At 34.2% G+C, this 144,179-nt stretch overlaps 5 protein-coding genes and 1 long non-coding RNA gene across 26 annotated transcripts in view; 3 read left to right on the forward strand and 3 right to left on the reverse strand.

Annotated features, from left to right (window-relative positions):
* The window catches only part of LOC106663606 (pumilio homolog 2), a 342,434-nt gene extending 327,820 nt beyond the window's left edge, over positions 1 to 14,614 (forward strand). For 7 of the 15 annotated variants that reach the window (XM_014388529.2, XM_014388533.2, XM_014388527.2 and 4 more), the window contains 12 exons: positions 3,781 to 3,991; positions 4,090 to 4,229; positions 4,359 to 4,494; positions 4,728 to 4,865; positions 5,062 to 5,154; positions 5,523 to 5,642; positions 7,002 to 7,549; positions 7,627 to 7,854; positions 7,926 to 8,088; positions 8,171 to 8,339; positions 8,415 to 8,655; positions 14,476 to 14,614. In XM_014388529.2, coding sequence (XP_014244015.1) covers positions 3,781 to 3,991; positions 4,090 to 4,229; positions 4,359 to 4,494; positions 4,728 to 4,865; positions 5,062 to 5,154; positions 5,523 to 5,642; positions 7,002 to 7,549; positions 7,627 to 7,854; positions 7,926 to 8,088; positions 8,171 to 8,339; positions 8,415 to 8,655; positions 14,476 to 14,496 — 2,208 coding nt within the window. In that variant the 3' untranslated portion in view covers positions 14,497 to 14,614. Of the gene's footprint in view, positions 1 to 3,780; positions 3,992 to 4,089; positions 4,230 to 4,358; positions 4,495 to 4,727; positions 4,866 to 5,061; positions 5,155 to 5,522; positions 5,643 to 7,001; positions 7,550 to 7,626; positions 7,855 to 7,925; positions 8,089 to 8,170; positions 8,340 to 8,414; positions 8,656 to 14,312; positions 14,416 to 14,475 lie in introns of all 15 variants that reach the window. The other 8 variants (XM_024227910.1, XM_024227909.1, XM_024227911.1 and 5 more) reach the window with 8 other exon arrangements.
* A 3,066-nt stretch (positions 14,615 to 17,680) lies between these two features.
* LOC106663625 (60S ribosomal protein L30) lies at positions 17,681 to 26,187 on the reverse strand. Of its 2 annotated transcripts, XR_002910488.1 has the most exons (5): positions 26,022 to 26,187; positions 23,666 to 23,826; positions 23,537 to 23,573; positions 20,856 to 21,122; positions 17,722 to 17,902 (listed from the first exon to the last, which is right to left on the reverse strand). XR_002910488.1 is itself a non-coding variant. In XM_014388594.2 (4 exons), exons 2-4 carry the CDS (start codon positions 23,555 to 23,557, stop codon positions 17,719 to 17,721), a joined length of 351 nt encoding a protein of 116 aa, XP_014244080.1. In that variant the 5' UTR covers positions 23,558 to 23,573; positions 23,666 to 23,776; the 3' UTR covers positions 17,681 to 17,718. The 2 variants fall into 2 exon arrangements, 1 of the variants encoding a protein (XP_014244080.1); XM_014388594.2 differs by lacking the exon at positions 26,022 to 26,187 and having other exon boundaries at positions 17,681 to 17,902; positions 20,977 to 21,122; positions 23,666 to 23,776.
* On the forward strand, positions 25,043 to 41,170 carry LOC106663624 (YTH domain-containing family protein 3). 3 transcript variants are annotated; one of them, XM_014388593.2, is made up of 9 exons: positions 25,043 to 25,451; positions 25,601 to 25,625; positions 31,556 to 31,626; positions 31,688 to 31,859; positions 34,128 to 34,280; positions 34,363 to 34,545; positions 34,614 to 34,864; positions 36,018 to 36,707; positions 39,628 to 41,170. In XM_014388593.2, exons 1-9 carry the CDS (start codon positions 25,428 to 25,430, stop codon positions 39,679 to 39,681), a joined length of 1,623 nt encoding a protein of 540 aa, XP_014244079.1. In that variant the 5' UTR covers positions 25,043 to 25,427; the 3' UTR covers positions 39,682 to 41,170. The 3 variants fall into 3 exon arrangements, with proteins under 3 accessions (XP_014244079.1, XP_014244078.1, XP_014244077.1); XM_014388592.2 differs by having other exon boundaries at positions 25,061 to 25,451; positions 34,593 to 34,864; positions 36,018 to 36,692; positions 39,628 to 41,132; XM_014388591.2 differs by having other exon boundaries at positions 25,065 to 25,451; positions 34,593 to 34,864.
* A 3,369-nt stretch (positions 41,171 to 44,539) lies between these two features.
* Positions 44,540 to 64,326, reverse strand: LOC106663623 (protein kinase C-binding protein 1). Of its 4 annotated transcripts, XM_014388590.2 has the most exons (20): positions 64,002 to 64,326; positions 55,653 to 55,697; positions 53,598 to 54,260; positions 53,349 to 53,539; positions 52,473 to 52,554; positions 52,222 to 52,402; positions 52,020 to 52,153; positions 51,547 to 51,662; positions 51,393 to 51,489; positions 51,213 to 51,332; positions 51,119 to 51,136; positions 49,151 to 50,549; positions 48,995 to 49,086; positions 48,716 to 48,875; positions 48,463 to 48,659; positions 47,551 to 47,685; positions 46,063 to 46,236; positions 45,938 to 45,982; positions 45,672 to 45,861; positions 44,540 to 45,614 (listed from the first exon to the last, which is right to left on the reverse strand). In XM_014388590.2, exons 3-20 carry the CDS (start codon positions 54,204 to 54,206, stop codon positions 45,154 to 45,156), a joined length of 4,401 nt encoding a protein of 1,466 aa, XP_014244076.1. In that variant the 5' UTR covers positions 54,207 to 54,260; positions 55,653 to 55,697; positions 64,002 to 64,326; the 3' UTR covers positions 44,540 to 45,153. The 4 variants fall into 4 exon arrangements, with proteins under 4 accessions (XP_014244076.1, XP_014244073.1, XP_014244074.1 ...); XM_014388587.2 differs by having other exon boundaries at positions 44,540 to 45,861; positions 64,002 to 64,320; XM_014388588.2 differs by lacking the exon at positions 64,002 to 64,326 and adding an exon at positions 56,840 to 57,213 and having other exon boundaries at positions 44,540 to 45,861.
* Positions 64,327 to 70,591: 6,265 nt separating this feature from the next.
* Positions 70,592 to 77,213, forward strand: LOC106663740 (myotubularin-related protein 9). Its single transcript, XM_014388815.2, has 11 exons — positions 70,592 to 70,991; positions 72,958 to 73,141; positions 73,198 to 73,346; positions 73,401 to 73,526; positions 73,585 to 73,734; positions 73,819 to 73,930; positions 73,987 to 74,108; positions 74,170 to 74,276; positions 75,202 to 75,431; positions 76,151 to 76,320; positions 76,387 to 77,213. The coding sequence occupies exons 1-11, from the start codon at positions 70,845 to 70,847 to the stop codon at positions 76,594 to 76,596; spliced, it is 1,707 nt and encodes a 568-aa protein (XP_014244301.1). The 5' UTR covers positions 70,592 to 70,844; the 3' UTR covers positions 76,597 to 77,213.
* Positions 77,214 to 114,975: 37,762 nt separating this feature from the next.
* On the reverse strand, positions 114,976 to 115,930 carry LOC106663596. The gene is made up of 3 exons (XR_001340056.2): positions 115,699 to 115,930; positions 115,502 to 115,616; positions 114,976 to 115,403 (listed from the first exon to the last, which is right to left on the reverse strand). It is a non-coding gene; the product is annotated as an uncharacterized LOC106663596 (long non-coding RNA).
* Positions 115,931 to 144,179: the final 28,249 nt, after the last annotated feature.

The following is a 144,179-nucleotide window of genomic DNA, read 5'->3' on the forward strand; positions in this document are numbered from 1 at the left end:
TTTAAAGTTGGGCCAATATATCTTCGTTGAATCGTTCTATAATACCTGGAAATATGATACTACATTTTGATGGAAATGGTTCCTTTTTGTTTTCTTTTTCGAACGCAAATAAGTTTTAACTACTTTGTCTTGTCCCCTGTGTAATTTTTTTCTGAATCAAAAAATAAATAAACTAAAGCACACCTTCTCGTGTAGAAATGTGTGGTGTTTAGTGACCGTTAGTCAATGATTATTCGGAGATCGTGAGATGCGGTCTGGTGTGACGTAGGTTTTAGAAAAAATTTTCTTTATCGTGCCAACATTTCGATCTTTATTGAGATCATCTTCAGGGCCTTGTGTTGTCTGCATTTCAACAAAAAAGTTCTCTCATTGATAGCCGATGCAAGTTCCTTTCCATTGTTGGCGATGTCCTTCAGAATACTCTTTGCTTGGTGTCCATATGTAGTTGAAACCTGTTCATAGAATCCCATGTTCTTCGTTCTTCTCGTGTAGAAATGTGTGGTGTTTAGTGACCGTTAATTACTGATAATTTGGAGATCGTGAGATGCGGTCTGGTGTTACATAGTTTTAGGTCATACGGAGGGGGCGTCGGTGGCCGCAACAGTTTAGGCGTTGACAGGGCACTCGTCACTGTAAGGTAAAGAAAGGTCCTGGGTTCGAATCCAGCGGCCCTGCATTCGAACCCGACATACTTACAAATCAGCTTTTTTCCCTTTTTTTCAAAAACCCCGAGGGTTGATATAACCTTTGCTGTTGCGAACCCTTGTTTAAAAAAACGTACATATGGACACCAAGCAGAGTATTCTAAAGGACATCGCCAACAATGCAAAGAAACTTGAATAACCTAATCAAATTAACAACTTTTTTGTTGAAATGCAGTCAATACGAGGCTCTGAAGATGATCTCAATAAAGATCGAAACGTTGGCACGATAAAGAAAATGTTTTTCTAGAACTACATCACATCAGACCTCATCTCACGATCTCCAAATAATCTAAAGCATACCTAACACATTGAATGTGGCAAGAATCCGTTGATTATACCAGATAATTGATATAATTGCGTTCTTAGAAGTATAATTTGACATTTTCTTAATTTAAATGAGTCGTTCGTGAAAATAAAACTGAAAAGTTATGTATGTTGTTTTGTAAAGTCCTTGCCTTGATACTTATCACTTTTCTTCGTAATTTTAAACTAAGGTGATTTGTCACATTCTTACTCCGGCAGGTGCATTATTTAAACCCCAAGAAATTAACCGAGATTGTCTGCCGTCGATTTTATGCTAGTGGTTGTTTGTTATAATAAAATCGCAAGTTTTACCCGAGAAAAGTTTTCCGGACGTGTAATTACTGGATGTAATTAAAAGAAGCCTATCAACACAAGGTTCCTATCAGTGAACACAAGGGGGGTCTTGTTCTTGAAACAAGCATCTTTTCATGGCAATTGCTAAACACTTGAGATCTGAATGTTTCTCCCTGTTTCTTAACTCTTAAGAGCCCTCTGACGAGTATGAAAACGTATTTTTAGCGTATTTAACGATTTATAATTTTCAAAAGTGGTACTTTATTGTTTACTCCTCTATTCCAGACAAAGTGCGTCGTGTTGCCTTAGAATTCAACGTTTTTGCTTTACGCTTTGATTTAATTGAGGGAAACGTGTGAAAATTGTTTGCTTTACTTTGCACTCTGTGCTTTTGTCTTTACAAAAAAGAAATATTTTTGAAGGCAAATTTGTAAACTTACAATTATTTCTTGGTTTTGTCTTTGTTTAAAATTGTCTGGTCTTGAGTTTTAATAATTATTATTTATAAATTTATAAGGGGGAGCTGAAGCCACATGCGCTTATCCCTAAACCATAAGAGAAGTAATCAACATTATTACTTTTTGGCACTTAACTACTTTTTGTGTAAAGGAAGGTAGGAGGGTTCCAAAATGCAATAAACCTGAGAAAAATATTCATAATCAAAAGGTTACACCGGGGCCCGTCTTAATATTATAAATATGTATAAAACTCGAACACTGGGATGTGCTTTTTCTCAAGAAGACTTACCCTGAATAATGTTCACCAACACCTGCTTCCACATCATTTTAGTGTCTTCCAGCATCTTCTTCAAGCGCTTTGCTGGGTCTCAGACTGACTGTGGTTGCTTATTTACTGGTCTGGATTGGGATTTTGGATTGACTTAGTACTTGACTGGGATGAGGATTTGAGTTGACTGTGGCTCCTGTTGACTGAGTGCTCTTGCAGAACCCCTGTAAAAGCAAAAACTACTACGCCAGATGGTCAGCTTCCTACTTGCAAGGGTAGGCTGCCCAATAACTCATAAATGTCAGGAGTTTCTGTTAAGCAACTTCCTGGTACGTGGCTGAATACCTCACAAAGAGTGTGCAACGTCCTCCCAGCTGACCTGGCCCCAAGGATCCCACAAGTTTTCCATTCTAATTAACGTTTGGCTATATTTAGTGGATAGATGACTATTCATCTATTGCATTTCTACGATTTCCTGGTAGTAGATTTGCTCCCTACTGGATGAGTGACCTCTAGATGTAGGACCTTATTTCCAACATATTTTTGACATTCCTTACAACAACTATTAAGCTGGTGGAAAAATAATGAAGGTTTTGAAAACGCAGTCATAACTATTTTTAATTTGTATACAATAACAACCGTCACAATCTGTACATTTTTCCCAGTGTGCAAAAAGCACTTTTATTCCGCTGACATAAAAATCTTTATTTTGACTCGCAATAAATCCTTAGAAGGCGTTTTCAGCTTCACCGTGTTCTCTAAAAATGTTATCCCTCAAGAAGTGATCAAAATGCCTAAAAATGTGGTTCAGGTGAATATGGAGGATGTGGTAAGATTTCATATCCTAAGTACTTAAGTTTCCGCAGGGTTGGCATTGCGACATGTATCCTGGTGTTATCCTGAAGAAGAATTGGCCCCTTACAGTTTACCCTTGCTGGACAAAGACGTTGCAGTTTCCCGTGCAATTTCTTGGCAAAATTTCTCTACTGTGATAGTTTCACCATAATTCAGGAAATTATAGTGAACAACCCCCAACAGTACACTACTAAACAGTCACCATAACCTTTTTTGGGTGCAGATTAGGTTTTGAAGTGTTTTGGCGCTTCATATTTGCCCAACCACTACTGTTTCATACAGAATCCATTGGTGCAACAGAAGAGACGTGCAAATTTCAAAGAGTCAATTTCTTTGAGCCTCCGTTAGTTTGTGCAGTACCCACTTGTCAAACTTCTTTACTTTATCAATTTGCTTGGTATTTGGTTGAGTGGTCAACACTAAACTGTTCAGCAGTTTCCTGTGTTGTCTTACGTGAATTTTCTTCAATTAACGTTTTGGGTTGGTCATCATCGACAACAGAAGGCCTAACGCGTCCTTAATACCATGCTACCGTAAATTAAGAATTCAGGATTAGATTTACATGAAAATTCCTGTGAAAAGACAACAAATTTTCAAAACCTGCATTAATTACCAACCCAATATTTTTAAATTATTTTAACGACTATTCCTACAAGTCCTTTATCTTAACTCATTCACTATCTAATATTACAAACTCTTACACTATCTCTTATAATATTCATAGCTCGTTGCATCAAAGATATTGGATACGCATCCACTAAAATGCAAGTAGTCACACTACCAATTTTTGCAAAGTAACATTCAACAGAATCGTGTTACCTATATTGTAGTTTCAACATAACAGTAGGCAGTACATTTGCAACTAACTATATTTGGTATTGTTTTTTCTGTTTTACAGCAGTTGTTTCGGGGGCAACAGCAAACAGCGAGTGGAGCAGCAGCTGCCGCAGCAACAGCACAGCAGCTGCAATTGGTGCAACAGCAACAGTATCTTGCAGCGACACAACAGCAGCAGCTTGCTGGCCTAGCTGCAGCTCCCGCGACAGCGACATTCCCTCCCCACGCACCTCCTTACATTATCAACCCTCAGGAACCGTATGTCATTGCAGGTAAACACTTCGGTTGAGTTAAAAGTCGATAATACATGGTTTTAAACTTTTGTTATAAACATGTTTAATTTAAAACTGTGTTTTTGTGTGGTATGTAGGCCCAACTGTGGTTCCTCAATATTATGGTGTACCTTGGGGAGTTTACCCTACAAATATAATACAACAAGGTGCTGCTACACAGCAAAGAAGGCCTCTTACACCTTCTTCAGCAACTGAAACTGCAAACAACCTAACCCAGGTAACTTTTTTAGTTTCTAATTAACATCCTTCTTGTAGAACCTAGAAAATTTTAACTAAATCTTTGTAACTTCAAATACCAATTGAAAATTTCTAGTTTTTTTTAAATCATCTTGGTTGTTAATTTTAGGTACAAGCCGGTCAGTACCAAGTAATACCTGCATATTATGATCAAAACGGATCATTGGTTATGAGAGGAATTGGTAGTGGGACACCTATGAGACTGGTTTCTCCAGCTCCGGTGCTAGTCAACGCTCCGACACCTGGTAATAAAAGTTGTAAAAATTTTACAGCCACCTTATAACTGTAAATTTAATTGTATATATGTTAAAAGTGTCAAAGAAATGTAAATTGATCTCCATAAAAAACTTTTTCTGCCCAGTCAATTGTACCATATAATGGCTAAAGGAAAACTTAACGTTGTACATAATGTTTTGTAAATAACCAATGGTTGGATATGCAAAGAATATTTGAGAAGAGGGGAATGTATATGTTTTAGCTGGTGTAGCAGGAAACAGCATGAGATTGCTAGGGAATCAAACCCAACAGATAACAACACCTCCCTCCTCTATATACAGCAGTAACCAACCAGCTTCTCTCTACAGCACCCCTACTGCAAATGGTACTGCTATATCAGGTACTCCCAAGTTCCCTTTAACAAAATAATGGAAAATGATAAAAATTTCAACAACTTATTGTGCTTTATGGAAAAAAACATTAGATTATATAACCCCTATTAATGTGCATGATTGGATAATAACATGTATAGTGTATTTTTATTTTAAACTGTTTCCAAAATGGGAGCGAATGAGAGAGTGTGTGTGTGGTTATAGGTTTGCCACCGCAGTCAGGGGCTAGTGGAAGCGCTGGCTACTCCAACAACTTGGCTTCACTAACTTCGAGTCTATCTTCTTCCCTCGGTGCAGGTACCTAACAAACTGAGAACCATCCTTAACCCATCCTCATTGTAGTTTGTTATTAATGCATGTGTAAAATTCGCTTAACCTATTGGGATATAATGTAAAATGTATTTGCACCGACACCGTAAATCCTTTATAAAAATGAAATATGTACATAGCCTATTGTTATATGTGTATGTCTCTTGAAATTCTTTAGTGTATTTCTTCAAGTTTAACCACCACCGTTTAGTAGAAAACCACATGTACAAAATAAAGCACCTGGAGTATTTGCTGTGCACTGTTGTTTAGTTGCGTTTATTTTATTTTACTTGGGCTGTTAGATTGGTGAAGGTATTTTTTTTTTAAATTGCTTTACAAAAATCTCTCTTTGCTAGGGTTAGGCCTTGGAACAGGAAGCACTGGTAGAAGAGATTCCTTTGACAGAAATACTTCGGCGTACTCCCCATCCTTGGAATATGGAAGAGCCAAGTGGCCTCAAAGCTATGGAGCACTTGGTATGTAAAAAATTATATTCCTTTATTCTTAAATAAAAAAAAATAAAAAATGGGGATGCCTTAAAATCTACCCAAACTCACTTGTATTTAAGACAAATAAGTAATTAATCTATAAAGAGAACATCTCCATTCGAAAAAAAAGTTGGGTTTTTGTATGAATATAAAAACGCCTTCAATCATCAAAATAATTGTCCCCACGATATTATGAAAGAATAGAACAATAAAAGGTCAATAATGCTCATACAAATCTTAAAGAAGTAAAAAGTCCAATCCTACATCCTACTTAGAAATTTGGGTGTCGTGCCTAAATCTTCAAAAGCCAAGGGTGTTTTTTTGTACAAGAACTGAAAAAATGTTGGTATGAATGTGATGTAGCAATCACTTGATATACTTCATTGCATAGTTTGTCCATTCACTTAATATTGTTTTTAAATATTCATTACAAAAGAAATGAGTTAATAATTATATAACATTAACACAATAACAATAATAACATGTAGAAACTTGTTTGCATTTTGACAAGTGTGTAAAAATAATTTTAAAAACCTTAAATATCCAGACCCGTATGTTAAAATATTATTTATAAATTATTTGGAGATTGTGAGATGCGGTTTGGTATTGTAGTGTATAGTGGTATAGTCCCACAATCTCCAAATAATCATTAATTAACGGTCACTAAACACATTTTTTATAAATTTTTCATGATTCTCAATGTATGTATATTAAATTTTTTAAATTCATAATTCCACTATGAGACCTTTAATTTGTTGTTTGAAATTCGTAAAGGCCCACCAAATTGCCCTTCCACTAGTCACACTACCGAAGAGGCCGGATAAGTATTTTTTACATACTACAAATTTTTCGAGAAACACGTCTGGACTATGAATAATATATAAATAAAGTATATAATATATAATATAAATAAAGTATATGAATAAAAGTGTTCACTTTCGTGTTTTTTCCGTTTTTATCACATGGTACTAATAAAATCACAAATTTTGGGATTATCCGGACTTTCAATCATCCGTACAAGTCCCAGTCTTTTTAAGTCCAGATAAATGGATATCTGCAGTACTTCTTTGCTACAAATGTACACCTTAATGGACGTTTGTCTTAGCTGTTTGTTAATTATGAAGTAGTGAGGCACTGTCTGACTAGTTTGTTTATAGACAAACAGTGTGTTTAAGTGTATAATTTTATTTTTGAAATCATCTTTTTACATTTGCCAAAGTTATATTATTTTAAAAAGAATAATTTATGGTTTTGATGCTTTATCATGATCTTCTCTGATCATTGTGATGTAACATCTTGCACCACAACATTTTGCAATAGTCAATTTCAATTGTTAACCTTCTTCAGGTACAGTACCGGCTTCGGCTAGTCCGTTGGGTCTTGCATCTGGGTCGGTCACTCCGCCACCTCTTGGCTCTGGCAGCGGTGGACTACAGTTGGGCGGTTTGACAGGAGGACGATCGCTTTTGTCAGCTGCACCAGGTGCAGAAGCTAAATTTCGTACGTCGACAACAACACCCGGCGGAGGGGTGCTCGGAACCCCTGGATCTCTATTTGCCAAGCTTGGAGGGGTTGCACGCACTTTGACCGCTTCTCCACTTGATTCTAAGCCAACCGGTCGTTCTAGACTCCTTGAAGACTTCAGGAACAACCGCTATCCGAGTCTGCAACTGAGGGACCTTGCGAATCACATCGTTGAGTTTTCCCAGGACCAGCATGGATCAAGATTTATACAACAAAAGCTTGAAAGAGCCACTGTGCCTGAAAAACAGCTTGTATTCTCTGAAATACTCTCTGCTGCTTATAACTTGATGACTGATGTTTTTGGGAACTATGTTATTCAGAAGTTCTTTGAATTTGGTACACCTGAGCAAAAGACAACACTCGCTCAAAAGGTCTGTTCTCATTGATTATATATAATTTTTTCCATTGAATTTTGTTTATAATAACCATTTTTAATGTTTATATTTAGGTCCGAGGCCATGTTTTGCCTTTGGCATTGCAAATGTACGGTTGCAGAGTAATTCAAAAAGCTTTGGAGTCTATTTCTGGAGAACAGCAAGTTGAGATTGTTCGTGAGCTTGATGGGCACGTTTTGAAATGTGTCAAGGATCAAAACGGCAATCATGTCGTTCAAAAGTGCATAGAATGTGTCGATCCACATGCATTGCAATTCATAATCAATGCTTTTCAAGGACAGGTATGGTTTTGGGGGATGTAGTAATTTTTATCGTGTGTTCTATGATTCTAATCGCTTTAATGCTTTTTCAGGTATTCACTTTGTCCACTCATCCATATGGATGCAGAGTCATTCAGCGCATCTTGGAGCATTGTACTCAAGATCAGACAGCTCCAATTTTAGAAGAACTTCATCAACATACAGACCAGCTAATTCAAGATCAATATGGAAATTATGTCATCCAACATGTTTTAGGTAATTTTTGATAGTCGTGGTTTTCACATGAACGTTTCTTATTTATTTATTTTATTTATTTATTTTTTTTTTTTTTTTCTAGAGCATGGCAAGGCTGAAGACAAGGCAATACTGATTGGAGCTGTGCGTGGCAAAGTTCTTGCACTTTCTCAACACAAGTTTGCATCTAATGTTGTCGAGAAATGTGTCACACATGCAACAAGAGCCGAAAGAGCAGTTTTGATCGAAGAGGTCTGCGGATTCAATGACAAGTGAGTTATTCACAACAAAATACAAAATTAAAAGCGTTCATATGATGTTCAATGTGTATTTTTTTTTTTTTCCAGTGCTTTGCACGTGATGATGAAAGATCAGTACGCCAATTATGTCGTCCAAAAGATGTTAGACGTGTGTGAAGCTTCACAGAGGAAGGTCCTGATGCACAAGATTCGACCTCATTTTGCATCGCTCAGAAAGTACACTTATGGGAAGCACATCATCGCCAAATTGGAAAAATTCTTTATGAAGTCGGCCAATAACGTCGTCGTCGTCTCAGAACTGGGACCAATCGGCCCACCAACAAATGGGGTTCTCTAAATTTGATAACCATTTCTTTTAACATTTGATGGTTTCTTTTTTAGAACATTCTGAAAAACAGTTTTGTATATATATATGATGGAAATCATATATGTATATATTTATGCATATAAATATTTTAACATTAGGGAAATTCTATAATTTTTTTTTCTTTAATATTTTCATTAGTTGAGCAAACATTGTTTAGTTTAGTTTGATTTTTTTTTTTTTTTTGTTCTTTTGGAAAAAAAATGTTTAATTTGTATATAACGCCTCAGACGGTGTCTTTAAATATGGATTATAATCATATATATGTATATACAACAATCTGTATATATCTATATATGATACATCAAATAAATTATTTGAGATAGGATACATGCCCCCTCCATGCCTTTTCATTTTGTAAGTATCATACACTGTAGTCATTTATACAATAATGCATTGTACAAAAGGAAAAAAATAACAAGCGATATTTTGGGGTTGTAAAATATGGCATTATAATTTTATGTATAATCGGACCAACCTAATTTTTAAATGTATAAAAAAAAATTTTATCTTTTATGTATTTAGAGTGACGAATAAGATCCTCCTGTTATAAAAGATGTAGAGTATTTTCTTAAAATAAGTTGTAAATACAATCCCCTCGTTCAATATGTGTATAGCCGCCGAAAAATTATAATTACACAAAAAAAAAAGAAAAAAGGAATAAATTAAAGAAAAATGAAGAAAAGAAGACACAATTTCATTTTAAAATATAAATTTATGTTATTTTATTTCTATTATATTTTTTATAACATTGAATAATCACGGTGCCCCCTTTTTAATGGTTATACTACCCCTCAGGAAGCTTGCGAACACTTCAGCAGGCATTTTATTTCAGTTAGTTAATAATAAAGAAAATTAAAATATTAAAAAAAGGCAAGGGTCAACTATGTACATCAATAACGTTCAGTTACATCAGTGTGAACGACCGTAAATGATAAACAACACTCTAAAGAGACACATAAAAATAAATTTAGACAAAAGGGATAGAATTCGTTTATTCAAAAACTTGCTCATATTAAATAATTTGTAGAAAACTTTTAAATAGCATCATCAGTCCCATCGTTGAAACGGCGTGATAGTCACAGAGTTGAAAACAAAAACTGTAATATAGAAGTCATACATGAATACAAACATTAATTAATGTATTGATTTTTTTTCTACTGGATAGTGAATTATCTTAGGTTAATTTCATTTTAACTAATTTGCATATAACAATGTTAATATTTTTTCGAATGTGTACATTTGTTAGCGCTGTTTGTTATTCCTACTTTTTCCCAGGCTTAGAAGATAATTTTAAAAATAACATTAATGTATATACAAGTTAATTTATTACAAGCTTTACTTCTTTTTTAAATCCGGTATGTAATTTTTTTTTTCATAAATTACATTTTGGACCAATGTTTATAGTAAAAATAACTTTTTTCAAATTAGAACTGAACCCGGATTGTTGTTATGTATATTTGGAATTTTAATTTTGCACATTACTATGTACATAGGAAGAAAAAAATTAACAACTGCTTAGTGCACATGAGACGCATTGCTCAAAATTTTAGTAATTAAATATTTAATTATACCACATCTTAACACCGCCCAATTAAAAAATGAGGAAAAGATAAGTGCTTTAAAAACGTTAAATCCCAATTTTTTAGGCATGATTTATAAACAGATTAGATCGATTAAAATAATAATCTTGAATAGGAAAATCCCACTTTTAATTAAAAATAAAAATAAAATCGATAAAATTTACAAATTAAAATAGGTAGGATATTCGGTGTCACAACCAAAACACCCGATTTGGCTTTTTATCGCGATTTAAGCGTAATCTCTAATAACATCACAGAATGTTTGTGAACAATAAAGTAGAATTTTATTATTGGTGTTCATTTGTATATTATCGCATCGGTTCACAGGTACAAAAACTTAAAAATCTAAGTTTTGAATAATAGATTGTCCTTTTTGTTATATATATATATATAAGAATAGGCTTGTTACAGTTTACACACATATATATAATAATAATATATCTTGTATTATACATATATTCTTATATCAATTTAAAACTATTTCAAAATCAATAATATAGATGTTCTAGAGTAATATCAAATGACTTTTTAAACAAAATAAAGAATCTTATATTACATCGGTAGTGAATTTTTAGATATTTAAAAAATGTATGTAATAATAAAAAAAAATATTTATATACTGGAAATTTTATAGCTTTTTCATTTTATTATAATTACATTCCGTTTCATGTGTAAATTTGTACAGATATTTGAATCGTTGAACATACATTGACAGATGGATATATTTATTGCAAAATCAATTTTGTTAAAAGTGTTTTCCTCGATGGAAATAATTTATGATGGATAGTATGATTAGAATTTTTCAAATTGGCTGTATATATCTTTTGGTGACAGTCTTTAAAAAACAAAAATTAAATTTAAATAAAAAAGTGGGATCTACTCTTTTTTTTTCTATTGTATCTTTATTTTATAAATTTTTCTTTCATTTTTTCTTTTCTCTTTTTTTTTTTTTTTTTTTTTTGCAACTTTTAGGACAGCTTTGATGATCTCATATTTGGCATGGATACCACCATCTGACGAGACAGCATAAGGACCACCAATTTTGTAATTAGCAAATGAAATTTATAATTATTATTCTATTTTTGTAGTCCACGAATATGACCGAGCTTACTATAAAAGTGACGTGTATATCTGTTTAAAAAGAAAAAAAATCAAGACTGTACAATTGTTTATATAATGATAAAACTGTAAATATTTGTAAATGGATTTTTACATAATTTTTTATGATATATATATATATGGAAAATAGTATATATATAATATATATATATTTTAAGTTTTTAATATTTGCCTAGGCAAAAACTGTATTATAAAAAGAAGAAGAAAAATGGAAAAACCGTGTGTTAATATCGCCTCAAAGTTTGGTTTAGCGACAGTCTAAGTATGTTGTACAGTGTAATGATATTCGTTATATAGGTTAATTCCCAATAATTTGGCTCTGTCATGCTGTCATATCAGTTGGTGGTAAATAAATTTTCCTTTTTAAAAAAATTATCTCCGTTGAATTGAAGAAGTTGCACAGTATCAACATTTTATGTTTACTTTTTTCAGACACATCGGCTATTAAAATTAAAGAAAACCATTCCATAACATGATGCTTTTTCCAGTACCACTTATAACAATGATTTATTCAAACAGGTTTTATATTCTGCTTATTTTATTGCGACTGCTCATTGCCTTTTTTTTTTATAATGGATCAATAAGTAAAAACTGGCACATGTTTTATGTCTGTAGATTTTTCCTATATTTTTTTGTTTGTTTTTGTTTTAAGTCTAATGATCTGTTTAGTCGTAGTATGCTAGTTTTATTTTTGAAAAACTTTTTTAACAAGCAAAATGATGGAATGATTTTTACTTTGGTGCATGTTTTTATTAAAAATATAACAACAAAAAACTACTTATAATTTGCTTTATCCATTGAACCTCTTGCTTGGAAAATTTCTATATTAGTAAAATTCAGTATCTATTTAGAACTTTCGTTTTTTTTTTCTTTATTTAAAATGTGTTGAAATTTAAATGGGGCTTAAGCATTGAAGACAAAATCTGCATAAAACCTTGTCTGGAATGGAAATAACGCGTATAAAAAAAGTAAATAAATAAATTTTTATTAACATTCATGCGTATTGTAAAACAAACATAGCTTCACCTCTTTCCGGTTTTTATAATTTTTTTTATTTATTTTTTTTCAATATAAAGGAAATAAAACAGCTTTTTTTAAGAAAGACTGATGATAAATAATTTAAAAAAATCCCTCTCTTGATCCTTCAAATTTATACTAAGACAGTATAAGAGGGGGAAGTATAAATTAGTTTTCTTTTTATTTAACTACTTAATATAATCATTAAGGTGTACATCTATTATATAATGTAATAAATGAAATGTAAAAATATTGTTTAAATTGCACATTTGTTGTCTTTAAGAATATGATGTAAAATGTGAGCACTCAGTTTGATATTTAATTGTCTATATGTGGTAAATGTAGTTCTATATATATATAAATTTTAAAAAACCGAAACAATATATATATCATGTACATTATTGCAAATTAGAAAGTTAACTTCCAATGTTTATAGATATTTTTTATTATTGACTATTTTTTCATGATTCCGATGTCTTTTTTGAATTTTTTCCACAGATTGTAAGTTTAGAAAAATTACTAAGGATAATTCAGGAATTTTCGCTCTCTATCTCACTTTACAAATACAGCCTCTTTATTTTTTGGAAATTTTCTTTAAAAAAACAAATAAATAAATTTGTGATTATGTATTGATTAATATGTAAACTACAAGTAGGAATGTGTTAGTGCTTGTGTAAAAATGTAAGTAGTTCTTTATATGTGCCTTGTTTGGAAAAGAAAGATCCCCCCCCCAAATTGAATTTTTTTAAATGTTATTATTTGCATTCAACAATTCTAAAAATCAATGTGTATAATAAAGTGTTTCAGTGTAATTATATTGATTGCAATTCATTGTATTTTAACAATTTAAATGTATGTATAATTGTGCATTGATGTTGTTGAGTGTATTTTTCAGTCAATGGGTTTAGGTGATATATATATAATACATATTAATTAAAACAATAACTAAAATCTTATGTAATTACAAGAATTCTGAATTGATAGTTTTCGTTTTGTTTATTTAATTTTATTTAGAGATTTCTGTGATCAAATATCGTTTTAAAAAAAACTTATAATTTTCAAAGGCTGATTGAAACATCAGGTTACTTTTGGTTTTAACTTCTTCAAAAATTTCTATTTTTCTTTTCCAATTGGCTCGGGGTATTTCTTTTATTGACAATTTTCCTTTTATAAATTGTACAGAATTTGTTCTTTTTTGTAATTGTATAGACTTTTTTTTATATATATCCATTGTGGTAATTCTCATTTTTTGAATTTATAAAGGAAATTTTGTCTTATTTTGTTCTTTCTTTTTTTTGGATTAGGATTCTTGATATTTTGGGAAATAAAATAATTAGTTTAGTTTAGATGTCATGGAGCCAATAATTATTATCTAAACTTGAAAAGAACAGCTTTTTAAATATAATATATATATATTTTTAAAATAATATTAATGTTTTGTTATATTCAGATGGCTAGCCATGAACCTAAGTAGGTTAGGTTAATATTTTAATTTAGGTCATTATTTTATATACACGTATAAATATATACATAAAAGGTACACTATATTATGAAATGATAATCTCATGATAAGTGTAACAATTATACATAAAAATTATATATTTACTAATTATTGATTGTATTTTAGAATTGTAGAAATGAATTATATAGATAATCAGAATATATTGTAAAATTTTGTGCAGTAGATTATAAATATTGAAGAAAAAAATCACTCTGCCAGTTAAAAAATTAAGAAAAAAATAAAATTACAAATTGTATATGGTTGTACAAAATATAACAATTTTCATTGTGAGACTATTTTGAAGTATTTCAAAGTAAAATATAGAAAACATTTTCCTTGTATTAATTATACAGTTCCTTTTGTTTTTATTGAATAATTCTCATCCCCAAACCTTATTTTAGGATTAGAAAAGGGTCTCGTGTCAGTCATAATTTTGTGAAAAAGAAATAAGTCATAAACTGTCTCTCTCCGTCGAAGACGGCCATTAGACTGTAATTTTTTGAGGTTTCAATGAACTGAGTCGTATATCAACATACCATCCACATTGAAAACTTTCTGTTGTAGCTATATACTCGTACTATCTGAAGAAGTGCTGAACTGCAAAGAGTGAAGAAGATAAAAGACAAGATACTGTTACGTTTAAAAAAAAATCCACTGAATCCAAGAAACAAATAAAGCTGCCAATTATGAGTCGTTTCATGTATCAGACAATTTAAATTTACGATCTTACTAGTTTAATACTTTTTACATTCACGTTCTGCAATGTTTTAAACGTTTTTCCAAACAAGTTTTAGGTTCTATTAAAAGTTTTCTTTTAATACCTAATAAAAAAAAAGCTGAAGTTTTGAGGATTTTTTACTCACTACCAATGACATTTAATTATTCTGATGAAATTAATACATTTTATAGAACGATTAAACGTGTTTTTCTTGGCACAATTTTTCTAAATAAAGTTTAAAATATTATACAAATTTTAACAATGAGCATAAACTTCAAGGACAGTTTTTTATATCCTGCCTCACTTACAGAAAGCAAAAGCCCCCGGTTTTGACCTACTCCCTCAAAAAGCTATTGTATTCCTCACATACTTCTACAATTGTACATTCCACACTACACATTTCCCCTTATTTTGGAAATATTTGAACATCATCTTCCTGAAACCTGGCTAACCAGTTCACAAAGCCTCATTTTTTTTAACACATTGAACTGCTACTGCCGTGTGTGTGGGTCACTCGCTGGTGGTACTGCTGTAGCTCCAGGAGGTTCGGTGAGTTCCCAAGCATGTTTGGAAAGATTAGAAACCCTTGGCCTTCAATGTAGGCATTTGTGGTTTTGCATTCGTAGAACAGACCTTTCAGATACCATCCAGTCATCTGCTGATATGGAACACCATCCTAAAATGAGTACTGTTTCAGAGTGAGGTGAAGCAGAGTTCTTGGAGATCGGACCAATACTAGCCAGCGTACCACAAGGGAGCATTTTTGGTCTCATCCTTTACATTATCTATACTGCTGAACTACCTGCACACCCCAAATACCATATGAGCACAATCTATGTGGATGATAACGCAAATCCTGTACTTGAATCCTTCCCAAACTACTTCCAACATACAAGAACACCTTGAGCTTATCTGGTGGTGGTGCCAAGTGGAGTACAAGAGTGAATGAAGGAAAATGTATATTCACATAGAAAAAACAATAGATATAGACTTCTAATCAAGTCAAATACCCCACACAAGAAGACAGCAACTTAACAGAAAACTTGCACTATTATGAACTCTTAGGACCAAAATCCCCCGACTGTCAAGACTCGACTAGTGTTATGCAAAACTTTACTTCGACCACTTTAGACATACAGAGTAGAACTGGGGTTCTGCCAAGCCATCCAATATCCAATCAAGTACTCAGGCAAATTGTTAAAGCTCCTTACTATATCACTATCCACAACCTCAACATTCATTTTGTCCATGAACTAATCTCCATTTCACAACCACTCTTTCCACACAGCTTGGGCCCTCCTCTACACACTCTCAATCCCAAAATCCCGCAACGTCCTTAATTACCAGAGCCTTGAGACCTATATGCCCCTTATTCCCTCACACTGAGTGGCTGGCTTCTCATAGCATGACCTCCAGGTGCAACGTCGGCATACTGGTGTGTCAAGAACAACATACACTAGTGATATAACAACATACAGTGATTACATTTGTAATATATACAAATCCGGATTGGCTACAAAAAATACATATTTTTAAAAAGAAAGATAGATGAAGAGAAACAAGGCTTTGTAAAAAAAAATATACATACTGCAAATTATGAATATAAATTGGAAGAAGCAAGAACTATCATTAAAAATATATTATCTATTATAATAAAATAAATAGTTAGTACAAGCGGATGGCCCTTAATGTGTTGTGCAGGGTTGCATAACCAGTTTCTATTTTGATGCTAACACTGTAAGCACTAGTTTTTTCATACACTTATTTTTGTTTATAACTTGTGTACCATAGAACGAGTAAGATAAAATATGTGATCATATAATTTACAATAATGCTATGAAGGCGACATTGTAGTCTTTTGAAGGTGGCTCCAGACAGGCGGTATTCACCGAATATTTGCAGTCTCGTGATGCTCATCTTGACATTCTCCAAATAGTGTGCTTATGTGTAACCTACGGGGGTTTGTACAACCATCAAGTTTGTGTGGAAACAGCGAATATTCACCAGCCACAGCGTCAACTTATTTTTACCAATTGTGGTGGACTACAATGAAGTTCAGTTACTGTTTTCTGTAGTGGCTACAAACTCGTCACAAATCTCATAGAAAACTTGCCCCATCTTACTTTCCACGGATCGAACAACTCGTTCTGATTTATGTGATTTGGAAGAGAAGCGTTCCAAATTATTGGTTCCCCTTGGTGCAGATAGAGGAACTGAATATTGGGCCAATCCATTCCTAACCGACAGAATCAACACTGATTCTTTCATGAATACATCTATACTAATAGGAATCGTTTTTAATTGATAAATAAATAGCAGTGTTGTTTGATGACGACAGTTGATATACATACAGTAGTTGATTCCTGAATGTGTGGATGATATGAATTTGGTTATTTCACTAGTATTCGTGCACTTTGAAGCAGACAAGAAAACGAACAATTAGGCAAGCACCAAATACTGTTGCTTAGCAAATAACAGAGCACCCATCCCCACTAGTCAGGATTCGGCAAATCCCGCATGTCTGGAGCCTCTTTTAACTATCATATCATCGTAATTTGCAGTGTAATGGCAATACAATATTTAACATGTGCATATTCCACAAAAAATTTGATTTGGTTTATATGATTGCTTGGTAGCTTAATACTGCATTTTTGCTTTTTACAACTTCAATAAGATAATACACTACCAATTTCCGATTGTTTTCTTGCATTCTTATTTGGTAGAAAAAAATTTCAATATTGGTTTTTTGTTGAACTAAACACAAATGTTCAAATTGCCTTGTATTTTATTGCTATGTATTTCAGGCCACTTTCTCGTCCTCTCTTCAAAATGGTTATTTAATCAAAACAGAACTCCACTGCTCTGAAGAGGGTAAACGGATGTGGCCAAAAATGCATAGCAAATAAAATAAGACATTTAAAATAAAAAGGTGTTTTGTTCTACTCAGCCCTAATAGTAAGTTGAAACTTCTGGCAAAACTTTGTACATGAATACACAAGGAAAAGGAAGTAGGTTAAGTAAGAAAGGAAAGTTGTAATAATATTTAAAAAATCAGTTTTTATAAGTAAAATTTATTTTATATAAACTATTTACTGTGCTGGTCCACCATCACTAGGAATGGACCTAATGATGTCGGAATCTCCAGGGTCTGTGATGGAAAGTGTGCACACCCTGAAGTATTTCCCGCAGGCTGTACCCAGCTCTGTGTTGTTTCCGGAGTAGTGGTGGACTCCTGTCTTGGAAAGCATGGCGTAGTACTCGATTTCTGACCTCCTGAAAATATACATTAAATTGGATACATGCAGCAGATGAAATTATGCTTATATTTACAACATTACTGACGACGCAATTCTAACATTAAAAAATGACATAAAACAAAGCAAAGAGAAATTCTGGTTAACTGGGTTCTTTGACATACAGGGAGCTTTTGACAACTTACAATGATCCTTCCTACTGGAAGAACTCAAAAAGGAAAACTGCCCAAGAAACCTCTTCTCACTAGTAAGGAGTCATTTTGAAAATTGAAAGGCTTAAAATTGAGTTTAAGAACTCAATAGCCATGTAGCAAAAGATTGCCCAGGGATCATGCTAGAACCTACTTGCTAGAATGGCATTTTCGACACCCTCATAGCCAAACTATGAAGACTAGAGCCCCAGAATCGAATGCACTGCCTTCATAGACTATCTGGCTGCAACAATTAATGCAAAAACTAAGAAAGAACTAGAAAAAAAAAAAGTAAAAGTCCTTACCCTCTTAATATCTGAGTGGTGCTAACAAATGAAACTTTACAGAAAAACCAACAAAAAACAAATGACTATTTAAAGATATATTTACAAAATCAAAAGTAAACACAAAGTGATACATTTCATCTGTTTTACTTGCCTCTAATCCTTTATAACGGACCAAATATTGTAGTGAGATAATCAATGGATGATTGCCTAAGAGATAATTAAAAATATTAAGAGTGGCCACGGTTTTTGCCTTTCAGTGCATAGTTTGTCCAGCCAATGCTTCCTATGCTCTTTTGCACAAGGTAAGTTGTTTTATGAAAATATCAATTGAACAAGTAAGCAGCGCTCATGTTAATCAACTTACTAATTGCTTTCCCATATTCAATACTCCTCGACCTAGGTGATGGTGTGAAATCCATCTTTCGGACCGAACTGAACTTTCCTTTTTGTACTCCAAATTTTAAGCATTTTTTGGGAAGAGTAGTTCTACTCCCAAACTGATTTTAACAGCTATCTGGATTTCGAGCAATAAATTATCATCAGACTGTGAAACAATACAAACACAAGAAGCTGGTTTTTCATGAAGTTCAATTTTGAACGTGTGAAAAAACACAACACAACTAAATATTATACTAATATATACTGTAAGAAAAATAATTTTAAATTGAGGATTAATTTGCATGTCGAATTCCAGTTAAGTACAGGTTTAAAATTAGGCCTAAATCAAAATACAGTCGACTCTTGTTAATTCGAATTTCTTGGCAATACAACTCCTCAGTAGGTCACTTCGGTAAATTGAAAATTCTGTGCCTTTTGATACCCTCGTTAATACAACAGTTTTCGTAATAGAGAGAAAAAACATGCTATTAATCGAAATGGAGCCACTTCTCATCTTGAAAATTTGCACTTTTTTTGTTTGTTAATGTATTCCTCTAAATTTCCACGTATTGTTTACTTCTTCTTTACAATCTTAAGTTTCCTTGAATTTTCTCAATTTTTTTCCCTGCACTCAGTGTTATGTCGATGTGTTCTCAGCACTGGTCACTTCGGAAAATCATTTAAATACAAGAGATACCAGGCCCCATTAAAATGAAAATCACTTCACGATTTTTTTAAATAATTCGTAACTATGTTCAATCATACAGTTGATCTATTTGTGCTTTTTCATTATTTTTACTATGATTTTATTTAAAATTTAAATAATAATTTGTAATAAAAAATTGTTAACAATTTTTTTCTTTACCCTTGATAATTTTAATTATTTTTGTGGTCCCTTGGGTTTCGAATTATCAAGATTCAACTGTATATGTATTATTTATTCGTTTATCTCCGTGTTTAATTATACATTTTTTATTTCAAAATTTTCAAACCAATCCAGTTTCCTTCCCTTTGTTGAAACTGTAAATATTGTGTTTAAATTTAAAGATCGTGAGATGCGGTCTGGTGTGATCAAACATCTCATCTCACGATTTCTGAATGATTATCGATTAACTGTCACTAATCACCACACATTTAAATTTAAATTGAAGCTGTGCACCTTGGATTATTTAGATGATCCTTTTTTTCCTCCCTCCAGTAACTCTGGAGGAAACATTTATTTGATGCCCATTCCCCAAATAAGACTACAAGCAATATGATCCTTAATTTTTTTTTTATTTTTTAATGGCCTCATGAACTATGCATATACATGCCAGACAATATATTATGCATAATCCCCCTTGAAAAAAGGGCCAGAGGTGAGTGGGAATCGAACCCACGACCGCGGGGTCTAAGAGTCGAGTCTCTCACGCTAACCACTCAGCTACTGTGGTCTTATAGACGATCCTTAAATAAAGAAATTTTTTTAGATTTAGGCACGTGTTCTATAACTCTCTTTAAATTTAAAGCAGTTAAAAAAATAAACCAGTTCAAACCATCATTTCCCACAGTTGAAATCAATGTCTTTTTCAAGTCTATTTTTTCCGTTACCAAAGGAAAGGGAAAAAATAAGAAATTTAAATAATAAATTAGACAAACAAAGTACTGAATCCCTTAATTTTAGTTTCAGGTTTCAAAACTAAGAGGTTATTTTCCTAGTGCATCTACCAGAAAAATATGAGTCGGTTTGAACATCAGTTTTGATCACAAAAAGTGTTACTGTGTAAGTAAAATGTTTCTGTATGAACTGCTCCCATAGCAGAATATTAAACCTACAATTTTTTGATAAAAAAATGTATAAAAGGGCCTTTATATTGAACACATTTAAAACTTGAGAGCATAATAATAACATTCTGTAATATAAATCTTACAAATTTATTTTCTTGTTGATGAATACTATCAACAAAACGTAATTAATCAATTGAAATAAAATCCAATTAAGACTGGGGCCCTCAATACATGCTCTCATCAATACAACTTTCAGCAGTAGCAAATAAAATATCATCATTGGGCCATTTAAAATTAAACTTGAATATGCAAGCAAAATAAAGACAATATACATATTGCTATTACTCACGCTGAAGCCAATGAGGCTGCGATTCCTTTGAATTTGAATCACAAGCTCTAAGCAACCTTCAGCACTTTTAAATATTTGAGACTACTCCATAGGTCTAAATAGACCTACTTCTCAGCCTCACCTTAATGAAGGGGTGTTTTTGGCGATGATGATGAGCCTTGCTTTCCCTTGGCGAAGAGTCTTCAGTGTCTGCTTGAACCCCAAGACGAACTTGCCCGATTTCATGACAAGGGCAAGACGAGAGTTGATACTCTCCAATGCTTTTTTCTGAAAAAATACATAAAAAATAACTTAATAATACAAATAAAACAATCATAAAGTTTAAAATTTTAATATAAAGTTGAATTAAATTGCTAAAGCCTCAGCTATGGTTTTTCATCATTAGACTCAAGAGTAGCAAATACAAAAATGACATCATAGGCAATAGCAGCATAATGTAATCAATCTATAACATTAAAAAAGTTTTGGCTGAAGTGTGAGAGAAAAGGACTTGTACGATTTTAATGGTGTAAATGCTTAAATACAATTTTTCACTTCTCACTATTTTCTCAATTTAAACTTAAAGAAATCATGTCATATTATACATTGTCGGAAAGAGGAACATTTCTTCTACAAAATAAGCCTGATTTGAAATTTATAATCAATTGCTACCAGTACTTATTTTAATCGGGAAGTTAGCTGGTTTATGTTTTTTACTGATTTTACATGACTATCTTTTTTTTTAAAGAAGTACTATTAATCAGAAGTTAGAAACAAGAGTAAGGATTAAACAGGATTCAATAGTAATTATATAAGGATAATTTTATTATTAACCAAATGAGAACAAGAGGGGACACCCAGCACATCATACAGTTTATCGTGAGTCGCAACAATGCTTGCCTCCCCCCTCTTGCTACGGAAACCCAATTACACTTACAATATTTACAGTATTAAACAGCTATTTTAGACTAATCAAATTAAAAAATTCACTAAAAACGGATTTGTATTACAATTCGCTAAGTTATGGAAGTTTTTTTTTATTACAAGATCTCTTCCCTCTGTTTTTTTTTTCTTTTAATCGAGGGAACAGATATTCAGTATTTCAATATGTGTTCCACTGACGTGTTGAAATCAAATTCCAACCAGCCCTTTTCAGGGCTAACCTTAAGACAGTTTTCCCTTCTCACCATTCTCGGGGGTAAAGCCCGACTAAAAGTGAGGTAACTACTGACAGCAACTATCTATTTAGGGCCTTGTGATTTTACGTAAGGGAAGATTTTATGGAAAGCGTTAGGCTCCACATCGTTGGCAAAGTTCTTTCCAAGTGGAAACTATTGCAATTTCATTGTAGGCTCAGATCTGTATTAAAGGATCATTAGAAGTCGCCACCACATGTGTCTACAAAATGCATTTAAAATTTTTTGGGGAGAGTAATGTAACCAACATCAACGAAACGGGGCCGATTTTTTCATTACTATGAATCATGGGGAGGGGAGGCACAGATTTTTATGGTCACCTATGATAAACAGTTTTCCAACACAATTTCAAATTATAACAATCAAGATCTAAGAGAACAGGTCCATATTCTATGCAGATTCAAGGTGCAACTAATACTTTCAGAAATTCAAATAGTCTAAGAATACACGTGCGGATGGAGTTTCCATTGAATTCACAGATTGGTTATTAAATATCAGAAATAATACTATTAAAAAAAATTGCCACACTAGCAATCCGGCTACCGCAGTCATCCGAGTAGTTTTACATTTTAACCATTTAACCAACAAAAATTTGAAGGGGGCCAAGGATTGGGAAGAAAAAAGTTTGGTCCAAATTCCGTTGGACTAGACAAAAAGAGTAGCCCTCACATTTTCAAAGACCGCTTTCTTTATGGTCATTGAATCATATTGCGTTCATTTTTATAGAGGGAGTATTTAGGATATTCGAGAGTCAAAGGTGGGAATAAAACCTACTTTTTCTACACCACCAGTATTTGAACATGGGCCAACAACTTGAATAATGAGGATTTGGTACCAACCAAAAACTGTGATGGCTTGTCATAGAGAAGAATAGTTTTAACATCTTCAGACGTCCTTACGTTTTCCATATTGGCCAGAAACAATATAATCATATTGTATTCACTTTTACAAAGGGAAGAGTGTTCAGAAAATTCAAAGGGCAACGGTGGGAATCGAACCGAAAACTTCATCTATGAGCCAACAGTCACGCTAACCGCTCGGTTAACACAGCTGCCGGTGTAGTTTACTGTGTAAGTTTACATTTACTATTTAACCAGTATCGAACGAGGGCAAACGACTGGAATAAACAACCTTTAGCCCAGCTCAAACTGACAAAAAGTCCTTGTAGCATCTCTAGGGTCTGGTTTTTGAAAAAACCAACACGTGGAATTTTATATTAATCGCATTTGCATTAAGCTGGGTTAAACGGCATATGATGGAGTATTTTAAAGAGTTTAAAACAATTCTAATGAGTCCAAAAAAAAATCGTGCAATAGAGTTTAAGTCCACGTTGCCAATTATAACCTATATTACGCTAAAAATAAATTTTAAGTTTAATTGATCAAATCTATGTTAAGAATTACGATGCAATTTGCTAATAGAGCTTATAAAAGAAGAAATAGTATAAACCTTTAACAAACGTAAGAATAAATAAGGAAAATACATAGTTGAAACACGTGGTCTTACCTGTTTTTTCTGTGCGACCATTTTCGTCTACTAGAACCTACAGACGGGGACAAAAGATGACAATTATTATTACAGAACATTCGAGTTTGTTTAAATGTGAAAACAATGTAAACAAATTCTAATACATACCCAAAAATCACGGTTGGCCAAAAAAGGCGAGAACGCTACTGTACACCGTACGTGTTCACCGATCCGAGTGAGAGAACGTAATGGAGTTTGTGCTTTATGGAAGTCGCAACGTGGCGGGGAGAAGAACGAACGCACTAAAGGATTACAAATGGAGCGAGGAGCTGGGATAACATCCAAAAATAAAACTATTAAAAAATATTACATATTTTTTCTTTTTGTTTAATTTTTATAAGTTTTAAACAGCCATGATTTTTTTATATCATTATAAATTATTTATAGTTGAGTCCACGGTGAGATAGAATATTAAGGTTGACCGAAGCCAGGTATTCGGTGGTAAATAAATAAATAAATAAATAAATAAATAAATAAATAAATAAATAAATAAAATAATAAACAAATAAAATAATAAACAAATTAAATTAATTAAACTATCACGGAATAAACTAAGAAAAACTTTAGTTTTCTGTGGAGTGAAAAAGCTTAAGACGTCCAAAATAATGATGGCTTGAGTAGATCTTTATTGGTACGTTTACATGTGACAGTTATGGCATGATACTTATGTCAGGCAGAAATCGTGGCTAAAGTGAAGAATTTATGTCACAGGTGTATATTATATAATTCAACCATTAGCTATTTGTGTCGACACATCTATACCAATGTAAACATTGGTATGTAAACACCGGTTGCAAGTTCAAGTTTGTTCGATACTTGCGCAAAAGTCGGCCATTCGTCTACAGAAAAAACTGAACAAGTAATCCAAAGTCTCAAAACGAGAAATTATTTTATATATATATATATATATATATATATATATATAAACTTATATAAATTTCCATAATTTCCAACAAACCACTGGTAGTACAAAGGCAATTATAATCATTGATGTTTTTCTCCTACATATAAAAAGAAAAAAGAATATAAAAAGAGAAAGAGTGGGTGGGAGTGAGCGAGCTAGAAAGAGAGAGAGTAATGAGTTCTGTATGTGAGAGAATGAGTGAGTGAGTGTGTGTGAGGGAGAGAGAGTGATTTTCTTCTAGTTGAGCTATTAATATTAGACGGGGATAGGCAATCTGTATTAATGGGTTTATTGTAAATTAATAAGGACTGGAATTTGTTGAAAATTATTTTTCTCTGTGCTCCTCGTTGCTTTGTAATCCTTTAGCCCACGTAATAAAGATGGCCGATCTTTTTTGTTGATTACCAACTTGATTAGAAAGCTTCAAGAGTGAAAAATGATCAAGTTTAACACAAAAGATAAACTTTTTCATGGGAATGTACAAAGAGTTTTTTTTTATCGTTAGGTCGTACAAAAAAGCCGACTTCGTTTTTACCTGGGGGGTTGAAGTTTAATGGAGGAGATGGCCGTTTGAACGATTTGTCTCTTAGTTTTCCACGGCGATCGGGACCCGGTTTGAAACAGGGATCGGTTCATTTTTCCTCGACGCCTCAGAATAATTTCACCCGATATTCGCGTAAATAGTGGAAATTGCGTTTTAAGTCGTTATCGAGGTCGCCAGCTGTTTTCTCTTCGGCGCCTGCGCACGAGCGCCCGTCCGGAATCCACCGTCGGTCGACTGTCGCCATATTTCCAGTCGGTTAGGCGAATATTTTTGTTGTCCGGCTCGTTCTTATCCCCATGGACGGGGTTTTGTAGCGTTTCATCGTCTCTGGTGTGTTTGCCGCCGGCCGTCGTTCCAACCGCGGGCTCGCCCGTCTCCTCCCTTTCAATCCTAGGCTCCAACATCAAGACGAGATATAGGTAATGTCAGCAGGCGTGACAGACCAGGTAGGTGCAATGGACGTGTTTTTCAACGGATTCGTCCCTTTTCAGCCGAGCCGGGACCCGTCCCAGACACGGCTAAGGCTTTTTTTCTCATTTCCATCTTGATTTGGCTAACGTTCGATTTTTTTCTTTGTTTTTCATGGGCCGCCCAGCGGATGAAAGGACAAGGGAATCAAGGTATGTTTACGTTTTATTTATTTATTTCGACCGCTGTCAATCGGGATAAACAACACCGCTCTCGCTTCACTTCTTCCCTTATCGGCCGTCTGAAAGAAAAAAAAAAAAAGAGGAAAATCTACAGAGAAAATCCATCGAACTGGCACCGTTTGACTTTCTAAACCAGTCTCCCTTTCACAAATGCCGATTCTCAGCTTTAAAAAAAATTCACAAAAATAAAACAATTAGATATCCCGTGATTTGGCTCAGCTTTATCTTAAAATCTAACCGTACGGAAAAATCGGAAACGCAGTTTCCTCATAGACATTTTAAAGGGAAACAATCACCGTTAACAATTTAATCGTAACTTCCTCAGTCTATCTATGAGAAGAATAGGTCGGAAAATAAACCAAAAACCTTTTCCTCGTCGTGTTTTATTTTCAGTTAATCTTGGGGAAAAACCGTCCGTGAATCCGGCCCTGAAGAATTCCAAGAGATACGAGAACAAAACTGCATTCAGTGCACTTAAAACACCGTAGCATAATTGGATTAAAAATAAATAAATCATGTTATCTCCTGTTCGTCTCTTATCTAGCAACAATTCACGCTAAGGTCAGAAAATAAACACACCGGTGGGGGGGGATATTTAAATAAAATAACATTCCAAGTTAGCTGATTTACAAGTATAGTGCTCTCTCAGTAATCCAAACTAATTTCTGCAGGATAGAATTCGGATTACAGAGCTAAAAAATACATAAGAAAAAAGTTAAACCTAAAAAATCTTTTTTTTTTTTGTATTTTATAACATTTCCTTAATGGCTTCTTATTTTTCGCTCAATTTTAACCAGTAGGTACATTTTACTAAATGTTAATGTTCATTGATCTAACATTGCATTTTTTAGTAGTGAAGAGAGGTCAGGGATTCACTGGACAAAATAAATTGTGGAAAATGAAAATCTTCTAAAGTGTTCGTTCGTGTGACCCCTCACTCACAATCACTCTCTTTTCTTTTTCTCTCTCTCTCTCTCTTTTTTTCTTTCATTCACTGTCTCATGCACTCTCTCTCTCTTTTTCTTTCATTCACTGCCTCATGCACTCTCTCTCTCTCTCTCTCTCTCTCTCTCTCTCTCTCTCTCTCTCTCTCTCTCTCTCTCTCTCTCTCTCTCTCTCTCTCTCTCTCTCTCTCTCTCTCTCTCTCTCTCTCCATCTCTCTCTCTCTCACACACTCACACACACAATCTCACTCACCCTTCTCTTTTCTTCACACTTCATCATTCACTCTCTCTTACTCTCTTACCCTCATTCTCATACGCTCCTTCCCCCCCCAAAAAAAAATTCTTTTAAATTCTCACTTCATAAATTTTTTCCCCAGTTTGGATTGCTGGAACGCTCGGACTATCAAGTTCTCATTAGGTAGAGAGCAGTGTAATACTTATAATATATTCAGTCAATTCAGTTCAGTATATAATATATTTTCAATTCCACTTAATTATTCAAACCGTACATTTGCAATCTATCTTAAAGCATCTTTTAATCTTAATAAATAAATACAAAATTCACACTTTTTTGCCTATTATTTAGCTTTGTTACATTAAAGTCAGAAAGGAAATATACAAATAATAAACAACTGAAACATCCTATTTAATTATTTTCATATAATATAAACTACATATATAATAGTCCAGTTACATCCATTTTCATTTCAGCATTAATATTCAATAGGTAAAATTGCAATCATCTTGTCAAATTTTATACATACGGAAAAATCAATCACGTCACCTCCTTTTCCCAGAAAGAAAAAAGTAACTTATTATTCTTTTTATTTTTTCCTTATACTAAACTTCGTATTCTGATATCCTGAGGAGGGGGCAGAAAAATGCAATAAAATTCTGCAATTTTTACCAGAAATTATCGTTTGTATTCAACGGGTAATTTTCAAGTCTGGCATTCCCAAAATTCAGCCAGCTTGGGAATTCTATGCTATTTTATGTTCGTTTTACAAATAAATAAGCATCATTTTTACACATCGTTAAATTCAATAAACACAAATAAATAATGTGACAGTTTTTGTCAGAATTTGTCCTAAAAATTAATGGCATTCGACTCAGAAATACATAATAAAATAAGCCTATTTTGTTTGAAAATGTTAACATATAAATATTGGCCAAAGAAACCAAATACTATTCTAGTCAACAGCTTCTTAAGTGTTTACCAATATTATAATAAAATTAAACGCTCTGGAATACTTCTTATGTTTAATACTACATATGTTGCTCTATATGAAGAGTCGTCATTACTGACCGGCATAGTTTCCTTTATTATCAAACCTGACATATCTAATAGTTATAATACAGCACTTAAACATACTAACATACTTAAATTGTTGACTATAAACAATCACATTTAAAGTTATAAAATTAATATAATTAGATATGGTAAACTCAATGAATAATATCAAATAGCCTAGTGTGCCTACTTTTTTTCCAGAAACATTGTAATTAATTCTACTTACAAAATTAATCCAAACCAAATTGTCATAAAACTACACACAGATCCTTCTTAATTCTAATTCAATTGATACAACAGTTCATATTTGATTGAAATTGATAAAATGTAGATGCAATTTAAAAGAACAATATTTTAAAAACTTGTCCAAAAAGAGACCAAACCTGAGGATAGATAACACCAAAGAACAGTATAAAGTTTTCAAGCAATTGATTTGATAATCAAGTTGATACTGGGAGTTGGCCTGTGAGTCTGTGAAATGCTGAACCTGCATTGGGTCACTTATTGGGTCTGTTTTTATTCGTGACCAAAGTCAAAATCTTGTCATACAACTGACCAAAGTCTGTGAAGAATGCCATCGTTAAGAATTCCCTAATTTTCAGTATTCTGCATTCATTTTACTTTATATTATAAAGTCATCGTACAATACATACATTTAAATAGATTAATACAGCTATGTTTTTATCTTTGATTTCTAAAATTAGAGGTCACTAACATATCTGTATTTTAACAAAAGTTACATTTAAAAAAATTACAATTTGATTAGCACATATTTACACTAAAATACCACTGCTTTTCCACTTCTCAAATATTAAAAACAAAATTTGGGGTGTCCGTGGCCGCAATGGTTTTGGCGACACAGCGCTATCACTGTAAGGTAAATGTCCAGGCTTCAAATCCAGTGGCCCTGCGTTCGTACTCGACATACTTACAAATGGGCTTTTTTTTATTTAAAAAAAAAAACTAACCGTGGGGGTTCATAAACCTCTGCAGTTGCAAATCCCCGTTGGAAAAAAGTTTTTACGAATTCTGCCGACATTGGAAAATACTGCCAATCTCTTTAATATCAAGCATCTTTAATTTTCAATCAATACAAATAACAGCACTTCTTGGTTTCTCTCTAAGACTGTTTTGTAAGGTTAGAAACAACTAAAAAAAAACTTATTTACCAATAAAATGACATAAATTGTATTGGTAAGAAGTTTCATATTTGTAAAGCCAACATTTTCCTCATTATACTGTACTTATTAAAAACAAAGTTTTTACCTATTTCTATCTAAATAGATCGACTGGCTAAAAATACGTCTAAAGTTCCACCTTCATGTGGAAAAAATGCTTTATTTGAAATTTATTATCAAACAATTAAGTATTTTTTATAATTTTCAAACCCCTTTGAAAGTCGATAAGCAAATAACAATATTTTTTGTTTATTTTTCCTCAAGACGCAAAGTGATGATTCAGAAAATAAACTCAACGGTATAAACTAATCGTGGTTTTCTTCTTTGCTTTCTTGTTCTTCTAAAGTGTTCGCCCCTCAGTAACAAAATATGTTAATAAATAAGAACATATAGTTGGGTCATTTCTGACCATATTGGTATGCTAATCTTGCTGTTCTAATAATAATAAATAGTTAATCTTTATTTCACCAAAATGGAAGTTGCAAAAGATAATACAGTTTTTTGGATTTGAAGTCAACAAATAATTAAATAGTGCATAATTATAAAAGTAATTTTTTTATTCTTCTGTTAGGGCCTGCTTTCCATTAGTATAAAACATACTTGTGCCAGATAGCAGGTGTTGTGAAATTAACAATGTCTAAATTATAATAAAATTTTGTAAAAAAATAATATTAATTTTAAAAAAAAACATCATTTGAGTCAAGAATGTATAAATTTTTTGTAATCGACTAAAGTTCTAAAATTACTGATATTAGTATTATCATAAATATATTTAAGTTCGCCGTTATAAAAAATTGTAGTATTTAGTTGTATTTATTTTTGGTTAATCATGGTAAGTTTTATCTTGTGTTATATAAGTTTAGGGATTCATGAAATAATTTATATTTAAACATATGAAGACATATTTTTAAAATAGTTGTTTTAAATTCCTCAAAATAAAAATTTAAATTCCTTATTCAGTACCTCTGTTTTACATTCATGGTTTAATTAAAAATGTTTTTTATTTGGCAATTTTGAGTGCCTGTTAGGGCTCGTAATATATTATTACTAGTTCCTCCCTATTGCTAATCCAATAATAATATGAGTTGTGCTAAGATGAAATTAATTGATTTTAGCTTAGATAAAGGTAAAATACTTCTAAGAATTCACAATTTGTAAATCAGTTTTGATTCTCTTTACCAATTGTGATTTTTAAAAATTAAAGTCTAAATATTTTACTTTAGTTAGAAAAGGAAGAAATTTGCAGGAACGAATCAAATTTAAATCAGTTTAATGGCTTTACTGTCCATAATCATCCTTAGCTTTAGATTTTGGCTTGTTGGAAATCAGCATGGCAATAAAAAAAATAAAAAAAACAAAATGATATTGCCCTGTATTTGTTTCACATCCCTGTCAAATATGTTTGACATGTTTGTCAGAGTAATTTGTATTTTTCGTATGTTGCTCACCGATGAAAGTTGAATTGTGCCAAAGTTCACCAATTAGTAAATTGGTTTACTTAGTTTTTCCCCCTTTCAATGCGATAGGATAAAATTCAGTTTCTGCCAGGGAAAGTTATGAAAAGTCTTGGAGATAACAAACCTTGCCTTTTGCCGGCTTGTTCATTTGTCATTTTGTCAACTTCTTTTATCACTCATTAATAATCTTCAAAACTTACTTTTAAATAAACCAGTATTTATGATGACAATTTTGATTGTAGGTGATGCAAATTACTATTTTATAACAACATACTTTTTTCTCTCCCTAAATTGAAACAGAGAATGTTGATTAGAAAAATGTTCTCAAAACTATTGTTGTCAGAATTTTTTATACTTAATATTTGGGATCATAGATTTAAAAAAAAATTATAATGAATGTTTTAATATATGAATTTTCAGCTTTTTTTAAAACTATAATTTATACCTAGTAAAATTCATTATGCTAAATGGCCAAGTAAATAAGCCATATTAATTTCGATAGGATATACACCAATTGATAGGAAAATATTTATATTTTTAAAAGAAAAAATTATTAATGGAAGTTTTTTTTTAGTTAAGTTTTTCATTATTTCACAAGTCATCTTCTATTTACTTACAAATATAATGATTCAGCATGTAGCAATTAAATTACTTGTGTTATATTCTTATCAGTTTTAGTATTTATTATGTTTTTGGTATCTTTATGTTTCCAATTACGATCGTTGATCCTAATATTCTAAATATTGATAATGGTCTTATTTAAAAATTACAGTCTACATTTCCCCTCTGATATGGGGTTATCAGTTACGATTGACGAAATTTTCCATTCATAGATTTAATATATGTCACAAACCTAAATTTCGGCAATTTTGTTCAAAATATATTTTTAAACAAAAACTAATATTTTCTGTGTAAAATATATTCACTATCATTAGCCTTTAGACTTATAACTGTGCCATGGTTGAGTTGTTTTATTAATATTATTTCATTATTGATATAATTTTTTATAATTGATGTTTTGTTTGCACAGTAACAAATGGTCCTAAGGAACACGTGACAGAACATGAAGACTTTGACACATGGAGAGCTCAACAACATCAGGTAATACTTGCATTAAAAGGAATTTAGGTCTCATTTTAATAATTATATTTTTTTATGCCAGGGTTACACCACACCGATATCAACAACAATGGCATCAGATCCTTACATGCCAAACTACTACGGGACGTCATTCCCGTACCAAGCATTTGGAGTGGGAGATGGCACGTGGTCTAACAGCGATCCGATGACTTTCTTGGGAGGATATGGAGGCCAAATGGCTCCTGACTCATACAGTAAGTTTGGATCATTAGCAGGTTGTTGAACAGCGTGTTAAGATTAAGTAAAATGTGTAGAGATTAGTGACCGTTAATCTATAGTTATTCAGATATCGTGAGATGCGGTCGGGAGTGATGTAGGTTTCAGAAAAACATTTTCTTTATTGTGCCAACGTTTCGATCTTTTATTGAGATCATCTTCAGGGCTCAAAGTGTTTGTTTTCTATGTAATTGTGCCATCCTTGTGTGTCGTGTTGAGAGTGCCCACAAGCATGGGGCACTCTCAACACGACACAAGGATGGCACAATTACACAGAAGACAAACACTTTGAGCCCTGAAGATGATCTCAATAAAAGATCGAAACGTTGGCACGATAAAGAAAATGTTTTTCTGAAACCTACATCACACCCGACCGCATCTCACGATATCTGAATGATTAAGTAAAATGGTCAATTCAGGTGTTTTTTTTTTGTTTTGTTTTTTAAATTTCAACCCATTGAGTCACAATTGTTAAATACACACTACAAATAGCCATTGTTATAAAGCTTTAAAAAAATAATTGAGCTGAAAAAAAAGTGTTGCTTGTCGTAAAACGTTATATAGGTTATAAAGAAACATGAAAAAAAAATATTGATCTCAGATGTGAAAGATGTTTGTTATTAATGTTTAGGTCTTCATGTTTTCCAATGCTATGTTAATAGGTTTGGAACACCTTGTTTTGACCTTTTTTACCACATTAAAAAATGAAACTTATCGCATGTAGTATTACATGAACTTGACCATCTTGGTACAAGGGTGTATCAAATATAAATTTAAAAAAAAATCTAATTTTATTTCCTTAAGTTTACAAAAACATATTTTTCTAGACAATTCTCCTGCTCTAGAAATACATTTTTCCCATCATATTGGGAGTTTTTTATTGCATCATCATAAAAACTCTTGTGTCTTTCTTGTAGTCATTGGAGCTTTCACTTCTTTGTTGTCGTTGGGCTCCATGTGATTCCAAAAATATAAAAGTCACAAGGTGACTAATCTGAATTGTAGGGTGGATGTTCTAACATTTCCGATTCTATTGCATCCAATTTTTGCCTTTGCCATTTGCCATATAAGGCCTGACGTCATTCAGAAGAATGACATTTCTGGCTGATTGTTTATCTTTTTCCTTCAAAAATCCTTCAGTATCTAATAATTCAAAATAGCATTATGCGTTAATTGTGTGTTGATCATAGAAAAAGTCAACATGAAAAGCTGCCTGGTCAGGCACCTTGACACACTCATCCTAGGGTGGCAACCATCATCCTCAACCTTTTCACGCCCTCCAGAAAATTTGTGCCAAGCAAAGACACGGGTTCTTAACAGGGCTTTTATTCTCATACTGTGCCTTTAATCGCCTCAAAATTTCAGCTGGATTCTCCCCCTCCTTGGTCAAAAACTTAATGATAATCTGTTGCTCCAGACATGCTGGAGACATGCACTTCTTTCTCACTCATGGTTTCTATTGATATTAAAGGGACCTGGGAGAGTTGCTGTCGTTCTTCCCTGTCCCTAAAGGTACACTCTAGCTGCACATAACCCCTTTCAGGTCTAAGCACCTCGGAAATTTTTAAGAAAATCATTTAAGAAAACCCATTTAAATTTGATATGTGTGTCGAAAATCTCTTGAGATTCAGACGAAACAAGGGTTGTTTAGTCCGACTCGTTGCAGTGAATTAAGCAAATAATTATGATGAGAAAAATCAAAAGCTTATTTTGTTCAATAAGGGCTTAGTGTAATTGTTATTCATGTACATTCTCAATTATTTAATGTATTGCTTGAAAATGGTCAGTCGTCGAAAAACCTCTCTGATTTTTCATCATTATTATCTATAAGCAATTAATTGTGTTTTATTAGTCTCATAAATACATAAAATATTTAACATCTCGTAAAATATTTAATAACAGGAAAGATAAGAATATTACCATATAACCATCTTGACGGATGATGCAATTCTTTCGTTTGTTTCTTCTTTTTTATACAAGTGTTAAAGATTATGTTCCTAAAAAAATTGCTTTTAAACCTTGATATATATATATTATTATTATTTTACCAGTTTGCATGTGATTTGATTTGTTCTTAGTATTAAGGAATAGTTCTCCTTTTCTTTTTATTCATTCTGTTCGAATTTATTTTCTTTTTATTTATTTATTTTTTAACTAGGTATTTTTAGTACTTGTTTAAAGGGATGAATTTTCTTGTGAGGAAAATGCTTTCACGGGTTATATGTTAATGAAATTATACTTTTAAGGTATGGATGGGATGTTTGGTGGTGCATTCGGCCAAGCAGCAGCTCCTGCAACAGGTTTTAATTACTTCCATGGGAACGGAGACTACTCCACCTGGGGGAATTCTGCTGCCATGTCGAGAAAGCCTCACTATGATGAGTTTCCAATTTATCCTGGTATATTTATTATAATAAATTTATAATATAATTGTTGTAAAGTTTCAAAATTAATGATTAATTTCTTATGTCGGTCCTTCAGGAGTTGAAGCTCTCAAGGGCATTGAACACGGGATGCAAGGACTGGGCTTGACTGATCCAAAAGGTGAGAACAAAGAGATCAAGGACATGGGGAGTGTCAACCAGCCCAAGAAAATGACTTGGGCAACAATCGCTAGTCAGCCTGCGAAGCCGCCCCAGATCGGGATCAAGAAAAAAGGCCCAGGTATTACATTGATTAACAACTGCCAAACCACTTCACAAAATTGTTAGCAATTCTCAATCGGGTTCTAGGCATGCCTCCCCGGCCGATGGTGCTAGGGAAGCACATGGACATAGGGACCTGGGAGAGCAAGAATAACAGCAGTGTCGTTAAAACAGGGATCGAGGCGCCGCTGCCGCCTGCACCTGCCGTTAGGCCCACGTGGCCAGGACCAATGAGGGCGACTGCCCCTCCTCAAGCCCAAGCATACTTACCTGCACCTCCACCTCATAGGCATCCTGTGGCAATCGTTCCTCCTCCCCAACCTCTACCTCCACCACAGGTATTTACCTTAAATATCACAACAAATAAAACATTGTTTTTTGCTTGTTTTTTCTATTTAAGGCCAAAATAATACTGGTCCTTTACACATAATTGATTACTTTTCTGGAGAAAAATCTTTCCTTTCTGTTGATTTATTTGTTTACGAAATTATTGCTTCTTATATTGTCCATTTTGCTCACGATTACACTGAGTTTCCATTCTTTATTATTATTTTTATTATTTCTATAATATTTATTTATTAAAACTTCTTTGTTTCAACTCATCTTCGCAACAGCAGACTCGAGCGATTATTTAATTAAATCATTGATAAATTAGGTTGAAATAAAAGGTCTGTTAAGGTGGCTTAGAGTGCATCCATTAAAATAGGACTATACACGTTAACTGCAATGTGTACATTATTTATTTCCTTTTTATTTTTACACTAGCTTTTGTGAGTTATTATTATATTATTTTTTCTAACATATCTGCCCACACAAAATGCATTGTATATGATAAATATTTAAAAATAAGTGAATTATTTGTTCTTTATGTTATAACTATTATCATTAATAAAATGCTATCTTGGTTCATTCATTCCTTAATATTTTGTGATAGAAGTATTGCTTTGTTGTTAAATTAAAACAAGCAAAACTAGTGAATACTTTACATTGACTAAAACATATTTATTATTACTATCATGTATAAGTGATAAATATTACTGTCAAATAATTCATATTTAGATGCTTTACAGTACAGGTTGGTCTGCTAAGGGATGTAAAAAAAATTGGCGATAGTAAACATGGCATAGAATGCTATTCCAAGAAGTTGGACTTCAAACAGTTTCTGTCACCTTCGTGTTTATCTTTGAAATTGAGATTGTTTTTAAGTCATCCCTTTAAGTCATCATCCCAGAAAACCCGTTTTTGCGCAGCATTATATGCTATTTATATTCTATTATTACCCAATGTTTTTTCCCATCTGATAGTGGACCTCTCAGTATAAGAAAAAAGAAACAGATTCACCTCCAGTACTAGGACAAATTTTATATGAAAGAAAGCTCATCCTGCTCATGGCCAATAAAAACAAAAAACGGTGTTTTTATCTCTAGAAATTTATTAATTATAATTTGAAGAACACATTTTTAAAATGAGGAAACAATTTTATTTTTTCAGCCGATAGCCCAACTCCCTCCTCCTCAGCAGATGATTCCACAATCTCAGTCATCCATACCTTCGCATCCAGTATTGGACGAGCTTAGAATTAAAAACAATTACAACCCAGTGGACTTTGATTTATCCGCGAATGAAGCAAGGTTTTTTGTAATAAAATCTTATTCGGAAGATGACATTCACCGGTCTATTAAATACGAGATATGGTGTTCGACAGAGCACGGAAATAAGAGACTTGATCAAGCGTTTCACGAGCGCAAACTAGTGGAAGGCGGTGTAGTTTATTTGTTTTTTTCAGTGAACGGTTCCGGGCATTTCTGTGGTATGGCGCGTATGATGTCCGCGGTTGACTATAACGCGTCCAGTTCGGTATGGTCTCAGGACAAATGGAAAGGACAGTTCCGTGTTAGGTGGATTTATGTTAAAGACGTTCCGAACACTCAACTGAAGCACATAAGACTTGAGAACAATGAAAACAAACCTGTGACCAATTCTCGGGATACACAGGAAGTGCCACACGAACGGGGCAAACAGGTATTACGTGTCATGCACACTTATAGACATACAACATCTATCTTCGATGACTTTATTCATTATGAGAGAAGGCAAGAAGAGGAAGATTCAAAAAAAGAAGCTTCAGCAATGGAACCCATCCAGCACCAGAATTCACATCACAAGGTAGGGAAAATCAAGGTAATGTGATATTATTTATATTATTGTTTTTCTAAGTTTTAGATTATACTGCATCAATTTATCAGCAGTACCTAGCCTTGCTTTTTTCTTTTTCCTTTTTTATTTATTTGACTGATGTTTTTTAGCAAATAAAATTTATTACCTCTGGATGAGAGACTGTTAATGTATGTGTAGTTTTGGTTTATAACTGTGATTGCTATTTAAAAAATTTTAATCAATCAAAACTTTCTACAAATCATATTATGAAAGCATTGAAATGTTATATATTCAAATTGCTCCCCTTAAAAAAAAAAGATATGCAACTATGAAAATTTTGCAAATTGCTCACATTAATCTCCTTATTTTGTTTTGTTCAAAAGCTTTTATAACATGCAACAAATGCCCCCCTCTCCATTTTTGTTAAAATTAATCAATATGGAAAATGGATACAAGTAAACAAGCTGTTGTACAATTGTCACCATCATTTTGTAAGGGAAACCTATTTTCTTGATTATTATGAAATAATTATCAATAGTGAACCTTTTTACTGCATAAATACGAGTAATAATAGTGAGTTCATAGGAAGAATAATTTAAAATATTTTTTTACAAGTATAATCTAGTGATATTATTACAGGTTCTCAAGACTTATTTTTAAATGTGATAATTCACTCTTGGATAGCTCAAAAAAGCGTAAATAACTACACTGAGAGACAAAAAAAGTGGCCACCCTCAATTTTTTAAATTTCGGCAATCATTATAATTTTTGTTGTTTATTGGATACTTTTAAAGAAAAATTTAATAGTATAGCTAAATAGCTATTATAAAAAGCTAAATAAATAAATTAGCTAAATAAATAATTTAAAAAAATGAGTAAAACAATTGTACCAAAAATGTTGCTATGGAAACAATGAAGAAAATAGTCAATTCAGTACAGAGTATTTCCTCCTCTTGCGTTTATCACTGCTTCATTCAACATGACATCGATTTTATGAGGTTTTGAAGGTAGCGTTGTAGATTATGTCCCAAAGGTGTTCGACAGGGTTCAAGTTGGGATTGTATGCTGGCCCCTCGAAACATTGAAAAGCCCATTTCAAGGAGTCACCAATGATCCTAGTTGTGTGTAAAAGTAATACTGTCGCCAATTAGAGGCATATAAGGAACAACTTTTGATAACACATCTTAAATGCATCACGAACTAATGACAAAAGAAGTTTCTATGAGCCAACTATTAATATTATTGATCCAATAAATCAGAAAATTATAACAGAAAAGATAGAAATAGCAAACTACATTAATAATTTTTTGCCAATGTTGGTCCAAATATAAAACAGCATTATTTCTAACTCAACTTACCTAAAATCAAATAATGTAATCGATAGACTATCTTGTTCAACTTCTTCTATATTAAATTTTTCTTGGCTAAAATCAATATCCTATATGAAGAACTTCTACCTAAGTTAAATGGACTAAAAGATAGACACGTTTGAGTATAATTTATCAAATTTTGTATTTTAAAAAAAATTCTTACATAATGTCTTCCTCTAATCCATATTTATAATTTGTCTTTTAAACTTGGACATTTCCCCACTGAATTTAAAAATCTATAAGAAATCCCATTACATAAATTGGGCCCAAAAAGTGAAATAACAAACCAGCCATCTAACCAATTACAGGCCTATTTCCCTTACACTATCACTAATAATAAGTAAACTTTGGAAAATTGTTTAAAAAAAGAAGAAATTTTGATAATTAAAAAATGGTTAGATAGTAATTTTGTACTTTTAAATACAAAACTAAAATCATTAATTTAGTCTCTCAAATCAAAACAGCTTATATAAAAACATAGTATTACATTCTAATGTAAATTCATTTAACTGTAATGCCCCAATTATACCCTTTTCTTAATAGTTAACAATACTTTTAATAATTAATAGTTAGTTAAATATTTGGGAATAATTTTTGATAATAAATTCAACTTTAAGTTTCATATTCATGCTTTGGTTAAAAAAAAATTGTAAAATTATTTTATAAATGTAAATATTTAAGAAATATTCTTCAGCCACATTTAATGGGATATGGTGGTAAATATTGCTAAATAAACAGTACAACACAAAACAACTCCTCATTGATTTTGAATAATTATTCTTTTCATGTAATGTCTTGGTTGAGATGAAGTTAGTGTCACGAGCGGTATTCGAACGTGTGACTTCGATCCGCTCGGACACCAATTCCCGAGTCTGAGCGGATCGAAGTCATGATAGCTCAAGTGGTTAGTAGAGTAGCAGCGTATTGACCCGATGTATATATAACTATATGCACATTGCATAATGTAGGATAAGATTCATATATCAAAACAAAATTGATATAAATTCCTTTCCCTATTATGATAAATTTATTTTTTGTTAACATTTATAATTAAAGAAGAGCAATTTTTAAAAGTACTATACAAATAAAATAAATATTTAAAAAAATACTTAAAATGTCAATAGTCAAATAAATTGAATACTGCTATCACTATAAACACGTTTTGTTTATTTTTGTAATGTACTTGTATATATATGTAATGTATTTTTGTAAAATTGCTCACAACTCCTGCTCTCAAGCACTTACTGAGGGAAAGCAGGCTGTTCATTTACATTATCGTTTAATTTTTTCTCAGAATAATGTATTAGTGTACAGAAAATAAATTCCTTTTTGTTTTGTTTTTCCGTTTCTTGCCAATGGAGGATTGTCTAAGAGATAATTCAAAATATTAGGATGGCCACTATTTTGTTTCTCAGTGTAATTGCTAGAAAGAGTTAATAAAAGGCTTGGCTGGTTACATTTGTTCAATATCAAAATTATAATAACATTACGTTTAGCAATTCTAAAACAGATCCAACCCAAAATTATAGTTGATAACATAATTTGTTTAATGCTAACATGTTTGAATGTTGCAGGATCGAGAGGGACGAGGACGGGGGGGAGGAAGAGGAGGTAGAAGGGAGCAATAGTTACGTTTGTGAAATGAACTTATAACACACAACCATATTTTGCCATTGGCATAAAAAAATTAATGGCTTGTTATTTCAGACAGATCTAATTTCAATCAATAATCAGTACTAGGGCATTTTTTTCCTTTGTTTACCGATTACTTATTTTTATATAATTTATATTTATTTTGGATTATTACAGTATATGAATACCCACATGTAAAATTATGAAACACCAAAAATGAATATATGAATCATACGATTTAGTAAATGTTTGGAACTTCTGTGATCTTGGCAGTGCCTAAAATGCCAAGTTTATTCTATTAATCACAGGATTCACTTGATTTTCACGTTACTAATATTAATTTGGGTTATGGCTTATATTATTTTAGTATATTTTATCCTGTAATTTTGAATAATTGTTATCAGCTCTATAAATCCGTTAACTTCCTTTTCTTCTGACATATGCTTTTGAAAATTTGACTAGTTAGGACCAAATCTGATTATAACATAACACGTTAAACTTTGTTCATCAGCATAATTATTTAAAAATGAATGTCTGCAATAATCCTTACATTCTGTGCAAAATCTACAAATTAGTTGGATCATTACAGGATTTTCAGTGCACAATTGAAAAAAAAATAACTTGTTATTTTTCGTCCTTTGCTATTACACGTAAATTTACAATTGAAATAAATGAACTTTCCTATAATAATTAATAATAATTAACTATTTTTAGCTGTGCTTTTTGTTCGTTTAAAAAATATCAACAACTTAGGAAAAAAGTGAAATTGATTTTGAAATTTTGTGATAATACGTTTATCATTTGTGTAACAATTGTGTTTTCTTTGAAATTGTCTGTTATATTATAAAACTTATAAACAGTTAACACTACACGATTCAATTTCTTTAAAACTTACTGGCTTGGGACCTTTAGAACAAATCAAATTTGTAGAATTTGTTTTTATAATGATTTTGTTTTCAGAACATAATAGCAGAAGCATAATGTTTATATGAGTGGGTCTAAAACGACATAATATTCCATTCCAAAATGTTTGCAAATGTATCAGGTGGCCACCGTGAGTGATTTTATAGTTGGAGAACTCAGGAGACTTAAAAATAAAAGTTTGGGGAAAAAAGTATGAAAAATCAAGACTTTTGTGCTAAAGTGGATGTTTTGTGAATAATGTACAATGAACCAAGAAAAAAAGTGCTGGACAGTGGGTGATTTGAAGATGCAAGACTGGAAAAATTAATGAACTTGTTTAACTTTATAGACTGGTTATCAATTTAGTGTTTCAACCCCCTAATCAGAGGATATTTTTGTTATGAATTTCTTGTTTTATGCAGAAGTAATATTTTGTTACTGATAATCTCCTGGAGGAGTGAGGCAATGTTGTTTACAAACTCGGAACTTTAAGATTAAAGGGTTCAACATTTGAATGTCTTATGCTTCTTGAACTATTAAACAAGCAAAAAAAAAGATAAGTTTTGTTATAACAATTGTTATTATTGTAAAGATGGAAAAACTGTTTAATATTTTATCAATGCGTTTATAATTTTTTTTAAAGAACATTATTTGTTTAACACTTAAATTATATTTTTTTGAGTGCCTTGGTGAGAAAAATACAAATAACAGGGGAAATAACATAGGCTTCCTTCATTCCTAATACATATATTTAAAAAAACTTATTTTCTTTTTATGTACAATAAATAAATCCCCTGATTTAATTTAAAAAACAATAGATATTGGTTCTCATTAATCAAATATTCAGTGAAGAATCTGTATACTATGTTATTTCTTGAATAATTAATAGTTCTGTTTACTGTTCGTTTGCATTTGTTCCTTTTTCATTCTTCTTCAAATTAGATCACAGATAACAGACTACTGAGAGGGTGTTATTGCAATTTACAAAGCAAAATGCACACTGTTTCCGTCCTTTGCTGATCGCACTTTTTCATGTAAACTATACTTTGCTAGTAGAGCGAGTAAGCATAAAAAAAAAAAATTTTACAATTCCAACAAATATCAGTCAAGGAAATGAGGCCCATTGTGACTTTCATCAGTTTGCTTTGTGTGAACTAGCCCAGGTTTTTCCCCTTAATTATGAATTGGATTAGATTACATAGGAGAAGGCCTCTATGATCTACGCACCACTACCAGTATTAGTCTATCTTCATTTTTTCTAATCTAGAGCTCCTCATTAAGCTTAAGGCTTTTTCAAGAGCTCCTGTGTGCATGCTTCATGCCCTGGCTTTTCCTCTCCCGGGATTAGGAATCTCAGCGTACATAGGCCTTTGCACCAACAAGGTTTTCTGCTGTTTCTTCTTCTTAGTATTATCTGCATAGGCTTGATTCTGCCACTTTAAGTCTATTAATGTTTCCAGCATCAGCAGTCCAACTATTATTCTAGTCCTAGATTTAGTATTATTGTTTGTAATGATACTTTTATCAACTTTTTTTGCGTGTCTCTCCGTCCTGGGCTACATTGCCATTGAGCAGAGGTCTATTTTTCCATTAAGCAAAAAGTGATTAAAAATACAATAAGGGAGACAAAAATATTTGGTACTAATCAAAAAAAGCCAAACTTAAAACACAAATATGGGAGTCATGATGAAATAAGGAAACACTAGCTTGTAGAAGACAAACATTCACATCTTGTTATAGCTCTACCTAATGAAGTCATTATTGCAGTTACCTAAAAAAGTTGCCACACACAATACCCAATTATAAATAGAGAATTTGACTTTCGAAGGCTGATTTCAGGGATGAGCCTTCAGTCTATTGAAGAATAAACAATGATTGCCAAAAGTTTTGATACAATTATCTCCCCAAATATAACTATAATGGAAATTAAAATAGTTCAAAAGCAAATAAACATTCCATAATTATAAGATTTTTTTTTCAATTGTTGCTACAAATGTGCATACTGGGATTCGTTTCATATGACTTTGAGAGGGGCAGTTATCCACTTTGCAGGAATGGTAGCATAAAAAAAGCCAGGGACCCGATGGTAGGAATCGAACCTATGACTGTGAGATCTACAAGTCAAGAGATTATCAAGTTGACCACTCAGCTAATGCAGTCCTCCAATATATCCATATACAACATTGTTCATTATCCCATCAATGAAATTTAAGCAGAACTTGTACACCGACAAGTACACTACCACAAAAACATTATACATATTTTCGTCGGAAAATACAACCCTGAATTAACACTTCTCTGGTCGGTGAATGTTTTCTTTAGCACAGTCCAGTCGCTTTTGGCTATTTACTTTGTTATACAATATTTTCTTCTAGCTGTTCTGTCACAATGGTCATCTCTCCTGTGCATTCTTCTTTCTTGTAGATACGCTCATTCATATTCTGCAGCCAATTTTAGGCCACTAATTTTATGATTTTTCTTCACTTTATGCAAAATTATTCTCTCTACAGTACTTAATTTCTTTGGCTTTCCTCTTTTTGACATACACGAAAAACTTTTGGACCATACCTATTATTTTCTGAACATTTGCAGTTACTACGACAACAATTGCGCCAATTTTTTGCAACAAATAGCACTGATTATGTTGGCAAATTATAATTTTTCTGAAAGACAAGCATTCCATATCTAAGGAAACAAGTATTAAAATATTTGTTTTCATAGGCGTCTACTTTTGCCCATGTTTTGAAGATGATGGTTACTTTCTCAATCATCTTGAAATAAATTTACTGTTTTCAGACAATTCGAGAGAGGAAATAAATACAAAAGAAGAATATAAATAATTAAGTAATTTGTTTAATGTACTTCATCATGCAGAAATGTACAAATGCATGGTAAAAAGATTATTTTGTTCTGTATCAAAACGTATGTTAATCACTATATGAGTATCACATCTTTTGAAACTTCCGTGAGCAAATATTTGAGCCGTCCTCGTTCACAGGATATTTCTGATTGATTACTGATTTGTATAAACTCGAATTTGCACATATGTACAGAATTAAACTTATCACTTCTTGCAATTACAGCTTTTTTACTTTGCAATGAATCTCTGACAGGCCTCAAGAATCACTCACTCCAGGTTTTGGCTGTCTGGCATCAGACCTCAATCTATCCAAGATTGGGCTTCAGGTGCTATCAACAGCTACTTCATTTCAGCACCACAGCAATTTTACTTATTTACGTACTGTTCATTTAGTTAGGGTAGTATAATAAATAAATATAAAAAACCACAACACATGCTAGGAACACAAAACTATATGCAATAAAACAACCCCGTTTCCTCCGAGAATTGGAACAGACGAACCACTACTGTGCTTGAGCATAATTATCATGAAAGCTGTCCATGGGTAGACCTCACATGGCCTATCCTTAATCAGGTGAGGATAACACTTCTACAATTCATATCCTCTGAGGGCCACCTATCGACATTGCTCTTGATGCGGCAAGAGTTTCTGTTACAATCTAGCCACTTTCTTTTATTCAGGTTTTTAATGCATTTTTAGCATCAGAGGGCCGGACGAATCGAGGTGGTAAATCTACAAGTTGGGATGTCCCAGCCTTAGCCACCTCATCCACATTTTCATACCGTCCAACTTATGCGACTGGGCATCCCATACAACTGGGAGGCAAGAAAACAGAGGAAAGGATTGCCCTCACATTTTGTTGAAATTATCCCTGGGTTGAAGAGGATAAAAAATCTAGGAAAAGAGTTCAGTGCAGGATTTTCTGGAATAAATGAAAATAAAAAATGAAAAATAGTTCATGTTATGTACAAAAACTTAAATATTTGTTTTAAAAGTCTACTTGTGAATTAATTTAGTAAACATAATTTAAAAGTTGCTTTGAGATTGTTTTAACTAAATATTAATTCAATAGGTTAAAAGAAAAATAAACTATCATAATTTTTTTTATTATATGTTTGTTACCAACTGTTGAAAACTTGCTTCATCAGATAAATTTATATTATAAAAAATGTACAAACTGTCATGTTTGACTTAATGCTCACCCTGAACAAATTGATATTACTACAATGGTAACTAAAGGATACCAAAATACAAATTTGGCACTTATCATTTTTAAAAAAATTCAAAGATGTTTGTATTAAAAAATGTACATCATCATCAATGGTTTACAGTGCGCAAATGGATCTTGCCTTCCTCCTAATGTAAATATGTAGTAGAATACAAAAAGTAGTACAAGTGAAATGATGCTATTTATGTTCAATAAAAAACTAATCAATTAAGGGGTTTAAATACAAAATCAACTAAATATAGTTTTTATAATTCAAAAATTAACATTTTGAAATACAAGAATCGTTAAAAAGACCTTGCTAGAAGAAATAAAAAGAATTCTTGTACAATTTGTTTAAATTTTTAAAGAACAATTTATAAATATGTACATTTTTTTACAAAATGTTATTTACAAATTTAAATTTACAATAATTATAAATTTACAATTGCGATGACTCGATGAGAGAAGAGACTATTTACTGTTTAAAAAGTAAGCTCTCACTCTTGTTCAACTGAAGAATCAAAACCACTCAAATGATTTTTATTCATTATATTTTCAATTTCATGCTCGTCCAATGTTTTTATTACACCTTTGAAATTACGTGTGTTTGTGATAATTTTCTGTTTTGGTATGAGTTTAGGTAGGATTTTCCTCGGGGATGTGGATGTTTTCTGCTTGGAAGAGACCACTTCTATTTTATCCCCACAAACTTTCATATGAATTTTTTTTCCCACTGAACTCGGCACGGTGCGAAAGCCAGCACTGGTTTGTATCATTGCAAATTCTGCAGCCTCTAAAGTTGTTGATGGATCCCAAGTCGCCGTCCTCTTGATCCCCGATTTGTGATTGTTGACAATTTGAACATTGCTCGTTGTGTTTATCGGTCCCTCTTCTTCACCAGAGCTCGAAGGCGAGGCGTCAAGCCAAAAGAACTTCGTTCCGTCGCTCCTTTTTTTCTCTATGAGCCGACATGGTTTGGTCAGTTTTTGCTGGTCTTGCCCAGTCTTCTGCTCACCTTTTATCTGATCCATCGAGGAGATTCCGGTGCTCGCTACGATTGGAACTTTCCTTTTGATTACGTTCATTGGGTAGACATTCTTCATGACCATTACAGGCTTTGAAGTAGATGGATTCTGGCTCTGCCCATTGTTCACAGACTCAGGAATTAGTTTAATAAAAATGTTATCCTTGGTAGCCTTTTGACCCTAGGAAGACAAATAAAAATTTATTTTTCCAAGAAATTATATAGAATCATTGAACATGAAAATTGTTTGGACTTACTGCATTCTGAATAGAAACACCGACTGAACTTGCTTCCTTCTGACCCTAAGAAGACAAATTGAAAATTGATTATTTTTCGAAGAAATTTCATAGAATCATTGAACATAAAAATTGGTCGGACTTACTGCATTCTGAATATGAACACCAACTGAATTTGCTTCCTTTTGACCTTGAGTACCGACTGGACTTATAGCATTCTGTACTTGAGAGCCGATTTTAACATTTAGTGAAGACAGGGAATTAGCCACTTTAGGTTTATTAACAACAGCATTTAATCTTTTGTGCCCATCTATGACGTCCTAAATATTTTTAAAAGTCAAAAATTAACAACTCAGAAAATAAGAACTGCATATTTTGATCATACAACATTTTAGGACTATGAAGTCTATTTGGCAAAGTGATCTAAATGTTTGTTTATCCCTTATTATTTTTTTCCTTCATTAATGAAACTGATGGACTATACAGATTATAATTACTATTTCTGAATCTATGTATAGTAGTTCTTTCTCAGAGAGGTTTCTAACATAAAAATGATTTTATGCAGAGAAATTATTTAATGTAATGTAAACACATTTCTCTTTTTTGAAAACATTACCTTGATTTTATATAAATTATGAATAATTTTTTTGTCCAACTTTTTATTGTTTTATTTTTTTTTTCCAAAGGTGTCTCAGTTTAGCCACGTAGGTGAAAGTAAGCCCTAGAAGTTCAGGTGGCAACACTCACAGCGCACAGCACTGGCTGGTTTTGATAATCGTTTAAGCTTCTCTAAGTGTTTTTTTTCTTCAGACAGGTAAGGTATCGACCTCTGACAAGTCTTCACCCGAAAGGTTGTCAGATGTGACTGGCATATAGTAACTTCTGTTAGGCCATGGGACAACATCAGTAATACTGTTCACTGCAAGCACAATACTCTTCTCTGAACATGGGGTCTTCTTGAAAGGTCTTCAAACCTTTTAGTTCCATGAAAGCAAAGGTACTTGAGACAGAAGTGTCATCTCATGCTTCAGCAATGCACCTGCACTCCATTCTCATTATTCAACCAGAGGACCCTGATCTTTCATCAGGCTTTCTCAATTGAAGAATTAGAGTTGATTTCGGCCATGTGCTTAGCGAGGGTATTCGACACATCACTTCCTGACTTTTTTGTTTCTAAATTTTTTTTTTCCCACTGGGGGTCATCTAAAACGTCAAAGGTCTATTTCTTCTCTACATGCTCTCGAACACAGTCCTCGTTCTACCATAGCTGCGGGGAACTGATAAACCTATGGTCTGATTGATCATTTCTTGATGAATAGTAATAGGAGAAAACGTTACAGGAGAAAAGAAAAACGGCCAGTTCACATGCTTTAGCTCCAACTCACAGGAGGTTCCCATGACAGGACTAACAGGAAGTCACTTGAGTAGGGGCGCTTCTTCCAATCACATTTACACACTTACATTATCCAAATTTCTTTTTCTTATCTATGCTAAATTTGTATCAATCAATAATAATTTTTTTAAATACCAAAATGCTAAAAGAATGACTTATTTTTTATTTATAATTTATCTTTTATTTCCAAAATACACTTAAGCTGAGCAAAAAATAAAACCACATAAAAATGAAACTATACCTGAACTAATATTTTATTGTTAGATCTGTAGCGCGTCAGGAAAGCTTTGTGTTTTGGATTCAGGCGCAAATCAATGTCATTAGCACGCATTTTATACTGCGTACATGTTTTTGAATGAACGGGCCAGTCCGCCAACTGGAAAAGGAAATAGAAAATTATATCAAACAAACTAATAAATAAATATGTATATGTATAATTAAGAATGTATGTCATGACAGCTCAAGTAGTTAGAGCACTGAGGTATAAAGCTGGGCATTGTCTTCTCAGCTACACTTTACATAAAAATTATAAATCAATTCAAACCATTATTTTTGTTAACTAAGATCAACAATAACATGGATTAATATAATAAATATGTACTTATAACCAAACAATGTGTACTTCAGACACAGGTTTTAAAAAGTATGCTAATATGTTATTATTAAAACATCAAAATGAACATGAAAACTTATTCTGGACAAAAACTTGGACTAAATCCCCAGAGCAGAAGGCTTTTTAACAGTGAAGTGTTCTACTTCTAATAGCTTCCTGAAGCCCCTGTTATTCCCATCCTGAATTAATTGGGCAGTTATTTGTTATAATTCTTGTGGTAGTAATTAATGGTCCTGGAAGATTGTATCACTTAAAAAATGCCGAAAGTTCAAAGTGATTAATTGTATGCAATTATAATAGCATGAAATTGCATAAATTAATTATACCAAAGCATGATACAGAAAGAAATAATCTTTGGTGCTTTTAAAAACATATTTTTTAAAGGTGTGGTTTCAATAAATAAAAAAAACCTGATACAATAAAAGAAAACCAATATTGAAAAATGTAATGGCTTTTCACCTCATGTTCTGAACTCTTTAGAATGGTTGTGTGTGTGTGTGTGTGTGTGTGTGTGTGTGTGTGTGTTTTGAGGGAGCTTACTTGGCATTTCTCGCTACAGTACGATGTGTTCCAACAGCAGTGGAATTTTGCAACATTCAGGCAGAAAACGCACCACTGCTTCCTTTTGATTTCGTCGATAAGATGTTTTTTCTCCTCCTGGCATTCCAACCGTGTCTTGACTCTTATCTTCGTCCTTTCGGCTTCAAAAATCTGATCGATCTCTTCGATCCTTGAGGCTGAAATGTGACAAGTTGAGACCGAATTGGAAAACAACATGACTGTTTATTCTCACCACAATTGTTTGTGACGTAGATTAATTGAGATTCATAATATTTTTCTAGTGATTCTAATTCCTTCTTGGCAATCTCTAAAACTTCCTCCTTCGTTTCACCCTTTTCCATAGCAGCAAATACATCATGAATTGAAATCTTTAAAAGATCATCTTTTTTTACCTGAAAATACATTTAATTAATCAGAGTAATAACTATTATGCCAAATAGATGGAAATTGTAATGTTAATTAATAATTATTTTATAGCTTGGACAAAAAATGTAGAAATATATACACAAACCAATTTTTCTTTTAAGTCAGTTGGGTTTTTTGAATTTACTATATCCTCTGGTTCTGGATTTTCCCTTTCTTCTCCTCCATCACTTGAGACATCTACAGCAAAGAGAATGTGTATAGTTATTTTATTACAAAAATTAATAATAATAAATATTTATACCCATTAATAAATCATTTCTCATTAAATCCTTTCTAACACGAATCTTAATAGATTGGCTTTGGTCCTTTGAAGAAGGTGAAGATTGTTTTCGCCTTTTATTACATTCATTGTTTTCATTTTGCGTCTCCTCTTCTGATGATTGTGCAGCTTTTATTGGTTTCTGTCTGACGGCACATATTTCGTTCGGCGTCAACAGACTGCAGAGGCCAATTTCACTTTCTGGATTGTCAATTTCTATAAGATTTGGTGGAGGAGGATGTGACTCGTCACGATCGACCGTAGCTGAATCTCCGCTGTCATATATTTCATCGATTGACGTCTCTTTAACCTTTCCTTCACCATCAACTTTAATGCCATTTATTTCTGATGAAGAAATAATTGCAGAAGAATCAGGATATTCATCAGAAGATGAGAAAGAAAAATTAGTGATCTCGCTATTGATAGAATTAAAATTATTTGTTTTGTTGGAAGAATTTGTATCGGAAACATTTTCCTCTTCGACCCTAATGGAATTTTTATTTAATATCTTTTCATCTAGTTTATGTAACAGTATGACTGGTTGTTTCATAGGCAGATCACAGCCTACTAATTTACTGCCGGTATTACATTGAAGTACATCAGATCTATTTTTATCAATTTCTTTTCCATTATCCTTTTTGTTATGAACTAAATTATTGGGTTTTACATACATCTGTTTAATTAATATACTCTTACCTTCTGAATGCTTGTTTTCAAAATCTTTAATATCACTCACTCTTTTTAAATATGCAGATTTTAAGACTGAGTTAAATTCTTTAACAGACAAATCGTCTGATGTTGATATGGTCGGACATAGCAATTGGTCAGACAAAAATTTCTTTTCAGACGATTGCTCTTGTTTTTTCATTAAAACCAGCTTTGGATAGAAATGAACGCTTTTCTCAGACTTGCTTCCTTGCATGAAGCTGTCATCATCGGAATGTTGTCCATCGGGTGAAAGCATCAGCTTTTTCTTCAGATTCATTACAACCGAGTTTTCGCTCAAATCAAATTTGCCTTTTCCGTTAGAAAAGTACGTTGAGTTATCTGGTGCTGCATTGTTGATCTTGACATGCTTCGGTGAGAATATCAACCTCTGGCCAGGCGACTGAAGGGACTTTGCATTTTTGGGGGATATTTTCAATCCTGATTTTTTGTCAGAATCATTCCTCATTGTATTTTTGTTATTACCGGCTATGATTGTGGTCTGATGAGCGAATGTCCTCTTATCGACTGAAATTATCGTTTTGACATTATTTCCAACTTTTATATCTGATGGGGCGCCATTGTTTTTAGTTAAAACTTGGATTTTAGTCATTGGCATCCTAGTCTCTATACTCTTTTGTTCAGTAACCTCGACAGAAGATGTGGTTTTGTTTTCCTGAAATAAAATAAACTTTCAATACTCAATAATGCAAATGTTAAAGAAAAATATTTGCAAATATCACTACAATATGACTGAACAATTGTGCTTCTAAGAGATGTTATAAAGACTGATAACAAAAATGTAATCAGCAATAGGCATAGCATTAAAGGGGTGGGGATTATGAAAACAGCATGTTGAGAAGTTCCAAGCACAACATTAAGTACTCATATTAATTATTTTAATTAATTATACTTTTTATCTAAGGACTTGGTTGAGAAAAATGCTGTGAATCCTGCTCGTGATACCAGCTTTTTCAACTTTACCAAGACCTTAGCTAAAAAGTAAAATTAATTACGTACTCACAAGGGCAGTGATAACCTGCTTTTAGATTGGTGAATTTTGAAGGAGTAATGTTACATATTATGAGATTGTTCAGAATGATGTATCAATCCTGAGCTCAATTCAGAATAAAAGTTTTTTTAAAGAATTTTTTAAGTATTATCAATTTTTTTAAAATAAACTCATTATTTTAAGATAAAATAGTACAAGTTTTTCTATATTATAATAATTTGTATAAAACTTACCCCTTTCTTCCTTCCATACTGAAAAACAAAACAAAACACCTCTTAAACATTTTTCTAGCAAAAAAATAATTATAAAAAATTGAAAAGTACATACACTAGGAATCATCATTTTGAGCTGGCCATACTCCATTTTCGGATCATACTGCACTTTGGCTGGGGCATATTCAAAATTTCCATAGATGTTAATAAGTTTCTCAATATGCTCTTGAACTTCCTGAAAAACATTCATTTTTAAATAAAAGTGATCCAAAAGATGAAATATATTCTAACGTACTTCCTTTCCCTCTTCGAAGCTTTGTGTATGTCGCACTGGTATGCGGTAAGGTGGACGTTTGCTAAACAAAAAAATATTCGCCAGCGGGACCATGGATCTGAAAAATTGTAATATTAGGCTGGTTGACCAAAAAAACCAAGTCAAACCATCGAACCTGTTGTGATCACCAAAAAATCTAACATCTACTTCCGGTCCATGCACTTTCATAACTTTTCCAGGCCAGTACGGATAGCCTTTTAGCCTTGCCCATACCAATAAATGTGGCTTTGCCTTAAAAATAATAAGGATAAAAAAATTTATTGGGATAATAATAACTGAACATATGGGGATTTATTATTAGATTAAGATTTATAAAAACGGAAAGAGCTGACTTAATTTTATAACCACTTTCATTGATTTAAACTAACAATATTTTTGTATTCAAATTGACGACAATACCAATCTTAAACTTAATTTGCTAGCGGTTTGATCATTTTTGATCATCTTGGATTTTCTACTGTCAAAACAAGATTGATCAAAAACTAGCATAAAAATAGTAAAATTGATAAAAATATAATTTATAAATATTAAATAGGAATTTTTAATGTTAATCATTATAGTATAAATTAATGGCAAGTTAAAACTTACACAAGGCTCTATAAACCATTTATCCTTAATCGTATTTGCATGCCTGTAACAGTCACTGCAGTTATGCATCTCTTCACATTCTTGTTTTGCAATCTTTACCAACTGTCTTGCAACCAGTGTCAATTCAGATAGTGCTATTTAAAAAAATATATATAGAAAAAAAATCTATTTATTTATTATAAATTTACTTTTACAAGAATACCTGAATTGTAAATGTAACTGTTGTGAAGTAAAAATTTAACATCAACCAAAAAGCTTTCCGTCGACTTGTACATTCCATCCCGTACCCTTTTCTTCAACAAAGTTAGGTCCATGGGAACGAGAACAAAATCACAATAATCTTCGTAAGCACTAACATCAACCGGTTGGATAAAGTGTTCAGCCTGAATGAAAATTGGTATAGAATTTAAAAAAATCATATATTTGAAAATAATCTTTCTTTTATAAGCTCACCCCTTCCAATGTGAGCATCCTTTTAATGGCAAAGAACAACAGGTTTCGTAGTGTTTCAGGATTTATGTAACCTGGCTTGGATCTAAAAGTGGAGAAAAAGTAATAACGCAGGGTTATTCAAAGTGAATATCATTTAAAAAAATATATATATACATATACACATATGTAGACATGGCTTAGTTGGTCCAAATTGTCTTCAAAAGTTCTAGCATATATTTAAAGCCACTTCTTATTATGATTTTTATAAAATTTAATTATCATTAAACGTTAATGTGTGTATTTTATTAATATTTACCTCCTTATTTAATACAAGTGCTTATTTTTAAGATCAATTATTAATTAACTTATTATTATGTAGTTTGGTCATCTGATCATCCAGGTTGGGCTATCCTCCTCTCTAGTTTGGTCGGCCAGATGTTTTCAATATTTTACCATATTCATTGGGGGGCTGGGACGTCTTGCAAATTAAGTTTATAGAGTCTAGATTTGTAAAACCACCAGTGAGGAAGGTGAAATGCCAAAAGCATGTGATGATCAGAATAGACCGAACTACCCTGTAGACCTCAACAAAAAAATATCACAAATTAGTATTACATTAACATTATTATAAATTCGGTACTTTTATCAAAACCTTGGAAAAGTCCTTGGATATTCTTATTAAATATTTTTAGTAAAGCAGCTTAGGCTTTAAATTTCAGTTGTTATATATTCCACGGTATTTATAAGTTATATATGGTTGATGTGAAATAAAACCAAATGTTCCATGGCATTAAATTTGCATTGTTGCTTTTTGGGCACAACAGCCAATCTTTAGAATTCTAAATGGGTTAAATCCATAACAATTTGTATTTCTAACCAAATTCAAAATACACTTACTTTTCTTCATCACATTCTGCTCTTCTAATCTGTTCACACTCAGGGCAGACCCACTGGGGCTTTGGATCTCCTTCTATTTGGGCACACTTCAGATGGTAGACTTTCGTGCAGTGCAAGCACGACGCTAGGTGAGGTCCTGGTTTGTGGCACCGCCAGCAAAATATATCAGTTTTTCCTTGCAATTTCGGCGGCTGAGATACAGTTACACATTAAATATCAAGCTGGAAGCTTGTTAATTTTATATTTTACCTCATATTCCAAATAATCTTTCTTCCTTCTTCTTTTCTTCATGGCCTGTCCATTATCAATGTCTAGCAGCAAATGGTGCATTCTCCTCTTCCTCTTCTTCCTTTCTATTAAATCAATCTCAGACAATGAATTATTGCGACTGCTTTCACCATCATCACTGATCACAATTTTATCCTGGTTGTTGTCCAGCAGGTCTTCTTCATCAGATGAAACTTCATTTTCTTTAGAATTTGATCGTTTGCCTATTTGACTAGGGCTTGGTGTATAATCGTCTATCATATCAATATCTTCATCACTTTGGTCCATTTGTTCACTGTTATCTTCAGAACATAGATTGATATTATCTTCTGTAGATTTAGTGTCAAATTTTTTAGTTTTTTCAATATCAATCATATCTTTAGTGGCGTTGATTAAATCTGTATCACTTTCTATACTTTGGATTTCTTCATTATCTTTATTTTGGTTTTCTCCATCTTCAACAGGTGTTGAATCATTTTGAATGTTTTGATCTTCACCCTTTTCTTTATTTGGAGATTCCTTTTCTTCAATGGGTGTCGAACCACTTTGATCGACTTGGTTTTCATTTATTAACAAATCTTCCGTTGACATTGTGTCTTCAAATCAACAGACAAGCAATACCTAACACAATGCACGCCCAGTTATCTAAAATTAAAAACAAACATTAATTTTACAATTGTCAGCTTTTTGTGCATTACATTTCAAACCGCGCTAAATGTATCACAGTAAATTTTAACTTTTGTACTGATTCTTCATAAAAATTAGTTTGATTGATCAATTGCACATCATTCACATTAACATTAACAACTAATTTACATTTACACTCAAATGTTTGTTTTTGTTTCCTGTTTAACGCGCACTGAAATTGAAATTTACAAGTTTTAAATAAAATACCACCAACCAAATACCAATGTTGTAAAATCAAATTTATAAAAATAACTATTGATTAGTTATATCATCAATGCTTACCCAACTTTAAATCATTTCAACATGAACCATATAGTAGATTAAATTTGATTTTTTTTATTAATTAATCTATATTTACTTAGTGGTCATAATGGACCATATTAATTATCCCGATTAATTATTCTTTTTATCTAAGGTTTTTGGTCGAGGTGAAAAATTAGTGTCACGGAGGGGATTCGAACCCACGACCTTTGGCTCAATACACCACTGCTCTAATGAAGTCACGATAGCTCAAGTGGTTAGAACAGCTGCATGTTGAGCCTAGGTCATCGGTTCGAATCTCCTCTGTGACACTAATTTTTCATCTCAACCAAAAACCTTAGATAAAAAGAATAATTTTTTTATTAATAGGACTAACTATATCATCTGTATGCTTGAAAATGAACATTAATTGTTTTATTGCTGATCAGTAGATTATCTTAGTTATTATCTTCAAAAGGAAGGGTACAATCTTATGTAAATAAATAAGCGACTAATGGATTAGAAAATTTGAATGAATTGATACACAAAACTGAAAAAATTCTATGAAATGAGATCACTTAGGCCTACATACAAAATAAAATAATTTTATGGCAATTAATGTCGTAGAGAAAAATGTGCCATTAAAAACAGTTACTTTGTTCAATTGGTTAATAGTGGTTAAATTTCATAAAAGAAAAGGGTACACAACAATGAACAATTATAAACATAATGAATAGTAGTCACAATAATTAAATTTCAACTATTAACAAAATCGTTAAATGTTAATTGAATGAATGAATTAAATGTACAATTAATTGCTAACTAAACTTTTAATTTCTGTTAATTTAGATTCTTATTATTTAGTGATTACTTGTTATAATTCACAATTAATAATAACTTTTCAAATAATTAATTATATTGTCTTATTGTAATATTAATTTATTATATAATATAATAATTATTACATGAAATAAACAGGCACATGAAGGATTATTGATTTGAGGCAGAATATTTGACTTTTTACATAATTGTTTACTTTTTTTTACTAAATGTATTTCTATTTTTATTTCTAAGTTTATATGTGTTTTGTATGTAAATATAAATACTCACAATATTCAAGGCAAGGCTATGTGAATCATATACAGCCATGTCCATCTGGAACGTCAACAATTAATTTGAAATCACACATATATTTATTTCTTATGTATTCTTATGATTAGACAAGAAAAATAAGCAAAAGGAAAATTACATATAAAATTGATTCAAACACGCTTAAGATTCCAAATTGAATTAGGTTTCACATTTGTTAGAGCAGAACCTTGACTTGCCAAGATAATGCTAAGCGAGGTAACACAATCGGTTCTCTCGTAGTATATTTAATTGGTGACTATAATAATTATGATTGATGAATACCAATTTGATTAGTAGCCCAGTGACTCAGTTTTTGCATTTCTACGAACAGTATAGGGCATGCTGTAAACTGTCACCATGGCAATCATGACAAAGATTTTCCCATACAATGAAATACTATGAAAACAAAATTCAAATACGGAAATGGAAAATATTTTATAGCAAGCATTCAATTTAAAATAAGAATGACTTGCACTTGTCTTTCTCAGTTTCGGGTCTAATTATGCCTACTCAAGTCAACATTTTTTTAGCAACATCATAATTGTCATCCTGGAATTTCAAGTAACATTATCGAAAGTCCCAATAAATACTTCTTTTTTTTAACATATGATTTTTTTTGTGTCATTTTACTATTGTTACCCTACAACAATGAAGATTAGTGGGAGAAAACAATATTTATTTTTCTCAATCCTAATGTTTTCAAATATGACATGAAGATCATTGGCTCTTTCTTGTGAGTATCATATCACACTGGAATGAAAATCAAATATATACAAGTTAGGATTACTTATTTTTAAATTTGTATCTCTATCATTAAGCCTATAATATATATTTATACAATTATTACACATTTTATACATTAATAAAATTACTACAATGTATTCAATACATGTTTATTGAGTTGCAGTCAATTCTTTACACTATTAATTATTATTAAATTTATCCATATTATTATCTGGGGGTTTATTTGAAAGAAAAACAACTATTACCCAGGGTCCAAATGAATTTCGTTAACTTTTTTAATGTTACTATCCGTAATTGGAAATTCCTACACACACATAAAAAAAAGACACCATCCATTAAAAGTGTGAGTTAACCTATCATAAAAATAAAAATAAATTCATTTAAATATGCGCATGTGTATGATAATTAAAACTTACATATACCTCTCTATGATAAGCGATAATTCGTAATAATTAAAATCTTGAACTAAAATCTTTTGGTTGATTACGTATGCGAGAACCACTTCTTACAAGTTTTTACATAATTCTGCAAACCTAACAGCTGAGCTTTTATAAGTTAAAATTATCTAGTAAGCAAAGGTCAGGTTGATTTATTTCAAAGAGATACAACTACGATGAAAATTTTATTAGGCGTGCTGTTGAAAATTTAAAAATGCTGTCAAACTGTTGACAACACCAATGATTTCCATAACAAAAGAGTGCAAACAGAAACACAGATCTTTCTGTAGTTAATCAAATACACAAAAGAGGCTATTTTCTATGCACTTTCTCTGTGCCACAGCAAAAACGATACTGTTTTAATTATAAAATAAAAATGATATTCTTACTGCAAAGTACACACAATTTAGTGCAGTTTAAAAAGAAAAGAAAAAAGCTTATTCTTAAGCTTTATGCCCTGTACATGAAATGATACATTCATATTGAAAATAATCTATACTCTAATTAACAGGTTTAATTTAACATGTTGTTAACGCACTAGAAAGTGGTGGAAATTTATTATGTTTATACTTATTAAAAAATATATAAGTAATGATAACATTGATTTGCAATGACCTTTCATGACTTATGAAAAAATTATATAGGGATAAAAGAGGAGGCCAAAAGGCCTTCTGCTCCTTGACCTGAGTATCTACTATACTGTGCTCCTCTTGTTAGTTTTTAATCTCACTGGCCAGCTACAGGTTGTTAATCAACCTCCATAGCCTTGACAGAAGCTCCTTAGTGTAAGATCTCACTTGCGGCTTATCCTCTCCCTATTGTAAGAATCTGCATCTACAAAAACCTTCACAAAAACATAAAATGTGTTCCGTCGTCTCCTCCTCTCCTGGCAGTATCTGCACAGTGTTCCTTCTGTCTGTACACCTATCCAATCTTGCGCCTTCTTAAATGGCAGTGCCCTGTCAAGTCTAACCAGAATCCTGGTTTGGTTGCGGCTGCCTTCCAATAATTCCCTTGTAAGTTGTGCAGAGGCCTTTCTATAAACCTCTTCACATGCCTCATACCTGAGGTATTTATTCCGCCATACTTTGAACTCATTAAGGATCCATTTTAGATGTATTCTCTTTTGTGACAAGATGCTAAGCCACAGTAGGGTTCAGGACCTAGAGAGTCCAAGTTGGCTCCCTCTTTGGTCTACATATCAACTATTTTGTTGTTTCTATGCCCCCAATGCCCAGGGATACAAATTAAAAATTATCAACAAAATTTTCAAAATCATATTAATAAAAACACTCCTATAGAGATTTATAATATAATAGGCCATAGAGGTTGACACATGGACATTCACTTTTGGACCAAAATGTGGCCAACATACAGAGGAAGTCTATTACATCTATTAGGTTTTATGGTCCACTTGTCCGACATACAGAAAAATATTGTTCAATGTGTCTCACTCCTAAGTTCTATACAGAGAGCGTGCAGGATTGCCACCTGATATGAAAAACATGCTTGAGCAGCAATTAACTGGGTCCCATGTTCCGATTCTTGGAGAAAACATGGTTGTTTTATTGTATATAATAATGCTAGTTTTGCGTCCCTAGCATGTGTTGAGAGTGAATGTATTTATTGGTGTGAATGTGTAGTGTGAGAGGGGTCAACGGTGGATATTGATGACCCAATCGACCCCCAGTTATGTTAGTTGTATAATAGGTGAAAGGGTGATGGAGGAATATCGAGTACCACCCTAACTGAGTGAATGTAACTAAATAGGAAAGAATGTATTCAAGAATGAGTGAGATTGTGAATGAATTTAGGAACTTACTGTGTTGGGTGCTAAAATGACCTAGCTGTTGAAAGCACCCGGAGCCCAACCTCGGTGGCTGGATACATAAGACCGAGGTCTGACCCCAAAATGCCAACAGTCACCACCTGGAGTGGGTGATTCTCAAGGCCAGTAATTTATTGTAAATTACAAAACGCTGGAATTACTGGTGGACTGTGAGAAGTGATACGCTCAACTCTGAATATGTGTATATATATGTACATATATACAGATTGGAGCTTATAAAAATCAATAATCAATATTGTCTTAGTTCAAAACCAAAAAACTACCCATGTTAGTGGTTTTTATGACCCAAATAGAATATCTAAATGCATGCACCATCATTACAAGTATAGTTCACATGGATGAAAAGCAATTCAAACAAATGAATTCTTGTTCTCCTATAAAATGCAATAGTTTTTGACAGTTCCATATCATTGTGGTATTAAGACAATTCAGCAACATTCTAAAGATTAAGTTGTTTTACATACATATCTCGAAAAAAGTTCTTTTGATGCCAAAACAACAATAAATATGTCTTGGTCTCCTTTTATTATGCAGAATGATGTTCCACTGAGAACAAACTACTCTGTATTCAATGAAGTTTGTAGATCAATTGTACATTATGGGTGGCAAAATTGGGGATACCAAATGTATAATGGGTAGAGGAAGTATGGCGTTTTTCAATCAGAAAATTGTTTTCATCACTGTCTGCCACACCCAACCATCTCCTATACTTGAAAACTGCCACTAATCTTATTTTTGTTTATACTTTAAAACTGCAATTTGCTTACATAGTCAAAACCTTAAAGTCCCCACATTCTAGGCTTGCCAACACAACTTAAATAACTGTTCACTCCAACTTCTCTTGATTCAAACGTTATAAGTTCTTATTAAAAAAATACAGGATTAGATGCATTGTAAACTTAGAGAATCTAATGGAACTGTTATTTCAAAACACTCTTAGCCCACATTTGCCAACGTGCATCATGATGAGACCCACCATTGTGTTCATCTATTAACCAAAGATATTCTTTACAGCTTTGTCAGAGGACTGGTTTGTTTGACTTTCAGAAACAAATTAAATGATCTATATTTATCCGACCTTTGTTGGCTGTTTAAGATAAGATGTGAAGTGGTATGTCTAAATACTTTGTTTAGCAGCAGGCTAATGAGAGGTCGTGCTCTTTATGCAATTTGCACAGTCCGCAAAGTGTATTCCATTTTAAGGTGGAATGCACTGTCCTCTGGGAGGTACGGTTTTTGCATTTAGGGACTTTTCAACTATACAAAACGAGTTTCTGTTAAGGGGAAACGTTAGGCCCATTATAATTTATGTCTGACAGGCTTGGAAGTATAAGACAAACTGGTTAGACTTTAATTTTTTTTAAAAAAGTAACAATGCTCAAAAATGAATGGGGATATTGCCAATTTTGTAGTATTTTATTTTCTTAGCATTTTTATTTTTATTATAGATGGCATTAAAATTTACTAGAAATGATTGGTTTTTATTGAAGGAAAATTTAATTATGGTATTTTGAAAAATAAAATAAAAGGTTTTAATTCCATAATTTTGTCCATTGGACCCAATCATTTTTTAAACAATTAATACCATGTATAATGTTCTCCTTGAGCTAAAACCTCTAACCTATTCTCTCTGTGCACATATTGGATCTAATGTTAATAAGGTTGTCACTAATTTCATAAGGAATTTCACCCCATAAATGTTGCAACGCTGCACTCAGTTGTTGCAGGTCAACTCGCTGCACACAGTGATTGAAAAGTTTTCTCTGCAACGCATCCCAAATGTACCCAATGGGCTTGAGGTCTGGGACAGTGAGGGGAAAGAGCAGATGGAAAAGTCCCAGGTTTTCTAAACAATGAAGAAATTATTCTCAGTAGACTCTTCGGCGCCTGCTATCACTAAACAGACAGAAACGCGACTTGTCAGTAAAAATAACAGCATTCCAATTGGTGTTCTCTTCTAGGCACACGCTACGCCATATTCTCCTGAGTTGCTGGTAGCAGGCTGTTTCTGCAGTCTTGAAAGGGTATATAAGGCCAATATGAGGCCAACTACCCACAAACGATTCATAATAATTTATGTTGATAAAGGCCTTGCCAAAACATTTTGTACTACATTTAGGATCTGGCAAGCACTATGGAAAGCGTTCTGCCTTACAGCAATGACTTAGCGTCGTAACATGCTGAGATCCACTACCAGGCTTCCTATCGGCACTTCCAGTGGAGCCACGGGAGACCACGCTCTGAGAAATGCCAACTGCCTCTGAAATGTCCACTTGCCGATGACCTCGATGACAAATTCTCACAAAAATATTGCGGACTTCTGATTCAAGACGTCTTTTCATGGTTAAATAGAATACAACTGGATTAAAATGGAGAAAGAGAGAAAAGGTGTTTGTTTACAAAATGCGTACTCTTCATGTTTACTATTCTTAAGTAAATCCATTACTAAAAATGAGGATTAATATTTGTTTGTGTTTGGTTTGCATTTTCTATTTTGTTTTATCCAACAAACAAGAATATATCAGTTAATTTAATGAAAATTAATAGAATAAGAATAAATTATAAATATCTCTATTCATTTTTGAGCAGTTTACTTCAAAGAAACATTTTTTGCTATCTAACAAATTTTACTTGTTTTACATTAACTATTATTTTATACTTTTTTGTCAAAACAACTCTGGCAGATGGAATAAAATCCATACTGTAAAACGCTTAGATATTTTTGTTCTACCTTGCTGTCACAGGTAAAAGTTAAGCTGTGGTAATCTGAATGAGTTATGGATAAGTAAATGTAGAGAAATGAGTGGCCTTTTAAGTCGTAAAAAAATGTAAAGAATAAATTTAACCTGGTTTGTGATATGAGGATAGGCAAACCAAAATAAAATCGGATATGACAAACTAAGTTCATAACCCTGCAGAATCTAACAATATTATCTCTTGCAAATTTTGTTGTCATAAACTACATATTCACTATGAATTTTTAATAAATTTTAGTTATGAGTAAATCCAAATGTTCCAAATCGTTGCGCTTAAAAGTCAAAGCTCACAAGAAAGATAAAAATATTTTTCTGTCATTCGCACAGAAAAAAGAAAAATTGCCTGCATGTTACGGTGCATTATTATGGTGAATATTGTTTCCAAATTGGAATCTTGAAGATTCGTGCACCTATGAGTTTATGACTACTGGCAATAACATTAAATTCTTCCTAAACAATGGATCAGAAAGCACCTGGGAAAAATAGTATGTCGTCAAAATCAACCTATATTTTTCTTTCTTTCTTTGGTAGCCCATTTTTTATGGCCACGAGCTTGAAGACTTTTTCTTCAAATCTTTCATTACTTTGGACACCAAAGCTCAAGGGACTCCATCGGGTTTCATCTTAATAAACGTACTTTCGGTGTTGTACATTTCGGCCGTTATAAACAAAATATGGTAACTATGTATGTGAACAAGGACAATGGGTAGCTCTCAATGTGACTGAACATGGAAGAAGATATTTATATAAAATCTCCTCAATCCAAGTATCACCAGGCACCTAACATAAATAGTCAATATTCTATTCAAAAACTATAGACAGAAAAACTGTGTATGAAGAGACTGCAATAAAAAACCATCAGCATCTGTTATTTTAAATTCTAGAAAGATCAATTCTCAATTATTCAATAAATTGGTCAGAGAGATTTAAAATAATAATAACAGTAAATTACCAAGCTACTAATTGAAGATTGGAACGACGCAAATATCATTAATCAATGAGCATGAAGTCTACGCCCTACATTTAACAGTATATAATACAAATTGGTAAACAATGAGTATGCTGTGCTGATGACTTATAATTTGACATATAACATGCGCTATGCTAGATACATATAGTGTAAGAAAAATTGGACGCATTTTCATTTTTTAATAAACATTTAGTCGATTGATAAGAGTGACATAAGTAAAGTAGAAAAGTAAATACAGTTTCAATTAATATCCAACTGCCTGCTGGACGTCAAGAATGACGGGCCAGACCATTTTATGATACTTTCTTCTTTTTTTTTTTCAAATAATATTTCAAAGGCTATGTCCGGATTAGAAATCAGAAAAGCATGGCAAGATGGGTTGAAGGCTCTAATGATTTGGTCCCTCAGTTCCTAACTGTGTATATTTAACAACAAATAGACACACTGTCAATATACAATAAGTATGGACTCTATGTTAAACAATATATAAATAAACGGTCACTATACAATGAGCGTTGAATTCACAAATGGGCACACACACTGTTATTATAAAGTAAATATGCCTTCTTATAACATAAAACCTGTTCATTTACTTAAGTTACTACTACAAAATCAATAATGCTCGATGATTTGAACATCCTTTATAAGTAAATAGCCATCTGTCGTAGCTTCACGACGTAGAAACAGAAACAGTTAAAATGGAGGATAATTACTGACAGCAGAAATGAAAGCAAAGAAGAAATTAACGTTGTTATAACATGCAAAACATGTCTAAAGCAGGGTTTCCATCACTCGCACAAATGTTTTGCGAAACTTGTCTCATGTTGAGGATGCCTAACTGGGACTGTAAAACTTTGGCGCGAGGCTGTTTCAGAGTGAGCCGACCAACTGTTGGTTTTTTAGTGTGCATCAAAGTGTTTTGCATTGTTTGTTTCTCTCCGTGTAAACATACTTGTCTCGAGTATGAGAATGAACCAGAAGGATTACATTTGGCTTATACGATTGTATCACACGATACCGATTTCTGTGGTATGCTAAAGATAAAACTCATCGTAACAAGAACAATAGAGGATGCATAGAAGGAAATGAGCATCAAAATGGCACAGAGACAAAAAGTATAGACATGATAGCAAACGTTGATGCAGCAATTGGTGAAGTAATAAACGGCATGCTTATCTAGCGCAACCTGATGGCTCGACTTGTTTCGCATGGAAATGAGTAACCCGAGATGGCGTTTCGCAAGTTATTATCACATTTAGTAGTGCGAGCGACTTATTTGCGCATTGGAAACCCAGCTTCAGATTCTAAGAGAAGCTTATTCCGAGACAGTTGTACTTTTCTAGTATGTAAATTGGTTTTCAACATTGATTTTGCCCAACATCAAAATGATAGCCAAATCAAACTGACTTTCATTATAAAACCTATAAACTAAATCAAATGTTGTTTTGAGTCCATAAATCATAAATTGTGACAATAACAATTACAGATTGACTGATTTGATTGGCCCAGTTTTTATAAACAAAACAAATAGATGTTTTAAATGAACTAATCTAATGTTAAAACGATACTTACACATTAAAAAACGTTCCTCCTATTGATTTCAACAATCTTTTTCATGTCTCAAGTGCTTGATTGACTTGTGAAGAAAGGAAGAAAGAAGTCAGGTTTCAAAACCAAATCACCAATGTAACATTGATTCAAAAGATCATTTTAAATTGTATCAAAAATTATCCTGTCTGAGACTGTGATCACTCTATTATTTTTGAAAAACACTTTTTAAAACTAAACAAAAATGCTCCACATGAAGGCAACTTGTAATTCTAACCTCATTTAGCTATTATTATGAGGGAGAGAGAGATAGTAAACAGAAAGGGTGGGAAAAGGAGGTGCTACAGTATTGCAGGGGGACAAATTTCAAAGAAAAATGGAAGTTATCCATGAAAAGAATTTTCACAAATTTCAATAAATGTACAGATAGGAAAATAAATGGAAACACACCTTGCCCAAGGAATTAAGGGATGTCTAATATTACACTTATTCAAACCAATCAATAATATCACAACAGCCAAAATATTATTGTTTATAAACCTTTATAATTTGACAATATTAACTGTTAAATTTAAATGAAAATATTACCTAAATATTTCAGAAAATAGTCGACTTAATTTACAGTTGGTTAAATTAAATTATGCCAATGACCTACTGTGTTTCACTTAAACCTTGCTACAATCAAAATGAACAATTTTACTAGTCAGTTCTTGTTAAATCAACTGTATTCATTTTTAAAAAAACATAATGCTAATTAATAATTTAATAAACTACTGTTTTAAAAATATTCTTATTATAGTGTTATTTTAAAGATATTTCTGGGGCATGTCAGGTCACATTTAAATATGGAACATATTGATAGATTGAGTGTTCTATTTCCCAAAAATATTTTAGCATTAAGTATTATTTATAGAGATTTTTCTTTTCACTCAATAATTTATAATATTCATTCTCTCCTGAATGATGCAATATTTATAATATTTTAGTTAATTTAAAGGAAAGCAATACCTGAAAAATAGATAAACACACACAATATTCCTTTCTGTTCAAATAAAAGAATTAGACCTTTAAATCTATTTTTAGATTTAAAAAGACAAATAGAACTGGCCTAAATATCTCCTCTATAAAGATTAGAAATACAATTAATAGACAAAAAAGACTATAAAATTAATAAATTTATGTTAATTTTAAATAGTTGGCAAAAAAGTCTTTTATGCCCCATATTTTTTCGTTGAAATTAAATGATTTACCATCGATCCTTCAAGGAGGAGTTAGGGTCAGAAACACAAAAATTACCTGGTAAATGCAGATGGTGATGTGCTTATAGCCGACAACCCAGTTGCATTTCAGTTGAATGTAAACATACTGGAAATTGTGAAAACTGGCATCTAACTCTAAGTCTAATATGATGATCTTCAGAAAGGATGGTAAGCTGAAGTCAACTAAAAAATGGTTTTATAGAGGTTTTCTAACAAAGGTTGTTAAAACATTTAAATATATGGAAGTCACCTCAACAACAAAAGTTTCCAGGGCTACGCTGGGTCTGAAAAGAATCTGGTCAGGGTTTTTCTCACAAAGTGCCTTTTTTCAATCAAAATATCAAGTTTGTGATAATATGTTGCGATCCATAATTTATTATGCAGCTCAAATTTGGAGCTAAAATTGCAATGAAGTTTTGAAAAGGTTTCATAGGTATTTCTTAATTTTTTTTCTTCTTTACCTACAAACAGTCCTACTTATATGGTTAATGTTGCATCCTCTACTGAACCAATTTTCTTATACACATTACAGCTGCATTTCAAAATTTTGTTTGGGAGAGTTGTCACTTCCAGTTCATCAATTGGTAAATGTATTTAGGGAGGTGGCAAGGCATAGGGCTCTCTGGTTTGATCCTGGGGTATCTTGGCTCACAATTACACTTGTGAGTTTGATCTTTCCATAGACAATATGCCTCAGTGGAAGACTCAGCTTTCCTTTGTTTTACATAAGATAAGAATAGTTCATAAGGAGGAGTCTTTGAGGATGGCTATGCAGTCTTCTGTATAGAACCCTTTTGAAGTCAGATAAAGAATTCAGTGTTTTTGGCTGCACTGACTCTGAATTACATCTTTGTCTATTGAGGTGGTTGTTCAAGCTGAGAGGGAAATTACTATTTTTAATTATTTGCTCTGGTGAATGATATTCTAAGTGCAATTTGAATGCCAGGGAGGATCTTCATTATTTTCATTGTGAATACCCTATGTTTGTCGAATTTCAGCAGTTCTACCTGGGAAGTAGCTCTCTCGCTGGTCCAGCAATTGTCAAAGATCTGACAAGCCCTTGGCTCTGTAAACCTTTAATTGCTTTTGTAAGATAGGCCTGGAAATACAGGTACAACTTAATAAGGGAGTTTAATTATTAGTTTTAATAGCTCATTGTTAAATTAGTGTATTAGCTTTGAAAATATTATTTCCTATCTAATATTAACTTTGTATTACTGGGTGGAAAAGAAATATTATTTTTAATTTATATAATAATTTGCCTTATGTATTTTTATGTTAATTCAAATCATTTTTAATATTACCTCTGTAAAATAAATTATAATAAATCAAAAGAATTCCAAACTCTGGCAGACGGCTTTTTGCCATACTTAAAATTTATTGCTTAAATACTTGCGAAAGACCATCACCTCAGCAGAATGGCCACCTAATCTCCAGAAACTAGTCTGTGATATCAAATCATTTGCAGCACTAAAAGACTTTGCCTCAACTACGCTTAAATGAACAAGTCCCTATTTATTCTATCTAATTACTAAGTCCTAAATATTGCTGTTATTGTTAGAGTTTTATTGCCGTTATTTATTTATTGCATAATTAAACATAGGTTTGGGTTTAGGGTTCCGGGCTGTCTTCCTCTTCTTAGTAAGAAAATTTTAGATAATATAAATACATAGAAAATAAAATCAAGAAAAAGTAAATGTGCAAGGGGAAACCAGCAAGGGAAGACCTTTTGTTTTAGGTTTTAAAATGAAAATATGGGGTCCCTTCAAAAACCGACCAGCGGTCTCGCCTGAAGGAAAGATCGTTGGGAGGTAATTTTATCCCATTTATTTGAAATCCCTTAGATATACAAATTCGATTAAGCTAAAGCGTTTGTCCGCTGGTATGGGGTCTTCCTCATGTGGAAAGGGTAAATTTAAAAAAAACTTAAAATTTATTGTAAATATATGGTAAACTGTTACATATGTAATAATAAATGCATTCTTCTTCTAGTAGGGAAAAAAGTTAATAGTTTCAATGCAATTATATATCCAAATATAAATAGAATAGAAATATTTTATTCACATCCTTGGTTACTTACAAGAGAAACAATAAAGAAAGTTTAAGTATGCTTTCATTAAGTCAAAGGCTTGAGTTTGTTGGCAGGAGTCACAAAAACAGGAGAAAAACTTAAAATTAACTAAAACTTAAATTATGAAAAAATATTATATTATTTATTCTAAATGAAACCTTTCTTCCTGCTGATATACATTCAGTTATATGTTGAATTACACAAAGGAAGTCAAATAAAAAAAATATATAATCAAATAAGCTTCAAAAATCCTTTCCTCCAATATGATCTGCATGATCAGTAAGGATTACATTACAAGTTTATCACTCTGCAAACCGCAGAAGGAAATTTCACAAAATACAAACTGTACATACACTGAACTGCATAAGTGATATAATTTTACATTTTGTTTTTTTCATTTACTCTAAATGAAATACATATTTATATTATTATATAAATCTGGGAAAATGTAATTTAAAATGTACATAAACATAAAGTTTTAATAAAAATTAATTGTGTTAAATGTGTTTGTCATACAAAATTGTATTGGACCATGATGATTAGAGGTGATGGAACTATATTACAAAATAATTCCAACTCAATCATTATTTTATTTATAGCGTGACATAAATAAATATAATCACATATAATAAGATGACCATTTGTTGATTAATGATCAACAGTTTGAAACCAAACTTTATATGCAAAATAAGTCTTTGTTTTGAAGGCTCTAATACTGCGTTTGTCGGGCCACAACCGGTGTTACCTAACTCTGTGAGCACAGCGAAAGAGAGTATCAATAACTGGGGCATGAAACAATTCCTTAGGGAGTGGAATTTATCCCCCGGACACAGGCAATCGAAAGAGTTTGTTAAGGCGATCAAACCAGCTGAATCGAAATGGCTATTCTCTATCTCAAGGAAGGGAATTAGGAAGCTGATAGGTATTCTGACGGGCCACTGCCCACTGAGAAGACACCTCTTCGTAATGGGTATCCTACCAGATCCCTTTTGCCGCTTCTGCGAAATAAAAGAAGAAACTGCGAAGCACTACCTCGCAGAATGTGATAGGTATGCTAGGTTTAGATTTGAAATCTTTGAAGGAGAGGACATCACCAAATCACTCCCCGAGATAAAATGGTCCAAAATCTTGGGGTTTGTGAACAAGTCCAAGAGGTTTATGCAGGACACATGAGCCGACCAAGTCCCGGACCTTTTAGGGATGGGGTACGAGTCTACCCAGGCATTTAACCCCTCGGGTCTTGGTCGCCCACCCTGCATAATATATATATATATCTTTGTTTTGGTTTTTGTGAATTTTAGAAATGTAAATATTTATAATGTATATACAAAACTGAGCAAATGTATTTTCAAATGTCAATAAATATTTCTTATGTAGAAATGTGTAGAGATTAGTGACCGTTAATCGATAGTTATTCAGATATCGTGAGATGCGGTGATGTGCATATGGGGCACTCTCAACACGACACACAAGGATGGCACAATTACACAGAAGACAAACACTTTGAGCCCTGAAGATGATCTCAATAAAAGATCAAACGGCACAATAAAGAAAATGTTTTTCTGAAACCTACATCACACCCGACCGCATCTCACGATATCTGAATAACTATTTCTTATGTATGTGACTAATTTTTTTATCTTTCTTTTTCTGCCTAACATTTTTGTTTTGGTCTGCCAGATGTGTCTTCTTGCTAAACTACTAATTTTCTCTGCTGAATCTTTAAAAGTATGGAGTTAATAGATAATGTTAATAGATAACATATATAATAGAATAAATATAGATAATATTTAACCTATTCACTTTGCCCAATATGCTTAATTAATTAAATTTAAAATTGCAAGTTCTCAAACTTTTTATTAGAAATCTTTTAATCTGAAATTAAAAGGAGCACTTAGATTTGAACTCAGGATCGTGTTAATACCTTAACTGTGACAGCCACTAGCCCACAGATGTACAAAAGTAGCGGTAAAAACCTATTGTCTTCCAATTTGTTCATTAAAAAGCATTCAAATGTTTATAATGTAAAATATTTTTGATCTAGGAACACTGTATTATTCCTCTCTGCCAAGGAAAATATTGAATGTTAAAACACTATTTGATGATTTGACAATAAGGGCATTTGGGTTTGTAGATCTATAGATCTGCAGATCTAACAGCTCTAGATAATTCAAATTTTATAGTTCTACAACCCCACATGAAAAAAAGGGCGAAATTTTTGTCAACAACATCATGGAGCTGGTAATACAATTAGCAGCATTAGCAAGGTCTTAAGACCAAATCTATCAATATTACCTTATCATATTTTTGGCAAAGTTGGTTGAAGTTGGTGATCAAATTCATAAAGTACAAGCACAGTGAAAGAACTAAAGTTTAAAGACACAATCAGATTTTGCTTGGAGCTCTGTGGAGCTTTTTTTCGTACTACAGCATTATATAGTAATCCATTATATTTAGAGGTCTGATTGACCAAATTACTTCTTTCAATTAATTAATGTTTTTATGTAAGGTCTTGGTTGAAATGAAAAAGTTAGTGTCACGAGCAGGATTTGAACCCAAAAAAAGGCAAAAAGGAGGGAAAATTTGAAAGGTTGTAGATTGAGATGGGAGTTGGTGTCGGAGAGGATTGAAGTCACGATAGCTCAAGTGGTTAGAGCATCGGCGTTTCAGCCGAAGGTCGTGGATTCAAATCCCACTCACTGTTGTTTTCCAAATTGTTTTAAGTTCATATGATTGGATGTTGTTTTTTTAATCTATAGAGGTAAAATTAAAATTTATTTTGGAAAATAATGTATAGGGATAATTTTGAATACAAATATTGTTTAATATTGATGTTTTAATTCCTTTTGATGTGATGTAATTTTATGAATAATCGGAGTTTTATGTTTTTGTGATTTTTTTTTGCCTTCTTATTATAAGAAATATAATATTTTTAAAAATAAGTTTTTGGCGCTTCTGAATATTTTGCTGTGCCCAATTCATAACATTCTATATAATAAATGTAAAATTGTAAAATACATCCGTATAGAAAAAATATAAATTTATTTATTGTGGGTTTTTATTTATAAACATTTTTCTCACAATATAAATTATATTAGATTAAACGAAGAACGTTCTTGTATATTTATTTTCATTCCTATAAACATCAATACATTAGTGTTGAAATTATAATATTTTTGTATTATTATAGAAATATAAAGTAAATAATTTGTAAGATATTAATATTATAATTTAATATTGAGCCTAAGCAATGCTTTTTGGAAGATCTGCTTTCAATCTAAATCTAATCAGCAGGAGGTTGCTGCTGATAACGGTTTATAGCGTTCTTTGCAGATCGGTTTCATTTTTTAAGTTATATAATCCAAATAGAATTTAATACAGAAAAAGCACTTAATATTTCCATCACAGAAATATTCCTGTTGGATATTCCAGTCCTAAATAGGACGGAAATCTTCATAATTTTCATCAATATGCCCTGGCCGACAGATTTCACATTCAGATAATGTGCAAATTCTGAATTTAACTAGATAAAAAGCCATGGAGTTCGCAGATATGATCAGAATCCCCAAGCTGGACGGTGTGGTGATGGTGGCCCCTTGCTTGAAGCCAATCGAAGGCACCCTCTGCATCACCGGTCATCACATGATCTTCTCAGCTAGGACGGAAGGAGTGGACGAGCTATGGGTAATTTACTGCTGAAGTACCACAAAGTTTTAACAGGTCTTTTGTCAGATTTTGAACAGCATTCCAAGTGGTTAAGCCTGTGGCGTTTATGAAACATTAAAGATTTTTTTGTGACTGATAATTGTAACCATTTTGTCAGTAGGTCTGATTCTAAGCAACTTGAATTTTAAAACTACATTTATTGTCATCTAGCCGTATTTTATCAAATATGGTAACAAAACGTATAAGTCAAAAAATGAACAAGATTTAATCTTAATAATAATTAGTTGAAATAGTGAGGAATAATCAGGAATGAATTATTTTAGAAAAACACTTCATCATTTTTTTGCCAATGTTTTGACCTTTATTCGGGTCATCTTCAAGGCATAAAGTGTGTCGCTATTCTTGTGGTGGCATGACAACTGATGGAATTTAAAATACCAAGTTACCCCATTGTTTTTAATTGTATGTAGTTAGGGTGCACAGTAGATGAATGTATTTATTAGAGTGAATGGAGATGTTTAAACTAGATTGTCATTTAGTAGTATGTGATGTAAGATGTAGGGCCATGGTCAGAATACGCCATGACGGTCCACCATATGTTACCCATTAGGATAGAGGAATATGTTGGTGTGAGTAAGGATAGGCTACTGACAGAGTGTTAAGTACCTCGGTAACTTTCCAAATATGTCGATGTAGATGTAATAGTTGGGGTGTAAAGTACTGCGCCCTTTGAGAGCTATTGTATCCTCCGATCTCTTCCTAGAGCACACCGTTGAGTCCTATTTCATCAAGCAACTTGATTAGTAGGCCCAGTTTCAATGGTTGAATCTCTTCTATGGTCACATTGTACATTCCAAAGCACTTCCTCCTGCGGGCAGTTGTAGCACTGCAGTTTGTTAGTAGGTGTGCCTCTTTGCAGAATCTACATATGCCATCTTGGATTATTCCAGTCTTCTTTAAGTGTCCATTTAGCGTGCAGTGTACTGATAAGAATCCTATTAGGATTCGCAGTTTATTCCTGCTTCCTATGACACATTCTGTAATTTCTTTTCTTCCGAAATTTGTTAGGAGATTCTTGGATTGCCTGTGTCCAATGAGTGAATTCCATTGTTCCTTCAGTTTCTTTCTTTTTGTCCTTCTGTCTGAGATACTCATTGATAGTGTGGGTTCCTATGCCACAGAAGGGTTCGGGTCCTACTACCGGTGTAGCAGTTCCATTCCTTGCAAGGGTGTCCGCTTTCTCGTTGCCTTCTACTCTCATGTGTCCTGGGATCCAGCAAAGGCTGACTTTTTTCTGCATACCTAACATGTTTAATTTGGTTTTGCAGTTCAACACCATCTTTGAACTAGTGGTATTTGAGCTTAGTGCTTTGATGGATGCTTGGCTATCTGACATGATAGCTATGTTCTTGTTTTTGTACCCTTTAGTCAAGTTGAGTTGTGTACAAGTTCTCTCGATTGCGTGAATATCAGTTTGGAAGATAATGGTGTATTTTCCCATGGGTTCTGAGTATTTGGTTCCAGGACCGAATACTCCTGCCCCTGTACCTTCTTGTGTTCTAGATCCATCTGTGTACCAAAAGATGGTGCTATTCCTTTACTTTTTGTCCTTCCTGCCAAATATGTTTGAAAGGTAAGCTCTGTGTAAAGGGGCGGGTCACAAATAGCATGTGTCTGAGGAGAGTAAAGATTATAGATAGATTGATAGTCATCATGATGACATGATTATTTGACAAGAAGAAGAATAAATATTTGAAAAGAAAGGGATGATAGTGTGAGTAGGGAACAAATGGAAACACTGCCATATAAAATGTGAAAAGCTAATATGTGAGGTGTCTGTAATGGCCATAGGCTGACCAGTGGAAATTTTTTTTAATGCTTTAGCACATTATTTTACCTATTTATTATTTAAAAAAAACTGATGATATATAAAATGACATAATGAATTCAGTCTTTTAATTGTTCAAATGGTTTTTGTTTTCAGTTACTCCATGAAAATGTCGATGCATTGGAAAGCAGGCCAGCAGGACAGCAGAAAGAAAGAAAAATCCCAGGTGGAACTATTGTAATTAAGTGTAAAGACTTGAGGATAATCTACTTAAATATAAGCTCGTCCGATCAACATTATTACGACGTCTTATCCTCTTTGGAAATTCTCAGTGGTCTAGGTTTGCTTTCATATTAATCACTTTTATTACTATAGTTCATTCAATGCGAATTTCAGAAAATCCAACCCTCAAGTATCCGTTTTTCTTCCGTCCCATGTACAAAATCTTAGAGGATGGCTGGACAGCGTTCATTCCTGAAGTCGAATTCACAAAAATCCTCAAACATGATGAGTGGAGGATTACTACTGTCAATTCTGACTATTCGGTACGTTTTAACTGAAAATCTCTTTTCAATTACCATACTTTTTTCAATTTTTAGGTATGCCCTAGTTATCCCAAAACAGTTGCGGTACCTAAATGTATCGATGATGAAACAATCTTGGCAGCTGCGCGTTTTAGAGAAGGCGGAAGGTTTCCTGTACTCAGCTACCGGCATGAAGGAGGAGTAAGAATGTAAGGCAATTAAATAATTAATTATTTTATATTTTTAATATTGTTCTTAGGGTGTGCTAATACGCAGCAGCCAACCTCTCTTAGGGCCCACGAACAAGAGGTCGAGGGAAGATGAAAAGTTAATCAATTCTGTGATCCCTTCCGGAAAACGGGGCTTCATTGTCGACACGAGAACTCTCACACGTGCTCAAACAGCAAAGGTTCACTTCTTCCACTCTTACTATATGAAAATTATGACTTCTTTTATTCATCCTTCAGTATGAAATTTCAATCGTTTGTTTCAGTCAAGAGGAGGAGGGTTTGAGATGGAAATGCATTACCTCCAGTGGAAAAGGATCCACACTCCTATAGACAAATATCAGAATGTCCTTGAAAAACTTACAAAACTAGTTGAAGGTAAATATTCTTCACCATTGTAGTTATTTAACAATAAAGAGCGTGATTTTCTGCAGCCTGTAATGATGTTTCGATAAGCAGTGACAAATGGCTGTCAAAACTCGATTCGTCCGGCTGGCTAACTCACGTACGTGACACACTCAACTGTGCTTGCCAGGTCGCACAAATTTTAGATCAGGTATCGCTTTGTCAATGTTTATCTTTAACATTTAGCATGAATTGAATTAATTTTGTTTTAGGAAGGAGCATCAGTGCTGGTTCATGGAGCAGAGGGTATGGATGCTACACTCATCGTGACTTCATTAACACAAGTTATTTTAAATCCAGACTGTCGGACGGTCAGAGGGTATGGACATTTTATTTTAAATAGAAAAAAAGTCTCAATTATTAATTTTGTTATTACCGTTGTTGTACTTCATGAATAAGTGCCTAAACTTCATCTTGAGATTTTGTAAAAATTAGAAGTTCTTTGAATTGAAACCAACGTTTTTTTCTATGTGTGGTGGTTAGTGACCGTTAATCGACATTTATTTAGAAATCGTGAGATGATCACACCAGACCGCATCTCACGGTTTTTTTCTATGTGCATGCAGGCTGTGGAAGAAGTTAGTTGTATGATTCACAATTTACAATTTTACAATTTTATTTCTTACTGACATGCTCAGGCTGACACTTATTTTGTGATATTGAAATGCAGACTTTTAGAAAAATTAAGCAATTTGTTGAAGTCATGAGGAGAAGTCAAGAATGAGGTAGTTTAGAAAAGCACCTTTTTTCATTTTTTTTTTTGCTGACGTTTTGACCTTTATTTGGGTCATCTTCAGGGCTTGGGTAAATTACAAAACATATGTTGATTGGAAAAAATACAATTAAAAGTGTAAATATAAATTTTGAACAAGTATTTCAGACTTTATTTTTGTTTACTTCGTTTTTTATTTTTATTTTTTATATATTTTTTTATATTTTTTATTAAGTTTTACACTTTTATGAAACGGTTAAAGGTTGCTACATGAATTTTGTACTTTAGAAGTTAATGTTAATTTTACGTGGTATGTACTTTACAAGGTAGACAACTTCCTATGTCACATTTACACCCAACACACGAAAAAATATTTACACTGTTCCATTTCCTTTATAAAGTATTGTCTCCTTCTTACATTCATTATACCATTAAACATCCCAAACCAAAGAAACTTCCTGGCTGTGACTTAGTTAACAGCATAAATTGAAAAAAGAGTTGATTTATTAACTTTGTAATATTTCCATTGCAGTTTTGAAGCAGTAATTGAACGAGAATGGCTTCAAGGTGGCTACCCATTTGCTAAAAGGCATGCACACTCTTGTTACTCTCCAATGGCGATAAGGACGAAACAAGAAGCACCTACGTTCCTCTTATTTCTTGACTGCGTTTACCAAATCCACCATCAGTTTCCCTGCAGCTTTGAGTTTTCTACTGAATTTTTAGTACTGCTCTTTGAACACTCGTATGCTTCACAGTTTGGTAAAAATAGGAATATTTTGGATTGCGAAGTAAAAAACATGTTATATATAATGCTTGTTTAACCATACGTTTTGGGTATCCACCACTTTACAACTTTTTTCAATAATTTATTACAGTGGTACCTTGAGATATGAGTTTAATTTGTTCTAAGACCGAGCTCGTAAATCAAAATGCTTGTATTTCAAATTACCTTTCCACATTGAGATGAATCAATATGAGATTTATTTGTATTAGTTTTTTAATTTCAATTTTTTTGACATTGGCAAAGCCGATTGCTTATACATAGTACAAATTGAAATCTCGACTTTGGTGTTAACTTAATTATATGAATTAATAACAAATTATGCTACATCCAAAAATAAATAATTGTAGGCACATAAAAAACGAAAAAAAAAACAAAACACAATGCTTCTGCAGTGCGGTAAAATGTGAACTGAAGAACCATGTGTGTGGAAAATTAAATGATGTGGTGTTTATGACATCATGCTGCAGGTTTGTCTCTCAAATTCTGGCTCCAGACAAAATTTCTATTATGGATTTATCTCGTAGCTCGAGGTACCACTGTATATAAACTTCCAATGACAGTAGCAGGATTTAAACTCAGATCTAGTAGCATAGCTAACAAAAGAATGAAACATCATACCCTTAATGTCTTAGCCGCATCTTCTACCCCCATTTTTGGTTTATATTATATATTTATTTTTTTTAATTGTTTTCAGGGACATTTCTGGGAAATAATGAATTGGAAAGGGAACAGCTTAAGGTCTCACAGACTACTACAAGCCTGTGGTCTCATATCAACCAGCTAGATATCTTACCTTCCGTTCTGAACCCGCTTTATGAACCAAACAACACAGTTATCTGGCCATCAGTTGCCCCAATGAGCCTGGTACTTAACTTGAGAGAAAAGCAGCAATCAATTATTATTATTATTATTTTTTTTTTTTTTTTTTAGGAACTCTGGGCTGGTGTATTTCTAAGATGGGTCATGGACAGGAGTGCAGAAAAAGAGTTTTGGACTGCTATATCGGCTTTAAAAGAGAAGGAAAAGGATCTCCGCCACCAGGCAGTTAAATTGAGGCGGAAGTTGGCCGACCTTGAAAGAGAGTTGCTAAATAAAGATGATTTGTTAGAACAAGGCAACACTCTTGACATTAAACATTGACAAATTTTATAAGACATTTATCATTTTAATATGATTTATTAAAAATGTACAATGTTATTTGTTTAGTCATTAATGATTTGTCTTAAGCCCAGCATCATTGTTCAAACCGTTCATTGTGCGGTATAGAATTTGTTGTACTTTCGCTGAAAGTTCATGTCAAGGAGGTTAAAGAGTAATTTAGAAAAGCAATGGGTCCACCAGAAATCTTTATAGAACGTTTGAAACATCTGAGAAATTATTTATTTATGATTAAGAGAATATTATATGATAATGTTATAGTTTTTAACATAAAAAAGGCAACCAGAAATGGCTTTAAACACATATATTTCTATTGCATCGTGTATTAAATACATTTTTTAAAATTGTTTCTTGTTATAAATAAAACTCATTCAATCGCCACATTGAAATTTAAAATATTCATCTCAGATTGTGCAAAATAATTAAAAAGAACACATGCAACTGAACACAAAATTGGTTATTTATCAATGTATTTATTTTGTAATTATGTGCTTGGGCTCAGGATGGATTTCCAAAAATGTATAGAGGGTAATCAGTATTTTTTTTCTGGTCCAAGTTATTGTTTGTTCCATTTCAAGTAATAAATGTCATATAACTTATAACATATAACTATAATTTTTTTAAGAATATAACTGTACTTGTTATAGATCACCCTCATACTAGTCATCCTAAGAATATAATTTAGCAAAATGTACATTTATATTTGGAGTTGCTGTGTAAATATTTGTTGAAAGTATTCTTTCCTCCTTTATTTATATAAACATATAAAAGTATTTTACTAATTGTTTTTCCAAAATGCGTGACCCAAGTTTCATGTAAATCCTGTGATAAATGTGAATTTATGTGTAATTTTAAGCCCTATCAGATGAGTTTTATAACTAAACCTTGTACAAGAAGTAATTGTTAGATAAGTATTGAAGGGCTTTATAATAACCAACCTTTTTTTCCTGACAGCTATCAACCCTAACAGTTATTTAAGCTCTGTTACAGTTTTGAGTATAACTGTAGCACCATGCCACCAAATGCAGGCATGAGGCCCACAAGGGGGGACTGGGGACTTCCCTAGTCGTCTCGTTTACTTTTAATATATTTTGAGACGTTACAGAGCTCTTTGTCTGGGATGTGAATAAAAACCATTTACTGTGTCGCATATGGAAAAGTCCACATGCCTTGGAAGGGAACCAGGGCATTTTGCCCTGGGATCCCCCATGACCCCCTGCCAGGCGAGTGCCGCCGAACCCCCAGTGAAAGCCCCAGCCAGCGACGATTCCCATCCCCTCGGGTTAATGCAAATTAATTGATGAAGTTAAAATGTTTTTGTTTTGTTAGGAATTTAAATGAAAAAGACAGTGAAGAGAGAGAGTTTTGTGTTTTTCAAGAACTGTATGATTTTCGAAGTGGAGTCAGTGTTGTCTTCAAGGACAATTTTAATGTCTGTAGATATACCAAGTTTGGTACTTTGTACTGAAAATAAGCTGCATTTGCAAATAATGTGCTTGATTGTTAATCTTACTTTGCATTTTTGGCACTCACAGGGAGGCCTATTACACATTAAACGTCCATGGGTCAGTCTCGTATGGCCAATGCGAAGTCTAGTGAGGGCTGTGTTTTCTTTTCGGCTTTCTCATATGGAGCTTTTCCAAGATTTCACATCATTTTTTATCTCTTATAATTTATTGCTTATGCCTGACCAGTAATTTTTCCAGAGAGACCAAATTCGTATTTTGATATGGTTTTTGTAATCTTGCAGCATAGTTTTGTTAAATGGAGTACCATCTTTTATAGCATTTTTGGCCAATTGATCGACCTTTACGTTGCCCGGAATATCGCAATGTCCTGGGATCCACTTGAAGGTGATTTGGATATTTTTTGGGTTTAGGGATCTTACGGAGTGTAATATATTTTGCACGATGGGATTAGGGAAAAGAGATTTTGAATTGAGGTTAAAGAGGATAATGAGTAAACAGATTATGATATGATTACTTTTAGGGTTGTAGAGCTGTAGGGATTTTTCAATGCTAGAAGTTTGGCTGTGAAGTTACTAGATTGTTCTGTTATACTGAATTGGTGTTCACTATATTTGCTTGAAATGGCAGCACCTACTCCTTTGTTTTTTGCTCCGTCTACCTGTCATTATTCTACAATATTCAATATTATATACAAAATATGACAAAACCATTAAAACTGTAAAAATGATTTCAGACAATGAACATCTTTGATGAAATGGGAATGAAAGCCCATTTGTAAGTATGTTGTGGCCCTCCATTCAAACCTGGGAATTTTACGGTGATGAGCATCATGACAAAGCCTAAACCGTTGCACTACCACTTCATTGGCTTCTAAGTTACATACACATATTCCAAGCTTACCTATATTCTCAATATAGTTGTTATTATTATAAGAAAAAATATAAATAATAATATTGTTTTATACGACCAGGCAGATGATACTATATAATACTGGTTGATGCTTGCGACCTAGAAGAGCCTGGGCCTCCTCAAGAATCAAAAACCACTCTCTTCTCTCCTATGCTTTCTCTATCATCATACTCCAAACTTTCTAAGGCCCTCCTCTATGTCATCCAGTCACCTCATCCTCTGTCTTCCTTTCAGTCTTCAACCCAGTCTTGTTTCTAGCATGCTTTGAGTTTGATATAAGATCCTCAGTTTGCCTGTTTTTTATATAGGATATATCTGGCTTGCCGAACAGCTCTCACTTTTTGAATTTTTACAAAATCTATTTTCAGAGAACATATGACTATCTTTATTCTGACCGACTTTCCCATAAATCTAGTCATTTTGCTCTCTTTATTGATACCCCAGCTTTCATTTCCATGCATAATGACAGGTCTAATAATTGTTTTGCAAGCAATGACTTTTGCTGCCTGTGTTGTTTTTTAAATTTCAAAACTTATTTAAAGAGAAGAGGTACCTAATCATGCTTTAACCTCAACATTTATGCCATTCTCCATTGACACTTGTACACCCAGGTACTTAAAAACTTTTGTAGTGTCCAAAGAACAACTTATTTATCTGCACTTCTTCCACCCGTACTTCCTTGAGTCCTTACTGTTTTCATACACTTTGTTGTATTCTAAATGATTTTCAGGCTAGCTTCTTCTGCAGTTTCAAACTCCTCCAGTGCAGGTGAAGTGTATGCTGTTGTGATCACATTTTTCACATAAACTGTATGCTGAGACAACCTATTATAGAATAATCCCTATATATATTTAGAAGTAACAGTTGAGAATTAACTATTTTAATCAATTATGTGTGGTGATTAGTGACCGTTAATCGATAATTATTCAGAAATCGTGAGATGCGGTCTGGTGTGATGTAGGTTTCAGAAAAATATTTTCTTTATCGTGCCAATGTTTCGATCTTTATTGAGATCATCTTCAGGGCTCAAAGTGTTTATCTTCTGTGTAATTGTGCCATTCTTGCGTGTCGTGTGGGGCACTTTCAACACGACAAACAAGAATGGCACAATTACACGATAAAGAAAATGTTTTTCTGAAACCTACATCACACCAGACCGCATCTCACGATTTCTGAATAATTTAATCAATTATATTTACAATCTATGGTCTTGGTTGAGATGAAAAAGTAAGTGTCAAGAGCGGGATTCAAAAGCCATAATTGAGAATATGGCAAAAAGAGGGACAAATTCAAAATGTTGTATATTAGTCGAGAATTAATTAATATTTTTATGTAGTTTTTGGTTGAAATAAAAAGTTAGTACCATGAGCGGGATTCAAACCCACGATCTTCGGCTAAGCCCGCTCATGGCACTAACATTTTCATTTCAATCAAAAACCTTACATAAAAATATTAATTAATTGAAAGAAGTAATTTGGTCAATATACCACTAAATATAATGGATTTAATTAGCGGAGAAGTTGGTCTGGTTATATCGAAATCACGATAGCTCAAGTGGTTAGAGCAGTAATGTAATTATGAATCTATGTATAAATAAGCATATATTTCAAGGTGTATTCTCAATAGTTGTTTTCAGTAACCAATGTTATAGATCAATTTTTGAAAAAGATAATTTTTCTCGCAGAAGTTATCTTACTATCTTTTCCAAAAAGTGAATTTACATACCCCACCTCAAATCATTTCTAACGTTACAGATTGGCAGGGTTGGTACAAGAATTATTATTTCAGAAGTTTTTTATTTAATAAAATATTTTTGGATAAACTTTTAAGTAATAATGGTGAAATATGGAAAATTATAATCAGTATAACTTTATAGAATATGCGTTGTAATATGTGTTCCAGGGGTTTTCAGTTATGGCGTTGTAAAGCGTGAATGTAGCCAAAAGGAATGTTATTCCAGTGATTATGTCTGATTATTTGGCCAAACACTTAACTGTTCATAAGACCGAATCCTTTTGTGAGTAAAAAAGGGTTAAAAGTTTGTGAACATCGTTTGTTTTTTAGGCTGTGGGCAGGGGAGAAAATTGTACTTCAGATAAAAGGGCATTGACAATTACAGGGCCTGGATCTTAGGTACCAACGGATGTTATTACACGAGGAGGGCAATTCCTTTGTGTTCAAGGCTAAATTCCTTCCTGGCTGGACCACCTGCAGCCCCACGCCCCTCCACACTGGAAGACCAGCTCTACCGTACATTCTATCCAACCGTCTTCACCGTCCACCTTCTTTCTGACGGCCGTTTTCCGTGTCCCTCGGTTTATTCAACGACGCAATACGACTCGGGCAGGAAAACAGGCCTTCATTTTGAAAAGAAAATCAAATAAATAAACGACGTCGTTTTCTTACACAACCTCTCGATCGTTGACTTCTTCACCATTCTCACACCAGCTCTTCGCCCGAGCAAACCTATCATCACACGGTTTCATAATTACAGCACAAACAATAGTATGACATAATCATAAATAAGCGACATTCCGAGCTTTTCGAACGTGAGCAATGAGCGACTGTAAAATCACAAGGAACGAGGATGTTATGTATTTGTACTTTTATTAAAAAAATGTTGAAATGTTTATTATAAAAACTAAAGATTATATTACATTAAATAACGATGTTTTCTTATATTTCGACCTTAACAGTTTAATTTCTAATTTTTCCTTCTTGAAGGTGGGAAATAGGTCATCTCAAAAAAACTACAACCAGTTTTTATCCACAACGTTTCGGATTTATTTTAATCCTTCCTCAGGTGAGTTAACGTAATGGTTAAAACAGTGGTCTTCAGTCATTAATATTTTATAACAGTTTATTTTAAAAAAGAGCCTGTGTGGTACATATTTAAGTCTTTCAGACTCCGAACAAACGTTTTATTATCCCACCTTCAAGAAGGAAAAATCATACATTAAATAACATTAGGTACAAAATTAATTACAAAAAATTTTGTTTCAACACTGGAAATTAAAAAATAGATTATAAATTGTTATTAAATCATCAAAATTTCAAATTCAATTTCAAATAAATCAAAAGATATTTGAAATTTAGGATTTTTTGTTTTTAAAATTTCTTTAGGGTTCTTGAGAGACTTAATTTAAGCCATTCGTTTTCTCACTTTTACTGTTTTTAAGACCTCTGGGTAGCGGAAATCACTTTTCCTCGCGGGTGCTGTAGTGCATTCCACAGAAGTCGGATTGCCCGTAGAATGGCTAAAAAATTTGAGAATTTTTTTTTATTAAAAAGCTTTTTGCTCTCATCTTCCATTGCTCAAGTCCTAAGTAAGTTATGATAGTATATAATTTTCACTTTGGTATTCTCAGTAAAAACTCCACCCCATTTATTAATATTCTTTACAATAAAAATGAGTTGAATAGAATGTACAATCCGTTATATTTAGCGGTCTATTAACCAAATTACTTCTTTCAATTAATTAATCTTTTTATGTAAGGTTTCGGTTGAAATGAAAAAGTTAGTGTCACGAGCGGGGTTCGAATTTCGAGCCGAAGGTCCTGGGTTCGAATCCCGCTCGTGACACTAACTTTTTCATTTCAACCAAAACCTTACATAAAAATAATGTACAATATTGAAGATAGTGTAGCGATTAGTGACCGTTAATCACACCAGACCGCATCTCACGATTTCTGAATAATTGAAGATAGTTGTGAGATGTTTAGTGACCGTTAGTTAATGATTATTTGGAGACCTTGAGATGGGGTTTGGTGGCATTATAATTATTTCAATTAATTATTCTTTTTATGTAAGGTTTTGGTTGTGATGAAAAAGTTAGTGTTACGAGCGGGATTCGAACCCACGATCTAAGCGTTAATTATTCCATAATATATCATGATAAATCTTTGCTTGTGTTATAATTTTAAAAATTTCCTGTTCAAAGGAAAAATCATATTATTCTTGTTGCGGCCTATGTGTTGACGTAAGTAGTTTGATCGAAAACTGTCCTGGCTTGTCTATTCGCCATGTACATTGGTCTGGCCACTTTCTCGCGCGTTTGTCCATTTTTTGTAATTACTTAGCATACTGAAAACACTGAAGATGGCGAAAGTTAGGCAGATGCAGAAGAGAGATCAGAAAGATTAAAAAGTATTTCAGCATATTTCTTGGAGAATAATAACATTTATAAAGTTCTAGCATAGTATTAACTGACTTGTTCACTTAACCTTTTAATTGTATTAATATTGTGTTTTTTTTCACCAAATTTTGACATATTTGTCCTGGGAGAGGATCCACTATTCAAAAGAGTGACGTTAGTGGATTAATAATCAAATTTACAGAATATACATATTGATCCATGTGTTTAGTAGTCATTATTGTTGTCTTAATTATTTTAATTAATTATGCTTTCTTATTTGAGATGAAAAAGCAAGTGTCACTTGCCGATACTTAGTTTTTCATATCAACCAAGACCTTAGATTAAAAGAATAATTAATTAAAATTATACATATTTTTCACCAGTTTATAAATTACGTGCTATTAAAATTATCATTGCTTAAAAAAATAATTTACAAGTCAAAAAGTGCCGAAGATAAAAGATGACAGTTGTTTCCGACCGCTTCGACAGGTCTCTCGGGTTGACCACAGGGACGGACCGACGCCGAAAGAATTTACCTGTTTTCCACCCGAAACAGGAGGAAAAGCAAATTGAAAAGTTTCAAATGAAGTCTCTTCGTATGAAGGAGATGTGGTTTTGGGCAAATAATGACAAATTAATTAGGTAATTAAGTCTCCCTTCGTCTTGGAACATTGACGGCAAAAAGATGGAAGGACTTACAAGAATAGCCAGAAGGCGTTTTTAAGAAACACGCAGGGCTTAACAGGACTTAAAAATTGCAGAAAGTCGCCAACGAGAGCAATTAAAGTATCCGGCCGGATTTTTTACAGCGTTTATTTTTGAAAAGTTAAGTCGATGTGATGATACCCGTAGGTATTCCAGTCCGGTCGAGAACGCCCTGGGTATTTTCAGGCGTGGACTCCGGAGTTTATAATGCACCGGAGATTACCCACACGAAATTCTTTCCGTTGTAGATCGTGCAGGTAAGAAACGCCGAAGAGTCACGTTTGAGGTGGGGAGGCCAATTACAGGGTTCGAACTTTGTACCTGGGGGGATATCCACCATTTACCTGCACCTTAATTTTACAGGGACTGGTCGACGCTATCGACTAATCCAACGGGGACGGTTTTCGGATCCACCGCGACGATAATATTGTAATAGGTCATTTCCTTCAGCCTCGAGGATTCGTCGGGATCGCGACTAAGAACCCGGGAAAGTAGTTGGTCGTTGAAAGATAGACTCAACAAAGGTCTTTATAATGCAAATATAAAAACACAAATCTTAATGAGAAGGAAAAAACAACGATTGAAACGTATAACTTGCAGTGTTATTAATAGTGAGAATCCAATCACCCCGTTCTATTCAAGGTGGTTTTGTTCCGCCAGCTTCAGTGATAATAAGTGAAGTACTTTGAAAAAAGAAGCCACGGTCGAGAAATGCCACAGGCCGACCGGAGACGATCTTGTTACAGGCTCACCTCGCAGACTGAACACATTATCTAACAATTGAGAATACCTTAAAGGTGCGCTTACACGTGAGACTTTTTGCTCTCGAGAGTAAAACTCGAAAGTGAAAAGGTCTCTGCGAGTTCTCCGAGAGGTGTAAGGTTGCATCTTCCTCACTAGTGTAAACGTTTTCCCCATGCTCTTGGAGAGTACTCTCTACCATTTCAAAAAAAATTTGAATTTGCTGAGAGTAAAAGCCAAACCCAATAAAAAATGGATCCACGAGGATATTGGCAAGCTCATTGAATATTATATTAATTGAACCCTAGTCTTGGGACATCCAGAACCCAGATTTTAAACAGAGTTAAAAAAAAAAATTGGGCGGAGATATTAGCGACCGACTTCAATTATCCGGCCCCTGATATCAATGGGCATATCTGATATCTTATGGCAACCATAAGACAAGAACAGAATTGCAGTGTATTTTTTTTAAAATTATGGCCCTCACTATTTCTACCAGAAATCCTCATAAGATCTGATAGCCAAGCAGCCATTAAAGCATTAGCATGAAAAAAATCAGACCAAAATTAGTGAAACCTGATGATATCTTGGGTGCCAGGGCACAGAGGAATTTTGGGTAACGAGAAAGCAGACAGACTGGGCAGAGGAGGATCTGTAAGATCGAACCTATATTTGAGATGACAAAAACTAAAACAGAATCCTCCATCGCAGAATGGATCCATACAAAATAAAAGAAGTGGATAAACTCTAGCGGCGCTAGACACAGTAAACTTATGATGAAACAACCCTCACCAAGACTGGCAATCTGACTGCTGCAATTGAAGCGGGCTAGACCCAGAGGAGTGGTAGGAACGGTCATTGGCATCTGAGAAAACATCTGCACAACATGGGCAAATACAACAGTGATCCCATCATCAGATTATGCAATGAGGAGGAAACAGCCATCCATATCATCTTCGAATTCGAAGCAAAAGCTCAATGGAGATTTAACCTAGCATACGAAAAAATCTAGGGAATGAAGTTGTAGCAGTCCAATCAATGACCTGATACTTCTAAGAAGAAGGATTGAGTCTATTGCACTGAACTAGGGACCTAGGAAGGTACAATAATCCAGAAGGCTGCAGTGCCTGGGAAGCACAAACTTCCTGGTATCCTCACTTCATTACCATTTTTTACCAATTCTACCAGCAATTCAACTTCAACACTGGAAAATCTGCAAAAATTCCTAAATTGCTGGGCGACTTTAAGTTCCCATTCCCGTGCTAAAGCGTGGGTATAACCCAAATGATAACCCCTTTGTATCCGTGACGATATCCTTTTGTTTTCGACTTTTTTTTTAGACATTTCGTCTAAAAATCATTCTCAGAACTGTCCAGTGCGTGTGTGTAAACGGTCTGAAGCGGGCTCGCATAAGTGAAGTAGGACAAACTTCACTCTCCCGTGCAAAAGGGCTCTGAGAGTAACTTAGCACCTTAAATACGTGTGGTAATAGCCAGATAATAAAACTTGAAATTTAAGGAAAATATGAAAAAAGATCGATACCATTCTCTTAATAAAGTTTAATGGTGGAGTCACAAAATGCTGTCGAACGATTGTAGATGCATTTCTTGTTCTTTCAAAAACAGTTCGAATTAAGAAGCTGATCTATAAGTGGAATCTATAAGACAACCAGCCGATGACCCAGCAGAAAAAGTTTGATCTCTTTTCCTTACTATTCAGGAAGTCTTTCTTGGTTCTCTATTACAAACGTCATAACAGGGAAAAAATGTCAGTCCTGATGAAGAAGGCCCCTGTTCGCTCTGGATTTCTTCCAGGGATTGGAAGGTTTATTTTAAAAATATTTCTAAATAATATTCTAATAATGGTTAGGTGGACGATGAACGAATTAGTTGTTGAATAAAATTTTGATTTTTATCAGAGGATTTTCAAAAACCGTGGACATTATAACATCCAATGTACGTGGAGTACCTGCTTATTTTTATTTATTTTTTGGTCGGATGTTGCCTTTTTGCATGAAAAGAATAATAATTTCGATGAATGGCAAGGTTGCGATTCGTTAGGAATCGTTTCTATAATAATAGACCATCAAACCAGTTCCATGGGAGGAAAAAAGAGCTAAACAATTTGCCCGTTGTAGTTTGGCATAGTTTGGGAGCGCTGGAAATTTCTAAACAAATACTTTCATTGAATCTAAAATCGTCTAGCATTGTATAAATTTATTTTTTTAATCTACAATTTTCTAGCATTGCGTAAATTCATTTTTTTCACATCCTACGTGTATTAATAATAATGTTTATAAATCCCAGGCCCTGAAGAGGATCTCAATAAAGATCGAACATTGGCACGATAAAGAAAATGTTTTTCTAAAATCTACGTCACACCAGACCGCACCTCCATATAATCATTGGCTAATTGTCACTAAACACCACACATTTCTAAATTTTATGTACATCACTTGAAACCAAGTTGTTTGAACTTTTAGGTCGACGTGTGCTCTAAATATCAAGTGACAGGTTCTGTTTTCATGGATATATCACAATCAAGAACTATGAATATTAGTCAACTCCTCCACCTCAGTCAAGTTCTTACGAACTCTGTTTTTAACTTTTCTACAACAAAGCTCATAAAAGAATTTGACCGTTAGGAATTAGGAATCTGAAAGTTTGGTCCTATTCGACATTCTTGGTTATTAAAATACAGTTATTTATGATGTACGGGCATAGGATTAACAGCAGGTAGAACGATAGAATTCACCACTGTTAAATCTATATACAGGGTGCCGTTTCAACATACGCCAGCATGTTTTCCTGATTTTTTGAAAACTTTCCCGTTGGTTTCAAAACATTTGTCAATTTTTATTTTCGACGACATATTTTTTTTCTTCTGAAACTAGATTCTTTCTGATAAGAATGAGACACACAATTTCGGAGCACCTCCAAAACTGACGGCACTAGAATTTTTTGAAAATATTAATATGTTAAGGAAATTTACTGGAAATGTTTAATAAACACAAGATTCCGTTTCTTTTTTTTCCCCCCATGAGGTCGGTCGGTAGGCAAACATAATAATAATGATTATTTGGAGATCGTGAGATGCGGTCTGGTGTGACGCAGGTTCAGAAAAACATTTCCTTTATCGTGATCTTTACTGAAATAATCTTCATGGGATAATAATAATAATAGTCATAAAAGCTCTAAATGCAACCATTTTTCATAATAAAAATGAGTGAAATTGCTTACTTGAAAGTATGTATTCGGCAGCAGGGACTTAAATTAGAACAATTTGTTTGGTGAAAAGTTCGCAAACAAAATAAAATTATCACGTTATTTAAATTAATAATCCTTTTAATCTAAGGTCTTGGTTCAGATGAAAAAGCTATTGAGGCGAGGTGGGATTCGAACCCTAAAAAGCTAAAGCCGAAAGTCGCGGGTTCGAAGTGACAGTAGCTTTACCATCTTAACCAAGACCTTATATAAAAAGTATAATTAATTTAAATAATTAATACGGTCAATTATGACTACTAAATAAATGTATGGATTAATATTATCATGTTATGTAAGGTATTGGTTGAAATGAAAAAGCTAGTGTCACGAGCGGGATTCGAACCCACGACCTTCGGCTAAATACGCCGCTGCTCTACCACTTGAGCGATCGTGACTTCGATCCACTCGGAAACCAACTTTCCATCTCAACTTATCTTTCGAATTTTCCCTCCTTTTTGCTATTTTTCAAATGTCGTGTAATCAGGACGGATTTTTGGCGACAAATGAAATGGCCACGGAGAGCTTTAGTGAAGATATACTTCGTTTTACTTATTAAATCCATTATATTTCATGGTCGGATTGACCAAATGACTTCTTTCCATTAATTAATCTGTTCATGTAAGGTTTTGGTTGAAATGAAAATGTGCCACGAGCGGGATTCGAACCACGAACTTCGGCTCGAATTTTGAATTTTTCTTCTTTGAAAAATGGTAAAAAAGGAGGGATAATTCGAAAAGTGGGTTGAGATGGGAAATTGGTGTCCGAGTCGATTGAAGTCACGATAGCTCAAGTGTAGAGCAGCGGCGTATTTAGCAGAAGGTCGTGGGCTCGAATCCCGCTCGTGACACTAGCTTTTTCATTTCAACCAACGCCTTACGTAAATAGATTAATTAATTGAAAGAAGTTATTTGGTCAATCGTACCACGAAATATAATGTATTATCATGTTAGTTGTTTAAAAATCGTTACGCATGTTTTTGCACCCATTCAAGTAAGCAATTTCATTCATTTTTTATGAGAAACGTTTTTGTGTAAAGTTTTTTATTGTTGCTGTTTAGCTACAGACTTCATGGGGAAAACAAAGAAACCGGAAACTTGCTTTTAATAAACATTTTTTATGGAATTTCCTTAACTTTTTAATATTTTCAAAAAATCCTAGGGCCGTTAATTTTGGTGGTGTTTTAAAATTCTTATCAGAAAAAATTAAAAATTTGAGGTTCCCATTTCTTTTAAAAAAATAGGGATGTTAAAAAAGACGCCCTATATAGCTTATGTTTTCGACCAAATGCTTTTTTTTCTCTTTTTCTTGTAAGTTTTGATGTTGTTCATGCTTTCATAAGTATGAGCAGTTTTACCCGATCCTGTTCTCTATGTATAATGATAGGTATTCGGATGCAGGAATTTTGATCTATAACAACGGATTTTAAGGTTCCGATTTAGAGAGTGCTTTTTAGAGTTCCTTGCCACAAGGGCAAAAAATTTCTCATATATCACGGTCAATTTTGCATATATTTTCGTGAGAATGGGACACGAACAGCCGGCCACCGGTAGGGGGGGGATGGTGAAGAAACGTTTCGAGGTACGAATCGGCGGGAAGGTGCGGACCGGTCGAACGATAAAGGAAGATCTAAGAATATATTATTTTGTAAAATAAAGGTTGCCGAGGTGTAGCCGGGGCGGTTCACCCCGGGCAAGAAGTGGTCAGACCACTACAAGTTTTTGTAGAGGTGGCTCCCTCCTTCGGTCCTTCCCCCTCGAGCACACACGTAATTATAACTACTATTCCTTATTTCAATTTCAAAACAGTCTGAACGGCTCTCCTCACTATTTTATATTCCGAATAGCTTTTTTATATTTGGGGCTTCTGGCACAGTATCGACGCTGGGCGCAAAATCTTCCTCGAACGGTTTATTCCAAAAATTATTCACTTATGGAATAATTAACTACATCCCACGTTTAATATTTCCCCTTGAATTAATAATCTTACTAATAAACCGGTTTTTGTACTGCACACCATATAAATAGCCTGACACTCCTCAAAATTCTAAATTGTGATCAAATACGGAAATCTCAAACATTTTTATAATTCAAACACTGTAAATCAATAAATTTTTGATATTTAATTTCTAGAATTACTTAAATATTATGATTTATTTATACTAAAATCGATAAACTGTAAAAAACTTGATTTCCTTACTTATCTGCTATACGTACAAAATCGATTTTAAACAATTATAAATCAGTGTAAATTGCTTATTGTAACACAAAAAAAAAATCAAAATAGATTGACTATGCTTTACAAAGAAACGTTTGACGCGTTGCTAAGTGAGCAAGAAGGAAGACATACTGCGTACATCGAAGACGTCAGTGTTCTTCAGACCCAGATGGAGTTGTTTTACCGAATTTAAACTTGATAGGCTTTTCTCTGGAATGCTAGAAAGCTTCGAGAAGGCGCACCCCGACCGACTTAAAACACTAAATTTAAAAAATCCGGATTTGGAGGATGTTTTCGCTGTAGCACAGGCAAGTTTTTTTCGTGCACAGAAGCTTTGGACCTGATGGTTGTTTCCGTTCGCTATTTGGGAATTATTCCTGAAGTCAGTGAAATCGACGGAGCGGCATTTTCGCTCACTGGCAATTCGATTCAAAATAATCAACGTAAAAATATATTTCTTAACAGATGAAGAAGAATAAATAGTTTCCGTTTAAAAATAGGATACATCAAGATAGGCCTGGCGATCAATTTTCAACAACCAGTTTTTAGTGCTGTGGTGCTACAGTCATTCAAAGATTTATTTTGATGGGTGATGACAAGGTGAGGGAGGGAAGGAGATAGATATATAAAGAGTGAGTGAGAGAGAGAGAGAGAGAAAGAGTGACTCCCAAGCAGTTTTAAATTCTAATATTTCGAAGTTTATTAACAATGTTATAGGTTACATACATATACAATTAAATTTTAAGAGAGAAAGAGAGAGAGAGAGACAGACAGAGAGGGAGAGAGAGAGACAGAGAGACAGAGAGAGAGAGAGAGAGAGAGAGAGAGAGAGAGTGAGAGAGAGAGAGTGAGAGAGAGAGTGAGAGAGAGTGAGAGAGAGAGTGAGAGAGAGAGTAGAGAGAGAGAGAGTGAGAGAGTGAGTGAGTGAGAAAGAGTGAGAGGGGGGAGTTGGCTCTCATGCAATTTTATTTCTAAAAACCTTTAGGAATTTTTGTATGTCCTTACTTTCCGCTAATTCCTTGCGAATCTGAAAGGAAATTACGTGGTGGATGATGAGGGCGATGGACAGACGTCCGTGATGGTTCAACCTTAATTACACGTTCCCCCGGCTCAAAGGCACGTAAATAAAAGGTCGGAGAAGACTGAGAAAGAAGACGGTATTTTCAATTCTGTATCGTCGCGTTATTTAAATCAAGCCGGAAAGGCGAAAAAGCTCCGGTTAAGCACTTTTGGCCTTCTGTTTTACTTTCCTTTCCAACCTGGGAAGACATATATTGCCGTAAGAAGAGTATAGTGGTATTTCCTTTTATATAATGCGTGAATTCAATTCAATGAACGTCACTAAAACCCGTCATGGACGCCATGCTGCACTGATAGACAGAAACAGTCGATTTCTTTTGAGAAGCCAAAAATCGATAAATCGAGAAAAGACAAAACGAGTAAGAACAATTAAAAAGAAATATAAAAGCATTGCAGAGGTATTTACCCCAAACACTTGGCGGGATATGGGCAAAGGGAGTATATAACGAACAGAAGAGAAGTAGGTACAAGAAAAGAAATGTGTAGCAGAGTAAAGTTAAAAAAATGGATAAATGGTGGAGTGAATATGTTGTTCAATATTTATAAAAAGATAGTTCCTACTCACTTTTTTTTTACATTGACTTGGCACAGTATCATTACATTGATAAGCTAATTTTTTTAGAAGGGGTCTGGAACTTGGACATTATTTCACGGTTAGGTTATTATTGGGATTATTATTACCCCTATTACAATATATTATATTTATATGTTGCTACTTCCATTGCTAACAAAGTGCAGCCAATTTATGTTTGTTTGTACAATTGTATTAAAGCAAACTAAACTTTTTTTCTTTTTTTAACGAGGGTATTTCAACTTCGAGGTTATATGAAACCTCGGAGTGCCACTGTTTTTGAAAAAAAAAAAAACATTTGTAAGTATGTCGGGTTCGAATGCAGGGCCCCTTTTCAGAAACATGTCGGTCTGTTAGATGTCTGTTAAAGCACGACCTCGTCCAACGATAGTCTTCTCAAATCATTACAGTCAAATTTAATTGAAGATCGTTCAAAAAACTCTTTAATTACGTTTTAGCCCTTATTTAAAACAATACTTCCGTAACAATAAGATGAACGCTTTTTAGCTTGGTTTTCTTGATATTGGTGGTATAATAGACAGCTACAGAGAGCAGTTATGAATCTAACTGATTCGGCTGTTTTTGACAATTTTTTTTTTTTTTAATTTATTTATTTGTAGTCTATACATACTTGTACATAATACAAATGTGATCACAATTTATATTGTTCACTGCTCGGTCACAGCACTAACACTGATGCCAGCGCTGCACCCGGAGGTCGCATGCCATGAGAAGCCAGCCAGTGCTGGCACTCATTTTAATAGATTATCGTCGTTTTAGGCGACGTGGTGGATTCTCGGGATGGGAATATGTGGAGAGGGCTCTAGAGGTAGGGTTAGGATGGATCGATGGGTTGGTATGAAATTTTTGGAATCGGAAATGGATCAGTTCGTGGACAAAAGGAACGTTGAGGTCTTTGTGGATAGTGAGGTTAGAGACGTAAAAAGGAGCTTTGACGATTTGTCTGAGGACTTTTGATTGGAAGGACTGGATACGCTGGATATTGGATGGTTTGGCGGAACCCCACAGTTCCACACCGTATGTCCAAAGTGGTCGCAGTAAAGTCTTGTATAAGGTCAGTTTAGTGCTGATGGTTAACCCGGATTTTGGTCCTAGTAGTCTGCGTAATTGTCCAAGTCTTCTGTTGAGTTGTTGTCTTTTAAGTCTTGTGTGGGGATTCCACGTCAGTCTGCTGTCAAGGTATAGTCCTAGGTATTTGACTTGAGTGGAAGTCGGTATCTCTTCATTGTTGATGTATAGTGGAGGGCAAGACTGTTTTTTCAAAGTGAACGTACATTGGATGCACTTTTCTCCGTTTAATCTTGTCCTCCACTTTTTGCACCAACCTTCGATGAGCTCAAGGTGTTCTTGGATATTAGAGGTAGCTTGGGTAGGATTCAAGTTAGAGGACAAAATTGCGGTATCATCCGCGTAGGTGGTAATGATGGTATTTGGGTGAGTAGGTAGATCAGCAGTATAGATGGTATAAAGGATAGGACCAAGGATACTCCCTTGTGGGACACCGGCTTGTATTGGCCTGATTTCAGAGAACTCGTTACCGCACCTCACTCTGAAGCAGCGGTCTGTTAGGTAAGATTTCAGGATAAGGTAATAAGGAGTGGGTAGGAAGCGTTTGAGCTTATAAAGCATGCCCGGGTGCCACACCCTGTCAAAAGCTTGTGCTACATCTAGGAACGCACCCAGGCAATACTCTTTGTTCTCAAGAGCAGAGGAAATGGTGTCCACAACTCTAAAACCTTGTTGGGTCGTAGAATGATGTGGGCGGAAACCAAATTGGTGAAAGGGAATAATATTATAAGTATCTAGGATAGGGATTAGTCGTTTTAAGAGGAGCCTTTCAAGGATTTTCGACATTGTAGGAAGAAGGCTGATGGGTCTGTAGGAGGATATCTGGTCGGGAGGTTTATGACAAAAGTAGATATCTCAAACACTTGACATTAGGGTTAAAGCGATAAATTATAATCCAGACCCTTTTTATGATTGTCTTAAATTCATAAAACTACAGAATTCGAGGTTGACATCTAAAAAATAACTTTGATTCAAGATTTGAATGAATTTGAGGAAGGAAAGTTTCCCATTTAAGCCGAGACTGGAAATAATTTCGAGAGTTTGAGTGTCACAATTTATGAATGATGACATTTTGGAACGCTGGGTTCTATATGCACTTTTGTGAGGAAAAAAGTCACATTGACCAAATACTTTCCCCAACTCGCTATCGAAACAGCCAGCTAAAGCGAATTGAAACAGAGTTGTTTACCCCCCCCCCCGGTGATAGTACAATGCAACCTATTTTGTTGGTGACGACACGAAATTAGTATATAGGGCTGACACGTGCTACCTTATCTATATTCGCCAGACGTAGCGACTTGAGATTACCTTTTACCCATACCTTTAAAAAAACATGGCTCAATGAAGAAGCGAAAACATATATTCATGGATTTTTTTATTGTAAAGCTGTAACATAAACCAATAATAAAAAAGAATAATTCTTATTATAAATAGATTTTTGAAGTAAATCTACATACTTTGTTTAAGCAGAGTTTATTAAGTACAAACAAAATATTATTTTAAAGAAATGTTCTTTTCCAAATAACCTGTGCATTGAGTACAACGGTGGAAATCGATGCGAGATTGTACGGACCAAAGTCGAATTAAAGTGCAAACGTGCGCTGGCAAGTTGAAAAGCCAGCCGACTAAAACACACAGAGAATGTGGGAAAGCTCATCTGCTCAACCTTCCGGAGAGTAGCTACACATCCTGGTCTGTAGACATTCCCACCTAACCCATATGGTAATTACTTCACGCCAAGATTCACTTCTCCACTCCATAGAGTCGAATTAATTCAATTCGGACCTAGGAAGATACCGTTGGTGGAGTTCGGCCCCTGTCTATCCGCGGATATCTCATCTAGGCGTAGTTCCGGGAAATCGGGCAATTCAAAATTGTCTAATTACATTGTTTGTTGGACAGTGACTATTTTCGTCTGGAAAAGTAGATATCTCCCTTTTTCTCTTGGGCGATAGATATCTATCGCCCACCTTTTCCGGCGTCTCTCGGTTCTTTTTATTCCATTTTTTAATCTACTGCAGGAACAGGAGAAAACTTATTCATCTTCAAACGTACAAACGCACTTTAAATTGAGGACTGTCTGATGAAAATATATTTCGAATAAAGAGAAAATATCGGTCAAAACCGCAGCCTGTACGACCCACCGTGGTTATCCTCAACGACCTACATCGTTATAATTTCGGCTTCCTTCGCCGCAACTACACCTCGACGCTCTCTTCAACTTAACTATAGAGATTAACATCACGAATCCATCGAATAGATAAAGTCCCAGACGATAAAATGAGAGTTGAAAACAACTGTACCTATACTTTGCTATTAGGTTACAATTAAAGAACCATTAATTACGAATAAACGTTTAAAAAAGTTAAGCTTATGCAACTTCATGACTAGCTGAATCTTCCTCACTTGTCAATTTAAATTAAGGAAAAAATTTCAACACCCTATTCTCAAGAGCCTGGTTAAGCGACTTGAAGTATGATTAACCTTTTTTTTATATAACTTTTTTTTACAACTGCATTCTTCGACGTAAGAAGTAAAACATTTAATATTTACATATAAACATAATAACAGTAGCATGAAAGCTTGAACAGCTGCCATCCAGTGATGGTAGCCGTTAGTCCATCAATACGAAGAGCGAGATGTACTCCGTCCTAGGAGACCGATGTCAAGAGTTAAGGTTGTCGCAGGGCCACTGACGCTTCAGTCTTCTGTTGGGATTATTAGGTAATGAGGTTGATGACAGGTTTTTGACGAAAGGGTTCGAATGATGGAGTAGCTTGGAATGAAACGTTTTATAGCGGGATTGGGCTAGATCGGTAACAAGAGGGACATTTAGGTCGGTATGGATGGCGTTACATAGAAAGGGGCGTTGACTATTGTTCTGAAGATTTTTGATTGAAGGGATTGGATTCGATTGAGGTTGGAACACTTAGCAGTCCCGTAAAGTTCAAGTTCGTATGACCAAATGGGATTGTAAAGTTTCTTTTGTTTGTTAGTGAGACTTTTGATCGTCTGTCGAGTAGTCGTTTAAACATGGAATGTATGTTACAGTCTGTGCGCTTAAGACATGTATGGGGCTTCCACGTCAGTCGTTTGTCCGAGGTATCGTACATGGTTCGTAATTGGAATGGGAACGTTGTTGAGGTATACTGGTAGGAGCGTTTTTTTGATTAGGGTAAATGTTATGTTTGTTGATTTGGTTTCGTTGATCTTGATTCTCCGCTGGCGGAGCCAGCATTCTAGTATGTTTAGGTGATTTTGGAGATTACAGGAAGCTGTGACAGGATCTTTATCAGATGAAAGGATTGCGTTATCATCGGCAAAGGTGAAGTGATAGTGTTAGGTTGCGTAGGAAGGTCGGAGGTATAAATTGAGTAAAGGAAAGGAGCGAGCCCTGTGGAAGATCTGCTAGAAAAGGATGGATAGGAGACAATGAATTTCTGTGGGATACTTGGAAGTAACGATCGTAAAGATAGGATTTTAGGACAAGATAGTAGGTTGCTGGTAGGGTGTTCGTGAGCTTTAACAGCAGCCCAGTGTGCCATACTCGGTCAAAGGCCTGGTGTATATCCATGAACACACCCGGGCAATACTGTTTTAGCTCAAGGGATGTGGTAATAACGTCGATTATGCGATGCGCTTGTTGTACAGTTGAGTGGCAACTCCGAAAAATGATTAACCTATATATTTATAAACTAAGACATAGTCCCCTGTGACCCTGTCGAACACATCATAGCTAAGTTGATATACAAAAAAAAATAAAAAACCTCCCGCTTTTCTTCAGTATCAGAATCTTCAAATACTCGATATTGGTTTACATGAAGAGTAGTTAGCACTAGTAGCACGGAGAGTCTTTGGATGAGCATGCAGGTCGGGATCCAAGGACATAAGCACACAGAGGCTTTATTTTATAGATCACTAATTTGTCATTAGCAGGCGAACTGGAGTCTCTGGATAGATTAAGTATTTGAAGTACATCAATTGTTAAATCCGGTTCATTAATTTCTCCGCTGGTTGCTTAATGAAAAGACGAAAGGCAGGAGTGTTCGGTCCTGGAGACAAATACTCAGTCCCTTGAGAAAATCTGTCACACTGACACAAATAAACACCAGTATCTGTCAGGCTGAAGCTTAGTCAATTTCGAGATGTTCAATCTGAACAAAAGATACAAAAAAAGAATATAGCTATCGTGTCAGATAGCCAACCAGCCATCAAAGCACTACAAATATTATTAGCTCAAGGATAGTGCTGAATACACTGACAGGCAAAACATTCCGCCCACTTGTAATATAACTTGATTTGTGTATATTTTTATATATTAATCAATGTTTCGCGTTTTTTAACGTTTAATAATTGTGTCTTTGTCTAAAAAGGTAAAAAAAAATGTAGATTGCTAAGGAAAATGAATAATAAAAAATAATTTAAAAATTTAAAAAAAACGGACAGATAAATTTTGTTTTACATTTTTAATTAACATTTCAATATCGGGTATTTCCTCCTCTTGCCTTAATTACAGCTTGAAGACGCCTCGGCCTTTACCAGTCTGGAAATGTCTCTTTGCTGGAGGCTAGACCATTCTACACAAAGAGACCTTTGAAGATCGTGGAGTGTATATATATATAGGTTGAGATGGGGAGTTAGTGTCCGAGTGGATCGAAGTCACGATAGCTCAAGTTGTTAGAGCAGTGGGGGTCGTGGGTTCGATTCCCGCTCGTGACACTAGCTTTTTCATTTCAACCTATACCTTACATAAAGATTAATTAATTGAAAGAAGTCACTTAGACAATCGGACCACGAAATATAATGAAACTAATAAGATAGAGATACACTGCACGGACCAACGACGTTTAAAGTAATTTTAAAGAATAAATGCATAAAGTATAGGGTTATCGTGAACTTGTACAAACCTTCGGTTAACCCAGCGGAGCAGAAAAAATTATTTTAGTGATCTGGTCCAGCGAACCGTTTATTATAACCTTTTTTATTGTATAATTTTTTTTATTTAAAAATTTTGCAACAAAAAAATATATTTCAAATTCGTGACATAGAGGTCTCCTTTATGTATCATATATTTATATATGTATGATATGATACATAAAGTTGAAAAGCACTACTTTCGTCTGAAAGTTCTCTTCTCAACCTAATATTCAACGCGTGCTGTTCGAAAATAATTGACACGTTTTATCAATTTTACATTGAAACCATTTTGAAACGATTATTCTTACATACGGCTCTTTATACGATGATGTAATTTTATCTAGATGTTATGCGAGGTATATTGAAGAATGAGTTATGTATGAGCCCTTTATGCTTCATTATTAATTTATGCATGTAACAAATTGAATAACAAAATGAATTGTACATGAGCAGTATTATTTTTATCTGTGTGGTGTCACAACAGATTATTTTTATCTAGTACTTTTTTATATTTTCAATTTATTTTATTCATTGTCCGCAGATTCTACGATATATTGGAGAAAAATTGAACCTTTATTTTCGATTGTATACAGAAAAAAATAAATAGTCGCCTTAGCATTTTATAAGCTGCGTCACGATTTGATACGTCCCTCTTGTATTTCATGTAATCAAAAAACGCCTACAATGTTGTTTCTATGAAATTTATGTGCCAACACTGCTGAGATTAAATCTTTAACGAGAAGGCGGAGAAAGCCATTGATCAAAATAAACAATCCGATTGTTGGACGAGATGTTTCCAAAAATATTTCCAACGAAGTTTCAGGGCACGACGCACTGCTGGCCGTCGAGGCGTAACCACAAGTGAGGATCTGAAGTCCTATCATAATCATAGCCGGGCTTCAATCCTTCATCCGGTGAAAACGTGCGAGCATGATGAAAGATTGCATTCGAACAATGACTTTGAAAGTAGATTGTAAACAAAGAATCCAGCACTCTTGCAATACTGCTACTGCCTGCAAGCAAGGAGTTTTACAGCCTGCATCCTTCCTCCTGTTCTCCCGTTCATTATCCATTGTGAAACATGCGCAGAGGAACACATACAATCCTTCCATTTAAGACTTATTTGAAATATACGAAACTTAACTGTTCTCAGATGGGTTACACTCCTGTAACAGCGGAAAAATGCGAAGTATGAGCCATAATCCGTTAAAAAATGACCATCCAAATACCGCTATTTATGGTAAAAATCGTAATGGTTCTTAAACACAAAGTAATTTTTTATTGGATGACACCTATGACGTGGAAAGGTAGTGGAAATTAGTAAAATGGTTCTCCAAATGAAAAAAAATTATCACAAAAGCATCTTCTTTTGGATGTCCCTTAACAAAACCCTTGAAGTATTGTTAAGTGAGAATTGTCTAACTAGTGATACATTACCTAAAGGACCATCTACTAGGAATAAATGCTATCGTTATGTCTGCGGGGTGTTGAACGTTGGCCGATTCATATCATTCTGTTCCGCCTATCCACGCTGTTTTTCTCTGTCAGACGTGTTCCGGCATTTGGCCAGTTTGATCGTCTCAAGTCTGCAAGTTATTTCGTTCATTTGTCCGCTTTAAGCACGCCCAAATAGTAAAACAACGACCAAACTACAAGTAAAAAGCGTCCTTAGACATTTACAATGCTACTACTATTTTTAGCTAATATTGTTACAAGTTAGATATGGAAAAGATCTGGATCTGACGCAGTATTATTATCGACTTTAAAGTAGATTTCCATTGGAGGAACATGTAAATTTTGCCCTAGTTGTTTTTAAGATTATAAAAAGCATAGTATTTTCTCAGGAGTGATCAACCACTACTACAACACTGCCACGGCCATATCAACTGCTAATAATTCTTCTACCACACTACTATTTCAAGAAGATACTAGTAAGATTAGTACTATTTATGGAAGCTTCTACAGCTTACTACTACTATAAATACATTTGGAACTTTGAATAAAAATGTTGCGACTATTGCAACTAGTATACTACTACAGCGATTCTATTGTTACACCTTGCACTGCTACTACTAGTAAAAACTTAAAGATCATAATTGTATTATGTCACAACTTTAGATGTACAGTACTTCTGCTATTCCTACGACTAAACTACATGCTGCTACTACTATTTATTACGCCTGTGCTACTAATTACAGTCACTGTCTATGGTGGTTACTATTGCTATCTGAGCACTCGAACGAATTCAGACGATTTTTCTCACCCTAGTATCTCTGCTTCTTATTAAGATGGACTTTTGAAATTTGAAACATAAATTAAGCTTAGGTAATTTAGGACATTGTAAAAACTTGAGCACTTAATACGAAGCCTTTTCAAAAGGGGAGAATTTCAAAATTTGCATTTTTGTTACTAACTGGCTCACGGATCATCACAATTATAAAATACTTTCTGAATAGCTAGAAACGCGAAATTTGGTTTAAAAAAGGTAGGTTTTATATAGCAAGTAAAGGCAAACATCTGAAGATTGTAGTTTTCTCAAAATTAGATCCGCTTTAGGGGTGGGGTGTAGTCTCATCATCAAAATTATAAGGCACTTCCGGTATAGATAAAATTGTGATATTTGGTACAAATATAGGTCTTGCGTTATAATTAAAGGTAATAATCAGAAAATTGCAGTTTTCTCTTCTTATAAGAGAAAATCTACGACATTTATAATCGCTCCTGTGCCTGGAAAAAAACCAAGACGACGTCCAGGACGCTGACGCGAACAAAAACGCATTTCCCTACAAAAACATTACCGTATAGAAAAGGCTAAGTTCCAAACCACTCCCAAAAATATTAAATTAATTAAAGGAAAGTTGAGAACTCAAAAGAAAATAAAAAAGTACCAGACTCCTCATTGACTCCTTTTATCTTTTCTTTTGAATTATCTCAGGTTATGGACTAAAAAAAGAATGTACTTGGCATAGTGTAGATATCATTACATTGATAAGCTATTTTTTTGGAGGGGGTCTGGAACATGAACCTTTTTTCACGGCTAGGTTTTTGATTATTATCCTTATTACAATATTACTTCTGATACTACTATTATTTCTTCTATTTACACCAATATTTATATGTTGCTACTTCCTCTACTAATAAAGTACCAATTTTATGTTTGTATGTATAGTAATTGTTAGGTATAATGGTATTATTGAAATAAACCATTAGTAATAATGTGTGGTGTTTAGTGACCGTTAGTTAATGATTATTTGGAGATCGTGAGATACGGTCTGGTGTGACGTAGGTTTTGAAAAACATTTTCTTTATCGTGTCAACGTTTCGATCTTCATTGAGATCATCTTCAGAGCCTTGTGTTGTCTTGTGTTGCATTTCAACAAAAAAGTTCTCTGATTGATAGCCGATGCAAGTTTCTTCTCATTGTTGGCGATGTCCTTCAGAATACTCTTTGATTGGTGTCCGTATGTAGTTGAAATCTGTTCATAGAATCCCAATTTCTTCGTTCTTCTCGTGTAGAAATGACTGGTGTTTAGTGACCGTAAGCCAATGATTATATGGAGATCGTGAGGTGCGGTCTGGTGTGACGTAATTTTAAGAAACACATTTTCTTTATCGTACCAACGTTTCGATCTTTGTTGAGATCATCTTCAGGGCCCTAAGTTGTCTGCATTTCAACAAAAAAGATCTCTGATTGATCGCTGATTAATAATAATGATACTAGTGTATTTGCACTACATAATCTTGTTAGCACTAGTAGTCAGTAGAACTTTTTGTACGAAGACTGCAACTACTATTACAACTGTTCTAGCTTTATAATATTACAAAGATGCGTGGCAGCAGTAATAGTAGTAGTAATTTACAACTGTGCTAAGTCATACAAAAGTTAAGTCCATGCTGTTTTAGAAGTATATATGTCAATTATCCAAATTTACCTTGGTTTTTATTATCTTCATACACTATTCTGTTCGTTAGAGATAGCCCAACCATATTCAGTATCTTTCAATTAATTAAGGTTTTTATTTGAGATAAAAAATCAGTGTCACGGGCGGGATTCGAACCCACGATCTTTGGCTAGATACGCCGCTGCTCTACCATTTGAGCTATCGTGACCTCGATCCACTCGGACACTAACTTACCATCTCAACCGCACCTTTCGAATTTTGAGATGGTAAGTTAGTGTCCGAGTGGATCGAGGTCACGAACTTACCATCTCAACCGCACCTTTCGAATTTTGAGATGGTAAGTTAGTGTCCGAGTGGATCGAGGTCACGAAAGCTCAAGTGGTAGAGCAGCGGCGTATCTAGCTGAAGATCGTGGGTTCGAATCCCGCTCGTGACACTGACTTTTTTATCTCAACTAAAAACCTGAATTAATTGAAAAATATTAATTGGTCAAGCGGACCACGAAAACTAGTGAACATATTCAGTATGTTGTCTAACCTGTCAGTATTCTATCCATCATGGATTCATCTTTTCGCACTGATACTCAGTTTTCACAGAATCTTTCGTGCATTCTTCTAACATTTTATCAAAAACATCATATCAATTGTTCAGACGGTTCGGAAATGTATGCGATTCTCCTTCCTGGCTAATTTAAGACGATATGAAGAACACACGAATGCTCCGTTTTTCAATTCAGAATTGAACATGTCGATATTCATTTTATCAAATGGAATAAAGCGAGACATTTTACTGTAGATTCAATGTCAAGGTAATTTTATTTCCCGACGTCATAACTCGTCAATGATTCAAGAAATAAACTCGGTTTTACAATGGCGCACCTTTCAATGACAAAACGATTACGGGCCTCCCGGCCGGGAATACAAGTCGTTTCCAATTATTTACTTATTATTACTTTAGAGTTATTTCCAATGGGATTCCCCCAACATCTAAAAAATCATCGGAAAATTTGAGACTCAGACCAACTTTTCATAAAAATGATCATTTTTCTTTTATCACGTGCAACGATAAACATTTCAGACTGTTCAACTGTTAATTTCTTTGATGTGACATTGACAACCAGCTCTCTTTCTTAATAAACACATAGAAAGAGAAAGAAAGAAAGAAAGAAAGAAAGAGAGAGAGAGAGAGAGAGAGAGAGAGAGAGAGGGAGAGAGAGAGAGAACTCTTATGCAATTATGCAATTTTATTAAGAGGGAAGCCGAGAAAGAAATACACCGAGATAGAGAGTTGGAGAAAATTAATTAGAGGAAGAAACAGAGACAGATAGACAGAGAGTGACACACACACGTACACTTTCTCTCTGCCTATCTTCCTATCTCTCTCTCTCTCTCTCTCTCTCTCTCTCTCTCTCTCTCTCTCTCTCTCTCTCTCTCCCTCTCTCTCTCCCTCTCCCTCTCTATCAATCATGAGTGATATATCTACTTCACTGATTATATTTAAAAACTCCAAAATAAGTGTAAAGGATTTGTATTAAATTTAAAATTCAATTACCGATTATATGACAAATTTAAAGTTCTAAACATACTAAAAGTAAAAGACGTAAAAACATATTCTATTACTAGCACATTACTAAACATATTAGAACGTAAAAAACCTATTTTCTTTCATGAACAATTTAATTTGGCTAAAAATGTATGTATTATCATACCACCCAACTGAAACAAATGCTAAATCCTTTATAATAAGTAGTATTATCTTGTACAACAGCCTTCCTGCTATGAACTTACATTACATATAAATGTTAGTTATGTACCAAAGTGGGCATAGTTCATCTTACTCTCCTTTCCAACCAGACAGACATTTTATAGAATTTACCAAAAACTGTAACATGTTTTTTGTACTAAATTTCTTAGTCTTACCATCTAACCGACTGGCCATATTCGAGTGTATATTCCATTGGAGAGTATTTTTTTAAATTACTTAAATCATTAGTGTATGTTATGAACTGATAGTACAAATTGATGTTAGTTTTGTACCAAGGAGGGCATAGTTCATCTTGCTCTCCTTTCCAACCCTACAGACATTTCATAAAATATACCAAAAAACTGTAACATGTTTTTTATTCTAAATTTCTCAGTGTTACCATCTAATCGATTGGCCATATTTGAGTGTGTATTGCATTGAAAAATATTATTGTTTAATTACATTAAATCATTAGTGTAAGTTATGAACCTTTCTTTAAGGCACAGCATCTCCACATCTCCATGTCATAATCTTTTCATTATGTTCAGATATGTTAAAATCTGCCATCCTTCCTTGAAGCAGTTCTTGTACATTTAGCCAGTGCTTTGATAGCATTTAAACATTGAACAAACGTGAGCATTCTTAGTTTGACCCTTTCTCTACAATCACTACTTCCATATATCCATTAGTTATAAATTATTATTATTTATTGTTTATAAATAATTCATTAATTATAAATTATCTACCTCCACATCAGCTTATCTGTTGAGCTAAAACAGCTAAAAAATATTGTAAACTTACAAAAATTATAAAAATTAAATTGATGCAAAATATGATTAAAATTCTTAATTGTTCTATTCTATCAACACACATCAATATGTTAATAATACGTTAAATAACAACTTTATTATTTTAATTAACTAATTAAAAATAATAATTATTAGACATTATCTATTATTAGAACCAAAATTATTCTTTACTTAATTTGTCTTTATATAAAATTGTACCTTATTAAAGAATAAATCAACAATAGTCTTATATTATATATCAATTAAATTATTTATATATATGCACAATAACACTATTTGTTTCTCTGACCACAACCCTAATCGACGAGACTATTATTAGGAAAACTTTATATTAAAAAAAAGATTTTACACACACCCCCCAAACAAAAGCTAGGAATCTTGGCATCATTTTTTTTTTTTTTTTACGAGGGTTCGCAACAGCAGAGGTTATATCAACCCTCGAGTTGTCGGTGCCTATTTGTAAGTATGTAGGGTTCGAGTGCAGGGCGGCTGGATTCGAACCCGGGAACTTTATCTTACCGTGATGAGCGCCGTGTCAACGACTAAACCATTGCAGCCACCGACGCCCCCAAATTTACTATATTAACATACAATATGTGATTACATTGTTTTTATATCATATATCAATTATTCGTTTTATATCTATTGTTTATTATTTTCAAAATTGAAATCCACTATTGACGAAAATTGTATAAATTTGAATTATGTAACTGTAGCAGATATTAGATTTAGAATAAGAAAAAAATATTTATATTGTTTGTAATTATATCAAATTATGTTGTTGATAAGATTGGTCCAGTATATGACCAAATTCTCCGACATTAAATCAAACCACTTTCATTCTGTGTGTTTCTGTGTGGCTTAAGGAGAATTAAGACTTAATGAAAGAGAGATAGACGGAAAAAACTGAAAGAGAAACAAAGAGAGGAAGCCAAACAAAGGAGACAACGACAGACAATAATGAGACAGACCTACAAAGAAAGATAGACAGGTTGTCCGCCAAAGAAAGAGAGGAGAAGAGAAAGAGGGGAAAAGGTGCTTAGAGACAGTTATAAGAACAAAAACCACATAAAGAGATATAAAGAGCGAGAGGGAAAGAGAATGAGAATGGGTGATATGGAGGATATATAGATGTGTGTGTTTTCTTTGTTGGTCAACTTTTTTGATATAAGTATTACATTCTTAAGTTGAATTAGAAAAAAAATGTAATCCAGATAAGGTATAAATGATTAGCGTGTACAAATGTTATTGTAGTCAGTTTTTTTTGTAATTTATTCACCATCTGAGGCGTAGTTTTTTCTCCCAGGCCGTGTTTTCCATGCTATTGTTCATTATAATAAAAAAAACCTTCTATACTATTGTTTTTATGAAATATACACCGCCTTAGAAAGATTTAATCTCTGGCTTTGAGAAGGAGAAAGCTGTCGTGAACGCTTTTACAATCCTACGGGAAATTTGAATTTTGGGCATTAAAAATTTGACGCACTCCGTGCCACTCGCGCTTACCCGCAAAAGTGCGGACGTTTAACTCTTTCGCTAAGACGTATTCAAATTTGATCATTAAGTATCGCTTCGAAAGATTAGATAACGCTGCGGAAAAAGTTGTTTGCCGACAAAACAATCCCTTTCACCGTTTCTAAGAGGTGAAAGCGCCTTGTGAGATCTCCGCCGTGCGTACTTTCAACGGGAAAACCAGAGGTCGGTCACTTTCGGCCCAATAATAAAAATAGGATGGATTAAAACTAATTTAAATCACCGGACAAATACGGAAACCGGAGTGATGTTGAGATGAGGAAATCTTGATTTTTTAAATTGGTCACAACAAAAAAACTGAAATTGTAATGTATGCATTGGGCAATCGGTTTTACGGAATGAAACGAGATTTAATCCGGACATAAATAAAACATTTTCTATCCTGGTTTTAACATATTTGCTCTATCAATCTGACGTGGGTGTATCGGGTAGATCGGCTTTCCCCGTAATTTAATACCACTCCATCAGAACAATAAACTACCTACCTATAACGACTTTTCAAAATGAATTCTAATCAAATTTCCGAAGCCGTTCCATTCAGAGAAATCCACATCGTACTTCTTTCCAATAAATAAAAATAGTTTATCAAAGCCAGGGATTCAATAAATAGCATGTCAGCAAATCGACCCTTACCGGCGTTGCCTCCGTCGTCCATCATCACTTCATTACGTGCAGGTGGCACAAGACCTTATCACACGTTTAGATTCTCAAGATAGGAGCGACACACCTCCGCTTACCAGTGTTAATCCTGTGAGGTTTGCTATACCACAGACTAAGTTGTCTTCTCCAGCTTGCCCCTCCCGAGGAGTGGGTCGACATCTATGAACCCGACCGTGTGCCGCATAGGTATTGGAAAGCCGCTCACTGGGTACGGAAATGCATCAGCTGACCAACCGTTATACTATCTAGATAGAGAAGATAACTCTTCTCCCAGGGTGTTGGGGCCACACATGAATATAGCTTGTCCTTTAGAGAGTTCATCCGCTCTCTAGGCTACACCACTGTGCTTTGCCTGGAAACCCCCCTTTCATCCAAGGATTAGCAAAGGTCTTAAGGAAATAGGCCGTGGGACCTGGATTGAGAAAAGGAAATGTCTAAGAACGAGGCTCACCTTTTCAGGTTGCACCCCTCGCCCCGGGCATAAATGGTCCACCAAGGCCCCGAGATTGTCCAAGTATTGAGGTACGGTCCCTCTGGAATCTCCTGAAACCTGAAAGAGGTGAGAATGATCGTGCCTAGGGGGGTGCTTCGCAAGAGCACCCTTTCGGGTCGCGCCAGATTCACTCCAAAAGTCCACCCACCCCGATCTGTATTCGCTACAAATTCACTAAGTCAGCAGGTTGCGATCCTCTTTTAGTTCGGCCTCTGAGGAGACCTTAACGGTGGCTGCCACGAGAAGGCAAGAGGTCGCCGGAACGGGAGAGGTTTTAAGGGGCACATCACCGTTCCCCATCCACTACTATCGAGGGACTCTGTTGGCATAATCTTCGCATCCCCGCGCTCTTTACGCTTCCTTCGTTCTTTCTTCCATATGCACGCGGGAGGTTCTTACCCAGATCATACGCACAAACGTAAGTGGATGGCCACCATCTCTTCATCATAATAAAATTCCTGAGAACCCCTTGTGTTACGTCCTTAGGTAGATAGATGTATTAGTTGGAGTGTGTATTATACTGCGCTCTTTAAGGGCTATTGTATCCACCGTTTTGTGCTTAAAGATACCAGTAAGTCCCAGTTCATCAAGGACATTAGTAGGCCCGGTTTTAGTGGTTCTACGGTTATGTCTTAACACACTTCCTCTTGCCGAAAAGTGTAGAACCACAGTGTTAGTAGGTTTGTTGGTGTCTCCTCCTCTGCTTCTTTGAACAATCTGCACGTGCCGTGTTGGGTTATGCTAATATTCCCCAGATGTCCATTTAGTTTGCAATGTCCTGTTAAGAATCCTGTTAGGATTTGCAGTTTTTTCCTGCATCCTTTAATGCATTCTATTACCTCTTTCCTTTAAAAGTTTGTTAGGAGGTTCTTGGACTGTTGTTCCAAGGAGTGTGTTCCATGGTTCCCTCATTTACTTTTTATCCTTTTGTCTGCATTGCCAGTGTGCATTCCTATGGCATAGAAGGGCGTCGTGTGAATCGGCTAATTTCGATAATTTATTATAAAGTTAAAGTTGTTAAAAATCTTGATTTACATTAATAAGAAATACAAAAACAAAAAACTACGGAAAATGGCACACTATAGACTCACTTAACCGATCCAATTGTCATTCTTGCATGTTTACAAAAATGACATAACTGTTATGCATGTAAGCGGGCGAACACGACGAGACGTGGATAGCATCTATTAAACAACAACTTAGAAACAAAACCAAAATCTCTTCCCTTTCAACAATACCAATATGTATATTTCCTCCTGACGTCTGCGGGATAATAAACCTATTGTTTGATACTTACCCTAATCTGCCTATGCTGGCTGATTTTTGTTAGTTTAGACACGTTTTGGCAATTCGCCATCTCCATTATTTGGCTGATACAGTCGATTTTTGATAATCCGAAATCCAAGGGACCACAAAATAATTCGAAATATTAAGAGGAAGGAAAAAAATTATTGAGAGTTGATACCCATTTTTAAACGTTATTATTTCAACAGTACACATGTAAAACATCGTAAAATAATGAAAAAATGTGTGGTGATTAGTGACCGTTAATCGATAATTATTCAGAAATCGTGAGATGCGGTCTGGTGTGATGTACGTTTCAGAAAAACATTTTCTTATCGTGCCAACGTTCGATCTTTATTGAGATCATCTTCAACTGTTTAAATTATACAAATATATGTAGGATATAAAAAAATGTTTATAAATCTCAGGCCCTGAAGATGATCTCAATAGAGATCTAAACGTTGGCAGGATAAAGAAATTGTTTTTCTAAAACTACGTCACACCAGACCGCATCTCGCGATCTCCAAATAATCATTAACTAAGTCACTAAACACCGCACAAAATATGAATAATTTTCAAATCAATTCAAATTTTCAAAATCAAATGTTGGTCTTAACATGAACAGATAAATTTATTATCTTCTTTAAGATTTTTTAAAAATATTTTGTTTTATAAACATTAGCCAGAAATATTCTAAATTACTGGGATTTGGTCAGATAATAAGAAATCAAAAGCTGTTGAAATTTCAAAAATAATAAGTTACGCAGAAAACAAACACTTTAAGTGAGTAGAAATACTTTGATTGAATATAAAATATATATTTTTTTGCATTGTATAAATTCACTTTTTTCCACATCCTTCATGTATTTGTTAAATTTAAACAATGTTTGTAAATCCCAGGCCCTGAAGATGATCTCAATAAAGATCGAAACATTGGCACGATAAAGAAAATGTTTTTCTGAAACCTACATCGCACCAGACCGCATCTCACGATTTCTGAATAATAATGAAAAAGTAGAAATAGATCAACTAGTGAAGTGAACATTGTTATGCCCTATTAAAATTCATGAAGCGGTTTTGTTTCAATGTGGCCCGGAGTCTTTGTCTATACGATTTTCCAATATGATCAGTGGTGACGCTGAAAAAATACTGAACGCCGAACGTAATAAACTAGAACAAAATCGAAGAAACTTTAGGCTGCAAGGAAGTAAACAATACGTGAAAATTTAGAGCAACTTACGAGGAAAATTTAGAACTATAGAGAGGGGAAGCGGCTCCATTTCAATTTATATAATGCTCTGTCTTCAATCGAATCAAAATATACAGAATTTTTTCGATTTATCGAGGTGATCTGCTGAAGAGTTCGTATTATTGAGAAGGAAAAAAAACCTAACCATCCCTAACAAACCCCCCCCCCCAAAAAAAAACGAATTATAAAGATTCGAATTAACAAGAACCGACTTCAAGTGACCTCACGCTTTATTAATATTAAGCTAGCCTTGTTGAAGCCTTTGAAGCCATGAAATAGAAAAATTTAAGTAAATAAGTGTTTCATTATTCCTTCGCATGCAATATGGAGTATGTAATTTTAAGTTGATTGCCCAATGAGTGAAGAAAAACGAGAAGAAAAGTAAATTATTTATTTGCAGTTTGATCCCTCTGAACATCTTGTGTTTTATCCGTGAAAAACATTCAAAGATGAGCAAAGCATACAGCGACACTGGGCAAACCGAGGATCCAATGTCGGAACAACTTCGTCTCAATGGCTAAAAAATAAAGATTTTGCTGTCGTTAATGTAGTGTCCGAATATTAGATAACTAATCAAATAATATCAGATCCTTGCAATCAACTCGAAAAATAAAATATAAAACAAAAGATTATTAATTTGTTGTTAATTTATTGCAATGAACGGTTCCTCTTTAGGCGTCGATGGGCATGGGCTCAAAGTTTATAAAACCGCTTGGTCTGTCAAAAGAGTCGAATTATGTGGGAGTTGACTAAACCCGAGCCGATAAAAAGTTAATGACTAAAAAGTTTTAGCCGCGTCTCGTAGATAAGCTCGCCCACGTTTCTCTCACAGGAACCGAATAGATTAGAAAGCAATGGGATGGAAAAACGTTTTCATTTTTCAAACGGGACCCACGGCGGCCTGGCGATTCGCCGGATGTTTTTTGAGGTCACCGAATCCGCCCAGAGAGGGAAAAGTTCATAGGTTAAATAAAACTATTATTGGACGTCATGAAATGTATTATGCTCAAGGGCGAGAAAATGTTTCTAGAACTTCATGAGGCTTTGAGCTTTTTTTTTTTCTTAAATTACTGAGAGGAGTTTTACTACATTTTTTATTAAAGCTTAAAGATCAATGTAAAACATTAGCTTCACGTGGCTACCAAATTCATGTCTCAACATTTTCCTAGCTATTTTTCTCGCTTGGAGTCTGCTGTGTGATGAACCAGTAGTTTGGTCGTTTCCGATTATTTTAGACCTGCTGTTTCGGTCCAGAGACAGAAGCGAAAAAGGCGAGGAGCCAAAACGCGTCTAGCACACCAAAATGATCGGGAATGACGAACAACTTACTTATGTTACTAGTAATCAAATACAGAGGTGGAAGACGGAAGACGAGAGGGAATGGTACAAAGCTAGAGATATAGAGACAATTAATTAGAGAAAGGAACATATAGAAAGAAAGAAAGAAAGAAAGAAAGAAAGAAAGAGAGAGAGAGAGAGAGAGAGAGAGAGAGAGAGAGAGAGAGAGAGAAAGAGAGAAAGAGAGAAGAGCCTACTTGCCTGCCTTTTCCCCTATGATTGTCTCTATTCTTTTGCTTCTGATTGTTTGCCTTTTTTAGTTTTTAGTCCGTCTCTCTTTCTCTGCATGCCCTTCTTTCTTATCGTTGTTAATTTTGGGACTTTTCCTATGCCTAACTCATTAACGTTCTCTTTCTCTGTGTGTGTCTCTCTCACTCTCTCTCTCTCGTTCTGTTTGCCTGTTTTTGATTGATTGATCATATATATGCTTTTTGTTTGTTTGCCTGTTCATCTCTTAATCTTTCTTCTGCCTTTTAATAAAACCCGTTGAATAATTATTCCTGGGGGTGTCCGTCGGTGGCCGCAACGGTTTAGGCGTTGACATGGCGCTCATCACTGTAAGGTAAAGGTCCCGGGTTCGAATCCAGAGGCCCTGCATTCGAACCCGACTACTTTTTTCAAAAACACCGGCACCCTGAGGGTTTATATGACCTCTGCTGTTGCGAACCCTCGAAAAAAAAATCCTCTGCGCCATATGATATTTATTGGTTGGGTTTCCTTGCCTAACCATTTTTTATCTCTCAATTTTTTTTTGTGTCTTCATCTCATGTTAAAGCCCCATTAAGATTGCGTCTCTCTACAACTATCGCAATGGGGATAAGTTGTACTTCTGACAAAAATTCGTTATGTATTAAAACATCTTTGTTATATTCTATGCCTTCCAACATTCACTGGTAATGTTTTGGATTCGTCACGTTTACTATGTACAGTTTTTCATTATTTTTTAATGCTACGTATTGTTTATATTTGAAAATGTTGTGGCCTCCATGAGGGAAAGAGAGAGAGAGTTTTATTTAACCATCATTCAATGTTTAGTCTCTAGGACCACTCTTACATCTAAAGTGAAATTAAAGCAACATGATTTAATAAACTCTACTCAGCTACTATATACAACAAAGTTGAACAAATTAATTATCTCTTTCCAGCTATATACTTGTTTACAGTGGATTCACACATTCAAAATAAAAAATAATCTTTAAATAATTATTCGGCGATCGTGAGATGCGGTCTGGTATGACGTAAGTTTTAGAAAAACATTTTCTTTATCGTGCCAACGTTTCGATCTTTATTGAGATCATCTTCAGAGCTCAAAGGGTTTCTTTTCCGTATAGATGTGTCATTTTTGTCTATCGTGTTGAGATCTTTAAATAATAAGAAAACGTAACTTCTTCTATCAGGAGAAGAAACTAACAACAGACATTTAAATGTTTAAAATTATAAACTTAAGTGACAGCTGTAAAGATACATTAACAACATCTTTAATATTTTGTAGTATCTTTAGTATCAACAGTTTAGTATTTTGTACACATATTTTGATATAAAATAATTTTTTAGTTTTTTTCTAAACATACTTTACTTATTTTGTTACAATGCTGAGTTTCAACTGGTAATTTTGAAAACACTCTTGCTCTTTTAATTGCAAATGAATGATTAAATATTGTGGTTCTATGTTTTATAATTTGTAATTGCTTAGTTTTATATCTAATGTTTATATTAAGTACAACAGTTCTATATATATTTTTTTTTATATGAATGTAGTTTTTTTCATTTCTAACACGATGAAAATGATCCATGCTAAATGATAATCAATTAAATCATTAATTTTTAACAAACAATGAGAAGAAACTCGCATCGGCTGTTAATCAGAGAACCTTCTTGTTGAAATGCAGACAACACAAGGCCCTGAAGATGATCTCAATAAAGATCGAAACGTTGGCACGATAAATAAAATGTTTTTCTAAAAACCTACATCACACTAGACCGCATCTCACGATTTCCAAATAATCATTAATTTATTATGTCCAATTATTATTGATTTACATTTTTTGGGATTGATTTTTAACGCATGTTTTTTACTCAAATATATTAACGTGCATAAATCGTGATTCATTATATCGATTGTATCATTAAGTTTATCAATTTTCGAATCATTTATTACATTTAGATCGTCTGCATAAAGGCGAAGTTTACAGTTTTCATTAATTAATGAATGATTATTAATGTAATTAATATAAGTTGAAAAGATCAATGAAGACAGAGTAGAGCCTTGTAGCAGCGAAAGAGAGAGAGGGAGAGAGAGAGGGAGAGAGAGAGAGGGAGGGAGGGAGAGAGAGAAAGCGAGAAAAGGAATAAGTGAGATAGAGTGGAGAAAGAGAGAGAGAGAGAGAGAGAAAAGAGGGAGAGTGAGAAAGAGAGAGAAAGCGAGAAAAGGAATAAGTGAGAGAGAGAGAGAGTGGTGAAAGAGAGGGATAGTGAGAGAAAGAGAATGATTTGTCACATTTTTGCACACAAAAAAAACTTGAGCAACCTTTTCTTATATTTTAGTCATATTTAGTTTTTTTTCAGCTTGGTTCACTCGTTCACTGTTTTTTTGTTTTTTTTTCAGCTTGGTTCACTCGTTCACTGTTTTTTTTTTGCCTTATGATCTATGCATATTAGCCATGGTGACTAATTCTTTATGTGTGTTCAAATGGGGGGGGGGGTTATCGTGAAAAAAGGGCCAGAGGCGACGGTGGGAATCGAACCCACGACCACTCGTTCACTGTTTATTTTGTACAAGTTTTACATCGATTTAAGTCGTAAACTAAGGTTGTTGCTTTCTTATCTAACTTGGTTTATTTTTAACTTTTTCAACTATGACCGTACATTTTAAAAATGTTGATTTGTTCATCTGATAAAAAGAATGACGACATTGGCACTAATTTGTTAAAATATACTTTTAAAAAATTCCTTATTAGTCTGATCGTTGTTAATGTTGTAAGTCACTAGTCGTATTATATTTTGTTTTTTCCAGTAATATGTAAATACTACCACCCAACAATCTTCTTAATGATTCAGTGTATCTTTTGTTAAAATTTTTGCTGTAACTTTAGTGACTTTATATTTATTCTACTGATCGCAATGTTAAGCATAAAACTTTTTTATAAAGAAGAAACTTTGAAGTGAAGTAGTGTGCAAGACGTGGCCAATTTTGTAAGTATCCTCTCGAGGGTAATGAACAAACAGGAAAGTCGAAGACATTCTCTAATCTTAAGCTTAAAAATAAAACAATTAAAAAAAATCACATAAAATTGCGATATCCCTTTTATAGAAACTTGGGCAGAAAACTTGGATCTTTTTTTAAATGAAGTGGAGAAAACTGCCACGTCAGTTTATTAGCAAATCCCGCGGATTCTTTCTCATCCGTTCTGCAGAGACCTCAAAAGGAAAGTTACTGCACTTATGCGTCATTCCGTTACTCTGAACTCATCCTCGATCTGTTGCGCTCCGGAACGGGAATCTGGCAGTCGTTGTGCTACAAGAGTGAGGTATTCGTGATATGACAAATCGTTTTCCCTGATCGGAACCCGTTTTGATATAACGACTTCTTGTAAATATCGTGCAGCAGTTTCAGACGTAGTCGTGCCCCACTGGCGAGGTGAGCACAGATTTTGGACAAAACGAACCCACGACCTCAAATTTCACGTTCTTCTCAGGAATTCAAATTTTGCGATTACATTTCAGTTTATCTTAATATACAAGTTTCAGCCTGAAAGGTTTCAATCTCTTATTAAACGATGACCCAACTCTTTTTGGGAAAGACCTATTTACTTCTATTGATTAAATAAAAGTTTTAGGCTAAAAGAACTATGATAACCATCAAGCATTATGCTTATGGACAAACACTAGTTTGAGATTTCAAACCAATTTTTTTTTACATTATAAGCGAGTAAGAGCGATTTTAAGGCAGACAAATGTATACATGAATCCATTATATTTAGTGGTCTATTGACCAAATTATTTATTTCAAATAATTAACCTTTGAATGTAAGGTTTTGGTTGAAATGAAAAAGTATAAATGTGTGTTTGTTTTACGTTGATAGAATACAGATAAAAAATAAAGTGAAAAGGAAATGATAAGTGCACTAGAAACTCATATGTTGGCTTCCAGAATATAACCTGTTTTATTGCAAACGTCACTCTACAAGTGAAATTATCAAACCCGAAAGACTGGGATATACAGTGTGTGTGAGAGAGGCGAGAGATAGATAAATAAAAAAATAAAAAAAGTTCTAATTGTTATACAACATACAAAAATACAACTTTATGTTTTAGTTATTGCGATGTTCTCAATGCAATATCTTAATATAATCTAAGTGTATTTATTTTCATAATATTCGATAGTTACCTGCCTATTCTTGCTGATTTTTGTTGATGATTTGGAGTGTTCATTTTCGGTTTAATTTATTAACATATACCATGACCACATTTAAATTTTACTAATATCACCTTAATATTTGCAAACATTAAAAACTTAATCAAATTCTAGGTATAACTGACAAAAAAGGAAATGCAGGCGGTGTACATTCAGTGGATGAAACGGATTCGACATTCTTCGGGAGAGTTGACCTCAGCATATCTTTTCTTACAACGGGACCCATAACCTGGGGTAACACGACGTATAACGGGTGTGGCTTATCCTCCGTCTTGTTGTAACATTCCAAAATTAAAAAATATAATAAATAAACCTCTAACTGTACATTAGGTACTGTATATTCAATGTATATTATATTAAATAACTCACAAAAGGCTTTAATTTAATTATTTTTAATATATTTTTTTTTAATTTATGAAGGTCGGCGTGATAACTTATCACCATCACGTCGTCAATCCTTAGCTACAGTCATCATTTGCAAGAACTATAAATAAAATTCTTAGTGTAATACATATGTGTGTGTTTGGAGTTTATTTTGTTTTTAAAGGAAAGCACATAATACATACCAAACTTTTGAAATTTCCTCTTGAGGTCTGCGGTGTGCCGGACCGGTAGTCCGCTCGTTTTGGTCTGTCTATTCTTGTATTGGTCGAACAGACCGTAAAAAGTACAAAAACAAATAGTAAATAAATAATTCATAGCACAACTTTAACGCTGCCTGGTGGATTGATAATATTCCACATTGAAGATAAGTAAATTGGATTGGATTTCCAGTTCGGAATGAGTTATCTCTTCTAGTTAGATATCTAGCCTCAGATGACCTTCTAATTTCAAGATATTTGAAACAAAGGGAAAAAGATAGTGAAATAAAAAAAAAAAAAAAAAACAACCTATAAACCAGGACGGAAATGGGCTTGCAACCTGTTAATTCTTCATGGCCTAAAACTAGATTAAAAAATAGAAAGTAGTGTTCATTAACTCCAATCAGGAAGAAAGTAAATAATTTAATTTAAGTGAATTAATTATTCAAGTGTTTCACTCCTTGAAAAGAAAACCAATGAGTCTTATCTAGTAATAAAAAAAATGCAATTAAGGAGAAAAAATTTTTTGCAAACATGATTCCTTAATTTTATTATTATTAAAGCAAACATTAAATTAATCTATGCTACATCTCGGGGTCGATGTTGTTTGCTGTCATTCATTGTCACCACATCCGTAGATTATTTATTGGAAATTCTTAATCAAGGTTTATCTCCTTTATTTCTGGTTCAATTAACAATTAATTAATAATTACTATTATTATATTTTGGTTCAAGCCTGTCAATATACAATCTACATAGCAAAATGTAGAATGTTCAATTAACAATATCCATCCTTTTCAATAATAAATTGTTGAAATTAAAAAAAAATATAATTACAAGTTGTTCATGTAATTTTAGATCGAATATAATAAAATAATATAATTTAATAATTGAGGAGGGTTTAAATAATTATATTTAAAATAAAATAAATGGTTGAAAGTTCCATTAAAGAAACTCGATTTACAATATCCATTATATTGATTTTTATTTTTCAGGCTCTTCCTTTCTTTTGATCTAAAACTGCATCTTTTAGAAATATTGATGGTTTATTATTTCAATTCTGTATATTCAATTCAAACAAGACAATTAAGTTTTGTTTCATTTGATTGTCATTGTCATAAATGATAATATTTTATGACTTTCTGTCGTACTCATCACGTTATTTTGTTATTGTCATCCTACACACCCACACCCACCCACCCACAGAAACAGACACATACACACATACAGTCACACACAAATACTAGTAGCAGTAGTAATACAAAAATAAAAATATAGCTAGCTATCAAGTCAGATAGCCAAGCATCCATCGAAGCACTATTTCAGACATCATTAGCGCAAAGATGGTGCTGAATTGGAAAAGTAAACTAAGCAGATTAAGTATGAAAAATAAAGTCACACTTTTCTTGGTCCCAGGTCATGTGAGTATAGAGGGCAAGGAGGGAGCGGACGCCTTGCAAGGAAAGGAAAGAAAGGGCCGGCCATACTGATACGTCGTAAGCCATTCTATGGCATAGTGATTACACTACCTATGAGTACCTTACACAAAAAGAGAATATGAAAATGAGGAAACAGAGGAATTCACTCATTGGATATATACAATCTAAGAATCTTCTGGAAAGAAAGAAACAAGAGAACGCATGAAAGGAAGCAGGAAAAAACTTCAAATCCTAAAAGGATGGGAACTGAAGAAGATAAATAAAAACAACACGGTATGCGCAGATTCTGCAAATAAGCAGAAGAGATAACAACTGACAAATCGTGGAACATTTGCCCCTCAGGAGGAAGTGTTTTGGGATGTACAACTTACCTGCAGAAGAAAATCAACTTCTGAAGCCGGTCCTACAAATCAAGTCTTGATGAACCTAGGACCCACCAGTGTGCTGTAAGTACAGAACGGGGTATACAACAACCAAAAGGACACTAATTTACACTATATCACCGGCTAGCCTCGCGAATCACACATCTCGGTGTTTGGCATTACTCGGTCTTCCCCGTTCAGCCACTGAAGTTGGACCATGGTAAGTGTTTTTGAGTCTATCTACATACTTTTCCCAACATGTGGTAGAATTAAACATGACGAACTTTGTCGTGTTTTGTGTTTAATTGAAATGATTATTTTTTGAATTGATATTAAATTTTTTGTGACATATACTCATACCTACTACTAAACATGACCTGGCGAATGCTGGCCATTCTCGAAATGTGCGTACTTAAAAACCGGTCCAGCACATTTGGAGTGATTTCAACTTTTGAATAGGCTTGGCGGATTATCGTTTTTAATTCTGTTCTCCTACAGAATTTCCCCGCGTTTCCAATAAGTATTGGAATGCGATTTTACTCTCAGGGCCGCCATTAAGGAAAAGGCCTGATTGAGGTGACTCAAAGAGTTATGTCGACCCCGCATTCCTTCAAAGAACCGACTCTCAAATACAAATATAAAAAAATAGCCAAACTGGAAAGAACTTTCCCAAATGGGCGAATTGGTTTAATAAAAGACATATATATATTTTATGGTAATACAAAAATTAATCCACTAAGTTTCTTCAGTGCGATATTGTTTCTTCTAATTAAAAGTTATCAAAGCCAAGAATTGTTTTATCTACCCTCTTCACGTTACATCAAAACCGGAAGAAAAGCTTCGTTTTTTGTTTGTTTTTTTGGTCTTTGGCTCTGCATAAAACATCAAATTGAACAATTTTGCTACTCCTCGATGGGCTACATCTCACTATCAAACTTCATGCTTTTCTTTGCTTCTTCACGCTAGTCATACCGTTGATACTTCGTTATACGTTATGTTTCCTGGATATAGTTTTTCCTCATGAGTTGTGCTTATTGCTTTTGTTGTGTTTCCTTCACTTTACCATATATCTTCTGCTATTTCCTCCTCTTCTTGTTCAGAACCTACACATCTTCTGCCACTCCTCGTATTTTCACAGGCCTATTGAGTTAGCAGTGTTCAATTAAAAGCCCTGCATTCTTTCTAAGTTTTTGCCAACTTGTACAATAAACATATAGTAAGTTTAGGAGAGACTTTTCTGGCGATGGGTTCTTGAATAGTTCCATTAAATATGAGTTTTAAACGTGATCCATTCAGAAATTGCTCCTTTTTATGGCAGTGTGAAAGTTTACAGAAAAGCTCTGTTCTACTGATGTTGCTGATGATCTTTCGGGCCAGTTTATTGGTTTGGTCCTGTGCGTGATGCTTATCTGTAGCTTCAAGTTCGTTTCAAATCAAGGTCAGCTTTCCTCTGTTGTTTTGGTCTGTCAAAGTCTGTGTCCTTCCTTGTTTCTATTTTGTTCTACTTCCCAATTCCTCCGGCAGGACAGGACATCAAGGACAGTTAGTTGCTGCCTTGGGTGAAGAAGGATATTGCGGCGAAGAAAGTAGGCTCACATTTTACAAACCAATCAATTACCACTTGGAAACGACGAAACACTGATGATCGACCTATCCTCACGTTCACACACACAGCAGAGAGATTTTAACTTAATTAGTTGATTTCCCGCCTCGTTTTTGGTTTGAAATACAAACGCTCATCACAGTGACCGTCTGTTTGCAAAGAGTTCGTTTGAAATTGTCCCACCAGCAGTTGATGCTCAATTGACTGCCGGGTGCGGTGCAGAAAAATTAAATGCATTCGCACTTAATGGGCCTGATGAATGTGGGTTTTCGTATGGGGGTCACGAGCCCGAAGGCCCGCATCAACCCCCATAGCCGTCAACGCGTCAATAGGGTAATTGTCGGCGTTTGCGGTCCACCCCCTTCAACCCTCTTGTGTCGACGATCCTCGCATAAGGGCCTGATCGATATGAAACAATATACAATACATGAACGTATGTCAACTCTCCAAAGTTAGATTAGTGACTCGTTCATCCTAGAAAAAACTGTCTTCATAAAGTACTTTTATTCCCACCAAAATATCATTAAGCTTAATTATAAATTTTGATGCTGGAATTGACTAAAAAACCAATTATTGTGAAGAATTATCAACAAAAGGTAAAAGCTAATAAATAATTAAACCATTTCTTAAACATATAAGTACGTTAACGACTAGAATGTTGATAAAAATTTTATACCAACTCTTACATATTCTCTCTCTCTCTCTCTCTCTCTCTCTCTCTCTCTCTCTCTCTCTCTCTCTCTCTCTCTTTCTCTCTTTAGTTGGTTCTTCTGTTATTCTACATTTATCTGCTTCTGGTTGTCTATCTTCTGTTTATTCTACCATTTCTTGTATGACTGTCTGTCATAGCCTGTCTTTTTCATCAAGTTAGTTGTCCTATTTCTGAAGTAACCAATGAAAATGGAGATTTTATTGTCTACCACTCTTTGTTTGTCTAGTTGTCTCTGCCTGCACACGTCTACAAGTCGTTCGGTTTATTTGCTTGTCTGCTTTTTCCCCTATGATTGTCTCTATTCTTCTACTTCTGGTTGTTTACCTTTTTTAGTTTCACTGTCCGTCTCTCGCCCTCCCTTGTTTCTTATCGTTGTTAATTTTGCGAATTTTCCTATGCCTAACTCATTCACGTACTCTCTCTCTCTCTCTCTCTCTCTCTCTCTTTCTTCCTCCCCTCATGGAGGCAACAAAATTTTCAAATATAAACAATACGTAACAATAATGCGATAGTTGTAGAGAAACGCAATCCCGCTTATAACATGAGATAAGGACACACACCCCCTCCCCCCAAAAAAAAATAGGGAAATAAAAAATGGTTAGACAAGGAAACCCCCAAAATATGGCACAGAGGAATAATTGTACAACGGGCTTTAATAAAAGACAGAAGAAAGATTAAGAGGCAAACAGGCAAACAAACAAACAGAGAGAGAGAGAGAGAGAGAGAGAGAGAGAGAGAGAAACAGACAGACAGATAGACAGACAGAAACAGAGAAAGAGAACGTGAATGAGTTAGGCATAGGAAAAGTCTCAAAATTAACAATGATAAGAAACAAGGGAGGACGAGAGACGGACAGTGAAACTAAAAAAGGTAAACAACCAGAAGTAGAAGAATAGAGACAATCATAGGGGAAAAAGCAGACAAGCAAATAAACAGAACGAGTTGTAGACGTGTGCAGGCAGAGAGATAGCATTTTAAAATAAGAAGGTAAACTACAGAGATTTAATGACAACTGGACAAACAAAGAGTAGTAGACAATAAAATTTCAATTTTCACATTGGTCACTTCAGAAATAGGGCAACTAACTTGATGAAAAAAACAGGCTATGAGAGATAAATATTACTTTTAGTGAAAACTGAACTCTTTGTTTTGTCTTAATTATGCTAATTTAACAAAAAGGGAAAAAAAGTGTTTGGAAAATTATGTATGTTGGATTATCCTACAGTATGTGTTTAATGATTTATGTTTGTGTAAAGAAAGAAGTGAAGTCATGAGATGAATGTAAGGCAGATTTATTATTACACACATGACCTTTGTTAGCTTCGTATATCTGTACAAGAGTGAACTCCTTTCTACTAACGCACTCACAACTCTGAGGGCGATTTTCCCCTACGAGTCGCAATCCGTTTGGGAAGAAACACTGAGAAAGGACTTTTGACATTTGCCCAGGGCCCGGGTCGTAGTCGTGGAGGAAGGTGAAGTGTACAGAGGAGCAATATCCCAGGAATGAAAGTTGTTCAGAGCGGTTTGCTCTTGGGGTCACTGACTCAAAACCTGCGAAGGGGAATTCTCAACACTTCTTACACAATGGCAAACACATGTACCCCCACTCGGATGGCGTTGCCCACCGGTGAAACACAACTAGCATAGGTCTTGAAGAAAACAGCAAAAACGGCCCTTTTGTTCCAACCGGATTGAACATATTCCCGTCCTTTTCCTAATGGTCTACCACTATTGTATGAATTCTTAATTACGCCCATTGAAACATTCTTCGATCCTCTTTGTTAATTTCTGACGTCTGGATGGATGACTCGAAACTCTTTTTAACAGGGGGAAAGTTTCTTATCGCCCTTACAGATGAATCATCTCCAATTAATTCAAATGTAACATGGGTCGGCCCAGGTAGTTGGATTGACAACGGTTGAAGCACAATCGTCATGAATAGACAGTGAAACCCATTCTTCATTTTTCTCACTCGATGTGCTTGCGACATTCGTTTATTTGTATTGTATGATTTACCCTTAGATTGAATTGCAATTGCATGGACGTTTAGTCGAAAACGGTGAAGACGGTGAAGAAGTTCATTCGATCAAAGAGTCAAGACAAATCATAACAAATATAATAAGCTGTAAAGCCATCAATGTATATCACTCCAACTTTCACTGCGAGTTCGGTGTCAAAAATCAATTATTTTTCCGCACTGCGACCAAAACCACGAGAACAACTAACAACTACCACCAGTCCTCACAGAGGTCATTTACTGTCCCTTGACAGAGACGTCTCGGCAAAGGAAATCCCCAAGAAAATCCCGGAGGCTTTTCCCTTGAGGATTTCCTGCACGTAGCGCTTACCTTTTAGAGTTATCACACAAAGGTTTGCTTCATGTAGTGGGCAAATTTATAATTTCATAACCTTGGTGACAGATTCCTTGTTATTGCCCGAGTTACCGATAAATTTAAATGTATTCTTAGGTTAGGCCTTAAATTTAACTTGATACTTCCTGATTTTGCATGTTCAATCTTCTGATGTGAGATGGGTCAAGGCCGATGCCTCAAGCTCTCTACAATTGGAAGTTTGTCAAAAACGGTGAAGACGTCCGTTTGGTCAAGCGGTTTTAAACAATTCATAAGAAATCTACGACAACCGTCAAAATCCAACTGCGTATGTATTACGACCCTAACATTAATCAAAATAGAAGAAGAAGAAAAGAAATAATTTGTTTACATAATTTGATTTTGAATTAATAAATTTAACAATTAACTAATATTTTTATGTAAGGTTTTGGTTAAAATGAAAAAGTTAGTGCCACGAGCGGGATTCGAACCCACGACCTTCGGCTAGAGTGTAGACCCTACTAGCAGCGGCGTATTTAGCCAAAGGTTGTGGGTTGGAATCCTGCTCGTGGCACTATTTTTTTCATTTCAACCAAAACCTTACATAAAAAGATTAATTAATTGAAAGAAGTAATTTGGTCAATAGACTACTAAACATAATGGATTTAACAATTAACATTATTTTAAACAATTTAAATAAAAACCTAAGTATTTCACGGCAAGATATCCTTTCTATTTGCTAATAATAATAAATAAATGCTTAAAAAAAATAAACTGTAATAAAATAACAACGAGAAGTATTTTTTGACGGTTTGTAGTAGAAAAATGAAGGAAACAACAGTCAGTGCTAAAAACAAATATATACAACTAGATTTTATAATTGCCAATTAAATTCCTGAATAAGCCAATATGGGTTTGCAATGCTTGGTGGTGTGAAATGAGCCAGAATACCACAACTAACTATAATATTGTTACAAAAGAAGCAAGATGCGATTTTGAAGAGGACCGTATGCCAAGGTAACACAATCGATACTCGGATGGCATATTCGGCTATAAAATGGTAAACAAAAAGCTACTTTGCACTGAAGTTGCACATGGAACAAGTCTCATTCGTTTGTTATTAATCTGCTTGAGATAATAACGTTTCCAGCAAAAACATTAACTTTCTACGAATATATTTTTTAAAAAATTTGAACGATCTAATGTTAACTGGCCAACCGTCAGAAGCTGCAAGATCCGGGAAGCTTTCACGATGACGCATAGTCGAGGAAACTTATTAGCATAACAGCTATTGACAATTAGAATAATTAGAATGAAAAAGGCTGAACCGGAAGTCAATTAAGATGAGAAAATACGTATATACCGTACCTATTTCTATTTCTATTAAAAGTACATAATTGAAAAACCTACGAGATGTAAACATTTTATTATACTCTAATTTTAAATATTTTGTATACATAAACAAGCAAAAGTTGGTCGGAAGGTAACCAGAAATTTATTTTGAATGGCAGGTCGGAGAGTTTTGCGAATATCTGTATGAGCAGCGATCCTACGAAGTGCAGCAAATTTCGCCGCACCGCCAAGAAAATTAAGATCTTTGTCAATGAAGAAAACAAAAAAGTTCTTATTAATTCTACGTTGATTGGATAGATTGGAGAGAATCTGTGCGACGGGTTTCTAAAGGGTGTTCTTCCTCTAAAGGGGGGTTGATAAGGTTCTATTAATATTTATACTAATTGACTGATATCTGCATTTATTTGGTCAACTATGGTGCCTAGTGAAATTGGACATTTCTCCCTCAGGAAAACTTGAAACGTTTGAAAAATCTTTTTCATTTTACACGATAGTAGAAATTTATTATGCTGCTTCATTAAGAACTTAGTGTTTCTTTTATAGAGAACAATCCAAGGTTTGGTTTAGTCCATTTACGTTTTAGTGGTCAATTCACCAAGTTTCTTTTTTCAATTGGTCTTGGTTGAGATAAAAAAGACAGTGTCAGGATTGGATACACAGCGACTTACGAAGTGGCCAATCCAATTCTGATTACACGTCATTGGAAAATGGCAAAAAGAGGGCAAATTCGAACTGTTGTAGGATGAGATGGAGAGTTGGTGTCCGAGAGGATCGAAGTCATGATAGCTCAAGTGGTAGAGCAGCGGCGTATTTAGCGGGTCGTGGGTTCGAATCCCGCTCGTGATACTGACTTTTTTTTATCTCCACCAAGACCTTACAAAGAAAGAATTAATAATTGAAAGTTTGGTTTAGTGTTGTATTCCATATAGTAATATGGAGTATAATGCAGACTGCTCGACGTATTGTACCACTTTCTGCGGGCTACCAAACAAAATATAATGATGAAACATTAATTTTGACCATTTGTCCACAGGTTGGATATGTTCTAGGTACTCTGCTTTACGCCTTTCCTTTTTTTGGAAAGTAGCGCCTCCTTTCTGCTTTCAGAGTTCCTCAATTCCTCGTTGAATTGTCGCCCCTCATTGGAGGTCGGTTTGATTGGTCTCTTCGATCCAAGATCAACTAGTTTCAGTTATGTATTCGTTCCCTTTTTTAAGGTTATTTTTCTTTTTCTTACTCATTTTATGTTACTTTTTTAAATATATAATCTGCTCAACCTGGGCAGACAGTTTATTACCATGCCGCATAATGTATCTTAATATTTCGTATCAATTGTAAAAAACTCGACAAGCTAATCGCACACACGGTCATTAAAGGCTTTTCCCTTTTTATAAAACGACATTAATGTTTTATAAATATATTCAATAAAGAATAATTTTAAAACATACTAGACCCAGTATAAATATGGTAGGTGAAGCGCGGCCTGTGTCTAGCAATTTATCGCCAACAAAAGATTAGGTTTGAGTATGGCAATTTCCTTTTTTGGAAAAGGGTTTGCAATCGACTATAATTCTTTCAGTTTGGCCTCAGTTTCGATCAATCGCTTTCAATCTCAGTTTTAAAAGATTTTCTTCTGTTCTTTTGGTGCATGAAATCCACTTTATTAATTTTCAATTTGGCTTATTTACTGATGTCCAACTGTATAAATGCCAGAAGGCCATGAGAATCTGCCCCTCTTAAAAATATCTTTCAAAGTTAATTAAATTTTTGTCGTTTCTTTAATATTTTATTTTATAGTGACAATACGTCCCCTTACTCAACAGGGCCATTGCCAATAATAATAATAATATCTAATAAGTAGGTCAAATGGTCAAAATTAATGTTTCATCATTATATTTTGTTTGGTAGGCCGCAGTACAATAAGTTGCTTATTAAGCAGAAGGTCGTGGGTTCGAATCCCATTCGTGACACTAGCTTTTTCAGTAACCAATACCTTACATAAAGATTAATTAATTGAAAGAAGTTATTTAGTCAATCGGACCACGAAATATAATGGATTTAATAAATAATAATAATGTGGTTTAGGGGCCGACAAACAGCTGAAGTCAGGCCCTGTGCGTATTTTTACCTCCCTTTCTGGTCTTCTCCAGGATTTTTTCAGCCTGCAGCTATTTACGCATCTCGATCTATTACTCTGCTTTTATATGAAATTCAAGTCGATAACCTAAAATGCTAGCTACTCATTTCTACCTCAGGTTTTTAACTAAATAAAACATACAATACGTATACATGCATACATCACCACAAACATAAAAGTCTGGTCACATTCACTCCTCCAGAGTACTTGATATTTCTCGGGGCGGAGTTGAGCCCACTCCATTCTCGCTAATAACTTACTTTTACTGTCCAGACGTCACACACTGACCCCCAGACTCCAGAGTACTCAATATTACGCGGGGCGGAGTTGAACAACCCTATCTTTTTATGCTAATAAATTACATTCATTCCGGTCATTGCTATAAAAAATAAACCCATAATTTATAGTATCACTTCATAGTATTATCCTAGTTACATTATAATTGTTTAAAAATATTAATTTTTTGATCAGTTGGACCTTTTAATGTTCATTTACTGTTTTATTGTATGCAAATGTAGAGTTTTTACCTGTTGTTCATTTTACATAATTGAAAAAGAATCAATTGTGTCAATAGTGCTGGGATCCACATCGAAGACGTATTCGTTATAAAATCGTTCCGAGGTTTAAGGCAACGAGACGACCTTCGCTAAAGAGATAAACAATATAATTAACGAAATTATTATTAAATTCTTTACAAGTTTTCCAATAGAAAAGTTACCTTGGACGATTTATTCTTCAGTGGTTGAATTGTTAATGTGATTTTAATTGCACGATTAATGCAAATTTGTCGTCGTTTCTGTCGGTTGAAAACAGTAGTTTCAGACCGTCCGATCCAATTTAAAAATCGACATCCTACGTCCCAAGAGTAATTTACTGTATTGTAGTTTACGTTTCAATAAAGGGCATGCAACCGGCTAATGTTCCTCCCGGAAACGGAATATCCGGGCGATGGACGGAATCGGCCGGCTATCCACCAAGTGTAACTGTAAACACCGTTTTTCGACTCGTAAAAAAATAAAATAATACAAAGCTTCGGTGATATTCTCTTCAGCCAATTAATCTCCTCGCGACGTCCTCGTTCACAATGATGTCATGTATTAATTGTTGATTATGTCTATTGACCATTCGACCGACTACCCGCGGGACAGGCTAAAAATGCAGTTTTTAAATAGGTCGCAAATCAAATATTAAAGATATTTGTTTGTTGGAAAGTCCGAAATTGTCGATTGAAGCTGTGATTTCTCTTTTCTGTACGAAACAACCACGAAGCAAGGGAGAAATTGCGGAAGTACGAACTATAAATACCGACACAGGAAGTCAACTTTTTTCTGCCGATGATACAGTCGATAGATGGACAAGAGGCGATTTCAATGGATTTTTGACCTTACAGATACAGCATGTCTGATTTCAAAACTTCTGTGTCAATGTTTATTTACTATTGAGTTGAATAGTTACCAATAAATTGAAATATTTTCTTATATTAAATCTGAAATTTAACATTTATTATTATATCCATTATATCTCATAGTCCGATTGACCAAATAACACTTCCAATTAATTAATCTTTATGTAAAATATTGCTTGAAATGAAAAAGTTAGTGTCACGAGCGAGATTCGAACCCACGACCTTCGGCTAAATACGCCGTTGCTCTCGTGGCTTCGATCCACTCGGACACCAACTTCCCGTCTCATTTATCGCCGAGAATCGAATCCTGATTACCCGACATTTGAGAAATGGAAAAAAGGAGGTTAAATTCGAAAAGTAGGTTAAGATGGGAATTGGGAAGTTGGTGTTCGAGTGGATTGAAGTCACGATCGCTCACGTGGTAGAGCAGCGGCGTATTTAGCCGAAGGTCGTGGGTTCGAATCCCGTTCGTGATACTAGCTTTTTCATTTTAGCTAAAATTATATTCTATTCTTTTAATCTATATAAAATTCTTTTAATTATACAAATATATGTAGGATGTGAAAAAATATTTATAAATCCCAGGCCCTGAAGATGATCTCAATAAAGATCGCAACGTTGGCACGATAAAGAAAATGTTTTTCTAAAACCTACGTCACACCAGACCGCAACTCACGATCTCCAAATAATCATTAAGTAACAGTCACTATACACCATACAAAAAACGAATAATTTTCAGATCAATTCAAATTTTCAAAATCAAATGCTGGTCTTAACATAAACTGATAAATTTTATTATCTTCTTTAAGATTTGTTAAAAATATTCTCTTTTATAAACATTAGTCAAAAATATCCTAAATTACTGGGATTTGGTCAGATAATAAGAAATCAAAAGCTATTGAAATTTCAAAAATAATAAGTTACGCAGAAATCAAACACTTTGAGTGATCTTTATTTAGAAATCGTGAGATGCGGTCTGGTGTGATGTAGGTTTCAGAAAAACATTTTCTTTATCGTGCCAACGTTTCGATCTTTATTGAGATCATCTTCAGGGCTCAAAGTGTTCAAAACTGGCACTCTCAACACGACACGCAAGAATGGCACAATTACACAGAAGACAAACACTTTGAGCTCTGAAGATGACAAAATAAAACATAGAACATAGATAAAATATCGCAATTGTGTTTACAATTGGATTTTGTAAATAAATCTTTAAAAAGTCAATATCTTTTTTATTGGTTTTTCTGAAAAGCTTTATTCTAACCCATTAGAGTTCGTGGTCCGATTGAAAAAATTACTTCTTTCAATTAATTAATCTTTACGTAAGGTATTGGTTGAGATAAATAAGTATTGGTTTATTCTAACGTTCCGGTGGTTTGATTTTTTTTAAGTTGTGCCATTTTCAAGTTTTAAATTAGTTTGAGTGATACAGCTTAGTCTAATATTGTTGATGGAAGAAGTTAAGCGTATGTGGCTGGGGTACTTAACATTTCCAGAACAACTGTCCGAAGGGTCTTCCATGCTAAAAAGATACTGGAGGCGTCTTCTTTCGGTACCAAGGTCACCATCGAGTCATATCTCTGAGAGATGGTCGTTTTAGTGTTTCGAATGTACTACGTAATCGACATTCTACCGCTGTTGAGATCAAGCAACGACTTCAACAAGTTACAAATGTTAATGCCGGCTTACTGTGGCGAAGATTTTCAGAAGCTGGATTGTGAGAGGCCTTCCACCGGTCCTGAATATATAACAAGGCACAAAACAGCTCAGTTAAGTTTCGCAAGAAGTCACATCATCTGAGCTCTGAGATTGAACTAAAATCTTGTTTTTATTTATGCCAAGGTTTCGTTTGAGGCCTTCTGACGGCAGAGAGAGGTTTGAAGAAGAAATTTTTGGCCACTTTTTTGCCCTTCAATGCAAAAAGAACAATGATGTTTAATTGAAAAATCACCGGTTGTCCAGAAAAGCAAAACCTTCATATGCTCATTTTTACACTTAATGGATTTCCTGAAAGATTTATATTTATTTAGTAGTGTACAGAATTCTTCCCAAGGGTTGAAAGGAAGTAACTATGTCTATAATACACAAGAATGCATTTTCCAAGTACCATAAGCTTTCCTAGGTATTACAGCTGAAACGATCTATGCTGTGTTTAATTACATTTTGCAATAATTCCAATACAATATGCAAATTTCTCATTAAGATATGTAATTTGAGGATACATATATATATATTTACATATTTACATGGTCCAACTGATGGGAGCAAATAATCAAAATTATCTGCCTATAAAATCCATTCTATTTTGTAGTCTGATTGACCAAATTACTTATTTCAATTAATTAATCTATTTAGGTAAGGCGTTGGTTGAAATGAAAAAGTTAGTTTCACGAGCGGGATTCGAACCCACGACCTTCTGCTCAATACGCCGCTGCTCTAACCAATTGAGCTATCGTGACTTCGATCCACTCGGACACCCATTATTCTCCTAGTTCACTTCAATACATATTCTTCAGAAAAGAGGGGCTTGAAACGCCTTATGGGATTATAGGGATGGGTTCTGTTGGGCAAGGAGTAGGCAAAGACTATTGATGTAATAGGAGATTTTGTGGTGGAACTTGGTAAATTTCTGAGGAATAAATTTTTAAATAAATATGATTTTAATGTCGTTGTGGAGCTAATATTTGAGATACAATTCGGATCATTTATAATTGATCTAAGGGCTCTAAGATAAAAAGATTCGAGACGTCGGACATTGGAAGGTTTAGCGGTCCTCCACAGTTCTATACCGTGGTTTTGTAGACTGTAGGTTTGCTTTTAATCGATTTGTCGTAATTAGTCCGATAGGTTTATGACAAAGACCATACCGTTTATGCCTAAATTTTAACATTTAGATCTTGTCGTTTAAGTCGGACATGCACATTTTATGTTATGCTTGAGTCTATATCGACCCAAGTTAACGAATGTCAGATTTAGAGGGAAGAACATTGTTTTAGTAGATTGCGGGAGGAATTTGCTTTCATTTTATCTTCATTTTCTATTGTTTACAACAATCTGCTATACATGTGATATGACTCTGCAGTTCTTTCGAAGCAACCGTAAGATCGAGGGGTCTGGATTTAAAAAATTAGGTTGAGGTACACGTAAGTTGGAGAACCTGCAGCTCGGTCATCCACCTCCAATGGTTAGTCTGCGCCTCTTGTTGTGCATTTGTCCTATTTAATCGCACTACAAATCGACCATCCTAGTCTGTTTATTGTAGCAAGTTTTTGATGTCCTTTGATTACCCGTATGAAGTACAATCGTATAAAAAGGCGAGACCGATCACTGTAGATGGCGGTAAACTGGCAGACTAGGATGATGGGAGACGACCAAACTACATATATTCACAGAGCTCAGCTAAAACTATTTAATTTTTTTCTTCAAAAAACAACCTTGTGTAATAAGTCTAAAAACTAAATCTTACATAATCTTAGAATAAAATCTAGACAATGAAGTTGATCACCTTGGGGAAAATAGCGGAACCTTGATTTAATGTTTTTATTTTGGTGTTTCTCTTTTAATTTGTAATAGGATATCATTGTTGATTTGCTCGTTCGAGCCAGATCAGGGAGTTTGGATTTCAGATCTGCCAGCAGACAAAACAACATTTTCACACAAGCGGACAATAAAATTTGTACGGCCGATTAAATCCCACCCTTCCTGCATAAAAAGGGCCCTCCCTACGATTCCCACCCTAGGTTAATTGCCACAAATCCCTCATTAGTTGGTTGATTTCCCAGAGATAGAGCCGGAAACTACTTCCGCGCTGCTTCCGCTCGTTCGCTCATTATTTCGAGCAGAGCTTCGCCGAGGGGAGGTTGACCCCTTGCTCAACGACCATGTAATAAAGTTAGCCAGCGTATTCACAACTCTTTCAAAACTCAATTACAATCAATTATTTCCAAGGGGTGCTGTTTTGGGTCAGAAAGACATGTCGTTTCGGCGACAGTCTTTCGTCAGAAACAGGTCGTACGCAGAATTACAGAATTTCTCTTGGTGAATTGCAAAGTACAATATAACATGAAATTTTCTTTAAACTTAAAATTTTAAAAGGATACAATATCGACCCTAATAGATATTTGATTAATACGCTTTTCTTTGGTTTTTCAAAGTCACTAATACGACATTACGTCTCGGAGCCATTTGCGGAGTTGAAAAACAACTCGGGAGGAAAAAATAAACGACGTCCATCCTCGGATAACAGCTCATTGCTCTAATGACTAATGAAACTCGAATCGCAGACGAACCGTGGTAAATCCAAATCATTCGGCTTGTTCGGAATACGAAAAGGAAAGCGAAGCGAATGTTGAGGTAGGCCGATTAACAGTTTGACTTATTTTATCTTCGTCAGACATTGAACTGTCACGACTGTCTGCTTGGCGTTTAAAACAAATCGATAAATTATATATTGTACATCATACACTTGTTGGAAGGAGGTTGATATGCCTTTCCACTGGTGATAACATACTGTCAAAAATTCATCAAGAAAAAAAGTTTAAACAGTCATAAAATCGTAAAATACAAGGAAAATCAACTTTTCTCCAAAGGTCGCACATAGATTTCCATAAGAACGACAAAAATCTATAATAATAACTTTTATGAACTGTAGCAATAAGGGTATAACTAATGATTATTTGGAGATAGTGAGATGCGGTCTGGTGTGACGTAGGTTTAGAAAAACATTTTCTTTATCGTGCCAACGTTTCGATCTTTATTGAGATCATCTTTTGGGCTCAAAATGTTTATTTTCAGTGTAGATGTGTCATTATTGTGTGTCATGTTGAGAGTGCCCCAGTGCCTTGGTATAACTAATTTTTCAGATAATTAAAATGCTTTGAAAGAGTATTGACAGTTATATCTTGTTAACAGTCTGATACGTGTGAGATTTCCTCCTTTGGTTAGCGGGGTGATAAACCTATTGGTTGATCCTCAATCCTGGTCTGCCTATCCTTACTTATTTTTGATAATTCAGCCTCGGCATTTCGCCATCTTGGGTGTTCGGGTGATATTTGCGGAGTGAAGTTTTAGTTATGAGGTCGTGGATGTTGGGAGGGGCGGTGTTGATATTAATATTGTCTGCCCATCTGTTTGATGTATTAACTCGGGGTCTTTTTGATTGTTCTAGCCGGTCTTTTTGATCATCGGTCCTTTTCTTTAATAATTGGTCTAATGTTTTAAACGGTGTGAGTGATGTTGGTGAGTTATTGCTAGTTTGTGTACTTATGAGTTTTTTTATTGCTGAATGTGTTATGTTTATACAGGTGACTGGCGATAAGTACAAATTTAGGAGGTGTTTCTACTCATCATACAACAAAAAACTTCCTATAAAATGTTTTTCTAAACTCCAAATGTCCAAATCTTAACGGTAAAGAAGTAATTTCAGGTTTTGGGTGTTTATTTAATTTTTCGACTTAGGTCCACTAAATTGCTTATAAACTTCAGAATTACTGACCGTCGAAAAATCTGCTTTGTGTTGTGTGTTAAATTTACTATAAGGAAACCTATTTAGATTGCAGAATTGATGAAAAAATTCTGCACAAAGAATTCAGAAAAACAAAAATTTTGTTGATTGAAAAAATCAAAAACATTGAAATTTTGAATTTGTTTAAATGTTGGATTGGAAACTGTAAATAACTACTCCTGGACCTCTGCAAATTCCTTCAAAGTTCTCTATTCAATTAGCTTCCAGCGGTATACCCACCTTTTTGGATTGCACTTCTGGAAGGTCCAAAAAGTTTGCATTTTGTCGAAAAAACTTGTGCACGCTCAATTTTTCCAGGAAATTTGTCTTGCTCTTGAGTTTCGGGTCAGTTCTTTATGTTCAATTTAGTCAGTTTGCTTTATGCTATAAGCTGACAACTTCCTCAGGTTGGTGATTTAAATTATGTCCTTTTTTCTTAATGCACATCTTATGATCTGTATTTCATTTACGGTTACTGCAATGCTAATTCTACTGCTGCAAGGGGAGAATACCAAGCTTGTTTTCCACTTCGAAACGTTCCAGCAGATTGCACCTTCCAACGACTTCATCAGAGGCTGGCTGAGGGAAACTGGTTCTTTTGTGACGTTTTTTGTTGATTATGGTGAGTAGAAACACCTCCTGATATTTTCGACACTTGTCGCCAGTCACCCTGTATATTTCTAAGTCGTCGAGTATGTTCTTTTTCTATCCTTATTGTACATTGTATATTTGTAGTAGATTCTACTTGTTTGTATTATCCATGTTCGTGGTTTTTTTCTATTGGGTGAGTCGTGTAGTTCGATTTTCCGTCCTTGTCCCTACACGATTTAATATGGTTCTTGTCTTTTAATTCTCGTCTTGTTTGTCCAATGTTTTTGTCTCCGCATTAGCATGTTCGCAGGAAAACTACTAAGACAAAATATCGACAAGAGAACCAACGAGAACAACCAACTAGAACTCTGAAGAATGCGAAAAGCCGAAACACGCCTGAAACAACAAAAATCAGTGAGTAAGGCAGACCTGAATGGTAGGTCACTATCAAACAATAGTTTGGCACTTGCTTTTCTGTTGTTTCAGATCCCCGCGATAATTGTTTATAATTGGCAAATCTGGAAAATGATTATTTGGAGGTCGTGAGATGCGGTCTGCTGTGACATAGGTTTTGAAATACATTTTCTTTATCTTGCTAACGTTTCGATCTTTATTGAGATCATCTTCAGGGCCTTGTGTTGTCTGTATTTCAACAAAAAATCTCTGATTGATAGTCGATGCGAGTTTCTTTTCATTGTTGGCGATGTCCTTCAGAATACTCTTTGATTGGTGTCCATATGTAGTTGAAATCTGTTCATAGAATCCCATGTTCTTCTGAATACTGTATTCTGAAGGACATTGCCAACAATGAGAAGAAACTCTAATCGGCTATCAATCATAGAACTTTTTTGTTAAAATGCAAACAACACAAGGACCTGAATATGATCTCAATAAAAAGGCACAATTTCTAACTTCAATATAACGTTAAAGTCCAATTAATGGCGTGCTAGTTACAATAAATATAAACACAGAAAAAAAACACTTTGAGCCCTGATGATGATCTCAATAAAGATCGAAACGTTGGCAAGATAAAGAAAATGTTTTTCTAAACCTACGCCACACCAGACCGCATCTCACGACCTCCAAATAATCATTAACGTTCACTAAATACCACACAAATTTGGAAAATATTACCATAACTTATTTACAGTCAATAAAAATGATGGAATATCTTAATATACAATCAATAGGATCGAATTCAATTTTGTCCCCGAAAATATGGAATATCTTATTGTCTAGAACTTGGGATCAAATTTCGTTTTCTATTTATATTATTGGGTTGTCCGGAAAATAATGCAGGATTTTAAGTTTTCATTAAAAAAAATCTATATAAAATATTCTGTTTACGTTTACAGGATTACTCATTTGTATGNTGATTAAAGAACATTGCTTTAAAGTAACTAGTTTCTTTTTTTTTGTTTAATACCAAAATCCTGCATTATTTTCCGGACAACCCAATAGAAAGGACAAACTCAATTAACGTTGGATAATTACATTTTACAACGGATAAATGTAAAAGAATCGTTGCTTCACAAGCGTCGGGTGTACCTTGTCCGTGACCCGTTTGCCACTTAAACATTGCCTCGCCGCAGAGTTTGTGCAACGTCGAGGGAAATTCGAAAAAACGGCGTAGTACGCTGTTCGAAGTAATTGGCAAAAATGGCAATCTGCTAAGTCCTTGAGCCGGTGGAATTGCATCTTATAATGATCGAAATTGCACTAGAAAGGAAGGCCCTACGAGCATTTGCTATATACCCGACCGTTCCGACTTTTATTCTCCCACTAATTGTAAGTACAAACTGCAAATAAATAAATAAAATCAACCCGTATATTTTGTCCTAAAATTTACGTTCATCCTTCAGACGGGCGTATCGCGTACCAAAAAGTACGATCTGTTTCGACCCAGAAAGTTTTTCAAAGGAAAAATCGTTTCGACCCAGTAGCAGTACATACCGTAGTAACTATATGTCAATCTTTCACCATCTAGTCACATTAGCAAATTATTAGATCATAGTCCCAATCCATCCCTACTGATGATATGATCCATTACTGATCACAAATATACACGATATACGTTCACGAAGTCTATCGCATGGAAACTGGCGAATACCGGCTGAAAGCATCGCACCATTGAGATAACTAGATTCATGATATATCATGTGCTCATTTACTTTGCTTTTGTATTACATGTAATGGTCGAATCGTATCTTTCTAGGAACCACCGTTGGTCGAAACGAAATCACCCCTTCAGACAAAGGGTACAATATTGTAGTCTGGTGAAAAAATAGCTTTAGAACGGATTCTTGAACGAACAGGTACACAGGACAAAAAATAAGGTCGGTCTCAAGTAATACCAAATGACCTGAAAGGTCCTTGTGCCCTTGACAGCTGGTTGTTAGAAGACAATTGACACAATAAATAGAAAGAGCAAACAAAATTACTCACAAAAAAGTACACAGAAAAGAAAACCTTAAGCAAACAGCACTCAACGGCGTCAAGTCATCAAGAAGAATTTCAATAGAAAATAAGGTCAATACATACTTAGAATTGCTGAAAAGACAGAATTTCAATGTAGTCAATGCTGAAACGTTCAGTTTCTGTTGCCCTATACCTGGATATGTTTTTATTAGAAGTTATCAACGATGCTCCACCTTTGTTTTATTATTTTTATCCGAATCGCTTTTTGGTCATATTACTTGCAAAAATGGCGATGACAAAAAAACTAAATATGTAGAATTAAATCACTTTTCATCATTTGTATCAGAAGACAGTCCCAAAATAATAATGTAACAATGAACATTAAAACAATTGACAGTCTTAAACAGCCGATTGTTTCCCATAATGGATAATTTTACGATAGTTTTATCGAAAATTACCGTACCGCGTTTTTATTTGTCCAATAATTGATAGTTAAACACCGATGGTCTACAACCAAGGTGGGTCCCAGTTCATGAGGACAATTAGGAAACGAGGCAGCAGATATACTCACCAAAAAGAAACCTCAGAACAAATAGTCTCAAATCCATTTTATAGCATAAACTATATCCATATTAAAACAGAATTAAACAGAACAACAAATTGGGAAAGTGTGCCAGGCTTGAAGTAAGTAAAAAGCAAGCAGGCAAAGTAAAACTACCCAAATGGAAATCTTACTTAACCGAAAGGAACTAAAAACTCCAATAGACATATTTTCAAGGCATGCTCCAGTAAAACATCAATTAAAAACATAGGAGTGATGATCAATATCGTCTATGCCTAAAGCAGACAGAGACAAAAGGATATATGAAACTGCCTGTAATACCTAGGAAAGGTTATGGTACTTGGAAAATGCATTCTTGTGTAATATAGACATAGTTACTTCCTTTCAACCCTTGGGAAGAATTCTGTACACTACTAAATAAATATAAATCTTTCAGGAAATCCATTACATGTAAAAATGAGCATGTGAAGGTTTTGCTTTCTGGACAACCGGTGATTTTTCAGTTAAACATCATTGTTCTTTTTGCACTGAAGGGCAAAAAAGTGGCCAAAACTTTCTTCTTCAAACCTCTCTCTGCCGTCAGAAGACCTCAAACGAAACCTTGGCATAAATAAAAACAAGATTTTAGTTCAATCTCAGAGCTCAGATGATGTGACTTCTTGCGAAACTTAACCGAGCTGTTTTGTGCCTTGTTATATATTCAGGACCGGTGGAAGGCCTCTCACAATCCAGCTTCTGAAAATCTTCGCCACAGTAAGCCGGTAGAAGATTGAATCTCAGCAGCGGTAGAATGTCGATTACGTAGTACATTCGAAACACTAAAACGACCATCTCTCAGAGATATGACTCGATGGTGACCTTGGTACCGAAAGAAGACGCCTCCAGTATCTTTTTAGCATGGAAGACCCTTCGGACAGTTGTTCTGGAAATGTTAAGTACCCCAGCCACATACGCTTAACTTCTTCCATCAACAATATTAGACTAAGCTGTATCACTCAAACTAATTTAAAACTTGAAAATGGCACAACTTAAAAAAAATCAAACCACCGGAACGTTAGAATAAACCAATACTTATTTATCTCAACCAATACCTTACATAAAGATTAATTAATTGAAAGAAGTAATTTTTTCAATCGGACCACGAACTCTAATGGGTTAGAATAAAGCTTTTCAGAAAAACCAATAAAAAAGACATTGACTTTTCAAAGATTTATTTACAAAATCCAATTGTAAACACAATTGCGATATTTTATCTATGTTTTATTTACCTCCAGGTTGAGATGGGTGTCCGCGTGTATCGAAGTCACGATAGCTCAAGTGGTAGAGCAGCGGCGTATTGAGCAGAAGGTCGTGGGTTCGAATCCTGCTCGTGAAACTAACTTTTTCATTTCAACCAACGCCTTACGTAAATAGATTAATTAATTGAAATAAGTAATTCGGTCAATCAGGCCACAAAATATAATGGATTTAATAGGAGAATAATATTGATTATTTGCTCCCATCAGTGGGACCACGTAAATATGTAAATATATCTATGTATCCTCAAATTACATATCGTAATGAGAAATTTGCACATTGTATTGGAATTATTGCAAAATGTAATTAAACACAGCATAGATAGTTTCAGTATGATCATTAAGAACTTGCGTAAAATACATTGAGCCTTACTTATTATTAATCAGATATCGTGAGATGCGGGTTGGTGTGATGTAGGTTTCAGAAAAACATTTTCTTTATCGTGCCAACGTTTCGATCTTTATTGAGATCATCTTCAGGGCCTGGGATTTACATTGTTTAAATTTAACAAATACATGAAGGATGTGGAAAAAAGTGAATTTATACAATGCAAAAAAATATATTTTTTATATTCAATCAAAGTATTTCTACTCACTTAAAGTGTTTGTTTTCTGCGTAACTTATTATTTTTGAAATTTCAACAGCTTTTGATTTCTTATTATCTGACCAAATCCCAGCAATTTAGAATATTTCTGACTAATGTTTATAAAACAAAATATTTTTAAAAAATCTTAAAGAAGATAATAAATTTATCTGTTCATGTTAAGACCAACATTTGATTTTGAAATTTTGAATTGATTTGAAAATTATTCATATTTTGTGCGGTCTGGTGTGACGTAGTTTTAGAAAAACAATTTTTTTATCCTGCCAACGTTTAGATCTCTATTGAGATCATCTTCAGGGCCTGAGATTTATAAACATTTTTTCATATCCTACATATATTTGTATAATTTAAACAGTGTTTATAAATCCCAGGCACTGAAGATGATCTCAATAAAGATTGAAGCGTTGGCAAGATGTGTTTTTCTAAACCGACGTCACACCAGATCGCATCACACGATCTCCAAATAATAATTAATAAATATAAAAATGTGCGTGATTGTCTCCACTACATCCCAGAAATAATACTAGAATATATTAAAATTATTTCGTACCATTTTTTAAAAATAAAAGTTCCTTAGGATAGTTTCTCTAGTCCGGGTGGAGAGTAGAAATATGGAACTCATAAAACGATACAATCACCTAGCATTGAGATTTGTTTTTTATCTATTGTCGTGTATGATTCCAGCTCTTGGAACCCCGATTGACCAGTGGCACATGAAATGCTATCAAGTAAATCAGGTGAAATTATAACATTTTGAGATAAAACTCCAAATATCCAAGTCGTAAACGTCCATTTAGCACGGTAGCAAAGAAAATGTTTCACACTCAGGATAATGAAAACGTGAAGAAAACAGAAATGTTTTACAAAAGACGATGTTGTATCATTCCTACGTTTAGTGCTAAGGACGTGTCCGAGGATTCGAGGAAATACGGCTTGTATACTGATAAAACTACATATTAGTAAATTATGGCACGACGACATGAACAGGATGTTTGAATTTAACCAAAAATTCCGAATAAACCTGGGTACCAAAAAAAAATGGGAAGGAGAGGGAAATAACTCCTTTAAAAATGGCACCATCCTCTGGTACACAGATGGATCTAGAACACAAGAAGGTACGGGGGCAGGAGTATTTGGACCCGGAACCAAATACTCAGAACCCATGGGAAAACACACCAGAATCTTCCAAACTGAGATTCATGCAATTGAAAGATGTACCCAATTCAATCTAAGTAAAGGGTACAAAAACAAGAAATAGCTATCACGTCAGATAGCCAAGCAGCCATCAAAGCACTAAGCTCAAGTACCATTAGTTCAAGGATGGTGCTAAACTGCAAAACCAAACTAAACATATTAGGTATGCAGAATAAAGGTCTCTGCTGGGTCCCAGGACACATGGGAGTAGAAGGCAACGAGAAAGAGGACAGCCTTGCAAGGAAAGGGGCTGCCACACCGCTGATAGGACCTGAACCATTCTGTGGCATAGGAATCCACACTATTAACAAATATCTCAGACAGAAGGACAAAAAGAAAATGAAGGAACAATGAAATTCACTCATTGGACATAGACAATCCAAGAATCTTTTAACCAATATTGGTAGGAAAGAAATCACAGAATGTGTCAAAGAAATCAGGAAGAGACTGCGAATCCTAACAGGACACTGCAGATTAAATGGACACTTAAAGAAAATTGGAACAATCCAAGAAGGCACATGCAGATTCTGCAAGGAGGCAGAAAAGACACCAACACATTTACTAACAAACTGCGGAGCTACATTAGCCTGCAGGAGGAAATGTTTTGGGATGTATAATGTAACCATAGAAGAGCTTCAACCACTGAAACCGGGCCTATTAATCAAGTTTCTTGATGAAATAGGACTCACCGATGTGCTTTAGGCAGAGAACGGGGCTACAACAGCTCTTAAAGTGCGCAGTATATTACACCCCGAATATTACATCTACATCTACATCTACAAATTATGACACGTCAAAAACGCAAATTTGAACTGATATTCTTCAATTTATTAATGAACTAATAAAGTTAAGCTTGCTGGTATAATTCTGATGAATATAAGTAAAAACCACTGCAGGAAATCACTCATTACACTACTTGTTCGTTATGTTCACTGAAGTCTAAAAAATATCAGAGCTTGTGACATTTCTGTCCATAACACTAACATATCTCATGTCAATTGAGAACTTATTTCTAGAAATGAAGTTGGTACAAAGAGACAGAGAATATCGGAATATGTATGTTTATATAATTATTATTTAATTAGGCCATTGTTATATTATTAATTGGAATATGTGTATAATTTGTTTTTTAAGCTATTTGCCCAAATTTCGCCAGAGTCTTTGATTCGTTCTGCTTGTAAATCTCAGAGACTAAAGTCAGCGAGGATAGGCGGGTCGAATCCCGCTCGTGACACTAAGTTTTTCATTTCAACCAAAACCTTACATAAAAAGATTAATTAATTGAAAGAAGTAATTTGGTCAATAGACCACGAAATATAATAGAGTTATAATATAAGTACATAGTAAGTTTTATTTAAGTATTTGTTTATACTGATTTTCCTTTTTTTATGGCACGCGCACATTCAGAAATCAAATATAACTGTGTTCATACTTATAAAATTATAATTTTCTTAGTAATATTCTTTTGCACGTTTATTGTAAAAAGTAAGTAAATAAAAAAAAGTAAATTAAACAAAGAGTAGAAAGTAAATGAAGTAAGTAATTAAAGTTCTGGAAAAGGACTTAAAATAAAATAGTAATATGTAATAATAGTAATAAGTAATAAGTAGCATAAAATTAATCCACATGTAATAATCCTTTTGTATCATGTATTTTTCTCAATTGAACACTTTTGATGTGGTCTTTATTCTTTTTTTACATTTAACATTTGTTGATGTCAGCGATGACGATGATCTCAATAAGGACCGAAACGTTGACACGATGAAGAAAATGTTTTTCTAAACCTACGTCACACCAGACCGCATCTCACGATCTACAAATAATCATTAATGTGAACTATATATTGAAAAAAATGTATATAATGAAAAAATAATACTTTAAAACTATGTGTTAGCTTCTTAGATGTAAGGTCGTAATGTAACGGTTAGAATAAGAAACGAAAGCGAATAACGATGTCAGAAACGAGAATATGAACACCCGATGATCGAAAACTAGCTTTCATCAGCATGTATGACGTTGTTAGTATTATGATGTATGACCAGGATTTACATTAACGGTTTTGTAATAAGTAAGTGTGAAATTTTATCTTTTGAGATAGATGAATATAAGTTTGGCGGACTTAGAGCAATCGAAGATCCAACTTTTTTTTTAACGGTTTTTTTTATTTATTCTGCACGAGATTTATTTCGATATGTCGGTATATAAAGGACTTGTTAAGGAGCTCTTCCTGCCCCGGTCTCGTTATTTATTCCGATGGCGAGTCTTACAAGACGAAGTCGCATGTCGAGCATTCACCGCTCCGTCTGCATATTTTAAGCGGCATCGTTTGCTTGTTCGTTAAAAGTTCGTTAAAGAAACGGTCTGAAGATTCGAGAGCTCGACAACAGAAAAGAAAATCCGGACATTTTTGATAACCGTGCATATCTGGTTTGTTAAAATCCGGTCGCTTTCCCGGTAAAATTTTTTTTTTTGTTAAATAATTAATTATTGAAAAATTTAAAACAATTAGATTGTCATTAGTCGGAAAACCATTTTTCCAATCTAGTTTATTGCTCGGTAATAAGATCGGAACATCAGCCAAGGGTGATCTAGGGGATGGGAATAGGGATAAAAGAGGCGGCCACAAAGCCTACTGCACCTCGACCTGAATTTATGACTCACTGGCCAGCTTTAGGCTATTAACCAGCCTCCACAGCTTTGCGGTTCCTTGGTGTAGGATCTTGCTTGTGGTTTTTCTTGTCCTAGTTGTAAGAACCTGCACCTACATAGGACCTTCACAGAAACATAAAATGTGTTCTGCGGTCTCATCCTCTTCCTGGCAGTACCTGTACAGTGTTTCTTCTGTCTGTACTCCTATCCGGTGCATGTGCTTTCTTAAGTGGCAGTGCCCTGTCAGGAGTCCAACCAGAATCCTGGCTCGGTTGCGGTTGCCTTCCAGTAATTCTTTTGTAAGTTTTGCGGATGGTCCTTCTATGAATCCCTTCGCGCCTCATACCTGTGGTATTGTTCCACCAGGTTTTGGACTCATTAAGGATCTATTTTAAGATGTATCCTCTTTTGTGGCAGGCTGCTAGGCCGCAGTAGGGTTCTGGGCCCATAGAGTTACCTCTATGCCCCGAATGTCCAGGGTCAGGTCATTAGTGTCGCTGACTTCCGTCCTCCATGCATTTCGAAACACTCTTTGCCTTCGCTTCGCAAGAGGCTAAGGCCCTGAGAGCTGTCTGGCTGTCAGAGAAAATGGATATCTTCCGGGAATTTATTCCTAGCCTTTTTATTTCTCTGGCACAATCGCTATGATTTCAGACTGGAAAACTGTAGCATACTTGCCTAGGTTTACCGTCAGTTCGGTCTTGGGGTTCATCCCAAAGACCCCAGCTTCCGTTCCCTTGTCGATTTTGGAGCCGTCAGTATACCAGTAGGAATTTAGTGGTGTTCCTTTGGCCCATTCTTCCCGTTCTGGTATCAGTACTTTGTAATTCTTGGTGGAGTTGTACTTTGGAGTAGTGGCATCAATTAGCATACCTAGAATGGCATCTGCCAGTACCTCCTCTCTCAGTTTCCATTGTTTATTTACATGGCCTAGCAGATGGTTGTCCAAGGGTGATCTAAATTTGTGATCAACTATGTTACTTATTCTAGCCGATTTTTATAAACATGCATTTTTCTTCTCTTCTTTTCTTGGCTTTTGAAATTGCAAAATGTCGTAGTCAAATGGGGCAGAATGGTTTGCAATAATCAATAATATACTTTAATCGCCGAGTTACGAAAGGTCACCCCCGCTCCGCGAAGATGTTTTAATGGCATAACATAAATTCACAGAGCCAGCACGCACGCCTTCTTTCCTGGACGTAGCGAAAGAAATTCGATTTAAATAACAATCTCGAAAAAGTTATTTATAGTAACTATCTAGGAAGATAACTATAATTTGTAATTATATTACTTCTAACGGTAGAAAGCGTGTATCGTAAAAACGTGTAAAGCTGATATCACGAGATTGTTTATTCGTGTCCATGGAAGGAATTTCACTATTAAAAATTTCATATTGTATAATTCTGTAATAATGTTTCTTTTATAAGAATTTCGTTACCTGAATTTGAAAGCATGAAGATTCGAAAGTGGAGAAGGTTGAGCATTGATTTAAATAAAGTTGAATAAGGATTCAAAACAGTTGACCAACTTTGGTATAAAATCCACAGTATACCGTCGATAATTAAACTAAATTGTTGACTATGATTGAAAAAAACAATAATTAAATTACAAAACTTAAAGCAAGTAAACACCGAAAGGCCAAAAAAATGGCCACCATTAATATTTTCAATTATCTCTTAGGTAATCCTCCATTGATTATCTCACAACAATATTTGGCCCGTTTTAAAGGATTAGATTTATTTAAAGATTTTATTATAGGTAAATAAAACACAGAAATCTCCCAATTATATTTATAATAATTGGATTCTGCAAGTAAATCTTCGAATAGTCAATATCCTCTTTGTTGGTTTTCTATAAGCTTTTTTCTAACGTTACGGTGGTTTGAGTTTTTCAAGTTTATTATTTTTAAGTTGCAAATTTGTTTGATGGTTTTAAGTGATACAGATCGGGTAGAATCATAGCATTGTTGGAAGATGGAAGAAGGCAAATGTATGTGGCCAGAGTGTTTAACATTGCCAGAACAACTGTCCGAAGGTCCAACGCTACCAAGATACTGGAGATGTCTTCCATCGGAGAGATGATTGTTTTATTGTTTCGAATGTACTCTGTAACATTCTTCCGCTGTTGAGATCGAGCAACGACTTCAACAACTAAGAAATGTTAATATCAGTTTACCGTAAGGCGAAGACTTTCAGAAGCTGGATTACGTGCGAGAAGGCCTTCCACTGGTCTATAACTTTTGACAAGGCACAGAACAGCTCGGGTAAATTTCGCAAGAAATCACATCAATCGGTCTGAGCTCTGA

This window comes from Cimex lectularius, unplaced genomic scaffold, assembly GCF_000648675.2.
Source record: "Cimex lectularius strain Harlan isolate CLEC.00 unplaced genomic scaffold, Clec_2.1 scaffold135, whole genome shotgun sequence".
Taxonomy (NCBI): domain Eukaryota; kingdom Metazoa; phylum Arthropoda; class Insecta; order Hemiptera; family Cimicidae; genus Cimex; species Cimex lectularius.

Bases quoted from the DNA above. Each gene is read 5' to 3' on its own strand.
- LOC106663623 (XM_014388587.2), bottom strand. From the start codon at position 54,206: ATGTCAACGGAAGATTTGTTAATAAATGAAAACCAAGTCGATCAAAGT. The intron at 53,540-53,597 runs GTAAAATATAAA...ACTGTATCTCAG, and splicing joins AAGATTATTTGGAATATGAG to CCGCCGAAATTGCAAGGAAA. The intron at 48,660-48,715 runs GTGAGAATAAAC...GTCACATTTCAG, and splicing joins CTACGTCACAAACAATTGTG to CCTCAAGGATCGAAGAGATC.
- LOC106663740 (XM_014388815.2), top strand. From the start codon at position 70,845: ATGGAGTTCGCAGATATGATCAGAATCCCCAAGCTGGACGGTGTGGTG. The intron at 73,931-73,986 runs GTAAATATTCTT...GATTTTCTGCAG, and splicing joins ACTTACAAAACTAGTTGAAG to CCTGTAATGATGTTTCGATA. The intron at 74,109-74,169 runs GTATCGCTTTGT...ATTTTGTTTTAG, and splicing joins TCGCACAAATTTTAGATCAG to GAAGGAGCATCAGTGCTGGT.
- LOC106663624 (XM_014388591.2), top strand. From the start codon at position 25,428: ATGTCAGCAGGCGTGACAGACCAG. The intron at 31,627-31,687 runs GTAATACTTGCA...TTTTTATGCCAG, and splicing joins GGAGAGCTCAACAACATCAG to GGTTACACCACACCGATATC. The intron at 34,865-36,017 runs GTATTTACCTTA...TTATTTTTTCAG, and splicing joins AACCTCTACCTCCACCACAG to CCGATAGCCCAACTCCCTCC.
- LOC106663625 (XM_014388594.2), bottom strand. From the start codon at position 23,557: ATGGTCGCACAGAAAAAACAG. The intron at 21,123-23,536 runs GTAAGACCACGT...GTATTTTTTCAG, and splicing joins TGGTCGCACAGAAAAAACAG to AAAAAAGCATTGGAGAGTAT. The intron at 17,903-20,976 runs GTGAGGCTGAGA...GTATATTTTCAG, and splicing joins AAAAACACCCCTTCATTAAG to GAGGTCAGAAATCGAGTACT.